Source organism: Lepisma saccharinum, chromosome 22, assembly GCF_977018435.1.
Source record: "Lepisma saccharinum chromosome 22, izLepSacc3.1, whole genome shotgun sequence".
NCBI lineage: Eukaryota > Metazoa > Arthropoda > Insecta > Zygentoma > Lepismatidae > Lepisma > Lepisma saccharinum.
In genome coordinates, this window is record NC_139250.1 from 1,828,391 (window position 1) to 1,972,569 (window position 144,179).

The 144,179-nt window shown below is 37.8% G+C and overlaps 4 protein-coding genes across 11 annotated transcripts in view; 3 read left to right on the plus strand and 1 right to left on the minus strand.

Moving 5' to 3' along the window:
- MYPT-75D (Myosin phosphatase targeting subunit 75D) overlaps positions 1–16,587 on the plus strand; it is a 58,356-nt gene extending 41,769 nt beyond the window's left edge. For 5 of the 6 annotated variants that reach the window (XM_083143566.1, XM_083143567.1, XM_083143568.1 and 2 more), the window contains exons 7-10: positions 3,312–3,387; positions 3,704–3,921; positions 4,566–4,827; positions 5,356–10,030. In XM_083143566.1, coding sequence (XP_082999692.1) covers positions 3,312–3,387; positions 3,704–3,921; positions 4,566–4,827; positions 5,356–5,633 — 834 coding nt within the window. In that variant the 3' untranslated portion in view covers positions 5,634–10,030. Of the gene's footprint in view, positions 1–3,311; positions 3,388–3,703; positions 3,922–4,565; positions 4,828–5,355; positions 10,031–16,503 lie in introns of those variants that run through there. The other variant, XR_014443955.1, reaches the window with a different exon arrangement.
- A 5,588-nt stretch (positions 16,588–22,175) lies between these two features.
- On the plus strand, positions 22,176–35,356 carry MsrA (methionine sulfoxide reductase A). Of its 3 annotated transcripts, none has more exons than XM_083144123.1 (5): positions 22,176–22,375; positions 25,956–26,119; positions 28,105–28,219; positions 31,915–32,051; positions 35,030–35,356. In XM_083144123.1, exons 1-5 carry the CDS (start codon positions 22,265–22,267, stop codon positions 35,265–35,267), a joined length of 765 nt encoding a protein of 254 aa, XP_083000249.1. In that variant the 5' UTR covers positions 22,176–22,264; the 3' UTR covers positions 35,268–35,356. The 3 variants fall into 3 exon arrangements, with proteins under 3 accessions (XP_083000249.1, XP_083000251.1, XP_083000252.1); XM_083144125.1 differs by having other exon boundaries at positions 22,274–22,380; XM_083144126.1 differs by having other exon boundaries at positions 22,306–22,392; positions 25,955–26,119.
- Positions 35,357–41,159: 5,803 nt separating this feature from the next.
- On the minus strand, positions 41,160–46,005 carry LOC146004983 (uncharacterized). The gene is made up of 2 exons (XM_083144074.1): positions 45,791–46,005; positions 41,160–42,159 (listed from the first exon to the last, which is right to left on the minus strand). Exons 1-2 carry the CDS (start codon positions 45,883–45,885, stop codon positions 41,424–41,426), a joined length of 831 nt encoding a protein of 276 aa, XP_083000200.1. The 5' UTR covers positions 45,886–46,005; the 3' UTR covers positions 41,160–41,423.
- Positions 46,006–58,788: 12,783 nt separating this feature from the next.
- Positions 58,789–87,858, plus strand: Ppt1 (Palmitoyl-protein thioesterase 1). Its single transcript, XM_083144073.1, has 7 exons — positions 58,789–59,225; positions 62,663–62,772; positions 64,915–65,042; positions 69,190–69,348; positions 72,942–73,047; positions 80,222–80,392; positions 86,230–87,858. Exons 1-7 carry the CDS (start codon positions 59,129–59,131, stop codon positions 86,353–86,355), a joined length of 897 nt encoding a protein of 298 aa, XP_083000199.1. The 5' UTR covers positions 58,789–59,128; the 3' UTR covers positions 86,356–87,858.
- Positions 87,859–144,179: the final 56,321 nt, after the last annotated feature.

Consider the following 144,179-nt stretch of genomic DNA (forward strand, 5'->3'; position numbering starts at 1 on the left):
GATATGCATCCATGTGTTCATTGATATGTGGTCTGATGTATCCATGGGTTCATTGATTTATGGTCAGATACATTTGTTTGTTAATTGTTTTGTATCAGATTCATGCATGGGTTCATTGCTTTGTGGTCTGATGCATCCATGGCTCCATTGATTTGTGGTCAGATGCATCCCTTTGTTAATGGGTTTGTGGTGATATGCATCCATGTGTTCATTGATATGTGGTCTGATGTATCCATGGGTTCATTGATTTATGGTCAGATACATTTGTTTGTTAATTGTTTTGTATCAGATTCATGCATGGGTTCATTGCTTTGTGGTCTGATGCATCCATGGCTTAATTAACTTGTGATCTGATGTATTCATGGGTTCATTGATATGTGATCTGATGCATCCATGGGTTCATTGATTTGTGGTGTGATGCATCCATGGGTTCATTGATTTGTGGTGTTATGCATCCATGGGTTCATTGATTTGTGGTGTGATGCATCCATGGGTTCATTGATATGTGGTCTGATGTATCTATGGGTTAATTGATTTGTGGTCTGATGCATCCATGGGTTCATTGATATGTGGTCTGATGTAGAGTACAACACACATAAATTTGCCGTTGCGTAGATACCAATTTTCGTTTCGTCTCCCTCTCTCTTAGTATCACGTGTTCTACCCTGCTCGAAAACCTTCGATATTGTTGCCATATTGTCATTCCATTCCTGGACACACTCGCGCAAACATCATTGAAAACAATTGAATAGCGCTCCAGCTCGCGGTTCACACCGTTCGGCAGGGACGGTAATGTGACAATATAGCCCGGTGTAGTGGTTGCTTCTTTTATGCAGTGCATGTTCATTGGCTAGCTAGTAACTAGTGTTGCCAACTGTATTAATGAAACACTATTTCTGTCACGGAAGGGGAAAGGCAGGTAAAATGACGGTGAGTTTTGTTGGATTGGAAGCACCATATTTTTATTTTATACTAAGTATTTTACCGGTTTGACGTTATGTGCGTGTATTGCGTGTGTGTATGTGAAAGTGTGTGTTTGTTAATGAACGTTAAATTCCATAATGCCTCCAGTTCTGTCAAAGTTGAAATCAAAAACCTTGCATAGCCAAGCTTGGGAAATTCTAAGCAACGTGCACGAGTTCATGAAGGAGGAAGCCAGTGAAGGTGTTAGCATCCCAATACAGCATTTTGGCAAGAGAGCAGCGGCTGCGACTGGAGTTCCTGAACGAACAATCAGGGCTATCATGAACGAAATACAATCTCTTGAGATGTCAGAAGGCCCCTCTACATCATTCCACACTCCCGGGAAAGAACAACAAGACCAGCGACCAAATCGTCAGTGGACGCTTTCGATGAAAACGTTATCCGTAGGCGCATATATGACTACGCTCTGCGTGAAAATGAAGTGCCGACATTGAAAAAATTGTATGTCAAATTACAGGCGGACATACATTTTGCGGGAAGTCAAGAGAGTTTGCAACGTTTGCTGCGAAAGATGGGATTTAGGTGGAGGAAGAGGAGGCTGTCATTTTTGCTGCTTAATGCGATGCATATTGTTTTCTGTGTTAAAATTGCCATGCTTTGATGGGTGACCAAGTTCATAGCAGGGCCGGCGGAAGGGGAGGGCGAACCGTGCCACCGGCCAGGGTGCAAAATTTGAAGAGAAGAAAAAAAATAAGCCTATTGAAAACTGTGGTCGAGCGAGATATTCTTTTGCGCTTAATAGTATTGAAATAGCATAAGAAGTCTCATTATTTATTTTATATTTTGATGTTTTACTTAGGAATATATTGATTTTCAATTTCCCGTTGCTGCGTAATGGCAGAGGGATGGGGGGGTCGAAATGGAGCGGCATCTTCCGCCCAGCGAGGCAAAATGACTAGCGCCAGCCCTGGTTCATAGCAAAAGAAAAAGCCACGCAGCTTATCGTCTAGTGGCAGTATATGTACTTGTTATTGTTGTGGAAGCCGGCATCTTTTGTAAATGTAGAACAAAGGCAACCGACTTTCGCCGATCACAGAGAGGAAATAATAATACTGCTTGAGGAGGAGTGTTATGGTCCAATTGTCACGGTGTAACACGTTGGCATGTTATTATCTGCCGTTGCAGTTCCGTACCAGTGTATACGGGTTTTGTGAGTAAACAGTTAGAACGCCACCAGTGCATTAATGCAATGAAAAATAATATTTTTTTATTTTGTTTGAAATCACTCAAATAAGGATTCGTATGAAGACTTCTTCTTTGCAGCATTTTTGGTAATTTTACGTATGTGTTAGTTCATATTTTGCGAATTTTTAGTCCATATATGTATGTAGCTACATACAAAGCCACTTGTTAGTACATATTAATCCTAGTCCTGGTATAATGCATGACGTTTAAAACTCAACGTTAGATAGACCTGAATTCTCTAATTTCCTTGTTGTACGTAACAGCTGTTCATCGGCCCACTGCAGCGATTTTTCTATCTGCTCCATTAGCAACACTGCTTCTTTAGTTCTGTCGCGCATCGCACAGCAGAAATATTTGTGCTGGACTCTATACATGGGTTCATTGATTTGCGGTCTGATGTATCCATGGGTTCATTGATATGTGGTCTGATGTATCCATGGGTTTATTGATTTGTGGTCTGATGCATCCATGGGTTCATTGATTTGTGGTCTGATGTATCCATGGGTTTATTGATTTGTGGTCTGATGCATCCATGGGTTCATTGGTTTGTGGTCTGATGTATCCATGGATTCATTGATTTGTGGTCTGATGTATCCATTGGTTTTTGGTTTGATGCATCCATGGGTTAATTGATTTGTGGTCTGATGTATCCATGGGTTCATTGATTTGTAGTCTGATGCATCCATGGGTTCATTGATTTGTGGTGTGATGTATCCATGGGTTTATTGATTTGTGGTCTGATGCATCCATGGGTTCATTGATTTGTGGTTAGATGCATCCATGAGTTCATTGATTTGTGGTTAGATGCATCCATGGGTTCATTGATATGTGATCTGATGTATCCATGGGTTCATTGATATGTGGTCTGATACGTCCATGGATTTGTGGTTGGATAGATTAGCGGTTGGCTGTGTGTACAGATATATGAATTCATGGTTGAGTTGTATTAACATTTATGCATAACATTAAAGGAACCATGTGTCTCTGCTGTGTAGAAATTGATATTGTTTTTAGTATATTCCATGTGTAAACTTTTATGTAACATGTAATTACAGCTTACTGGGTATGATATTAGAAACCTGCTGAAGATATTTATCACCACTTAAGCAGAAAATAAACAGTTTATATTGATTTTATTCCAGTTGGAAGTTCTGGAGTTGCTGGTACAGAATGGGGCAGATTTAAATGCAAGAACAAAACATGATGAAACACCCTCAGGTAAGTTAATTGGATATTTTACTTATAATTATATTAATTATTTACTTTATTTTATTATTATCTTTTTAATTGGAAGTTAAGTGTACTTTAAATATACTAAGTAATCTTGTCTTTGTTCACAAAAGCACCAAGAAATTACCCTTTGAGCATGGCGAGAGTTTATATAATCAAATGTAATAAGTGGGAAAGCTCACAAAGAACAGATTTTCCATGCTTAAAATATGGGAAGTATTTGGTAGCAGGATGATCGAGTTCGCAGGAAAGAAATAACTACAAGCAAGATTTGTTGCACATTACGGCATCTTCCCTCTTGCAGATATCTGTGAAGACCCTGAGCTAAGGGAACGCATCGTGCAGTTAAGAAGCGAGCAAGAGACGAAACGAATGCAGGAGGCACAACGGAGAAGGGTGAGGAGGTCGCAGTCAAACAATACCCGTACCCAGTCAGTTCGTCGCACGTCGATACGAGACAAAACGCTCACGTCCAAGAAAGAGGCGATGGAAGAAGCAAGGCTTAGGCTGAGGGCGCAGGAGGTTAGCTTCTTTTTCCCTGTTTCTTTTGGTGATTTAGGCTGTAAAGTAGAAGTAAAGTTTTTTTTCTTGTTATTTTATATTTCTATTTCCTGTTTGTACAGTCACGTGCAATTCTGGGTTGTAATCAATGCATTGACATTCAGTGGAATTGTTACAACCCAGCAGTGTCTGTAACTACAAGATGTTCAGGTACCAAGGAATGGATGTGATTTTCTGAAGGGAACGCTCCAGTTCTTAACGAAGCAAACAAAAGGTTTCTGAAACGTTCAAAAATTTTGCTTCAGTTTGTATGCTGGGTTTAATAACATTATGTATTAATATGAATAAATATGTGTATCTTACAAATAGAGTTCTGACAAATTTGCCATAACTGTAGCTCTATTGAAAAAATGTGACCATTGCAATTAATAACAACAATTCATAATAATAATAATAACACCTGTAATAAGTTAATTTCCGAAAATCATAAACCTGTTTTAATATGAAGAAGTTTTAGCTACTTTTTCCAGTTTGAGATAAAGGATAAATCTGAAATCTTGTACATCTGTATTAAGGCATGTATCTAGAATTTAGTCTAAGGTATGAAAATTATATTGATAATGTGAGGTTTGGATATGTACTATCACCGTCTACTCTCTTTGCAGGACTATGAGTCGACAGGAGAAGCTGAGCCGGAAAAAGTTCCGAAAGCATCCGAACCGGTCCCCGCAAGCACAGAGGTGGAGGTTTCCCATCCGACATATCCATATGCAAAGAAGGATGCCGTTGAGGAAATGTCTGTCCAGATGGAAGAAAACCAGCTTGTACCTTTCGAGAGAAAGGCGCCAGAGGGAACAGACAGCCTGGCCGACTCTGTTTCACTCGAGCATTCCAGTCCCAAGAGTGATGTAAGAAGTTTAGCAAATGGTGAGAACTTAATTTGAATTTGCGTCACTTTCTCTTACACTAACCCTTTACTTCTCTAAACATTTAACACTGAGTTACATCAAAAAACAACTTTTGGTAATTTTTATGATTTCCTACGGCAGCTAGCTGATGTGTATGACTTTATGCCCTATTCTGTGCATTTTTTTAGGAATGTAATTTGGATAGACTATTATGAAATTTTGCCAAATACCAGTTGCAGTACCTTTATCAGTTTCATCATATTATCCCTTATTTTCATCTTCGTAATTAGCCAAATGTGGCAGAAAAGTAAAGTAAAATAAACCAAACCAATCAATCAATCAAATAATGCAGTTTGACTGTTTATATCCACAAAAATAATAATAACAACAACAAAATGGCCTAATTTGCACTAAATTACAGGTTTTTGATAGATGTGTCACATTAGCACGTCTCCATATTAGGTGGTACAGTAACAGTTAATCCATCCTTTGTGTAATGTGGTATTGCCACCACCACATCGTTAACAATGCACATGCTTTTTTTCAGATCTGCCGACCGAAACAAGCTACTCTGAAGGCAACGGAAACATAAAAATCCATGTGTCGGTCACCATCAACGCCGGAACACTGGCCGACTTGAAGAAGCAGAGAGCGCAGTACCGGAACAGCCCGGAGACGGACTTGGTTCCACGGTCCCCGCGTGAGGTGATAACACCTGAACCGACGATCCTGCCACCACCCCAGAATCGGTTGCTCTTCAAGGGTGAGAACGTGAGCGACGTGGTCGGCGACGCCAAGAGTCAGAGCTGCTGTGCCATTTCGTAGACCACGTGGAGCTTAAAATGGATACGAAAAACTTCAGAGCAAAGTATGGAAAACTCTGCTACGTAGATCGACTTGCGTAAGGTAAGTTACCGGATTCTTAAGGTAATAAGCAGTCGGTGTGTAAATAATGTCTCCATACAAATGCATTGTGATGAAACAATTGTTTCTCCTGCAAAATAATTATCCTGAAAAAACTGTTAAATAACTTTTGTTATTACTGTACTTGAAACATTCCATTCATTGTTGTAAGATAACACTATTTTGTGAATTCTATATAAATATATATATATATAGTTCGCTGTTGTAGGAAGACTGTTCGTACTTATCTACAGTTTAGCTGTGAACTTTTATGCATGCTATTTTTTTAAATGTTATTTTTTTATTTTTGACTTGTCACCTTTTTAAAAGAAATGCTAGTTAGAAGGGAAAATAATAATATGTAGCAGCAAAATCTACTTACAAATTTCCTTCTAGTGCTGCAGAATGGTAATAGTGTGATTGCTAGAAGTAGATCTTCAGCAGTGTAATTGACAATAGAAGTGTTCAGAGTGCGAGTGCCCGAGGAACTGGCCTATTGTGCGGTCATCACATTTTGTTAACTTGTATATGTATATTATGTTGTGATGAATTGGAAGTGCATTGTGCAGGTTTTACTGCACATGTTTATTTAATAGATTTTTTGTTATTGTACAAAGTTCCAGACTGACAGGTTGTTATGTGGGGAAAAAGTGGTCGAGTGTTGGATATATGCAATAAGAATGTAATGGTTGGTAGTTTGACCTGTCACGTGTGGGTCGCTCTTGTGAATGCTCTGTCTTTTCGTGGAACTGTTAGCTTGATTATGGCACCCTGGCTCAGCTGTTGAAATGCAAGCGATATTAAGGTGTCACTCTTTGTAGTAATTGACCAGTATGAAATTCAGTGATTTATTTATCTGAAGGCACATCCTTTGATATTCCTTATTTTTTTGTGGCATCCCTAAAATTTGACGCTACAAGGAATAATCAAATGAAGACCTTCATTTGTTTTTGTTTCTTATCTAGTAGATTTCTGTATGTACGGTTGAACAAGTTTGCTGCATTTTAGCACAGACATATTGCCAATCTACATATATTTTCAACCTTGAGTTAGTGCCTCTATACCTTGAGAAGAATAAGTATTTGGGATCCACGTGCAGAGCCATTGCGAAGGCCTTTCCACCCATCTGCCTGCGAACTGAGGCCATTGTCGAACTTTCTCCTCTTCTCCCCAATTGGTAAACTTGCTGGTGTGGTAAGCATGCACAGAGATATTGAATCTTCATGTGCCGAGAAATTTCTGTAAGTTTTAGGCTGACGGAGGACAAGAAACCATTCCTCTTCACTGGTGAAAGTGTGTAGAGGAGGTGCCACTTTAAAATAACAAAAATGGCATTTTGAAGCTCACTTGATTAGTGTTGCAGCCTTGAGGTCGTTTTGTAAATAGCAGTTGATACCTCATGTGAATTTAAGCTGTATACAGTCTGTCCTACAATTTGTATTGGACTTTTAAGGTTTTGATTTGACTTGCGTTATAAATCCTAATTTATGATCATTTTGTTGCTAAATTTGCTTGTACACCCCTGCCCCCTTGACATATTTGACTGGAAAGCAAAGTGCAAATGCGTAAAGTCCAAAGGAAGATGAAATAGCCTCCCTCCTGTAGCAAGTTTTTTCAGCAATTTTGTCAAGTACTGCATGTTCACATTTTATTGGCTTCCTGGCTTGCAATTGGAACTATTAGTTTATATCCTGTGGTTGTAACCTTTTAGTTTCCACAGACCACCCTTTAAATATCATTTGTGAACTCCCAGAACGTAACTCCGTATTTAAGTTTTAAAATGCATTTAAATTTGCTCATCGAGGATCATTTATTACAATTAATTATGAAATATAATTTATTGTAACAATAAATTGGGATTGACTTTTTGATAATTCGGAAATATGCATTTTAAAAGACCCCCAGCAAGCTGTGAATTTTTTTCAATTTACTTTTTTATTAAATAATGGACTGCCTTGCTCCAACCTTTGCAACAAGTATGAGAGTTAATTATATTGTTAATCTCCTTATATCGTCACGCCCTTACTAAGGCCCTACTTGGACATTTTATCGATAACACAGTATGTAGGAAAATTGTAAAAGAAGAAATCGCATGCCACATTTTAATATGAGTAAATAGATTGAAATCATTGTAATGTTTTGTTGGCATCTGCCTTCTGCTTCCGTAGTGTGTGCCTGTGCCCCAGTGCACTGTTCGAGCTGACACCTGGCAGGCAAAGTGGCAACCGTTCTGCAAGGGAACATATAGATTCAGACGATTTCAACGGCACATGAAAGTAATGAGAGAGAACGGGACCGAGCACTTACCAATTCGAACACAGCCTAAGACCAATGGGTAGAGGAACAGAACTCGTTGCATACTAGGCAACATCGCAGATTATCAGGTCCATTCCACGGTGAGGGTTTTCTTGGTGTCGCGTTTCTCGGTTATGCTAAAAGAATACCAAATACATACGTGAAAATAGCTTTTACAATATTAATAAGACAATTTGTATTTCTCCACTTGATAGTTCCTGGTTACATCACTGCTAACTTATCCTAATACCTTTGAAAAGGACCCCAACAAGGTTAGCATCCTTCCAGCTTCAGAAATCCATCACCCTACATGCAGAATTGGTGGTTTTATACCTACTATCAGTTTTTTTTTAACTCTAGTCTTAAGTTATCACTCAAGAATGCTTTCTACTTTGTTAAAGTAGCATATAAAATGACTCTGATTTCAGTCATATTTTTTATTATTGTGCGTGCATATTTTCAGTTTTCTTCCTCTTGCATTTTCTACAAATTTTTATGGTTGTAGAAAAGTAATGTGCAGAAACGGATGCCCCAGTGTATAAGTATGTGTTGTGTTTCATTAGAAGCTGATGAAAATTGCAGTCTTTCAAGATGGCACGTAATAAGTACAAATGTCTAGTATTACATCATTGTTTTTCGTGTGTTCCAGACAGATTTTTTTTTGTACAGTGCTGTGTAAACTGTAACAATTACGTCTGTAAGTTTGTGTCTTCCGTGTTCTATTGCTGCCGTGCATTTCAAGACGATAGGGTAAGTGTACTTTAAGTTGTAAGTGTAAAATTACTGTTGCTTTCAGTCATCTGTTTGCATTCTATGAACATGTTTAGAAACTTTCATGTACTTCGTGTCCCTTATGGGTAAAATGACAGCTTCACACGGTGAAAGAGCACTGTGATGGGAAAAGACAAAATACACCAAGATTCATGAAATTGTCTGCACCTGTTTTTAAAATAAGAATGAGCAGTAATATCTGTACAGGGTATTTCACAAAAAACAGACTTTTTCTGAATGTCGCATGAACTGAATATTTTTACTGGGAGCAACCTTAAAATAAAGTAATTTGTTTCATGAGGTCCACAAGACCAGTTATTTTTGTGCAAATTATACATTTCGTGAAAGGTTTCAGAACACATTTTGTAGTATGTATTTTTCTTATTCGTTTGAGTTACAGGGTCTTTTCTTACATGGAAAAAATATAGTTGTAATTGCCATGATTGAATACTAACCAAGTATTTTTCAAGCTAAAATGCCTTGATACAGAGATTATAATTACTATTTCCAGTTATACCTGGAAAGCAAGTAAATAAGTCACAAAAATTATTATGAAAAAGTAAAGTAAAGTAAAGTAAAGTGTTCCCCTGTGCATAGCACCACGCCATGAAGGCATATAGGGGGTGTGGGGGTAACGCCCCACACTTTCTTGATCCGGTCGTGAGTGGGGGTGATGTGATCAGCATCACGCCCCTGACCGCCTTTACCCCCCAGGGTTTCCCCCAGGTACCCATGTTATTCGACGCTGGGTATTATTATGAAAAACTAACTTTAAAACCATTTATTATGACATATCCCATCACTTTTACCATGCTGAGAATTTTAATTATGAAGCACTTCACAGGACAAACTCTTCTTATCGTAAACAGGAATCAGTTCCTTTGTAGGAAACCCTGTCGCCCACAAAATATGCATGTTGCTCTTCAACTGGACACTCCTCTACCATAACCGCCATTTTGTTATACTGAGCATGTGCTGACATCTAGTGACACCTTTCAAAACTACGAAGTTCCATTTGTGTCATATTTACTAGCTTTCCCTCGTGTAATTTCATTTAGGTTGACCAAGTTTAAAACTGAAAAAAAACTGTGTTCAGAATACTAACCAAAATGCTTAATTCCTAACATTTTTGGATTGTGCATCTTAAGTTGTGTCAGGCAAATGCTGTAGGATATTACTTCCTGTCAGTTAATTTGATTATGAAAATATGTGAAAAATATTCTACTTTTTCACCATCTTGCCACCAAACAATATCATGTGTACATTGGAGTCAGAAAATTATGACTGACCATAATTTGAAAGAAAGAAGAAAAAAAAAAAAAAAAAGTTGAATGTTAATCGGAAAAAACTTTTATCTCAGGAAAGTAGATACTGGAGTATTTTATAGGTATTATTATTATTATTACAAATAAGAGGGAATGGGCGTTGGATGAAGATGTGTTGACTTTGTTGTCTGGCTAAAAAATTGTTGAGAAGTGATGTTTGAATGATTATGTGCCAAAATTAAAAAAAGAGATGGCAAAATTTTCATGCGGTGTTAGTAACTTTGACATAGTCTTGCCACTTAGTGTATCATATTAATTTATGATAAAAAAATCAATATGCACAATTTAGTTGTTTGTAAATTAATTTTATTATTTTTACACATGTAGTTCTTATTTTTAGCCAGTTCATAAGTACTCTGTTAACTATGGCAGTTTAAATTAATGCATATGTGATAATTGATATGCTAATATTAAAGGTAATGTAATGAAAGATGTATTCGTAAATATGGAGTCACATGTGATAGGAAACATATCTAGGAAGAAGTAAAATTCTTCTTTTTTGTTATTTAGTTGCTCTGTCTGAGAGCAGCTTCTTTGTCTATTGAAATTAACGAATTGTTATAATTGTTTAGTTCCTCATACTGTTAAAATTTGCATTGGATACATTACATGCAGTGTCTTGGTGCACAAAATTGTATAAACAATAGTAAAAGATCTAAGGTTCTAGCTTTACTCTTCAAAATGTTCTTCTTTTCCTGATTTCTGTATTTCATGTCGTAACAGCTATGTGTTTTCACAAGTTTCTAATGGGTCTTCTTCCATCAACAATGTTGTAGAAAATATCCCTTGTATCAAAAAACAACGATGTATCGAATCCATTGTTTTTCGGATATATGTAATGCAATGGAGATTTACAGCAATACTGAAAATATCTGTGAATGAAATCCACACATATTCGTGGATACTGTTGAATTGGATTTTTTTTTTCAGAACATTATTGTTGTTTTTTCATTCAAGTTATATTTTAATAGCAACAATGTTCAGTAAACATTAATAACAAAAAGTGCACCTAGAGATTGCATTGTACACGTTATGAAGTTATTCAATAGCATATTGTGTTAAGAACGATTTGCGATGTGGAGGAACAACACTGTTTGCCCTCAACTAGTGAATGGTGTGAGATGAATAGGTGACATTCTGATAACGTAGCTTGTGAAAATAAGTTTGCGGAGATATTGCTTTATTATATAGAAGCAGGAACATTTACTCTACCTCTGTACATATGTACTATACGCTATGAATTAATTCCACATTTGCACAGTATGTGAAGTAATGTTAATTTCTTGTTTTTATTATTCACTATTATCAGATTGAATATTTTCAGTCAGTAGTAACTAACATTATCCACACTAATGCGTAATATTTATCCCTAGCGAGTGCTACACCATTGTATTAAATAGGATACCTCAGTTTCATAAACAATATCATACTTTTATTATGATGTTTTGAGACTTTTCTTTCATTAATCGTATAGTTCCAATACAGGCTTCATTAGAAAAAGAGAAAAGTCAAGTTATTTGAAAATTTTAGACAATTTACTTCGCAGTAGTTTGGAATCTACTATCTTGGGTAACAAGTATTAGCTCTATGTAGTATTTGGAATATATATATTTTTAGACACTAGAATTGAGGTTCTAAATAGTGACGTATTTTGTATAATCATTCTTGTATTCTTCCCTTGCTTAATATTGAGTAATTGGCAATTTCTTGTATAATTAAAAGTGTAGTAGTGCATAAATTCATTCTTTGAACGTAACTTTTTTGAAGTATTGTATGTAGTAAATTTTTCAGTTTTCTCTTTTGGAATTATATGCAATATGTGTTCCAAGATTCTATATGAAACACACCAAGTGTCATTTGTGATTTTTTCACCACAGTACTGCGTGGGTAACTTGTTACAATTGTGTAGATACACCTTTGGGACCAATGAAGATAGTAATTGGTACTCCCCTTTTTTCATTAGTAATTTGTATTTGTCTTCCTGTAAATTTATGATAATATTAACTCTTGTTGAAGAATTTTTGTATAAACTGACACTTTCCAAGTTCCACAGTTAAAAGAAAGTTCGTATGCCAGTTACAAAAATTAGTCATTTTAATCCATAGGAGTTGGCAACATTGTCAAAATATAGCCATTTTAATTCATAGTAGTTGGCAACATTGTCAAAATATAGCCATTTTAATTCATAGGAGTTGGCAACATTGTCAAAATATAGCCATTTTAATCCATAGGAGTTGGCAAAATTGTAGTGTTCGAGGTTAACAGTTGATACCTACTGGAATAGATCAAAATGAAAAGGCCTGTGGATACATGTAGGTGAGTCAATCAGTGCTGGTGAACACACATTGGTTGAAGATGATTAGGGAAACACAATCACAATATATTTTGTGTGCGTGTGAAAGGAAGGTTATGTATTGATTTAGTAATGCAAAGATCACAGATAATAAAAATTCCAACTAGATTAGTTTAAGACAATGTGTTCTACTGAAAAAAAGGTAACAATAAGAGATTTAGGGACACTGATAAAGATTAGAAAGTTGAGCTATAATTATTCGCTTTTAGTATTTCTTTTCCCTGTATTTTAACACTTTTAAGACTGACCTAACAAAGTAAACTGTCCACTTCCAAGGTGTTGGGGAGCAAAATATCTCAACAGTATTTGAAAAAATGTTAACTTTTATACAAACCTGTTTCAAACTTCCAGTTTTTGTATATCATGTGGAAGAATGTGTATAACTTTTTCTCAAATTGTGAACGTAATTTATAATGCATATGCTGATTCCAAGCCTGTTCCTAACTTAAGACTGTGGAGACTTAGGTGTCCATTCCTCAACAGGTCTTAACCACCAGCGACATCTATGAACACTGAAAATTGTTAGGTGGTCCAAAATTATTTGTTCAACATGTGTCCGGAACACTTTTTGTCGAGAAATAGCATTGTATACCATAATGACAGTATTACCAGTGTAAAATTTATCGTGGCTAGACTTGACATCTCCTTTGACCAATAAAAAATTGTAACTGAATTGTTCTTCCATGTTCTAAGCCACAAAAACAATAAGTAACTTCAAGATGTCATTCTTTACCTGAAAGATTAGTGAAAAAAGTATAGGGACTTTGAACACAAGTGTTTAAAAAATAGATTGATCATACAGGGTACTTATGTGAAAGTAGCAACCCAGTATTGCCTGAAGCCAGAAAAAAATTAAATTGTTGTGTTAAATCGAAGGATGTATTAAAAATTTGTTATATACAACTGAATGAGTATCCATTATGGATTTTTTTTGGTAGGAATCATGAAAGAAAACCCAAGCAACCCTGTGACATACACATGTATTAATGTACAAGTTACAAAAACCTGTCTGACCCTGTGACACACATGTTACAAAAACTTATCTGATTATGACAAACCTTCGAAATAATCTCCCGCATTGTCCACATCGATGTGGAACACATCAAATACCACCGGCATCACCATCCTTGTACAGTCACGGACACTGCCGGCTTGTAATGAATACATTGACTTTCAATGGAATCGTTACAAGCCGGCAGTGTCTGTTACTGTACATTAATACATGTGTATGTCACAGGGTTGCTTGGGTTTTCTTTCATGATTCCTACCAACAAAATATCCATAATGGATACTCTTTCAGTTGTATATAACAAATTTATAATACATCCTTTGATTGTCGATATATTACTGGGTTGCCATGACTTATCCTCATATGTACAATAAGAATTGTTGCAATGAACCAGATCAAAATGTTCAGATTATGCCACTGATAAGCTTCAATTCCCACACAAAAATGTGTCAAATTTCTATAACATATTTCTAAGTGGTGGTATCACTTTTTCATACAGATAACTTTGTGTTGGTTCAGAATAAAAATTTGGAAAGTGTCAGTATTTACATTCGAGAGGCAGCTAATTTTTATATACTCGGCATGATGACCGAGATGAACATGTTGTGTGCAAATTTCTTGCCTGTGGTAGTTTCTACATTCAGTATGCAAACTCTTGATAGCTGAAACATGGTTGCTTGTTGCGAGTGTACTTAACCATGCCACTGTGTTCCAGTGGCATGCGAACATGTTGTTTTCTCTTTGTACTTATATTATTGTTAAGATGTATTTTTGTGCGTGTAATGAATTTGTACATATAAGCATCACTGAAGTCATTCCAGTTTTTTGTCATTATTAAATTATCAATAAAGAAAAGTCTGTTGTTTTATTTAAATCATCGTTTGTACTTTTGTGGTATACAAACGCTTCGCCACTGATGTTTTCTGAATTAAAACATTTAACTTTTTCCCATGACTGGCTTTTTGGTGGGGTAAGCTACTCATAAAGATGTTCTCTTGATTTTTACTTGTAGTGACTAAACCTTTTCAATGTTTCGTGTTTATAACTCACAAAGACACGTGACAAATGTGTCAAAATATTTTTTAAAAATATGTGAAAGTAGCAACCCAGTATTGCCTGAAGTTTAATCACTACAAGTGTTTTTTCCATGGTAAAATCCAACTTACTTTGTAGCCAGAAAACTGAAAAATGGCACAGGACAAAACAAAATAAAAAGTCTGCTACAGGCTTTCTGCTCATTAGCAGGGTCTTCTTCAGGGAAGAAAACATGCAGGACCCTTGCAGATGAAGATCCTGAGAAAGGGTTCGGGATTTTATCATTATTGTTCCAACTTTTTTCTTTATCGGTAATACCTGAAATAGGTATTAAATCAGGGTTGTTACAGGTTCAGGAGAGGAAACCAGTAATCGTAAGTGGGTTGTGGATGATAAACCACTTTTTATATTTAAAGTATTTAAATTCGGCACTGAAATGAAACAATACGTAACTTGGACCAAATTTAAATTGTGCGAGGAAAAAGGTTCCAGTCCTCTTACAGAACCCATTAGAATTTGTGGGTTCTTGAACCTTGAACAACCCAGCATTATATTACAACAACAACCTTAAGCTTCTTGTAAGAAAGCACCCTCATGAAGTGTTACATACATGTTTCTACACTCTAAAATTTTCAGAATATCAATTTTTTGAAAATTGAATGGGGTGGCTGTACAGTTGCATGGAATTTTTTTAATTCACCAGGTCACCTTACTTTTTCATCTATGTAAGTGTTTATTTCCAGTATCATGCAAAAAGTGGGGCACGAGTTTACAATACCGGACCACTCTCCAATTTCTATAAAATTTCGCCTACTTACTAATTTTGGTGTCCTGATGACGTATATGCAGTTCATATTTGGCGGTCATGTCTTAAAATTGTACATTTACGTATAGAACTCGTAAAATAACCTTGCGATTTACCACGGTGATTGTCCATACACAGCAATTCGGTACCATCTTAATGGTCTTCCTTTACGCACAACAATCTTGCAACCTTGAATATTGACGTCAGACGAGGAATGCCTACGAGGTTAGGTTTCATTAGCATAAATACAAAGAAAAATTAATAGTTTGGCTAAGAGAACTATACCTTGCCTTACCTAACTTGAAAAAGCTCTCTTCCGTGACGTCAGAACACAATGTTGCTAAAGTGTTGTGCGATAAGGGACACCCATTCGGGGGAAATGGCATGTTCCGTGGAGCTAGTGTTCTTATGGTAGGGTTACGTTACGTTACGTTAAGAAAACATAGTTTATTTTCTCGATTTCCATACTCGACCGCCAATTATTACGTGCAGATTCGTGATTAGGAGGTCTCAATTAGTGAGTAGACGAAATTTCATAGCAATTGGAGAGTGGTCCGGTATTGTAAACTCGTTCCAAAAGTGGTTATAGCCTAAAGTACTATAGCAACCACTAAAACAATCTTAATTTCTCTCTGTACTTTTGTTGTACTTTACAATCAGTTTGATACAGGTTCATATGAAATTGAAACATCCAGCATGGGCCGTGAAGTTTTGTTGCCCCATAATGCCATGGTCACATTTAAGGAGAGGGCTTAAGGGGTCCAAGTACTAGGAAATGCTTTCCCAAAATTTAGTATTTTTTTCCCTCCATAATGAACATGTTCAATTTCTTGCTACCGCCAATATTTGCCATTCTATAAGCATATAACATTTTAAATAAATTATAACAAACCTCAACAATCTAACTTTTTCTGAGTGTTCACATAAACATTTACATTAGGATAATCAATTTCGATGTAGAAAATAGTATTTAGCAGGCTATTTAACATAATTGAAACTAATATTTACATTCAAACATTTTTATTTTTACTGTAATCTGGTTACTAGTAAGATGATGATAATGAACTGTTACAATTTTTGTTCTTTAGCAAGTAAAAATTGAACACATCCCATTCATGAGCTGTATGTATAACCATGTAGACGCAACAGCAGAGGCAAAATGCCCACCAACATTTTCATTTAGTTTTTTTTTTTTCTAGAATGTGATGACCATAAACTGAAATAAAAACATCAAGATAATATCCGCTTCACATCAAAAGAATTCCACACCTACAAACTACACACTATGAAGAATACGAAAATGGCGATGGACAATTTGCCTACTATTATGTTTACTGTCAACTGTACATCTTAGTAATGCAGCTAATTAAAGAAACAAGAAAAGGGTAGTTTTAAGCAATAATAAAATAATTTTATGAGCTTTAGTTCACATTTATTATGCTACACTCACTGGCACACATCAATAGTATAAAAATCTCAAATAAATGTTCCAAGATAATTATTTACAACATATTTTTTGTAACATTTGTGGCACAGCATATGCTAATACTGTGCGAATTCACAACTAAATATAGTCTGTACATAAATATCCAACCTCACCAATACTGATTATGTAAGTCTTGTGTAAGTTTGCATAAAAATCTCACATTAACCCTAGAACACTACCGTGTTTCAATATTACGGTGTAACTACCACTACGTAAATTTTACGTACATGAAGGAATCTATTTTTAAAACAACTTCTACATCATGCAAACAAATTTCTATTCATTGTGAACATTATTTTGTTTATTTTTCCTTATATTGGAATTTTATTCTTCATTTTAAAATGTATAAACATGGTTTTATTAAACGTAGAATATTTCAAGAGATCTTGCTTGACAAGCCCATTCGTACATTAAGAATGAAAGCGAAAAGTTCGAACAATGAAAAGCAAACAATAATAATATTATTAACGCTGTAAATAAGGAACACATGTAATTTTAAAGTCTTGCAAGAAAATAGTGTATGCTTCTAAACTTTCATTTTCTAAATCTAAGTATCCAAATCGAATTTACAAATGTCAAGATTACGTGAAAGATATTTTTCGTTTTACACAGCTACGTAAAATTGACGTACAGTGCACAACATAACAAACCAAATCAAGACGATCCGCGCTTGCACCCTCCCTACCACAGTGCTGCCTTATGTCTGACAGACAACTTGAGGCACTGCTAGGCAGAGGGGTTGGGAGGTAGGGGAGGAATTTGAGCGCAAAGCATACATAAATTTTACGTACGGTAGTGTTCCACAAATTGGCTTCCCACAGGATCAGTACGTAATTGTCATCCTCCTTTTCTTGTAGTTGCAGAAACTGCAATACTTTCTGTTCCCTTGTGACGTGGCTGCTACTGTACTTGTTGTCTCTTCCTTCCCCAGTACCTTCAAAATTGACTTTCTTAACTCCTGTGACAGTCCCGGATTTATTAGCCTTTGCTCCTGCCAGATCTTGCTCAAGATCTCATGGAGGTGAAGCATGAACTGAAATCGTGAGAATGGTCTCTTTTGTGAGTTGCCCTGATTGTTGTAGAAGTTGTGAGTGTGAATAATGTATCCATTGATCGCTGCGATATTGATCATATTATAGAAAAATTCACGCAAATCTTTCATGAATACAAATGGCGTTATTACTACATGCATGTCAAAATGACGTGCCAGATTTTTCTTCTGTTACTATCGCTACGTATTATTGACTTACAGAGTCCCACATAACGCACAAACTAAAGACGTTCACTGCTTTCACCCTCCTTACCACAGTGCTGCCACGTGCCTGACAGAATGCCCGAGGAATACCATAGGTGGAGGGGTAGGTGGGTGCGACGAGGGAGGGAATTGAGCGTGAAGCATACATAAATTTTACGTACGGTAGTGTTCAAGGGTTAAAAGTCTTTCAAATTCTTGGATCAACTTTCCCTTTGGTGGCTGTATGTAGCAGAGAGGAATAATCATTGTGTGTTTGTTTTTATATATTTAATAAAAGTACATTTGTGAGAAAACTGGAATTGATGAGCCATCAACTTCCGGACCTACCGAAGCAACGTAAAATATCTATCCATCATCAGCCTTCCAAGGAATATCTTGACCTACTAAGCAATGATGATTTAGAATTCATTGATAATCTCTCCTTTCGAAGTTTGAAAATTGTGTTTATACTAGTAGTACAAACACTGGGTCAGATGAGGCTGATAATATTGCAGACTCAGCTTTTCAATATCCTCAGCTAGTCAAGTTTATAATTATTTATTTTAGTATTACAAACTACACAATTAATATACTGCAATAAAAAATATGCTAATAATAATTCTGAAATAAAATGGGTATACAGTGCAACATTATTGTAAAATGGACAAAAATAGTGTGTGATCACTTCATTAAATTAAATCAAAGTTTTTTATAAGGAAATAGTATACTCTCGCATCATTTTCACAATACACAATTCCATCTTGAGAGCCACTCAGTTTCAGCACTGGAATAATCTGAAATGAGAATATAGGAGGAATTAATTGTTCAGTCAAATACATATTTAATAATTTCAATTAAATGTAAACCAAATTGTTAGGCATTTTACATACATGAAGTGGTAAATGTCTGTTATATCGGAGACACATTTCTTCATTTTTACAGAAGAAGCTACTTACGGAAATGAGTTTCTGTAGCATTTTGAAAGTTCGTGGAAGTATTTTCTCACTGTAGAATCCTGCACAAAAAGAAATAAGCACTTTTGATAAAATAAACTTGCATATTGTGCAAAGTGACAACATTATGTCGTCGTTTCCATTATGTACCTGCAGATGGCGTGAGCATCGAAAGTAAAGCGGTCTCGTCAGTGTTTCCAAATGTGCCTTTTTTATGAGATTTTTTTTTAACTATGCTTACCTAACCTTACCTTGCCGGAAATGGTCCGTGGGGCTATTGTGAATGTTTTTTGGGGCTATCCGTCAATGGTTTGTGATGACATAATGAACACGAAAGTAGGGTTTTTTTTTGGTTAAGAAGGTTGAAACACTGCATACTCACTCCAAATCGACAAAACACAAGCACGACGCGCGATGATCCACAGCTGTGCGTGGTATATTGTATGTTCCGCAACAGAAGAAAGGAACAAAAAGAATTACTCGTAATGTGAAAAATCGATGTTATTTTCATGTAAAAAGCATAATGGCAACTTCAACTATGTTCCGCAATACATAATTGGTAAGTACGAACCATCTGAAACACAAAATATCCGATTTTAATGTGTCTCCGATATAACAGACATTTACCCATGAAGTATACACGGTGTCCCATAAGTTTGGAATTATAGGAAAAGAATAAAACAAGTTAATGTTAGGAACTTATTATTGTACAACACAGTTCAATGTGTCCACAGTCCCCACCAGCAAAATAACTTTGATTCGCTCCTCCTTAGTCAGTACCATGGTTTACTTATAACAGAAAAAAGGGTAATATGAAAAATACCTATGGTTCCAGAATTATGGGACACCCGGTATTCTTCTTAACATGAGAGTGCAGAAAAGGACATTTCAGCTACAATGAAAAACACAGCATGGTTATTACCAGTGCTGCTACAACGGGAAATATACACAATATTATGTTGTGAAGATCAAGACTTTGAAATGAGCCGTGGGATGAACGCCGTAGGTAGGAACACTGCATAAATTGAATTAACGATATAATATTTTGAGGTAAGTGCACAAGTTTTACCTTTTAGTAAGGTCTCATCATAGTCCATATTGGTTGTCCTTCACTTCCTTGACAGGCACAACTAATCACTTTATATCCGAAAAAATATTCCATTTGGTTCATAACATAAATAGCTGAATTATAATATGTTAATTCATCCTTATTAGGATTTGCCGGGCCAGGCCTTAAAGTTTTATTTAACTGTTCTGCTTCCATGACTGGAAGACCGTAAACTTTAGTGTTTGACATGCCAAGATTTCCACGTACAACTACGTATGGCATTTTTCGAACTACCAAAACATTTCGTTTTAATCACTGGCTGATATTTTAATAATACCTTGTGCGTGCACTTCCTATATATACACAGCGTATAGCACTGCCAAACCGGACTTGGACGCTAGACACATTTCAGAAAATGACATTAGATAAAAATGAAAGTAATCTGTGCTCGTTTTGGAAAGTTTTCTGTGCCCGAAATGTAAACATTCGACTCCGAGGTCTTACGACTCATCCATGTTCACGGTTCCGATATAATAAATATTTGCATTTCAGTGACACCTCTTCATCCTCTCTTTCTATCTCTGTCACTTGCACTGGGATTAGAGATAAAATTATGTGATAGTGCAAAATTGCTTGTTAATGCAAAACGGTAAACATGTCATTCGAGATTTGGTTGCAATCCACCCTTACCGATCGTTCAGCTTACGTACAGTGGGATCCATGAGTATTGCTGTGCAAATTGTCCATCAGTATGTTCGTGCACTTTATTTGACCCAATAAGAGCTTCAAGAATTAAAAGAAAACTCAAAACAAGCTGTTGACAACTTCTGTATCAGCATATATAAAAATCCATCGCTTAAAAACACATAGGATGTCAGAGAAAAATTAATGAAAATAGTCATGGACAATTTGCACGGAATCTAATGGATCCCACTGTACATTTTAAATTCTGAAAATATAATTAATGCCAATTACCAATGTGTGCCATTACTATCTTAATGGCGTTTGCACTGTTACAACTTCCTTTTCTAACGAGTATGTAGGTTGGCCATCATCAAATTACCCCTCCCCACTCTTCGCCCCTATATTTTCCGAGAATTCTCTTAGTAATTATTATATTTTTTTCTGTACAGACTAACCTATTTCTAATCAGTGCCTTAAGGTATGTGATCTGATCAGTGGCATGCCCAGGATTTTCGAAAGGAGGGGGTTATGTATACATTTTTTAGTAGTCAGCACTCATTTTGCCATCTTTACCTGCATTTGATGTTCTTTTTTTTAGGGAATATTGGGCCAAAGGAGGGGGGTTATAACCCCCACCAACCCCCCTTGGTCACGCCACTGGATCTGATCCCTGACAGTATTGAAATTTTTATTATCGAATGGAGCGTAGTTGCTGTACAGTCATTTTTTCCCGTTTTAATGTGTGGCAAAGAAAATATTTTTTATTGATCTGTGTAAAATCTTGCAATACAATCCTGTATAGCCGAAGGATCAATCAGGGAAAAAATATTTTTGCAAATATGGATTAGCATGATATAAATCATTCTGAATTCTTGTATACTTATTTCATTCCATTTCTCCACCCAAGAAAAAAAAAGTCACCTATTTTAAGACTGTTATTTTCGTATGATGAAGATTTTTTAAAAAAATGCTTTTAGAGGAAATTATATATTTTCGCTCAAAGTAATAATGCAATTTCAGGAAGTTTTGGTAATAGTACGTTTTCCGTATAATTTTCGTATAATTTTATTTTTTTTATATAAATCAATTTTAATGCGAAAAGTTTGTAATTAAACGAAATCATTGCATATAATTAATTTCCGCCACTTCTAACTACGTTTAGTCAATTTGCGCGTATAATTTACTATACGCGCAAATCGCCTGAACGTGGTTAGAAAGTATCGGAAAGCGAATGGTACGGCACACGATAGTGTTTTGTCGTTTCGAGCAATCTGCGAGTCCTTGCGCATGGCGTTCGTCTTCTGTTTTTTCCCCGACGGTGCTGCCGTCGGTGGTCGCGAGGAAACGACCTTCCAGTGCCGCCATACTGTCAACCATTTTTAACCCGCAGCTGTAACATCTTGTAGTAGTATGTCTATGATTTTCCCTATCCGTGACCCGCAGCTGATCGCAAGGAAAAACAAACGCCAGAAAGCGGATATCGCTTATCATTCCAGGAAAAAAAATAAAGAACTTCGGAAGTCTTGCAGAAGTAAAACAAGATAAGAAAAGACGAATGTTCAAACGCCTTGTCCTTGGCATTAACGCAAGCGTAGTGGATAATATAAAAGCTGTGATAAAAATACGATTGCAATACACGAGGAACGTGGTTTTCTTCTCAAACAACGTACGGTAACACAAATTCATTTTTTAATTGGAATTCATGTAGCTAAGATGTTTTCAAAATGTATTTTTTCTATTCGTTATCAGAGCCATAAAATTTGGCGCTGCCTCGTTCTGTTTGTGCTACAGTTAAATAAAATCGAAAGAGGAAAAATGAATACTTTTCTCCATAAACATCATATGTGTATTATAGTTGCTTTCTTACAGCTCTCGCTGTAATGTTTATGTGTAAAGCATGAGATATTAAACTAAATTAAAATAATTCTACAATTAAGAAATTGGTAAATTTAACTCGATTATTTCCGAATTATTTACATTTGTACTTACCTTATATGCATAGCGGAACATTTTTCGGTAATTGTCTGTTATATCGGAGACACTTTTCTTCAAATATACAGGAGAAACTACTTACGGAAATGAGTTTCTGTTGCATTTATCAAACTTCGTGGAGGTATTTTGTCACTATGGAATGCTGCACAACAGAAAATAAGCACTTTTGATGTAATAAAGTAGCCATTAACAGTTTCATACATCGGAGACACATTTAAATCGGATATTTTGTCTTTCTCGTGGTTAGTACTTACCAATTATGTATTGCGAACATAGTGGAAGGTGCCATTATGCTTTTTGCACGAAAACAAACACTTGTTCTGCTAAAATAAACCAGTTTTCTTAATGCTACGGAAAGCACGTCACGGTGCGATATCGCTTTCTTTGCGAATGGTAACGCTTCTTTTGTTTTCGAATATCAATGTTTCCAACTCTATTGTGCATGAAAGTTGTAAAAAACCGGGGATCACGTCTGGAAAATGTACATTTTGATGAAACATTGTTCATTAGCCCCAAAAACCATCCACGGGTAGCCCCACAAACCATTGACGTTAGCCCCAAAAACAATCCACGGGTAGCCCCACAAACCATTGACGTTAGCCCCAAAAACCATCCCCGGGTGGCCCCACGAACCATTCACACGAGGTTAGGTTCGGTTCCATTTCACCCCTAAATTCATCGAAAAACCATTTTCCTTTCTCGACAAAAAACCGCGTTTTTCTCGAAGAAAAAAAAACGTGTGTGTCTCGAAAAAATATCGCACGTTTGAAAACCCTTATTCCACTAGCGAGATCGCGTGACTTCCGACGCTAGAGCCATCTGCAGGTACATCTTGGAAACAATGGCATGATGTTGTCGATTTTCACAAAATGCGCAATATTATTACATGAAAAGTGATTATTTATTGTTCTGCTGCATTGTACGATGAAGTTTTAGGAAGAATATATCGACGAAGGTTGTAAACCTTGGAAAAACTCATTTCCGTAAGTAGTTTCTTGTGTAAAATTGAAGAAATGTGTCTCCGATGTATGAAACTGTTACCAAAGTAGCCTTTTGTGCGAAGCGACAACATTATGTCATTGTTTCCATTATGAACCTGCAGATGGCGCAAGTGTTGAAAGTCACGCGGTCTCGCGAGAGGAAGAAGTGTTTCCAAACGTGCCTTTTTTTTGCCAGAATTTTTTTATTTTATTTTTTTTAACTATGCTTACCTAACCTAACCTAACCTAACCTTGCCGGAAATGGTTCGTGGGGCTAACGTGAATGGTTTTTGGGGCTACCGTGAATGGTTTTTGAGGCTATCTGTCAATGGTTTTTGGGGCTATCGGGAATGGTTTTTGGAGCTATCCGTCAATGGTTTGTGATGACATAATGAACACGAAAGTAGGTATTTTTCGGTTAAGAAGGTTGCAACACTGCATGCCCACTCCAAATCGACAAAACACAAGCACGACGCGTGATGATCCACAGCTGTGCGCGAAATATTCTATGTTCCGCAACGGAAGAAAGGACCCAAAATAATTACTCGTAATGTGAAAAATCGAAGTTATTTTCATGTAAAAAGCATAATGGCACCTTGAAATAGGTTCCGCAATACACAGTTTGTAAGTACGAACCATTTGAAACTGAAAATATGCGTTAGAAAAGTGTCTCCTATATAACAGACATTTACCCATTTTTCAACTTGGGATTATGTTTTTTTCACTGAAAAACGTAATTTTTCACATTACAAGTATTTATTGGTCGTTGCTATATGGCGGGCAAATCTTGACTCACGTTGTCTATCGTCAGCTGATATGCAGTGTTTCCAAACGTATGAACCGAAAAATGCCGCACAAACTATTCACAAATGGTTTTTAAGCAAAAATTGATCCGCAGCCCATTCACGGAAGGTTAGGTTAGGAAAACATATAAAATTAAATTTAGGGGATAAACCATTCACGGAAAGTTAGGTTAGGAAAACAGAAAATTAAATTGAAAAAAAAACACTCACTCGTCATCTAGTAAAACTACCGTGTGGTTGCTACACTGACAGGGGGTTACATATTCGAACGCACAGAACATTTGATTCACGTAGTCGACGGTAATGGTGGCACGAGCTATCATGCAAGGGAGATACATTAATGTCGAAAATGACATTATTTACCGGCCGAATAAGTTGCACGAATGGAAAAACACTATTCCCAGTTTCCAAAAGTCCACAGGAACTCAATGCTGTAAGTATTTTTCCGTCACTTCTCCTGTAAATTTGAAGAAATGTGTTTTCACTATATCTAACTGTTACTGCAATTTTTACCAAGAGTATTTCAGAAATCTTATTTCAATTTTATTGTTTTTAGTTAGATGAAGCAGCTCACTAGCCTTACATGCTTCGCTGTTGATTAGATAAAGTAATATCAGGCCCGTAGCTAGAACTGATCTCCAGGGGGTGGGGGGGCTCACGGGTTATCAGGGGGGCTTTGTACATCAAGTCCATTTTTCAATAGTTTAACAGTATTAAATGAAGGTAAATTATGTGTGGGGGAAGAGGGGTCGTAAGTTACATAAAGTTTAGAAATATCACACAAGTACTACATTTTCTCTTTAACTTTTAAAATATTGCCTGAAGTGTTAATTGGCTAATACTGAAATCATCCTTTACTACACACTCCATGCTACATTTGATGATGTAGATATTTATATCACCCAAGAAAAGATTGACAATATTCAATCATAGTGCCTAGCCTAGCATACATTCCACTCCATGGCCGAGACAATAAAACTCCCCTTCGTTCCCAAAACTTGGGAGCTGTTAACCTTTGACGCAGATTCGGAGGGATTTTGCATAATGACATAAAAGTCACAGATTTCTGTATAAATGGGAGGTTGCAACTGGGGTAACGAAGGTACAGATAAAGAAGCCCCCTGTGAAGGGACTTTCTGAAGTCTAGAGAAGAGAATCTCCTAAACTTCTTATAAATAAGATGAACGAATGTAATAGCTGTTGTTCATGCTCCCTGAATTTATCCTTCATCAAAGTTGCGAGCAAAATAATATCTGCTGCAAACAAATTACACAAAATTGTTTTACCTAATGTCAAGGGAGCTGACATCAATGCCAAGGGGGGGGGGGTTGGCTCAGCCCCCCCTGGCCCCTGCCTGGCTACGGGCCTGAGTAATATAAAAATTCTGTGATTTTTTTCTAAATTTTTGATGCAGTTTTTTGTGCTAATGCAATGAAACACTGCTACATCAGTTATCTTTCTCTTATAATAGATAATGGCACCTCTACATGATGTTGATGTACCAACAAAGAAAGCAACATTTTCAATGGCATGCTTCTGGGAGCCAGATGCAATTTTTGGAGTTGTAAAAGGAGTCATTCGCACTAGAGTCGGATACGCAGGTGGCAAGCAAGAAAACCCAACATATAAGAGGATGTGAGTTCATAATACAAATTCTGTCTTGTATGTCACAAATAATTCTTTCTCTGAAAAGGTATTTAATTTTTTTTAAAGACAATATCAAAAGTTTCGAATGCAGAAACCTTTATTTCTGCATACACAGAACTGTTGTAGATACTTAGTTTGCATTTTTTGTAGCAATTGAAGGTGATGGGAGTGTTCTCAGATTTATTTACTAGAGAATGTACTAACCAAATAAGTTTTCCGGATGAAGTATCAGAGGTTCTGATGTCCCGCTCACTGTTTGAAATTTGGATATTATGTGCGTAAGGTGTAACCACCAGGAAGGAGAGGAACATGTTGAGTGTGGATTTTAAGTGTGGCAACACTGTATCCACCGTTGGATTGTAAACACTACAGACTTTGAAGGTAAGCTTAGTGTTATTTGAAGTATGTTTGCCAAACGTAACTTAACCTAACCTAACGTTACGTGAAATTTTCAAGTTACAGATGTGACCGGGAAATTCTAATGTCAGATTCGTGTTCAGGAGGCCTCATGTAGAAAGTATTCAAAATTTCAAACAAATCTGGGAACACTCCCGTCATCTTCAATTAAGCACATTTTTTAACTCCAAGCTTGGAGTCATAGGTTCCATTTCTAGTGGAGGACACATTCCACAGTGGTTAGGATCCCACTTTAAACTGTAGGCCCAGTCTTGATAAGCAGATCTGAACGTAACCTTAACTTAAAACAGACTTTTTCTTTTCTATTTCCTCCTAAAATGTCTAAATAAACACAAAAGTCTTGCAGTGTTCAAAATGCGTAGTGTTTTTGAACATTTCTTTGCGACATGTTTTTTGCAAAGTCATATCCGCAAGGGCAAAAACATGCCCACCCAATAAAGGTGATTGTTTTTCATCTCGCACAACTTCATGAATGGGGCATATCTGGATAGGAAATATATATAGGGCTGAGACGATAGAGATACTCTCACAGATTCCCACCAATACCATTACCGATCCTTGAAATTTGTAATAATTAAAAGTTGTTCAAAATATTGATTATTATTAGTGTATAAATATTCCACTCTAAGGAACGACTTAAGATGACCCTCTCCGATTTTCTTCATATTTGGCATACTCACTAATTGAGGCCTCCTAATCACAAATCTGAAGTTAAAAGTTGTTGGAAACTTCTAGAAATTGCAAAATATGCTAAAATAAGGCGTTAGTGTTCAGAATGGAAACCGTCGATTTTCGCAAAAAATTTTGTTTCACAAGCAAATATATATATTCCTGATACTACCACAACACCAAACGTCAATGGTTCGTGGGGCTAGCGTCAATAGTTCGCAATTATTTTGCAATTTCTAGATCATGATAATACCATGACACAAAATTTTAACTATGTTTGCCTAACCTAACCACACATCAATGGTCCGTGGGGCTAGCGCCAATGGTTCGCAATTATTTTGCAATTTCTAGAAGTTTCCAACAAATTTTAACTTCAGATTTGTCATTAGCAGGCCTCAATTAGTAAGTATGCCAAATATGAAGAAAATCGGAGAGGTGTCCGGTCATCTTAAGTCATACCCACTCTAATTATGTGCATCAATTTGCCAATTTTTTTTTTTTTTGCTTTTAAATATTCAATAATTACATCAGAATATTCAATTACATGTTATGTTTTCACAAAATTTAGTTTTCACACAAAACTGGTGCAAAATAGAAGGAAAGTTCGAATTTTGCTTAATCTCAGCGAAAGTGTCCCACGGCATTTTTGAGAAGCCTGTGAAAAACGAAAATGCCGGAAAAGTATTGGCCGATATCGGTATTTCTAACCAATACTGATGCAACTGGTATCAGCCAATACAGATACATCTGCATCAGTATCGGCTGAACCCTAGAAATATAGGTTGACTCATTTGTTATTCTGTATTTTAGAATTAGCTGTTTAAATGTATAATATTGCACTAGACGTGTGGTGAACTTGCATTTTGAAATATTCCTGTATGTTACAGAGGTGACCATACAGAGACCATTGATGTGGACTATGATCCAATAAATACAACATACAGCGATCTACTGGAATTGTTTTGGAAGCATCATGATCCCACAGCAAGAAATAGTAGGCAGGTGGGTAAAGTATAAATACATAAAATGTAGAGTAATAAATGGACTGTAGGCACACTGTGTATAAACACACACACGTGGGTATTGGGAGAGGGGGTTGAGCAGGTCCATTGACCACCCCTGGGAAGTTTCATCCTCCATTCAAGTTAAAAAAGCAGAATGCTTGTTATTTTAATTGTTAATAATAAAATAAAGTTCAGTTAGTTAGTATTCAAATAGAATACCGTATTTACGCATGTATAATGTGCACCCTGGTTTTGGATGGGGAAAAGTGACAAAAAAAATTATCTTTTATATAATGCACAGTATAATCCAGGTTCAAGAAATTGCTTTCTTAGTTGTAGGTCGTAAAACGTTGCTATGCAAATTAAGAGCTAGTGACATCATACCTATTCAATGAGTCACCTGTTGCTATGTGGTCCAAGAGGAGAATATCCTCTTGTGGAAACAGTAAGTCACCAACCCAAGCCACCTCCCCCTCTCCCTCCACTGTGTTTAACATCCCAAAGCTTTCACCCTTTAACCACCTTATTTATTCTGTAATAGTAGAAAGGGAGATCAAAATTACGTTATGGATTTGCAGTGCTCAGGAAGTTATTTTCTGTTATTTCTCACCCAACAAATACTGCTGATATGCATCCCATGTGGTGCATGCTCGAATTCTGCCAGAACAGCACTGCTTTTCTTGTGTTGCAGAACATTACATTACAAAGTGAAAAATTGTGGAAAATGGCCTTTAAACTTTTATGCATGGTTTTGCTCATTTTCTCTTTATTTTTTCTAAAAAAAACTTCAAAATATATACTTTTTCCATGACTGACAAAACATTTAAGAGACCCATTCAGGACCCTCAAACTAGCAGTTAGCAGAACAATATTTCTGTCATTAAGGCATTTACACGCTCCATATATGTCATATAATTTGGCCAGTAATACATTTTAATTATTATTTTCTTTCTCCTTATATTTTCTTTCATCCAAAGTATCACAAAAATTAGAACGTTCCTTCATTTTGTGATGAGCTTATTTCAACTGCATTGCACATTATTGTCACCATCTGGACAATTCAAGCTTTACAACGATATACAACATGATAGGGTTCCGGAAACATGAAAAAATTATTCCGTGCATAATACGCACCACAGTTTTTGGGTACAAAAATTTTGGAAAAAAGTGTGCATTATACATGAGTAAATACGGTAACCACATTAGATCAGAAACAATTTAGTGTAAAAGTGTTCTCATATTCTATCATTTAATTCAAGGAATATGTGGTTCCAGTATTTTCAAAATTCCAAAAAAAGTAAAGTAAAGTAAAGTGCTCCCCTGTGCTTAGCACCACGCCATGAAGGCGTATAGGGGGTGTAGGGGTAACACCCCACACTTTCTTGATCCGGTCATGAGTGGGGGTGATGTGATCAGCATCATGCCCCTGACTGCCTTTACCCCCCAGGGTTTCCCCCAGGTACCCATGTCATTCGACGCTGTGTGGGCACCGGGGCCGCTTCCAACGTTAGAAAAGTTCCCGGATTTGAACCAGCCGAGGATCGAACCCGGAACCTTGAGCATGGTAGTCAGGCGCGTTACCGTGGCCACGTCTCAGAATTCCAAATATTTGAGTTTTATGTTTTGCAATCAGCAAAGTGATTTAGCCACAAACACTTCTAGAAAGAACTACCACTCATGAGACAGTTACCACGAAAATCCGGTGAATAGTGGTAGTCCCTTGTCAATTCTTCATCTGTCTCTGTTTCTTTGCAATGAGGTGCGAAGGGGAAGAAGACGTAAATTGGACGTTCGTGTGGTGAGCACTGAGCAGACAACAGAACTCCGCTCCTTTGTAGAAGGGAAGCCCAGCTGTATGTACTACTGTTGCCAACTTTGTATTTTGGAGCAAGGTTTTGTCTAAATCACGAATCACACCAAAGAACTATATTTTCGTCTATTACCTAACTGGTCTCAGTTGTAGTTCAATCCAGCCTTGGCTCTGAGTCTACCTCCAGTTGCTTCACAGAAATGGTATTCCTATTTTAGGCAGGATTTAGCTCTTTTCTGCCAATCCGATGTGACAACACTGGCTGCTCCAGTGAATCTGAATGGCAACAGGGCCCCTTAACAGGTATATGAATAACCCCATAAAGTCCTTCCCCGCTCTTTCCTTGCATTGGCGTCCTCTTCTCCCTTGTTGCCTCTTCAGGGTAGGGGAATGGCCTCCCTCTTCGCTTCTGTCGGCTGCAGAAAAAATGTCTAAAGCAATATCTACTCGACGGCAACGGTGTTCATTAACGTATTTAACAATGTTGTCATTTTATTGAAACAACTTTTTAACTCTTTACATTTTGCTGTTACCTGTGGTAAACTGGCTACATACCTTTGCACACAACATAAACTTTTGAGTAGCCCCCAAATATTTAAGCATGATTTAAACCTTAGAATTTCAAGATAGAATTGCATACTCTCTTTCATGTTCCCACTACCTATTCAGATATAGCCTTTGACTTAACCCCTTAAGTGTGGATGGCGTATATATATGCCTTCCGCAGTACAGCAGCACAATGCAGAGGGCGTATACTGAATTTGACGAAAAACCTACATTTTCCAGCAAAAAAAACTTCATTTTCCATTAGCGACTTGTTCAACAAATTTCGCATTTAAGGGGTTAACAAACATTCATTGTTATACTTAATTGGAAAATGATGGAAGGGGGGTCCAAGTTAATTGATTACAAATTGCGTTGAGGGCAGCTTGCAGGATGGGAAATTTTATAAATATAAACATTTCTAATTTTGCACATAATTTCTTCCTGAAATGATTGTTTTCATGTTTATGGAATGAAAACAGCCATTTCCAATAAATTTGCGGCAAACATTTGTAGTGCAGAAAACTTGAATTAAATACTCTTCATGCACAACCATTTGAAATTTCCTGATTGCTCAGGACCTCAAAAATCGGGAAAAATTTTCTCAGAGCTGGGATCGGCAAGGGAATTTTTCCTGATTCCAGTAGCAACATATTTCCCAGGGGTAGCAAATTGAATCCTGCCTGGCCATGGGAGTTCCTTCATCATATCATGACCCATTTTCATCTTAGCGATTAGCCAAAAGGGTCAGAAAACTGAATTAAAATAAATTAAATAAATAAAACAAAAAGTACCAACATATCAGGATCCCACATATTTGCTGAAAGTGAAACATATGTAAGGATTGATTCATTGAATTATAATTTTGGGCACGTCAGCACTTAGGCCACTTAAGCTATTTTGCACCCATCACATTATATGTGGTGCAGCTCCTTACCACAACTAATAAATAACTGTAAAGTTGGAGTAAAGTATTCTTACTTGGGTTAATAGCTGAGACTGTAAAAGGGCTCTCGGCACACACAAAGACAAAATACAGGACAACACACACACATAGCCCTACAGAGGATAATACTGGCCGTAGGTCCAGATGCCAGAGCATCGTTAGTCTGCAAAATGCAGTCCAGGGTGTACTACGTGGAAGTGAGGTTGACAATTGGGTGTACTACTTGTAAGGGTCACCCCTTACACCCTGAAATGTATGTAAGGAAATAGGACACTGTATTCATATAATTCGATGTTGCATTTGCCTGACCATTACACAAAAAAAGAAAACCAGTTAAATTTAATTTCTAAAGTGATGTTGAGCAGAAAATATTTAAGGTATTGTTCTCTTCCAGTACACATCCTTTATCTTCTACCATGACGATGAGCAGAAAGCATTGGCCGAGGCTTCCCTCAAGGAAAGGCAGAGTCAAACAAAAAGTGTCATAGTGACCCAGGTGTTACCCGCTGGGAGATTTTATGATGCCGAATTGTAAGTATTTGTGAAATAATTCCTTTTACCTTCATTTTCTGAAGTAGCAATCCACCTTTTTTTTAAAAAAAAAATATAAGAGAGAAAAGTTGCTAGAATTGTGTCTTCCCTCGCAGTACATTATTATTAAAGTAATAAATAGCCTACCTACCCACTGCCGAGATGGGAAATGATCTAATCGTCAGCATGACTGACCCCCATTCGTTGTTGTAGGTTTTCTATGAATGGGTTACGCTACTCGTTGATAGTTCCCCAATCTCCTCACAACAGTGGGTGGTCACTGGTCCCATACACAGGCCAAAATAATAGAAGAGAAAAGTTGTTATTCTTCCCCCGGGAAGCATGCGTCCCATATAGAGTACTGCATTGGACCACTTTCGCTCGAAAATACTCGAACATATCTTTTTAATGTGACAATAATCGTACAAATATATGCATAAAAATCCATCGTGGTAGTTTCAGCCCATAATCTCTATTCATTTTCATACATTGTTATGTGTTGTAAAGACGGACTAAATTACATTTTAACATGAAAATGATGACTATGTTCACTTCAGTTTCAATTTCACTGCGTCTTACACTTAATGATCCATGTTTGAAGGGCCGGTACTACAGAAAAATTACGGTTACACGTGAACTACTGGCTTTCGGGCGTATAGTGATCGTTTTGCCTGTTCGAGCAAAATTCACTCGTGACGTCATGGTGATCGAAAACCTGTCAGTTCCTAACGCTATCTAGCGTCATTCGTGCGAACTATTTGCCGGTCGAGCAAAGAACGCTCATTGTAGCACACTAGTCTTATAGCCGAAGCCTAAAGCATGACACTTTACAATGCACGGCCGCAGTGCAGTAGGGTAACAGTTTTCTTAGTACTGATTCTATTAACTATGAAAACAGCTTTTACCCTACATACAGTAATGTGTTAAGCTATATAGTTATGATAATTGCTTATGAAAGTACAGAACCTGGAAAATTATGATGTATATAGTTGAACATGTGAAAGAAAAGTATATAGCTTATGGAAAGCAGGCAATGATTTTCTTCTTGCAATTTTTCATTTATTGATGAGAATAATAAGCATTTAATTTATTTTCCTGCCACAGAGCATAAGTTACAGATTATTACAATGTAATTTAACTTAGATACATTATTGCACTGTTATATATTTTGGTTATTTCTGTAATTTATGCTAGATTAAAAGCATCGATGTGGTTGAATGATGACAAGATGAAATAAATGAAGAAATACAAACACCAAAACAATGGCAATGCCTTAGCCAGGAATTGATCCCAGAATCTTCTACTGGGTTGCCACTGGTCTGGAAATATTGGAAAAGTCACAAAAAATATTTTAAAATCATGGAATGGTCATAATTTTTGCAAATGAAATATTGATTTCTCGGATATTGGTAAAAATTGTTTTGCACATGTTTCATATTAAAATGCACTACTTTTGTATGTTTTAGTATGTAAAATGTTCACTTACATTAATATTTCAAATCTGTTTAATCATTGCTTTGAGCCCAAGTTTACATTGGGTCCATTTAAGGTGAAGTTCTACATATCCATCCTCAAAATTTCAGGTTTTTACTTTTATAAGAATTAAAAATAATTTTTTCAAGTATTATAAAAATGCATAGTTAATACTTTTACATATATTTGATCATCTTGTTCTGCACAGAAAATGGCAGATTGACTTTAGTAAGTAACCCAACTTACATTCATCTGTTTTAAACTGACTTTTCTTGTTCAAATTCCTGAAGAAGCCAAGTGATGGCGAAAACTTGAGTGACTAAAAAAATTAAGTATGTGTCTAAACTGGATTTCAGCTACTTAGTGAAATGATGGCATGTGGTGTAAGTCATACCTTATCTACATTAATTTACTTTGAGATTTTGTTTGCATTGTGTTTATTATTCATTTCTTAAGTTTTGCATTGCATTAAACCTAGAAAGTTAACGTGTATGAAAAGTTTCGTTAAAGCTAACGTATCATAAAATTTATGAGGCTGTTAAAAACTATGAGCAAACTATGGTTTTTTTAAAAAATTGAATTTTAATGAACATGACTTGATAGAATATACCTTGACAAACATTTTGGTTACAAGAAAACTGTTTTAAAGTTCATCAGTGCAGTGCACACAGCATTTTCCCCGATGCTCCCCACAGATCGGCTTGTTGCAGCTCCAGCAGTACAATGTTGTCATCCTCCTCTTTGCCGATGGACAAATTCCGCAGATTGTGCGTGGCTGGTTTTGTGGATTCATTTTTGGTGCTTATAAATAATTTGAACTTTAATTCAATCAAAACATAACCCTCACTAAAAACTTCAGAAACTATGCACAAAAAAACATAAAAGTTCGCAAGAAAGGTTTCCAGCAAAAATCCAGGTGGAGAAACTAACGTGTCGTAAAATGTGCGAGCGCGTTCTGAAAACAACTATACCGGCGGCCGATTGACAACTAAGTCTGCCATAAATTGACACAAAAGGCAACGTGGTGAGCGGAACTGAGCCGACGAGTCCATTGCCCACCGGCTAAGTGGTGTACAGTGAAATATGGTCATCTTATATCGTAGATTTTATGATAACGTTAGCTTGCTAGGTTTAAGGACATATAATTTTACAATCTGATAACTTCAGTTAGCATACAATTTTGCTGCACGTACAATGATCTCATTCATTTAGTGAATATTCAAGTACCATGAGTCTGCGTTCACAAATTTCAGTGACCTTATTGCAATAACTTTTTCTTATTAGAACAAGGAAGATTATCCATCTGCCAAAATCACAAATCTCCCAATAGCAGTAAAAAAATGTTTCAATAGGTGGTTATTGACTAGAGTTGTTTCAAGGTATTTACAAACCTGGATACTGGTGCACAGATTAAAGATTTCTGAAACATATTTGGAGTTGCTATTGTAGCGCAAACGTGAAGTGTAAGAAGTCAACACAAACAAATAAATATCATTCTTTCGTAGCTACCACCAGAAATACCGACTTCAGCAGCATCCAAAAATCGTGGACGCGATCGGTCTGAAGCAGGGACCAATGCTCCTGACATCCCACGTTGCTGCACGACTCAACGGGTACGTGGTTGGTTTCGGGGGCGTCAAGAATTTCGAAGAGGAACAAAGCCGCCTTGGCATAAGTGACGACATAGCAGAGTACGTGAAGAAGTTGATCGTCAGATACCAAGGAAGAGGACCCACGTGTTAGACACACTTATATTTTGCAATAACATAAAAAGTGCACTTAGAAAGTAAAGTACCTGAGAGCCCAAGTATGGTACTCGCCATTTTATAGAACAAATGTACTTGCATGTTACTACACTAGTGTACTTGCTCATGGAGCATGATAGTGTGAGCAGAAGAGTTCATCTGAAAGTGTACTTTACGCACAAGGGTTGATACATGACCTAACCCAGGGTGCAAAATCGTTCAAGACTGTTGGGGGACAATATGATACAGTGGCGCAACCACAGGGGGGGGGGGGCAACCTTGGATGGAAATGAGTTCTAGGGGGGCAAACATTGACAGCCAAGTGTGCCTGCAGGGGTCAATTACTACCCACAACTTCAAATTTTATGCAAATAAAAATACTTTTTGTAAACTTTTCTTGCTCGCTTCGCTTGCAATGCCTCTTTTTCTTAGTCTTATCAAGTTTAGGACTGTAGTTAGGGGACGGCGGGAGTCGGCTCTGGGTGCCGAACAATCTAAATGAAAATAAGTTGTAAAATTGATTGATTGATTTGTGGTTTTAAGTCCACTTACACACAGAAAGGCTAATCGGAACTGGACCTACAGTTTAAAGTGGGATCCGAACCACTGTGCCTCCACCAGGTATCGAACTTGGGACACCTTGATCACAAGGCTACGATGTTACCACTACACCATCAAGGAGGCACAAAAGTTGTAAAAGAAAGAATGCATTGGTGTCCCATGAAATTATTTGCACCATATTAAATCAATATTTATTTCTGCCTGCAAAAAAATTGGATCCAAAAATTTTCTTGCTCGCTTTGCTTGCATTGTCTCAATTGATTTTGTTTTAAATGCATGAACAATTGTTTTGAGGAAACGGAGCATGCACATTTGAGAGACAATTTTTGTAATTTTTGCTGCTGGTTTATTGTGAGATGGATGAATTGGTTCTGTAATGTATTTAAATAATATATGTTGTATATAATATGTATAGTACACAATTTAGTGTTCATGTCGCTCCATGTTGCATAATGTGAGACATATATCGTGCATGAAAGTTAAACATGTTAATGTAAAAAAGAATTATATTTGGAATTCATTTATCAAGCAATTTCTGTCTTTCAAAATTAGTTTGTGTGCTTGCTTTCCATTATCAATGTGAAATTGAACGTGTTGAAAAAATAATTCAAATGCGAACACAAATGCTTTAGCACTAACTTCTACGCCCTTTTGCATAATTTATAAGGGTAATAACGTCTTTGATACTAGTACTACTACTAATAATAATAATGAAGTTGGTCCCAGGTTTGAATTCTTGCTTGGGCATGTATGATTGTGAGTGTCCATTCATCAATTTCATCATATCATCACTCATCCCCATCTTTGCAAACTAGCCAAAAGTGGCACAATAAGTGAAGTAAAATAAAGCAAATCAATAATAAGAACAATAGTAATGTTATTAACATTATTATTATAAAAATATTATTAATTATTTTTATTATTGGTACGTTTATCCTGGTATTTGCCCCCCCCCAGACAAAAATTCGTGGTTGCGCCTCTGATATGATATACATAATTATTACATAAACTTAAATTACTAAATAAGGCATAATATATATAAATGAATGTATTTGTTAATTTGCAACTTTTATGAATATCAGATATTTATCAAGTAGTCAACTTGTTCAAAATGTCAATAAGTTGCAAAATGGTTTTGAATTATTTTATTATGTTTAAGTTTTTGTTTAATTTTGACTTTTTATAAAAGCAAGGCAGCTGCACACTGGATCTGACACAACACGACAAGACGAGTCACTTTGTTATCTAATATCTGATTGCAGATTTTGTCCATGTATGCAGTAGGTCTAGATATGTCTTTTATAATTTGGGAAGCGGGAAACAATGCGTCAATTTACATGTTGTGAATTGAATATATTTGTAGCAAATAATTGATTAGAAAATATGATATTAACCATTTAATGTAAGATTCAATTAATACATTTAATTGCTGGCTTCAAGTTGCCCCCATCTCTGGTCCATATTTAGATGCTTGTAGTTAATGAATTCGCGCATGCACAGATTGTTCATCTTGAAATAGATTAAAATACATATAACTTCACCCTGACGTACCTCTGCACTTCAATCCCTGAAGATGAGAGTGACGTTAGTTCTTGAAAGCCTATCCGCAAATCACCTGGCTGATTGCCCAAGAAAGCCTCTTCAGTATTCGCCACCAGGAAAGCTTCAAATATTATTACAGATTGTTTGTTGCAAGCTCCTCCATGCAAGACCAAATTCCGTGAACCTTCATTGTTTGACTCGAGTCAAATGTTTTGTCTGATGTGGAACCTCCCATAAGAGACTATGGTAAAACCTCCCCTGAGATGGTGCAACAAGAATGGCTTGTCGTGAGGTGTCAGATCTGGTGTGCGGCTGGCCTTAGATTAGGTGGTCGCCCACCCCCCGCTATGCCACTGTCAAGGAATACTTACTTTTGTTTATGATATTTGGTGCCTTCATCCACACTACAACACAAACAACCACATTCATTTAATACTAAAAGAAATATTAGTTTTTAATGTGATAGTGAATGCTCATCTTCCTAGAACATGAAATCAGTTTCAATAGCATTTAGATTGTGAAAAAAAAGTACCGCATGGAGAGAGAAACTTATTGTACACCCTGCTCTCTTTTAATGAATATACACATTCCTTGATTGTTGCTTTGTTATGAAGCATGTAAGTGATTTGTGATTGAATGCAGATAATCAAATACTGAAGAATTATTTCATAGTATATTGCAATATCTTACCAATCTAGTAGAATCTCAGATATGTAGTCATACATTTCTTTTGTCACGAACGTGGGCGTAACTTGGGCCCTAATTACGAGGGTGCAGAATCACACTTGGGGCCTAATTTTGAGAGGACAAAATCAAGCCTGGTACTTAACTCTGAGAGAATAAATTTGAAAAGTTATCCATCCCATAAGAAAAAGAGTCCAGGATGATTATCTAAATAACTGTGACATTTGTGAAATCACAAATATTACTCTTTATTACTTTGCTCCTCAGGCTCCCTAACTTGTAAATTTTAATAACCTGAAAATTTAGGGGGGCAAGGGTCCCCCTTGCTCCTGCTAAGTTACGCCTATGGTCACAATTAAGTTAAAGATGTACGAGGGGAGAGTTAAATGAAAATCTCAGAAGTCCAACAACACTTATAGGACAGACTGTATATAGCGCAAATTTACAGGAGGTACCAACTGTTAACAAAACTACCTGATGACTGCAACACTGAACATTTTTTTCTCATTTTAAAAATGTCGCATTGGCACACTTTCACCAGTGAAGAAGTTTTAGGCTTTCAGTTCCCTTTGGAAGCCCAATACTTATAGAAATTCTTTGGAAAATGAAAAATGCAAGGTATGCATGCATGTTTACCACATCAGGAAGTGTATCAATGGAGGAAAAAGCTGGACAATGGCCTCGGCTTGTAGCCAGATTAGTGGAAAGATCTTCACAGTGACTCTGAAGTAACCACACGTGCATCCCAAAGATCATTCTCCTTAAGGTATACAGGCACTGTCTCAGATTTGAAAATATATGTAGATCAGCAATGGGTTTAGTTATGCTGTAACCCTACATGCATAAATTCACTAAATAAGAAACAAAAACAAATTAATGTTTTCATATGACTCTCCCTCATAGAAATGCAATGAACAATTTGTACAAAAAGACTGTTTTTCTTCAGATAGAGTATACTATGTCAGTTACATATGTATAGGAATACTGTAGTGTGATTACTGCTAATACTCATACCATGCCAAAATATTCTAATATATTAATTATACTAATATACGAGGTGCATCCAGAAAGTAAGTTCCAAAAGTGTCCCAAGATGCCACAAGTGGTCAGAGTGGGATGCGCTTGCGCAGGAGTGGAGGAGGAACACGTAGCCATAACCTGGCGCAAGCGCAGTTGTGTGAAGTCAGTGGTGAGAGAACTGTATAGATCGACCACAAGGAAAAAAACCTTGGGATGAAAAGTCCCCATGCAGCCTTCTTCCCTCCACCTCAGGCCATAAGGAAGCATGGTCCACTCTCCCCTACTCGCGGGGGTACGGTGCACAGGAGTCACGGGTCTGCGCAGGTTGTTTTGCTCGTGGTTGCACTATAGTATGGGAAACATTGCTACGTGCACGCAGTCTCCCCCCGAGTGCGAAGTACGTGCGGTAATCACGTTTCTCCACACTAAGAAGCTGTCGGCGTCAGAGACATGGTGATGCCTGAATTGGTAGAAAGTGTGCGGGAAGCCATGCTGCAGAATCGACAGTTTGCAATGTCCGAACTCGCATGTCAGTTTCTGCAGGTCTCCAGTTCCCTGCTGCATGAGATCGACACCCAGCGACTGCAGTTTCTCACGTTGTGTGCAGGATGGGTTCTTCGTGGACATTGGTGTGGCCTGCTGTGCATTCTCTACACCATCTTCGGACAATTCCTTCACTAATGTCATTCTGTCCATACACTCCACACAACTGCCGGTGGATCTCTGCCGCTGACTGTGGAGAAACCTGATTACCGCACATACCTCGCACTCGGCAGGAGACTGTATGCATGCTGCCATGTTTCCCATACTACAGTTTTCCCACCATTGACTCCACACAACTGTGCTTGCACCAGGTTTTGGCTACATGTTTCTTTTCCACTCCTGCGCAAGCACATCCACTCTGACCACTCGTGCCATCTTGGGGCACTTTCGGAACTTACTTTCCGGATGCGCATTGTACAATGTTGTTTTCGTTAAATAAACATAACCTACATATGTATGTCTTGTATTCTTCATAACTTGAAAAACTTATATTAGAATAATTGAGGTGGCCGCGGTGGCTCAGTCGGTAACGCGTCGGACTACCATGCTAAAGGTCCCGGGTTCGATCCCTGGCCGGTTCAAATCCGGGAACTTTTCTAACGATGGAAGCGGCCCCGGCACCCACCCAGCGTCGAATAACATGGGTACCTGGGGGAAACCCTGGGGGGTAAAGGCGGTCAGGGGCGTGATGCTGATCACATCACCCCCACTCACGACCGGATCAAGAAAGTGTGGGGCGTTACCCCCACACCCCCTATACGCCTTCATGGCGTGGTGCTATGTACAGGGGAGCACTTTACCTTCTTTTAGAATAATTTTGCAATATTTTACTCAATTATACACATGTTTTCTTGATGTTATGACTCGACTAACCAAAACTAACATGCAACAAAGCACTACTTGCACCACATGCCAACATTTTCACACAGGTAATGTTCATTTTAATTTACATGTACTTCTTCAAGCTTTTAACTACATCACATGGCTTTCAGGAAGCTAAAAAAAATGTTGGTAAAAAGATGATAAAAATTTATTCAGAAGTTAAAATCAAGGTACATTGTGACAGGGCAACTGCTACCTTGATTTTAATTCCTCACAGCTTTTTTAAACCTTTTAACCCATATCTCAAAGATATGTGCCCAAAAATGTTAACAAATAAAGTTTAAAATATATTCTTGTTGAAAAGAAGTCATTCAATGTAGAATCTCTCAATAATTTGCATGTTGAAATATAAATGGAAATAGTTACTGTATGCTTAACTGTGCCTTCGGAATGCTCTAGCAAAATTCAAACTTCTTGAAGAGTTCACAGCATTCGTTACCTGATTTATCTTATGCCATTAAAAACAAGTAACTCACTATTGTAAAGTTCAGTACAAAAATTGAAGAAGGAACTTAAAAGAACTTCTCTCCTAATTCAGTCAACAGCCTATGAATGGTGGCAGGGAGTTTCCAAAAATTGGCAAATAAAGTTAGGTTTTTCCCTCCAAAAAATTACATGAAAAATACTCAGCTGTAGCATTGGAAAAATAACAGTGATATGTATATAAAATGCCGTAATTTATTTACAATTTCAAGGATAGTGCAAGAATACACAAAATTCAGAATACAGTGCATTGAGTATGTTGTACATACCATGTCAGTTTTTGTATAACTGTCGATTTGTGAAAAAGATCTGGTTTTAGAAATTGATACACTGTTTATACATATAAAGATACCCATTTGAAATGACAGCATTCCTGTGTAACTCCAATCCATATCTGAGGTAGCAAGGCTTGGTTAAATATCAGATTGAAAGTTCATGCTCACAGCCTAAGGCCTCTTTTGGAGATGTAGTTGTTGTAGAAGCATGCTTCTGTTGAGGGAACACAATCGTGGAAAGGTAGTTCATGCGCAAGAGCCTTTGACCGACACACACTCGTCACAACGTGCTTCCTCGCAAGATGAGACGGAGCATCCCGTGGATCGAAACAGCACGACTGAGGCAACGCGGAATGTACCTGCGAAACATTGCAAGCAGGCATTGCTCGTTCACAGCCACCTGTGGCTCTCTGTCGAAACTGCGGTCTTCCATATTCCAGATGGACACTTGATTTCCAGGGTGACGGTTCAACATATCTCGTGCACGAATCAGTTACTCGGACACTGATACACTGTGATGTTACCGCAGCATCTTCGCTCCCGTATCCAGGCGATGGACAAACACGCGTGATCAGTCTCGTTTGACTGGTTCGATACTCGTTCGATCTCCTAATGTAAACGTCCAGAGGCCTCTGCTGTCCCATGTTTCTGTGGCGGAAGGTGTTGCTTCTGTAGTAATTTCTTTGTCTTTGGATGGTGTCTAGTGGTGTTGAAGTTGCCGGAAAATCTCTGAAGCTTAATTCATCATTGTCGGTGTCTGTGGGAAATAGCTCTGGACAATGCGTCTGATGCTTGTTTTGATAAATGTTGCATCCATTATTGGTTACTAACGCATTGTTATATCCTGAACTGCTGTAACGTGGCCTCCTTCCAACAACTTCTGGTAGTTCGTACACATCCCTGAAAGGTAAAAGTACAACAATTAGCATTCCTATTAATTTTTATATTTCTACATAATTTTGTCTTCAGCCTGCTTAGTATGAAGAGATAGTACCTCATATGTGGTAAGACTATATTTATATATTGGTGAGGGCAAAGGGGAGTCACATCAATGTAATTTTTACAGGAACGAAAGTAATAACTAGCCATTTTTTAATAAATTTTGATGTTCTGAATTTCGAAAGGACATTAACTGTGGTCTATTTCCTCTTCCTTACCTTTCATGTTACGCAAGTGAATATAACTGACAAGGCATATGGGAATGTTTTATCATATACTCTGTATGCACAATTTATTTTTACAACAAGAGTAATATTAATTATTATTGACCAAAATTGCTTATAAATGGATAAAATTACATAAACACAATCTTCATTCATAAAATAACCCAAAATTGTGCAAAACTCTGAATAGAATGTCACAAATTTCCGGCTGTGCGAGTTTAATGTAAAAGTAGTATTGTACAAATTCAATGGTTATGGCCACTATTGATGTACGTAGTTACATTGCAAATATTTACTCACAATTTTCAACACACTTCATCAAATGTTGGGTGCACCAGGAAGAAGCCCTAACTATGCCTGTGGGTTCTGATCCCACTTTAAAACTGTAGGTCCAGTTTGGATTAACCTATCTGAGCATAAAGCATTCTTAAAACAAACTGACTTTGTTCTCAAACTTAACTTAAAATGTAAAGAAACTCAAATATTCACAGTAGCAAAGATACTAACGACTTGAGTCCCTTCACAGTAGTATTTTATCCAAAAACTAAAATATTAGACAACTGCAAATTTATTACTCTCATCACTACTTTGTGATATATTGGTAATATAACTTGATCTCATAAAACCATAAATATCTATAACTTAGTTGAAAATTATCATGGTGGTAATTTCTTCTATGTATTTAGTGAGGAATGACGTCGGGCAAGGCAATTCTTTCATCATAAGATATAATTCATAATCCTTAGTTTTTTTAATGTGAATATCTAAAAATGAAGTATCTTTTCCAAAGAAACCCATTGCAGTCACTTGGTTACTTATATTAATTAAAGAATTAAATATCTAATTTCTTAAAGACAACTTTAATAATGAGAATAATAAACGTGTGGGGGCACCAGCCCCCCCCCCCCAAAAAAAACATTCAGTTAACCACCTGCGATATGAGGAGCAAAGTGTTGAGTAATTTTATGTAACAATCTTTTTAATTCCACATACCGAAATTTCGGCCGAATAAAGGTAGAGTCTGTCCCATCCACAAAGTTAGAGCCCAAATTATTATACTTATATTACTAGTTATCTAAATAGGCCCGTAGCTAGAACTGATCTCCAGGGGGGACTCACGAGTTATCAGGAGGGGGCTTTGTAAACCAAGTGAATTTTTCAAAAGTTTGACAGTATTAAATGAAGGTAAATTATGTGTGTCGGGGGTCATTAAGATAATTTAAATTTGGAAATATACAAATACTAGTTTTTTCTATATCTTCTAAAACATCTCTTGAAGTGCATAAACAAGATGAACGAACAAAGTTGGGAACAAAATAATATATTCTGTCTACATTTGCACTCTTCACCTCAAATAAATTAGAATAAAAAATAGTTTTACCTAATGTCAAGGGGGGGCACAGCCCCCTGACCACGAGCCTGTATCTAAATGGATGATAATATAAATTCTATCATCATTTTTACTTTTATTGAAATTTCCAGGTAGAGGGCGCCCTCCTACCCTGAAATCCATCACTGGTCAAAGATGTACTTAGAAATTGTGGCACTGTCTTTTTTATTTTTTGTAAAGGGACTAATATTTTACTATTAAATGTGAAAAGCAAGATGAACCAAATCATCACTCGACTTCCAGGGAGAGAGATTGCCCCGCCTCCCCCAAGCTGCAAGCTGCAAGCCTCACGACCATATATGGGCATATCACCCCATGGACGTCACTGCACTCCTGATCAGAAAGAAAAGCAACGTCTTGACCTACGTTCCTCTAAAATACCAGAACTTCCAAGTGAAGTACATATTGTTTCATAACACTCGATTGTTTTTAGAAAGTCTAGATAAACAGACAATAGATGGGGTCGCAAAAAAATTAAGAGTCGATTTGTATTATGACAAGATGACAATGCAAGAAAATATCCCAATCAGCATTAACCTGCTTACATATTTATTTTACATCGTCTTCTACCTCTAGATTAATCACGTGAATATTAATCGTCCTTCATCCTCATATCCGCGATTGGCAAAAAAGCTGCAGGAAAAGCTATGCAAAAAAATGTAGTTTCCGTGACGTTTCGAGATGTAAGTACAGCCAACGGCAAAGATAATAGTACATCGCTATCATCTTGCGTTTTGCGGAATGAAATCATGTTGATATGAAACAAAATGTCCTCCGCTTATTGACTTTTTATTTCAATTCATGATCACATTCTGGAAAACATACTGATAGACAATCCACGTACTATTACTTTTGCCGTCAGGTGTACGTACATATTAGGTTTCAGCATTTTAATAACATATTCCTTTTTTAACGCGAGTCTTCAACCGTTTAATATTATTATGAAGGTTAGGTGTTTTAGATCTAGTAATCAGTCCCGTTCAACACAGTGGCGGATCCAGAGTTACAGTATGGAGACGGAGGGGCGAATCTCAGTCGGGTAACCTCACCTCATCGAGAATCAATTCTAACATTCACTCTTTTAAACATGGAGGTAATAAACAATATATGGTTCTGTTAGCAGGAACCAACTATGTTCGATGGATTAGCAAAAAAGGGGACTAGGGCTGAAAATAAGTGGCTGTTATTGCATGTCGTTATTATCATTGTCCCTGTACAGTGAACGATCAGATTTGAGAAATAAAATAGATAACAAAACCCCATTATCTGCAAGGGTCTTTGGTTCGATCCCCTTTTGAGGCAGAGTAGTTCAATCCAAATTTAAACTGTAGGTCCAGCTCAGAGTAGCCTATCATGAGCTAAAGTGGGCTTAAATCAAACTTTTAAAAAAATCTTGAGCCTGTTAAACTTGGTTGTAAAAGACAGAACATTTGAGTCTTGAAAAAAATTTGGCAGGTAGCTATCGCCCTCCCCGTGGATACGCGCCTTAGTTCAACCTAGGCAAAAACAAGCTAATTTTATCCTACTTTTACTGGATAAGAAAACGTTCAAATATCTATCCAAATCTAAAAAAAAAAGATAAAAGAAATTTTGATTTATCGCAGTAAAATATAGTTATTCGCAAACAAACGAAGCACCCCTAAAATTACTCACATAGGTCCAATGTATGGTCACTTTGTATCTAAATTTACCCTTACACTTCATTACCCCCCCCCCTCATTATTGAAAAGGGACAGAGATCTGTCTTTTCATACAATCACTATTTTAATTTTTATCGTCAGGTTTAGACAAATACGTGTAGACGAGAAGTACGACGTAAAACACAGAGCCTGGGGAAAAAAATCACTTTTAACACTCACAATCCATACGCTCACTATCTCGACTTTCCTACTACTACCGCATACAAGGTGGCCTAACCTATCGATATTAAAATGTAAAAGTTTACCGGGAATTTGCGTTACACCACATAAACACGTACCTGTTGTCTTGTCCTTGGCTTTTCTCCCTCCCAATGCAGAAATACTCGGCTCCCTTGAGGAGAAAATCCACCGTGGTTGAATTCGCGTTTCCCATGACCTTGGACGACTGTGCACTGTGACCTGACCCCGGACAGAACGATGGCGATTGTGATAAGATTGAAGTCAGTTGCAGGTTTACCCCGCTGTGTACGGGAATGACTCACTTCTGATGACCCTTGGAAAAGCGAACATGCATGGTTGACCAATCACGGGCTTAAGTGAGAGTTGTTTGTCTCGGAAAGGGGGTAAGAACAAGTTTTTGGAAAAAGGGGGGAGGCTATTGCGAGGATCTAGTTCAGTGAATACTGACACGAGTTGCTTGTAATGTACACAAACCAACATGTAATTTAATCATTGCCGTAGCAAATATAATGTTTATAAGATTAATTTCTTCTTTAAAAAATATTCTTTGCAGTACTTCGGTTGTTATTTTCTTTACTTTAGGTCACTTTTCTACAACATTGAATTATTTAGTGATTTATTTATTTTCTTTTCTTCCGTACGTACACCCTTTATTAAAAGGGCACGGAAAACGTTGAGATACAGAATAGTATAGTTATTGCAACATTATTAACGAAATATACAAAAAAGAACAATTTTTAGAACATTGGCTACATCATTAGAACAAGATTTAAAATAAATATACAATTTGGGTAACCGAAATTGTATGCGTCGCTAACTTTAAAATAATGTAAGGGAGAGACAACCACAGGAACAGACTTCTATGGATTTCTTCGTTTGCTTTGGAAATCACATTATGCACAGATGGGCTAATCGGGACTGGGCCCGCAGTTTAAATAGGGATGTGAACCACTCTGTACCTCCACTGCATATTGAACCCAGGAGTCCTTGATTACAGGTCCAGGAATTTTAAATAAATTCAATTCCGGGTGCGAAATCATTGAAAACTGGTGGGAGAAAGTTCTTCATCTTCAAACCCCCTCCCCCACAAACATATGTGTATATTACGATATACATATTTGTAATGTTATTAAAAGTAAAAATAATTTACTCAATTAACATATATTATTATTAATTATATTATTATTATTAATTGCATAAAGTAAATTAATTTGTTACTTTTATACATATCAGATATTGCAAAGAAGCTAATATCTTTACTAACTGGTTAAAGATATTAATTAAATTATGAAATAGTTCAAGTGGTTTTATTATGTATAAGTTTTTGTTTAGTTTGTGCTTTATGTTAATATAAATCAATTACATTTGATACTTTGATAGTTATTATTGTTTTGCATTTCTTTCCCCCCGTCCCCCCAGGATTTCGCACCCTGCCGTAAATAACCTTTTTATCTGTAAAGTATTTCAATTCGGTCCAGGAAGCTTTTTTCCGACTGAATTTTAATACGGTCCAGGAACCTTTTTTCTTCAATGAAACAATATGCAACTTGTGCCGAATTTAAATTCTGGTCCTGCAGCGAAACCGTTAGAATTTATGACCTTCAACAACGCTGATTACAAAGTGACGCGTAGCCAATATGCAGTGCCCGGATCTACAAGCCGCAAAACCCCGCAGTGCGTTGGAGTCCGGAGACAAGGAAGCCTCTAGGGGCTCTCGGCCATTGACATAGTCGAGTGTTCGCGTGTGTAAAAACAAACACAGTTACTCAGGGGTATAAAAACGATTACAATATATTATACAGGTAAAGTTAAAGTCCCCTGTGCATATTGCACCGTATCATGAAGGAACATTTAGGGTATGGGGGGGGTAGGGCCCCCCATATTTTCGATGTCTGACATCTTGGAGGTGATGTGACCAGCACCACGCTCCGGCCGCCTTTACCCTCCACCTGGTCCAATTTGATTTGAGGCTAGGTGGGCCCTGGAGACACTTTATGTGGGGGCAAGCCAGAAAAATTTCGACCTCAGATCACCTACTCCGGGTCTCCCGTGTGGCAATCAGACTAGAATCAAATGAGTCTAGAATTTCGCGGAAAATGCAATGGTGAAGGTTTCTTCAACTTATCTTTAATAATCAGGAAAATGCTATGACTGCATGATTTTAAGAAATGTATCATTTTCCAGGTGTGAGAAACAGTATCATATAATAATATTACACCAATACGGGCGCCGAAACCGAGGGGGTCAAGGGTGCCTGGGCCCCTCCAGTTCACCTTTGCTCCCCCTTAGGGAGCCCAATCTGTAACTTTCAACATATTACGTAACTTGTTGACACAGAAACGTCGCACACAACAGGTGGGAAATTACGAAGGAATCTGCTCTGAAATGGTCAGAATCAATAATCAATATCACCCAGTGTGAGTGTCTTTCTTGTGCGTTTACTAATTGAACACTAAAATAGGTAAACGCTGTAAGTGCCACAAGAATTCATAACACCGTTTTCCTCGTTAAACTGTGAAATGTGCCATGCTTTATAATGTGGTAAACGTGAAATGTGGCTGGTAGTTCAAAGGGCGTGTAAAGAGGTCACTGGTGTGCACGTTCTTACGGGCTGACTTTTTAGATAATTGTGAGAAGTGTACAGAAGTAATACATTGAAACACAATGGAGAATTCAAAGTGAACGATGCGATTTCCCAACACTTTCGCTTTTGGCACTTACAACGTTTACCACTTTTAGTCCTCAATTCAGTATTTCCTTTTTCAAACCGACAATGAAGTAAGGAAAACTCATGGTATATTGTGAATGAATATGTGCGAGAATAGAGGAAGAAGCATGGGAATGCTGTAGTCTTCATGCTCTTGAATGAGCTAGTCCATTGCAAAATATACACTTTTGTTTGCCTGCGGAAAAGTCAAGCAGAAGTTGAAAATATTCTGTTCTCAATATGCCACTGTTTTATATAATCAGGATTACTATTTTTTCACATGTGCCTGTAAACATGTGTGTGCTACTTCATACTGCATTGATGTGGCTGAAAGTTGCAGTATTACATATTTATACCAGTGCTTAACAAACGTTTAAAACAATATGTGTATGTGTGTGTATGGAGGAGCGGATTAAGGGCCGGGCGACCCAAGCGAATAGAATGCCATGTGCGCCGCCCTCGACGGTACCAGACCGGGGCGTCCCGATTTATTAGAGCCAAATCCTTATTTCTGATTACATAAATGAGGATTAAAAGTGGTAAACGCTGTAAGTGCCAAAAGCGAAACTGCTGGAAAATCTCATCGTTCCGCACATCAGCCCGTAAGAACGTTCACACGAGTGACCTCTTTACACGCCCTTTGAACTACTTATAGGGCTACCAGCCCCATTTCACGTTTACCACATTATAAAGGATGGCACATGGCCTTCCTCTTTTTATGTAAATATGTGTGAAGATATTAAACTCCTATAAAGGATGGTAGGAATAAGTATTATAAATGGAATATGATAATCAAATTCTGAGACAAAAGTTGCATGTAAAGAATTATGTTGTATAATTACATATTACAATTTTTCAAACTTGAACTCAACCCAACTTCAAAAAAATAAACTTTGCCCCTCCCCAGCCCGAAAACAGAAAGAAATCAGTATGTATGCTTTACTTAGCTTTGTCCCCCCCCTATGCACATGACCCCCTTCCCATTTAGAAGTTTTGAGTTGAATTTAATATGGCGGCCAACAATATGACGGACGTCCGCTTGGAACATACCAATGTGGCTCCCCCTAAGCCTAACCTATTTCTAGCATGTACCAAGCCTAATTCCTTTACTGTTTATAGGGAGCGTTAAGGGACTTTTGAATAACCCTGTAGGCCCTTGTATGTGACTTTGTCAACATGAGCTCAAGAGTTACACACACACATAATATATCCGGCACTGCCAATATGACATCGTGAGACCTCAATACTCGTAAAAGCAACACGAAAAACAAAGCATCCTTTACTTAACCGAAAATGTTATTATTTTATCGATGTATACTTATATTATTATTATTGAAATTTTATTTTTAATTTAACGTCACTCTTTTAACATTTTAGATAATTGTGAGAAGTTTACAGAAGTAATACATTGAAACACAATGGAGAATTCAAAGTGAAATATGATTTTTGTAAAGCAATAGAATTGAGTTTCATATTCATGGAGAGGGCTCTAGTTCGTTTCTAAATTTCTCCTGTCCAAGAAGACAAAAGTGATTCACTAGGCAGTTAACCCATTACTTTGACTATGATTTCTTCATATTTCCATTTCGGTAAGACTCAGTTAAAGAATCCTTGGACCTAATTTCGCTAGGATAGGAAAGACTTCTTTTCAGCACGAAAATACGGTCGCTGAAATATCGATATCCTAAAGCTCGATATTGCCCTCCCCCTCCTCTAATTCTCATGAGCAGTGAGTGGCCTTCGAACCTGTCCGTCGACATTCGACTCACCTTGGGAATTGACATCCTTCATTTCAAATTAGAAAATTCTTTTTCTTTTCTTCTTTTTTTTTCAAGAAAAGTCATTATTACAGTCGATAACCGAAATAAAGTTTGTGTTCCATAAACGTAAAAAAATGATTGCAAAATACATGAACCAGATCAGAATTTCAAACTTTTATATACTGTCACTACCACAATATTTTACATTCTAAAAAATCGGGACAAAGACTCAAAAAGGGGAACTGTACCGGTTCCATTTCATCTTGTCATCATTCATCTTCCCCATCGCTGCGATTATCCAAAGGTGGCAGAAATACGACGTTAAAATAAACTAAATCAATCGTACGTCATAACAGTTAAGTTTAAATCGTATTGAATCAGAAGCTATGAAGATTGTAAGCATCCAATCAAACAGCACAATCTCGAAGGTATCAATGCTATCAGATTGGTATTCAATAACAACTACAATAGGATTAACTTCTAGTGAAAACTAATATTTAAAGTTTAAACTAGGGATGTGCCGAAGCCGATTACAGATGTATGAAAATCGGCCGAAATTGACACATCGGCATTGGTATCGGAATCGGCAAAAATCCGATATTTAAACCGGTACAGATTATACTAGAGTTTTTACCTTCTAATAAGTTTTATATTCTAGTTTTGTAAGATTTATTGAAAATTTGGTTATGATTCGACATTATTGTAGAGTTTTTGTAATAAAATTATTGCAAACTCATTCAGAGGATCAACCTAACTATAAATCGGAAATAAAACAGTACATTGCTGAACCAGAATCTGCTGTTGTATTGGAAATTCAAAAATGAATATTCAAACCTGAAGCAAGTCCTGAGAAAATACTTGGGAATACCTGCTGCATCAGTATTCAGTGATTGAGTGTTCAGTGTTGCTGAACATATTTGCGATAAGAGAAGAAGTAGGTTACTTCCTGAAGTGCTTCCAAATCTCGTGTTTCTGAAGTTGAATCTGGCAGAACAGGAATTCATTTTGCATTTCAAAGAACTGCTTGTGTACTAATGTTTAATCTCTTGAGAATCCATGTTCTTTTTAAAGGTTCACATAACATTTTGTAGATGCAAATGTACATTCGCATCTCTTGAGAATATATATGTATACTATACGTACATATGATATACAATAGAAATGTACACTTCGCAACATCTTATTTGACCGCCCTGAAAAATTTCAAAGTCCGTAAATCGTAAATTTGGCAGCATAGCCCTTCAGAGCCAACTAAGAGTAGCCAACTTTGCAACATTTCTTCTTCCTGAATGAAAACGCTCGTGATTTTTTTTTTCATTCTTTCACATTCCATAAAGTAAAGATACCCTAAAGCAGTAATAAAATATACGAGCAGACAAAAAAATGTTAAGTAGAAATACGAATGTTGAAAATATTTCAAGATTCTTCGTTCTGAATTTGAAAATAGGAAAATGTATGTGCATTGTGAAACACTGAACAGGTTCTCATCCACCTGGAAAGAATTGCGGTCACATTTGAATGCAAGAAGGCAAATTCATGATGATTTTATGCGAAATGTTAAGTAAAGATACCTTGCACAACACAAAACGATTCTGCAAAGTGTGTCTTTTCCTTGGTTCTTGGCGAAAAATGGTTCGAAACTCCGGCACAATGTTGCTTCAACAGAGATTAACGTGTTTTACTAAGCTTTCTGTTAGCAATCTCCTGGATTAGTTGGTTAGATGACAGCACTTTCGTTTTTTTACTGTTTTCGTCAAGATCGAAACATCGTAGGTTCAAATCCCACCCTTTCCTGATTATTTTTTCCTTTTTATTTACCGAGTACGAAGTGTTCTAATAACGTAATATAATATTATATGATATTACTGTAAATATTTATGCGATGCATGCTCAGTGGCGGCGATTGGGTTTCAAGGTGGGGGGAGGGGAGGGGGAGGGCAAGGACAGTTTCTTTCCCTTGGTAGATAATGTTTAGCATAGTGCTGGGTCATCTGCCCCTCCACACTCGATAATCGTCGCCACTGTGCATGCCTCAAGTAATGCTTCTACTAATGTTTTTAATCTTTCAGTGATTGGCAGGATTTTAGGAAATACTTTTCCTTTCATTCAGCTGTTATAAGTTAACACATATTAAGAACTTACTTGTCAACTTTCTGCATCCGGAAATGCTGGACATAAATCGCATAAATATCAACGGAAATATCCAAGAAACTTAGATAAGCATTCTCGTCCAAAGCCGTCTACTACCCGAAAAAGATTTTGCAAAGAAGTAGGTTTGAACCCATGACCTTCCATTCCATAAGCAAATGATCTCCCTACACCACACGGTTCACGTTATTTTATGAACTCGGTTCGGATCCCACTTTAAACTGTAGGTCCAGTACCGATTAGCCTTACTATGCATAAAGTTGACTTAAAAACACCAAATCAATCAATTCATCTCCTTTCAGAGTGGGCCTTCTATGATACTGTAGTCGGCCAGCATCCGACCGTACACCAGAGTGTAATTGCATTTAATATTGTGAATAATTTTACTTTAAAACTACAGATTAAAGCGATAATAGTGTCCAGAAAAAGAACCTCAAAGTAGATCTTCACACAAAGTATTTTAATCCATTGCCAAACATTTCAGTTAAGAATAATATTATGCTTTTCCATTGACCGTATTTTCGATTCATGGTGAATTTGCTAAAAGGACCATGTCAAGAAATCTAAATATGTAAGTTTTACTAGTAAATGCATTTAAAATGCACGTATCAACAGGGGAAGAGAAAAAGAAACCTCAAAATTAAGTAAAAATGCAACAAAAAATGTTAAAAATACTGACAAATAAACTAAAAGCCAAAAAAGGCCGAAAAATGCAAAAAAAAAAAAATATGTAAAATACAAAGTGTTTTCCGGCTCTAACTGAAGGGAAACGGACCTGATATCAGGTTTAGCATTGTTTTTAAGGGTCAGTTAATTTTTCATCAACTTCCGGACCCTAATTAGTAATTATGACCATTGAAAAAGTTGGAGGTAGCTTACTTAAAATTTTCTTGCTGAGGGATCGTATCGTCCCATATCTCCACTTCATAATAAAGAAAAACATCAAGTTCATATTTCGAAAATGACTTGTAGTTTTCCGCCACGAAAATATATTTTTCATAGTTTGAAGTTCGTTAGTATTATATTTCAAGGTTTCCATTGTTTTAATTTCACACATATTTTATATTTCATACGTTCCTTTCTCTTTTCATACAGTCTTCGGAAAAAAGCTGAAGTTTCTTGTCATACGGGGTCTGGTTCAAATGACTCCTTTTCGCTCTCCTGTTCCTACATTAAACAAACAACAAAATACTTTGTAACTAAACGATTGCTTGTTCAAAACACGGATTTTTTACACAATTTACAAAATATGACAAAACGCCAATAGACATGTTCATCATTTTTCCCTTTCAGCGTTTCTCGATTTTATCTGAATTCATGAGGAAATTATAGATATGACATTATGTGTAAATTGGTTTATTCAAACTGGTAGCAAATTTTAACATGAGCTACCTGGAGAAGAGATAGCGTGCTTGATTCTTGCAAGGGAGGTCGTAGATTCGATTCTCCACCTAGGCAGGATTTTTTCAGGAGTAAATCGTTGGGTGTAAAGTTTATCCACCGTGCTAAGAAGTTAACATTGGTCTCTGTATTTCACGAGAGGAAAGGAAATAGTAATAGAAAGTTATTTCGATGATAGGAGGAAGTCACATGCCACGTGGAATGCGCAGAATCAAGTTACATATAGCTAAGTCTGTGATGGTGGTTTCGAATATTGCAAAGTTAGTGCGGAAATTTTGTTATATCTGATACTCGTACTTTCTGTTCAAACAAGACAAACATTTAAGATATACAAAGCAGTGACTAATTAACGATCATTATGAGGTTTTGAATTTTTTGTTTGTCACTCACTATATAAATACTTATTAGTAGTTTCTTATCGAATCGGCCTTCGTCGCAATAACAATTTATTTATGTTAATTAGCGATTTACTATTAGTTTTAGACGCATGGTAAGATGGTGGTGAGGGGATTGACAACAATCATTACGAAGGAACGGACATAAAATTACCAATCTTAGCAATTTGAACTCATTAAACGTTCTCCTTCGTTACAGTACTGCACTACATCACTACTTAACATAACTGTATATCGAAATCAAATAATCAATATTTTAGGTGTCAGTGAAGAACAAACAATACATAACTTAAATAACATTACATTTTGCATCCTGAATACATATATGTGATTTGTGAATTAATCATGATGTGTGTGTTAACACAACATATGAACAATAAATAAAAAGAAAAGTTTTAACTTTAAATCGTGGAAATCGCCAACTTCTAAGGGGAAATATGCGCAGAAGGGCGCACCCTCAAGTGTGCATGGGATTCATTTTTCAAATATTCTAATATCAACGGTATCTGTTCAGCAAACAAAAAAAAAGAAAGAGGAGAGGGTGGGATTTGAAACCGCGACCTTTCACGCTTGATGAAAAATAAGGATAACAGCGCCTAACCAACTGCTCTACGTTAACTTAATGACGTTATACCCTTAAAAACATGTTGACGTTTATGAAGACTCCCACCTTCCTGTGTTTCAAGCACATTTTCTCGACAAGTCGTGTAAAATATATGTTTTTGAGAACTGTTCGATATTATGCAAGGTATTGTAAATAAAATGTCGCATAAACTCCTTACAAATTTGCTTCTTTCTGCACAAACTTGATGGCAATTTCCTCCAGGTGGAGAAAAACTCTATTCAGTGTTTCAAACCCACCAAATTTCAAGTCGAGCAAGCAGAATCGTAAATATCCCTCAAGGTTCTTTTTCCAATTTATTATTTCTGTTTGATTGTGTATTATAATAGCGGTTTATAGTTTCTAAGTTCATGGAAAGTGTTACATTGAAAACCTATCACCGCAGCGTTTTTCGTCTAGTGGAAGGACCTACTCAAAGTTGGCTACTCTTACCTGGAGTTGAAGTGCAATGTTGCTAAGTTTACGATTTCGGAACTTAGAATTCTTTCGAGACGGTCAAATAAGATGTTGCGAAGTGTACATACATAGCAAATTTATTTTTGTCATGCTGAAAATAACATCCCATTTCTGTTTAATAATCTTATGTATCGGAATCGGTTAAATATCGGCATCGGTATCGGTTACAAAAATTATCGGTGAGTACATCGGCATCGGTAAATTTTCAGCTTCGTCACATCCCTAGTTTAAACTAAGCAGAATATAAGGTCGAATGTTTTGGGTTCGAATTCAGACCTAGGCGTGAGTATGATTTTATGAGTGTCCTCTAATTTCATCACTCATCCCATCGTCGCGATTAACCAAAATCGGTAGAAAAGCCACGCTAAATATATAAATCATAAATTTCAATTCATTAATCTTCATTCGCACAAAAGCGACACAAGGTAATCAAAATACGAATTCAAGAAAAATAAAAGAGGATATTTTGCTTTCTTCAATTAATCAAACTCTTTTTATCTAATATTTGATTTTTGAACGATTTGAATACATAATCATTTTTTACCGAGCATGTTAACACCAGATAACTTCTTGAGAAAGAGTTCTGTAACAAAGGGGAATTTGTTTATTTCCAGGCCATCCAATAGAAAAATAAAATCGAGAGCGAGGGAAGAATGACCTTGAAAGAACCAATCGACGCAGATTTCGCGGTGCATGTTACTATTTATATACTTGGATCGTAAAGACAAACCACTTTGTTATCTTGACATCGCTAGCTGGAGGCTATAGTTTATTTTTCATCGCCTGACTGATTGATTGATTGATTGATTTGGTGTTTTAAGTCCACTTTATGCACAGTAAGGCTAATCGGGACTGGACCTACAGTTTAAAGTGGGATCCGAACCACTATGTGCCTCCACCGGGTATCGAACCCGGGACCCCTTGATTACAAGGCGATGACGCTACCACTGCGCCATCGGGGAGGCCCTTTTTCATCGCCTGACATAACAATAACGATGTTACCCACGGACGTCGGAACCGGGGGGCGATTTACCCCCCCCCCATTCATCATCGAGGAGGGGGAGGGGCAAAATAGTATTTTTGCCTTCCCGGTCGCGAGCTAAAAATGAGACTATATTTTTTCCAACTTGTTTCGTTTTTAAAAAAATTGGAAAAATATTTGTGCACTAGTTAAATGAACGTGGACTCATGTTTCATACCAGCAAGAAGTACGTGACAGAAAGATCCATGTGCAGATAAGAATCGCAGCCATGTCTCCGCAAATCAAGTGTAAGAAGGTGGAATTATCCCCTTAGAAATTCGACGTTTCGATTTTACGGACAGATGCGGTCGGTGTGAATGAATAAACCGTGCGTACCCCGATGGGAAGGGGGCAGAGAGCAGCTTTTCTATCTGCAACTACATTCCATGGATGCAACGGCTCCGAACCAGAGGGGCGTGTGGAGCTTGAGCCTTCTAGGTAAAAAGGTGAAGGTGGGGGGAAAATCGAGACGAATGCGAGACGACGCGGTGGTCTAGTGGGTAGGGCGTCTGACTGCCACCCGGAGACTCGGGTTCGATTTCCGTGCTGGGTGATCTAAGTTCGGAATTTTTCCGGCCTTATCCCCGCAAAAAGCGGCTCCCGGGCTTAGGTCTTAGGTTCTTCCCTCAAATCTGAAACATCTAAGAGGGGCAATTGTTCTGAAAAAACATGTAAATCTGAGACTGATTTCATTCAAACGCAATACCAAGTACCTAGCTGCTACGATAATTACAGATCAAAATAACTTAATTTTAAAGCTGTTGGCATACCGAGGCGACTTGCCCCATATTTGACACCTCGGCCCTCTCCAACCATGCACTATATTTGAAAGACTTCGTTAGGAAACTTAGCCTAGAAATACTCTAAAATTACTGATAGTTTAATTTCTTAATCTTATTCTCTGCATAGCAGACTGGGATTTGAAAACATTAGTAAAGGGTGAAAGAATCGTCTTGTTACGCCATTTTAGAATCAAAAATGTTTTATGTGTTGAAATATGAAAAATATAGAGCTTACCAAATAAAATAGCTCAGTCATAGTCAGATAGGTTACACGTTACGTTCTTGAAGTACATACGAACTGTATTAAGTTTTTATGTAACCAGATTTTTCTTTGTGTGTGTAACCAGATAAAATAATTTTTTTTGCAACCAGAGGAAATAATTTTTTTTTGCAACCAGAGGAAATAATTTTTTTTGCAACCAGAGGAAATATTTTTTTTGCAGAGGAAATATTTTTTTTTCAACCAGAGGAAATATTTTTTTTGCAACCAGAGGAAATAAATTTTCTTGCGACCAGAGGGAATACATTTTTGTGCAAACAGGAAATACATTTTTGTGCAACCAAAGGTAATAAATTTTTGTTCAACCAGAGGAAATATTTTTTTGTGTAACCAGAAAATTAAGTGCCGGTACTATTATTAATTTTCGTCTTTTGCAATGGAAATATTTTCAACATTGATAGAGAAGAGGTCCTAGGTTTGAACACCATGGTCAGGCAATGGTGTGTCATTGTGTTTGTCCCATCAGTAATTTTTCCAGTTTATTATTCACCTTCATCGTCATGTTTAACACAAGTAGCAGAAAATTGACTTAAAATAACAATGAGCGTTTTGTATTTCTGCGTTCAAACGGGAACGAAACCGCATCCCTCTGACTCGCCCCTGACTGAAGAAAGAAGAAAAAAAGCTCCTATTCCCGTTTTTTATATGTCCGTATATCTCGCACGTTTTCACTTAAAACATAAATGTATTCATCCAAAGATTTACATGATTTAAGCGCTCTCGCTGTGTAGGAAAAATTACTTTCTATTAAATATATAGGCTACAAATATCGCCAATGTAACGACGGTCAGCAAATGGATCTCATCCTGGAATAATGCCGCATTACTTCCTAGTTGCTCATCCAATTGATATGCAAAGGCCTCTACTTTGCCCTGATATCTCTTATTCTCCTCGCCGTCAAATGCTTTTATATGATCCATTTTATCCGATATACAAAAGGAGAAGAAAGGCCACAAGTACGTGCTTGGACGTGAAAGCATGGGCTTTCAACCAGTGCAGCGGGGGGCGAGGGTGCAAGGGAGGTAGAGGCAGAAATCTTCCCTTTCCCTTCGAAAACCCGTTTCCACCTGGAACTGTGAGGCGGAGAAAAAGCGAGCTAGGCCGCTGAATGCACAGAGGGACGAGAAGCGCGTGAAAAAAAGTGTTGCATATGAACTTTGGCTTCAACAAAACAATAAATATTGTGATTTAAAATAATAAATAAGAGATTTGAGATTGATTGATCTATCTCTGCTAGACTAGCTACTCCTCAGTGCACGTCACTGATAAAAATGAAAGAAAATCATTCGTTACTTGTTTGTAGCCCATTTTCACGCACTTCTTGACGGGGGTATTTTTTGTTGTTGTTTGTATTTCCTCCAATAGTGAACAAACGCTTTTGACCAGTAGATTCAATTAGTAATGTATGATCCGCACAGTCTGCGAAAAAAGCGAAGCAAACTTGTGCTGGACGTTGATCTTGTTTTTGCGTTGGAAACTTGTTTAAAATGGTTTTAATCTAATCTACAATTCAAGACAGTCAAAAGTTCAGTTTCTGTAATTGTCATTGTATAATTTCCTTACTTGTAGGCATATACTTTCTGACCAGTTAAGCACACAGTGATTTGTAGTTAAATTTGGAAGAATTCAGCACGTCTTCAGTTGATATCCGTTAAGTCCTAGATCTTTATCTGCGGGTCACATTTTTCCTTTAGTGATCTACCAAACTCACCAGCAGATATTTTGTTTGCGCGCATTTACGTAACACTGCAAGTCAACTGGACAAAACACGAATGAAATGACATTGGCGTGTTTCGAATCGTAAAACGGGAAAAACAAAACTGGAATTCAACAAAGTGGAATAGACAGGAGTAATAACAACATTATGTATTGGATTTTCCTAACGGCATTTATCCTGCAGGCGCATTTATTAGAATGTTCCACAGATACACCAACACCTGTAGTTATGTGGCATGGAATGGGTGAGTAGTATATTTATCGATAACGGTTTAGTATGTGAGAAACACATTTCTTCAATTTTGCAGAAGAAACTTCGGTAACGGTTCCGATTGTTTTATGATTTCTCCTAGCACAAAAACTAATTATCGTAGAATTTTGGAAATCATTGTCACACGAAATTTGAACCTTCCTTAAGGTTATGAGCACTGTTTGGATTCGAAAAAAATTATTTATAGTTGAAAAAAAACAACTTGAAAATTACCTTATGCACTTCTCATGGACAAGATATTCTCCGTCGACAAGCGACAGTAAATATCGTAGAAGCGTGGGAATGAATGTAGAAGTGAATCGGGTATATTTTAACAATGCAGGGAATTTCTCCAATTTGTTTGAAATTTCGGATACTTACTAATTTGGGTCTCCTAATCACGAATCTGCACTTTTAAAATTTGGCTCTCACGTATAGAAATTCCTGAATTATGGCTAGCCCCACAAACCATTAACGCATGGTTAGGTTAGGTTAGGAAACATAATTAAATTTTAGGGTCGTAGTAATATCAGGAATATATATATTTCGTTCTTTAAGTATTCGAAACGGAAAATCTTGCCATAAATAATGAGCATTGTCGGTTGCGATGACTGACCCTCGTATTTTGCAAGTTTGACACGTGAGCGCCAAATTTTAACTTCAGATTCGTGATTAGGAGCCCTAATTTAGTGAATATGCCGAATTTCAAACAAAATGGAGAAATTCCCGGTATTGTAAAATCGCTCTGAACCATGTAAAAATTGCATTCGTAGCATGATGAAATTGCAATAAAACAAAAGAAACTTGGGCCCTCATGACTTTAAATAAGGTTCAAATTTCGTGTGACAATGATACCCAAAATTCTACAATAATTAGTCTTTGTGCTATGAGGAATCATAAAACAATCTGAACCGTTACCACCTAACCTAACCTTCTCGGAAATGGTTCGTGGGGCTATCCGTCAGCTACCCATGCACAATGTTTGCACACGTGATGAACACGATAGTAGGTATTTGGCATGAAAAATGAATTTGGCGGAAATAAGAAGAATAAAACCACTGTACGCTGTTCGGAATGCAAATTATTTGTATGCAGAAACCGTTGGAGTTATCAAAATAATGATATTGAAAAGTGACAACATTCGGATCCTTATATTTGAGTCAGTATGTCTTTTCTTACGTATACCTCGTAAGAGTACAAGATACAAATTGAGATTTTAAAGATATTTTGTAAGTTTCTTCGAGGTGTGTTTTCTACATTCGATTGTTTTTTCTGGAGTCGGAGAGAGATTTTGAGAGAGAATTTTGGAACAAATAGTTCCTTTCTAATCCCATATAAGTTTTATGATTTCAATTTGTTTTGAAAAATACGTTGAAAATTTTTGGAAAATGCTTTGATATTTTTGTGAATGGTGAGTTCAATTTTTAGTGCCTTCATTATATGGAAAAGTTTTAATTACTTTTAGAATAATATTTTGATGCATTTGCTTCAAGAGTCTAAGCTTGTAATTGTACGAGAGACTGTCTTTTTTGTTTACTTGTCTTCTAATAGCTAATAGAAATGTCCGAAATGGACATGTTTGCGTTCATGTATATTTCCCCTGATTTCCAGTAAGTGCTAATGTAATTCAACCTCTATTTGCATCAATAATTCACGTAAATAACGTTGGTTTTTATGAGGCGGCACCGAGTGCCGCAAGCGGGATATTTGTGTTGCTATGAGGATGCGGATGACGGAGGGTTAATGAATATATGCAACCTCGTAGTTTCACCTAAAAATGTGGCTTCTCCAATAGCATAGTGGCTATGCTGTGATCTTGTGATCAAGAGGTCCAGCTTTCCATTCTCGGTGGAGGCACAATTTTTACAACAGGCCTAGTTCCTATTTGTCCATCTGAGAATAAAGTGAATTTTAAACAAACTTTGCCACATGAAAATGATCAGAGGTACAAGATGTCCGCATCCGTGAAATAATGGGTCAACGGATCAATAGAGATTTTGATTATGATACGTTTGTGAAGTGCAAAATTATGTACTTGTCGAGAAATGAAATCATTCCACTTTTTTCTAATGGAATGAGAGAGGTATGGGAAATACATGAAAACTGTATGTGAATATATGCATAGCGTGAATGTATGCACCGATTGATAAAGATTAACATGAATATTATTTGAGGCTATACTTTCAGGATAACTTGTTCTAAACTAGTCATGTGATTGTATAGCAACCACATGCGTTACAAATTATAAGGATGGAAAGAGTAGCATCAAATTCTTATAAAACTAGTCATAAAAATAAAAACAGTACTTCCCTTTGAAATACAATACAATAATATTTCATCTTGGAATGAGAGAATCATGCCATCCTAACCAACAACAAACCTGCTTGATGGCATGATCTTCAAATATTATATAAACAGCATCACACACACAAAGAGATTGAACAAAAGAAAACTTCATTTGAAGTCCCCACTTCAACCAAAAATGTTCAATGCTGCTTGTTTTCATGCATGCAGCATTTGTTTTTGCGGTTGCTTGCTGGACTTTGTGTTTCTTTGGCCAGATTTCCCATTATGCTCTGCACCGCTGATGTCAAATTGAATATCATCCATTGACAGGATATCTTTCCATTTTAATGGGAAATGGAGATGTGACTACTTATATGAAGCATATATTGTGACCTTATATGAATAAAGAAAAAAAGGTCTCAGTCATCATTCGCCATGTAATCAACTAGTTGCATTAGTGTTTATACACTTTTTTTTCCTTCTCTCTATATGTAAACAGTATTATTTAACGCTAAAAAATACTCTTACCAACCTAGATTTGTGCTCTGGGAAAAAATATCTTCTGTGCTTAAATCACCCATACATTACTGAGAATCAGAATTGATTTCATACTCTTCTTGTTCTGCCAAATGTGTAACATTCATATATTGTAGACAGACACCCTTTGCAAACACTATTCCGTAATACATTTTAAAGAACTAATTTACATATTTGGAAGTGACAGAGTTTTTAATAATTTTTGAGAAATTTAAGTTTGAAAATATATTTAAAAAGTCACCACAAATTTAGTTGATCTATGTGGAAGATTTTCTTATGTGAGGAATGCTAAAGCAAGCAAGATGACAATTCTAACCCACCCAAAGTGTATAAGTAGTAGCACCGTGAACAAGCACAAAGCTTAAACATATTAAGATATGAACCTGACCTGCCTAACCTATGCAGGTTTTGGGAATGAAGTAATCATGATTTAGAATTTGATTTATGTAAAAAACTTTGCCCTGTATAATGTTAATATTAGATTAAATTAATTGGAACAGGAACGAATAAATCCTTTGAAGGGTTCAAATTATTTCACTGACTGTACACACGCACATTAAACACTTCTTATGGAACTTGATATTTGTAATCTTATATTTGTAATCTTAGGGGACAGCTGCTGCAACCCATTCAGCATGGGAAGAATCAAGTCAATGATAGAGGAGCAGGTTCCGGGAATTTATGTGAATTCCCTCAGGATAGGCAGTGGAATTGTCGAGGTAAGTAGCAGTACGCGTCTGTTTTTATTGCATGGGTGCTGATAATGTTTGCAGGGTGTCTACGAGTCTGGAAATCTTGGAACAGTCAGGGAATTTACTTTTTCTGGAAAAAGTCAACTTTCTACTTGTAGTGCATTAAACGTAGGTTCTTGAGAGAGAAAAAAAATGGGACAAGGAAGAAATTTTAAATGAAATTTATTAAGTAATATCCGTAGTTACAGTAAAAAATTTATGTTAAATATTCTAGGATAAGGTGCCATATTTTGTACTGTTTTCATGTAGAAATCTCCTTCAGTAATTGGCTGTTGAAATTTACTACCGTGTTGCTGCCATATTGGGTTTTGTTTGGTAGATATTAGGATTAATACAGATATTACTAAATTTTACTATAATAAAGTATTAATTATCCTATAATTGTTATTAGTTTTCTTTTAAAAAGAATTCTCTGTTGCCCATTAGTAACAAGTGGCAAGTATTACATAAAAGCTCTCCCTTGATACCCCACAATTTAACAGTCAGTTTTTATTCAGTTTCCCTTCCCATTATTACTGTTCATGTGTGAAGTTAATATTGTAATAACTTGGTTAAGTAGAATTTTAAGTGTGGTGTTTAGCTGAAATAAACCTTCTCACTAGAGTACTGCATTGGACCACTTTCGTTCAAAAATACTGGATCGAATCTCCCACGCTTGATCGTACAGCAATTGTAGTTGAATAATTGACAACGTCCCGCGTTTCAGATCCTAACAAGCAGCACTGTCAACATAAAACACCAACATGGAAGGAAACCACTCTATGCAATTACAATTGTAAATAATAATTCCGTATATTATTGGGCCTCCCCTATGGTGCAGTGGTAGCGTCATTACCTTGTAATCGAGGGGTCCCGGGTTCGATACCCGGTGGAGGCACAAGTGGTTCGGATCCCACTTTAAACTGTAGGTCCAGTCCCGATTAGCCTTACTGTGCATAAAGTGGACTTAAAACACCAACTCAAACCAAACTGTATATTATTATGTAAGGCTCAAGTACAATATATGTACGAAAGTATGCAATATCTACAGCTCGAAATGGAAAATGGATACACATGCTGAAAACGCTGCCTAAGCAATTACAAATATCGTATCACATTGCAACAATTGTTCACTTACCGAAAAGGATAATCATATTCTGCGAAATAATAAAATCCAGTTACAACATCATTGTCCACTTAGCGAAAAGGATAATCATATTCTGCAAAATAATAAAATCCAGTTGCAACATCATTGTTCACTTACCAAAAAGGATAATCATATTCTGCGAAATAATAAAATCCAGTTATAACATTCAGTCGAACATCATTTTAATGTGACAATAATCGTAGAAACATAAAATGTCAGCCTTGGTAGTTTCAGCCCATAATCATCTATTTCATTTTCGCATACTTGGTGAGATATACAAAACTGTATTTTAACATGGAGATGACTTATTTTTCAATTTCACTTCATCTTTTACTTCATGATCCATAGTTTTATCCATTTACCATAGACAAATGATGGAAATAAGTGTACTAACAGGGTTCGAGAGTTTGAATTTATTCCACCCGTTCGAGCATTTTTCGCTCAAGCGTAAAACCTAACAATTCTGCTTGCCATCTAGTGTTGCCCATGCAAACTACTTGCTGCTTGAGCAAAAAAGCTCATTACAGCACTCTACTTGTCACACATGTTTAAATACATTAATTGTCCAAATTACTTTGTTGGGAAAATATTGGTTCATGGTCTGGAAAGATCAGGGAATTTTGTTTTTTATAAAATTGTAGGTACCTTGTGGTTACCTTTTTCTTCTTCATGGTGACAAAAAATGAAATGTACAAATTTGATGGAGTTTTGTTTTCACCACTCACTGTGAATACTGAGGATAGGTTGTACAGTATGAATTTCTAGCACCGTTACATAAGCTATTTTGTACCCAAAAATACAAAGGAATTAAATGTAGAATAGCAACATGTTGCGGAGTTCACACTATCTGGTGAGGATGTACAGGTGATGAAAGGTTAATGTGGTGTGCATGAGACACCGGACAAAAAAGGAAAAGACTTGACAATTGAATGCTTGCATGTGAACCCTCAGCTCTTACAAGTGCCTCACTTCCATCCTTGCAGGACATGGAGAATAGCTTTTTCCTGAACGTCAACACTCAGATTGAGGAGGTTTGTCAGCAGCTGGCGAACGATGGAAACTTGACGAATGGGTACAACGCCATTGGATTCTCGCAAGGAGGACAGTTTCTGTAAGTTGCAAAACAGTTTTCATGAGTTTTATGTGCAACCTGAATTACGAGGGTAAGTAAATATATAAGTCGCAAAATGGAATAGAAAGAAAAGTTGAAATAGTTACCTGATGAAATGTGGTTTATTTTTCAATGAAATCTCCATGAACATTTAGGCACTTGTCCCAGCGTTTCACGATTCCCTCAAAGCCAGCAGCGACAAAGGTTTGTGGTTGGTGTCGTAGCTCCATATCCTGGAACCGGTGACCACCCAGGTGATTCTTCAGTGGGCCAAAGAGATGAAAGTCGGATGGTGCCAAATCTGGACTGTAGGCTGGATGTTCCAGTCGTTCCCAATCTAGGGACCATATGGGAGCCACTGTGCTATTGGCACTGTGTGGACGAGCGTTGTCATTCAACAGAAGAACGCCCATCTCTCAAAGCACCTGGACATTTCCTGCGAATGGCTGACTGTAACTTTGTCAGTGTTCTGCAATACGTGGCTGCAGTGACAGTGTGACCCTGGGGCAGAAATTCCACGAGTAGGATGCCTTTACTGTCCCAAAACACTGTGACCATCACCTTCCGTGCTGACCTTACCATCATTCGAGTGCCATCTTGCCCACTTGGCACTCAAATGATTCACCGCCACACGAGAATGTGACTACTAGTGCCGTATACGATACATGGTGGTGCTGCCACCTACACAGACACTTGTGGAAAGGAACAGTGCAAAGACTGATATTCATAAAACAATTTCATATTGCAGCAATTCGAAGATATTTCATTTTGCGACATATATTGACTTCCCCTCATAATAATGACAGCTTTAGTTAAGTACAATAACACACATTAAAATATTAACATTGCGCAAAATTCTTGTGATCGTGAAGGTGCATGTAATAAAGGTAGATGGAATACTCACATGTCTGTCAGCCATTGGATAACTGGATGAACGCAATGATGGTGGGAACATCATGTCCATGTGGCTGTACCTTAGCTGACTAACGTGAGGATATTCCTCCTCCTACTTGAGGTGAATAAAACATTGAACAATGTTCATAACCTGTTAATCTTCATGATGATGGTAGTTTATTAGTAAAATTATGATTATATTTATAAAAGGAGACAGAGAAACAATTCTGGTTCTGAAATTACCTGCCTCTGTGGCTGAGTGTATGTAATGATTGACCCACAATCTTGCCTCCGAAGTGTTCAGTTCTGAGTCCTGGTTTGCACATGTGTGTTTCTTTGTGTGTGTGCGTTTTCAAATTTTCTTTATTAAAGGGCGAGGTTCAGCCTGTGGCTGAAATTTATTCAAATTCATTGCAGTTAGCAAAGAGGCAAAGGGTGACATAAAATAAGAATAGGAATACATCACAGCCATATAATATTTAAAATATCATTGGAGTTTTATTTATAGCTGTACAAATGAGTTAATTTGCCTGTATTTACTGTACTGTAAAATTCACATCACTATACAAATACAATGGAGCTGGATTTCTGTCATGTAATTGTGATGTACATAGACATTTCATTATTACTGTGCTTTTTTTTTCTGTGAAGAAAGGTTCCTGTTCTCTTTCATTGTTATTGTTACTCGGTTCATTTGTGAAAAACCCAAAATAATATGATTATATGTTCATTAATGATCATGCATCTATGTAGTTACACACGTGTTTGTTTTGTTACTTTCATAGTTTAGCTTAAGCCTGCATCACACGGAACAGGATTTCCCATACATATGCCCTAGTTAGTGCTGGACTGGCTACCAATTTGCTAGTTTTCGCCTCGCACGATACTTATCAGCGTACTTGTCGATAGACTTTTGTTCCCGTACGAGGGAAGTTGTAATGGCGGCCACGTGAGATGTAAACAATGTATCACTTCACATTTATAAAAGCCGATAACTATTCAACCGAGAGGAATAACGTTTCGTATAAAACGTTATTAGGTACAAAACAATGGCGCTGTTTAAATACATACTTTACAATGTTTACTGTACATTAGGGTGTATCGTTTGTAATATTATTGGCCAACGTAGGCTCGTGGAGGGAGCATGGGCCAAGAATGCTTTTTGTTGAATGATCCTATTAATCAGATCTCTCAAGTGGTGTGGGAGAAATCGGGACAAGTAGATCAAATTCCACATACTACATAATGAAGGTGTATGCACCGGTGTGCTTTGGGATCAATAAGGAACCATCGATAACTGACGGAGCCCGACACCTCTGGAATTTGATCCACTTGTCCCGATTTCTCCCACACCACTTGAGAGATCTGATTAATAGGATCATTCAACAAAAAGCATTCTTGGCCCATCCTGAAAATCTCCTGCTCGCTTTAATAACCGACCAAAATCCCAGAAATAAGAAGTTTTGGTTGGCAAAGAATTAAGAAAGCAAGAGGATTGAAAAAAAGGCAAAAGAATTCGTACTTTTGTTTTACCAACCATCAATTTTAATGCAGACCGATACTATGACATGGTTGATTGGGCTTCATGCTCCCTCCACGAGCCTACGTTGGCCAATAATATTACAAATGAAGAAGTAGGTGACTACAATAAAAACAAAAATATAGCAGAAATTCAAGACATCCCCCGCCACACATAAGGAGTGGAGCGACTTGTGAAAATTATCACAGAGGCTGCTTCTTCCGTTGTCGGTGCCAGCGCACGTGATGGCTACATCAAAGCGAAATTGGAATCTAGAGAACATATGCCGACATTTCGAACAAAAAGTGACTATAAAGTTCAAGGAGAAAACTAGAAGAAAATCTTGGCCTGCCCCTTAGTAAAATTATGTTTGCCAACATCATTTGGGTGGGTGGAGCTCGCAGTCCAGCCACCTCCTCGTGGTGAGCTCTGGGTTATTTTCAAAGCATAATAAGCTATGAAAATAAGCGAAGCGCTGGACAGTAATTGAGGAACTGTTAGCAATTAGAAAGCCAAAATATTTTATTTAGTCTTTTATATCGGAAAACCTTCGAATAAAACACAGTCGAAACCAATTGGAAACAATCAATAGAAAAATATGGAGTTTTTAGCCTCAAATTGACAATTTTTGACCAAAAGCATACGTAAACAGCATAGGAAACCACCCCTAAGGCACGAATGTAACATATTTGCCATAAACAAAACAATAAACGACCATAATGCAGAAAAAAAACAGATGAAATAGCCAAATAGTGACATTTTTGTGAAATTGTTGTGCGTGTTGCATAACCAAATCACTATCAAAACTTCAAGGTCGATGCGCGCCACCTAAACGACCTCCAAAAAATCTGAAAAAAATCAGACGTGTTTTTGGTCACAAATGGCCACTTTTCCGCACTAGCCACCTTAACATTTCGAAAAAAAGTTTTTTTCAATACACCCTACTGTACATGTATAGAAGATTATTTTAGTTGTTTCAAATGTAAACACCGTGCACTCAGCATAGATAGTGTAACTCAATGTGCCTTTCATGCTGTATACGTTATACATTACTGGAGTAACACTCAGAAACCACAGACAAAAACACTCCTTTGCACACTCACAGATTATCTTCACATGGCAAAACTTTGCTCTGATTGGCTGTTCCCACAGAATCCAGTCAAGGAAATCAAGTAGCAATTAGAACATGTCCTATTCCTCCAAACCAGTCAAGCAGTCAGCCAGGCGGCCATTATTGCTACCTAGCAAGTTAGTTTAGCGCCAACTAGGGCATTCCTACTAGATATCCAGTTCCGTGTGTTAGGGGCTTTAGTTTACTTAGTGTCATTAGCTTTATTCCTCGGCAGAGCACAACATGCTACAACAACAGAAGACCCAGATTTGAATCCCAGCCTGGGTATTCTTTGCGAGTGTCCCTTCATCAATTTCATCATATCTTCAACCCTCCTTATCTTCGTGAATAGCCAAAAGTGGCAGAAAAAGCGAAATAAAATAAAGTAAATCAATCGAATGAATCACAAAAAGTGCAAGTATGGCATATTGTTGCGTACCGCCAAAAAAGCACTGCCAATTTATATCGTACTATATTTGTTTGTTTGTTTGTTTGTTTGTTTGTTTGTGTGTGTGTGTGTGTGTGTGAGTGAGAGAGAGAGAGAGAGAGAGAGAGTAAGTAAGTATCAGGCTGATATTCCCGCATGTGTATTAAACTGATGGAATGCATTACTTTGCCTGTAGGAGAGCTATAGCACAGAGATGTCCGTCCCCACCAATGCTCAACCTGGTATCTATTGGAGGACAGCACCAAGGTGTTTACGGCTTCCCCAACTGCTACTCTGCAGAACACAAGTGGTGCGATGTCGTGCGTGAGCTTCTGAATATTGGAGCTTACGTCAGGTAAGATGGGATTGTTATTTCTCTCTAGTTATGTTGGTGAAATTGGCTTTATTATATTGTGGAGGAAATGAAATATTAAGGTATCATTGATTAAAAAAAAATAGGCACTTCTTTTTTGTTCTCTCATCTGATTCATTGAGGGCCTCCCCAGTGCCTTAGTGACAACATTGTCGCCTTGTAATCGAGGGGTCTTGGGTTCGATACCCAGTGGAGGCACAGTTGTTTGGATTCAACTTTAAACTGCACATCCAGTCCTGATTAGCCTTTCACAGAAAGAAGCTCCCAACTCATCTCTCTCATTGGATCATAACCAGTTAAATTTTAAAATTTAAACTACAAATAGAAATTGCTGAACACAGAGAATGTTACTAATCAGAATATGCATTGCATCCCTGATTTTTTTTATTCTTGGATTTCATATTTTCCTACATCATACATTTTAATTTTATGCCTGGTTAAAGCTGCTATTTAGCCACCTTGTAGTTATATTTGTACAGGGAGGTTATTTCAGTCGTTCACCGCCAGCGTGACGGCCGTTCCGCGGACTCTTCATGCAACAGGTCCCGGCAAATTGCGTTCAGGAAGTCCGTAACAGAAACCGCTTGTTTTGTAATGTTTCCACTTTTCACAATTACAGTTACAATTACAATTGAAATAAGCACGTACCTTGTCGCACGGATGCAGGAAAAGGTGTCCTCCCAAATACAAATATTTCCGGCACCTTATTTCTGACATCTAATCTTAGATTAGACATCGCTACTTTATCCTCAGTTGACAGAAAGGGAAGACAGCATCCCGGCGCATAAAGCAAACCGAGAGCGTAAAATGATATTTAAAAGTAATAATAATGATGATCACTAACCTCCTGTGTTATAAGAGATGTTGAAAATGACTTCCTTCAACAGCAATACAACACGTTTCTTAGGTTCAAGAGATCCTGTCTATCGTAATCCCTGACCACTTTTCTGCAAGAATTCGTTTTCACGTAATTATCGTACATATAAACTCTATGTTCAAGACTATATTTGTTTAACGACATAAGTAATGAATGAATAACAATTAACACACAATAAAGCACTGGCCACGAGTAAGCACATTACAATAACACAGTATAAGCATCACGCGTACTGATAAATGAACAGAAGTGAACATGAACGTACACTGACGTCTGGTAGCCGACAGTGTTGCTAACCATTTTTCGGCAATGTCCCTACAGACGTAGTCAAAATGTCCCTACAACTGACCAAATGTCCCTACGCCAAGTAAAGTGACTAAAAAAAAAACACCTCATGAGCATGCAAACAGAAGATAAAATATACACATTTACTTACCAAATCTTTCTGCTCGGTGCTTCCACAATTAATGAAGGAGCGAATTTACAATACAGGACCTCTCCCCGATTTTTTGTAATATTTCGCATACTCACTAATTGAGGCCTCCTAATCACGAATTTGAAGTTAAAATTTGGGGGGTCACGTGTAGAAATTGCAAAATAAGTGACATTGAGTGGTCCTCGATCGGCACGATTGCTTATTATTTACCGGAAGATTTTGTGTTTCCAATACTTAAAAAACGAAATATACTTTCCTGATATTACTACGACCCCAAATTTTAACTATGTTTGCCTATCCTAACCTAACCTAACCGTACCTGAATGGTTCGTGGGGCTATCCGTCAATGGTTTGTTGGGCTACCCGTGCATGTTTTTTTCGAGCCCAAATTTTAACTATGTTTGCCTAACCTAACTTAACCTAAACTTACCGAGAATGGTCAGTGGGGCTATTCCTGAATGGTTTTGCGGTAATTGTGATTACGAACCGATAAAAAATATTATTTTCGTAGCACGTTCATCATCGAAGACGCCATTTTCGTATCCTGCAATTTTATGATTGATGTACTGTTGCCAAATTTACCTGTAATCAAATCAGTTCTTCTACATCGTGATTGTCGCTGTCACATGTAAGCACGTTCTTTGGGCAATATACTGAAATCCATAAGTTTATTAATTAGCCCACAGCCATCCTCCTGCACACTCCACCTAACAATCTGTACAACATTAACAACTTTTTTACTGTTCTCTTCCGCCATTCTTACACGATCCATGCTCTCCAAGTATGAAATCAACAGTGTGGCAACGCTGTAGACAGCGTAACTAATTTTAATTTGTTCATATCAACAAATATGGCTACCATACTTGTATACGGAGAATCATTGCGAGAATTGAAAAGCTTATTTTACAACTTCTACACGTTAATGAACATTTTTTCCCCCTCACCCCAACATGTTAACTTGAGATAAATAATCACGAATAATTATTTCGTGAGTATAAGACGTAGCATAGAAATTACAGAAGGGTCCGGTATTGTAAATTCTTGCCTTAATGAATAATAGGGGTGTGCGGGACAGAATTTTTTGGGTCGGGACGGGATCGGGACGGTAATTTTTTTAAATCCCGACATTCGGGACTGAAAAATTTGCAATTTCCCGACCAAGTCGGAAAATTTTCTGGACGGGAAATGTTCGAAATTTCCCGAAGCACTGGAAATCTCGAATTTTACAAGTCATTTTCACTTTAAGTGATTGTTTTTGCATTTCTAGAATAAAAACTTACAACTTTCGATAAGTTCCAGAAACTTACAAGGCAGAAAACGTCGAGAATTAACGACTTTTTAAAGTAAAGGATCCCGCACAACCCTAATGAATAACGTTGAGTCGTTTACTGTTGATTATGTTATTTGAAGTCATACATGCTGCTGCTGTGAAGAGATAGATGTTGGTTGGTGATGCTGTATTTCCTGCATTCTTTAACAATTTTGGTCCCATTTTATTTCCCTTTTTTGTTTTTGTATCACTTAACATTGAAAATATTCTTTCCGTTTCCGCTTTAGAATGTGGCAATGTTAGCACTATTTTCGCGAGAGTGGAAATGTTTTCAAAAAGGAACTTGCCTTGAACGTTTTTGGTAACCGATAACATGTTCCAAAATTCTGATGGAGATCTGTTAGTTAGTTCTTTTTTCTCCTCCTCGCTAAAGTATCCAGATAAACTAATTCATAAAATGTAATTTACCAAGATTGAAAAAAGTACCTACGTTTTCCCTCATTTGGCAAAATCTGTCCCTACGTTCCTACGCGGGCGAAATTTAGTGAAAAGTCCCTATGCGTAGGGACATGTCCCTACGGTTGGCATCACTGCCGACACGTGCAGTATGAAGCACCCTCTCGCGGCTGACAACTCACCCAACCCCCGATAAGCTGCAGGCGCTGTCGCGACAACTGAGAATAAAGTAGCGATGACTAATCTAAGATTTTCTGTCAGAAATAAGGTGCCAGAAATATTTGTATTTGGGAGGGCACCTTTTCGAGCATCCTTGCGACAAGGTACGTGCTTATTTCAATTGTAATTGTAACTGTAATTGTGAAAAGTGGAAACATTACAAAACAAGCGGTTTCTGTTACGGACTTCCTGAACGCAATTTGCCGGGACCTGTTGCATGAAGAGTCCGCGGAACGGCCGTCGCTCTGGCGGTGAACGACTGAAATAACCTCCCTGTATATGGTACTGGCCTTTCCAACGAAGTATTTCCTTTTCAGCTGGATTCAGAATACGCTGGTGCAAGCGGAATTTTGGCACGATCCCTTGGCTGAAGAAAAGTACAAAGAGAAGAGCATTTTCTTAGCAGATATCAACAACGAAAGGGTAGGTTGTGGGTCGGATACCCTATTCTACACCCTCGAATTTTGAAAAAAAAAAAAAAAAATTCATTATGAAGATTATGTGATCCTATTTGTGAATTAAAAAAAAAATGGAGCGCGGAAAGAAGTATTTACGACTGTACAGCCGTTTAAAGTTGCGATTTTGTCGTTTGAAATTGTTGAGTCCAAATTTCCCACCGGTTCTGGGCTCCGCCCCTGGGGTAATTGACTTACCACCCCCTACTGCTACCGTGGCCCCGCCTTTATCTATAGAGTCGCTTTTAAAGGCATGTTAGAAATTGGCTGAAGTCACCTGCCCAAAACACTATTTCTCACTGTTTTCCGCATTGACACATGCAGATACAAAAAATGAAGGCTAAAATTAAACCAAAGAAGGTAACTTACCTCTTTTTACCAAGGCCAGGTTTTGAATTGTGGGTCGAAGTTCAATTTGTAATTCCAAAAATGAAGTAACTCCTACGTTGAAAGTCCTTGTTGTCCTTTTCCACAGAATACCAACCTCCACTCCCTTCCCATCATAAAAATTAGAAGTCGCAAATTATCCCATCCCACAAGTCATTTAGAAAAAAACAACCCTCCCCTTTACGGCATGCAGTTGCCAAAAAGAAAATATTATTTCCAATTTCTGAAGTCGCATAAATGAAATCCAATGTCTGAAATGTCCAATCTGCCAATATATCACACAAATATCATATCGCAATCGCAAATGTTCCTATTGCACAAGTCAATCATAAGAAGAAAAAGAAGAAAATCAGATGTGCGCCTGTGACATCAATCGATCATCCGAAATCTTCAGACTTGCGCCTGTGACATGAATGCATCATTCACCATCAGAAAGTTCTGAAAAACCTTTTTGACGTTACGCAAGGAATTTTAATTTCATAAAAAACGTAAATTTCGTATCACGTAGATCTAAAAAATTACTTTCCGCTCTATTTAGAAACATTGTTTATTATGAAGAACTAATTTTTGTAACGAGAATATTTGAAATGTGCGAAAAATCGAGGGTGTAGAAAAGGGTACCGGAGCCAAGATAAGAAATATAAATGTCCTCAACTGTCAGCAGCAGGTCGATAATGTTGTCAACAGTGTCATATTCTGAAAATTTGACCTGGTTTACTAAAGAAGTTCTTATTTTTTGTATATATTCATTTGATGCCCCATTTAGATTAATTATGTGTAATAAAAATAAAACGCCAATGCATGCATGCAAGTAAATACAAGAATCCAACAACTTCAAAATTTCTGTCAATTTCAGTATTTTTCATTTTTACCCAAAATTGGACCTAGATTTCCCTGCACTAAGGGAGAGTTCTCTTCATGTTGCAACACTGCCTCTGCAAAGCTTGGAACAGAAAGCAGGAAGGAACCATCAGTTTTCTCCTGCCAATGCTGTTGGAATGTCCTCCTCCGTAGCCGAGCGGGTTAAGGCGTTCACTCGTCTTGAGATCGTTCGCTGCGGGACGGCGTAGGTTCGAATCCGGCTGTGGTCGGAATTTATTCGGCCTACGTATAGGGCCGGTGGCAACCCACCATCGTGAGGAAATTGTGGAGCTCCGAATGAGTGAGCGTAACCTGGTCAAGAAGACCTACAACAACGGCTGGGGGTTCGTCGGGCTGATCACCCGTCGCCCCAATACTGGTCTGAGACCTCCACGCTATAACAGGTGACGGATGAACAGTGTGGGAGGGAGACCAGCAGTCAGTAGGTAAGCCAAGGCCCTTCAAGGGCTGTAGCGCTGTGGGTTATTATTAATGCTGTTGGAATATTTTCAAGCATTGAAATATGTAGATTTCTCAGAAAATTTTCTAATTTTATTTTGGGCCAAAAGTTAACAAATTACAATCTTTTAATGTTACAATACATGAATGATCCTATTAAGATCTAATTTGCATAATTATGATACACCATGGCAAGTTTGGTGTATAGTATATATGTTGAAATTTTAAATAACATATCTTTTTTTCCACTGAGATATCAAATTTCTATGTTTTTAAGTTCATTTTTATTGTTTTAGGGAGAAAATATTTTATTGAAATTGTATATTTCAACTAAAAGAATTAAGATACATATATTCAGGTCCTCATTTCACAGTATGTAAATAGGCAGCTGTTACTGGGATTTATATCATGATACATGAAATTCTCATATTCTTTTATCGGTTCAAATATTCATTGACAGTGTTAATAATTACATGTTTTGACTTCAATACTTATATTTAAACCACTTTCAATAGTATTGCTTTTCACCAAATGTCTAAATTTTCATGCTTAAATTTAAAAACAATTGAACGTCAGTGTTTTTATGATATGCTTGTTAGTGATAATCTGTGAGGAGCTGGTAACATTGAATTGGTTAGTGATGAATGGTGGCAAAGAATAGAACCTTGATATTTTGTAGGCCCCTTATTTAGCTGAAACTACAGAATTATAGTAGAAAGGTTTGATCTACAATATTAAAATACATTTTTACATCAAGAACAACAACTTGTGACAACAGATAAAGCATGATGAGCTGCTATAGTTGTCAATTCCTTCATTTGTACTGCGTTAGTAGTGATGCAAAGGAAGCCTGACATCGCCATCTTTGAAGACAAACATCTAAGTATTATCCATAAGCATCCGGGTGCACAGTTCATGTTCAATGTTTATACTTGCAAAATTGGTGTTCTTTAGTAAAACTTCTGTAGAGTTATTAATATATTTATCATGATTAATGTTATTACAAGTGTCTTCTCCCTAAGCTCTTGTACTGCTTACAGGCTAGGACACTCTTTGAGCTTTTGATTGGTCACATATATTTTAAAATGTGTGCATTGACAAACTGGTCCAATCACATGTCTTCTTTCCATTGAGTGTTATATGCAGAGTGAAAAGTAATTCACAGCATTGCAGTGTTGTTGTAAGGCTGGGTGAAATTAATTTAAGATTTCCCTATTATTTTAGCATCAGGTTTCACTGGATTGAGGAAATTCAGAGTCTTGGGTTTATTTTGATGTTATACACTTTGATCCTTCAACAAAGTAACACTTGTATGTCTCAGCATTACGATACAGGTTAAACTAACACTTTAACGTGACACCATGTTTGGTGCCTAAGAAATATGCATTAACCTGAAGAAGGAGGCAGTTTAGACCTCTGAAATGTTGTTTTGACCGACCAATCGTACTCACATATCTAAGTAATTGATCTTAGATCTTTTTTAAAGTTCTTCATTTTTTAGCTGTGAGTAATATGCACATCACAATATGTTTATAAGATAATACATACAAATGACAGAAATATGTCAAATTGTTAAATTTGTAAGAAATTTGAAACTTACATGTTCTTAAAATTAAAATGCTTTGCCATTTCATGCAGTGGCGCCATCTTATGTGAGCCCATGGGACCCGAACCCACCAAATCATTTGTAATGTTGTTGCTGTTATTATCGTAGCGTACCTCGAAATCTTACGAACTCTTCAAAGGAACTTTTTGCGTCGCATGGAAAGGACTGTGTGATTTTTATTGTTTTATTTTATTGCCCAAGATATATGTACACATATAATGGACATTCAATTTTAATATTCCACCACTTATGTATTTATAGTGGACTAAGTTGTTTTTTTCCACATATTACGAGTGTACTCAATATCTATTCATATTAATTGACGGTGTTGGAAAACATTTTTGTGGGTATTTTTTTAGTACATAATGCATTTTAGCATTATTCAATATTCTATAATATATATTTTTAATATTTATTCATATTAATGGATGGTGTTACTTTCATATATACATACAGTAAAACCTGTCTATCCCGGAACATGATAGTTCCGAGCAAAATTTTCCGTCTTAACAGTTTTCCTTCTTATACAGGGTTGACTTTAAATACAGTATAGAGCGCTGCAGGAAATAATGGAAAGACAGTTCTACATTTCGCATTACTTATAATGTAGAGTACTAATGCATGTACGTACATGAATAAAAATGCGATAAAGTCGCAATAAGCATAGCAGAGATTACAATTATGTAACTACACAACATGTTGGTACACTTTTTACAGTATTGTAAGAACATACAGTACATACTTATGTATCCAGGATCGCTGGCGTCATAGTGCGATGTGCGTAGAGGGAAAGTGAAAGATTGAAAGATGGAATAAGAGAGGTGAAGAAAGATTGAGATAAGTAAAGAAAAAGAAAGAAACAAAGAGAGATAACAAGAAAAGTAGAAAGATGACGAAAGAACAGAGGAGAAATAGACAAAGAAAGGTGGAGAATGAGGTTAAGAGATGAAAGAAAGAAACTGAATCGTAACAGCTATGAGTACTGTAGTGCATTCTTTCATATCGACAATGTTACCGATAAGCGAGTGGCAACAATATTGCATTGTTTTCTTGCGAGCAAAAAACTTCTTATAGAGGTTCCGGGATATGCAGTTTTTACTGTATGTTATTCTCTGAGTAAGATTAAAAGACGAAGATATGTGTGTGCTTTGGTATCTATATTTTCATATGAATTTTATGGTGTAAGCTCACCGTTGACGTGCTTAGTGTTCAGTCCTTTGTCTTTCATTATAATGCCAGGTTAGGCTTTCAGTGCTACGACAAAGGTTCAGTGGTCTGTAGCGCCTCCAAACAAGCGCCAGTTCATTGTTCTCTGTTGTCATGGCATACCTTCCAAGATTCTTTTACATGAGCTGATGTCACAGCTGGTAGCCAGTGTTGATCAACATTTCTAGGAAGGCCTTGCTTTTGTGTTTTGCTTCACTCAGCAAAAGCAATTATAGTAAGCATGCTTTCGTTTCATTCATACCTTACCCACCAAGCTTTGGCATTGGACTTCTGTTTTGATTGCAATTTATGATTTTTCAATTTTTAGTTTTAATTTTATTTTATACGGTGTTGGTAATTTTGTTTTATTGGAGTGTTTTATTTCTTTGCTAATAAATCGACCTTCCGAGGGACTGGATCGGCAAAACTGCACTTTATCTTAATTTTCAAAATTCAAAGGATTTTTTTTTGACCAGTAGGGCACCGTAGCGTACCTCTTATTTCTGAGTTACGCTTTGCCTTGTAGAAGGCAGCTACAGCAGAGGTAAAGTGCAGTGAGAAGGGGAAAAGGAGGAGGAGTCTGGGTTGAGAGCATGCTTGAACAGGACGGTCGGTGGGAGTTGGAAAAGTGAACAGAGGTCTGAAAGTTGTCTGGGGGAGAAGTACAGAGGTTAGGACAGTTGAGTTGAAGTTTGGGAGACAGTTTTAAGAGAAATATGAATGTGTGAATGAAAGTCAACTTTTGAATTATCGATCATCTCTTCGAGAACGAGACAGGTAATATCCTTTTCTATCAAACCTAACCTAGCCGATGCAGTCTTAAGTTCATTTTAACCTGAAAATGTGAGAGATGCCATTCATTTAAAAGGCTGTGTAAGTTAAGTTTTATCTCGGTACCACCTCAGATGAAGAATGCAGCATAAGCGAGTGCTTGTGAGCTAACATAACCCCTATGAACCTGTAAGGTTCTATACGTTGTTATTATATTTGTTAACGTGATTTGTGGTGGAGTGCTTGTTGAAATCAGTAAATACTGTAACAGTTTTTTTAAAAAAATATGTTAGTGTGCATTTTTGTTGGGCATTAATAGTATTATACATGGAAGGGGAATTCATGATATTTTTTGTGAACTTATAATTGAAGTGTTTGAGCCCACCCAATGTTTTTAAAAAATTTAGCACCCCAGATTTCATGTGCTATGTATACATATTTAATTTATGAACATTTAAATAAATAACATTTGCTTGCACAAATCACGTTTTTATAGCATCATATTTTTCCCCCCATATTACACAATTACCTGACCATCATTTTGACACGTACCTGTGTATTACTAACCTCTAGCCTTTCACTACATCATATCACTTCTTCAGGAGGGCTGAACAAGATTAAAACTTACGAGATCATTTTATGGTTAAAAGTTGCAAAATTGGTGAAACTTGATAAAAAGATATGTTACAACAAGAAGTTGCCCTGTCAAAATTTTTCCCTCTTCCTGTTTGGCTGGCAACTCCATATGTCAAAGTGAATGGCATTTATCAGTGGCGTATCCTGTATTTTCTTAGAGCATGCTGTACACAATTTTTTTAAAACACATATATTATGGAATGGGGGATAGCATTATAAGTTATCAATAGTTGACGATTTGCACATTAACATTACTAAATATTGCATAACGTATAAAGTAATGAAATATGGATAATAAAAGTTAAAAACTCACCAGGTTTGAAGTCTGATGTGGAAGTCTTCATAAAATCACTTGATATTTATAAACAGTTTATATTTACATTGGAGATTGACAGTATGACCAGAGAGATTTTTCATGTCTTGAAATAGAAACCAATATTACGTTTAAATTGCTAAATCAATCCTTAGTCCACACACACTTGTTCTATCAACACCAAACAATAGACAAGGCCGACAGAACAACCTCTGCAACATCACAACCTGCTAACCAGCTAGTTTTCTTGTATTGCGCAGTTTGAAAATGTCTTACATACTCCTGTTTCTTATCCTTATGATTACTACACAGGCCAGTTAAAGAAGGGCAAGGTCTTATCATTTTTAACTATTTCTTGTTTTTCCTAGAAAGAGCGAAAGTTGAATGGTTTTTTAATTAGGTCCTGTATCATACAGTTTGTTTAATTTTCTGTCATTTTTTTAAATATTTCGGGAAAATACTGTACTAAGTCATGTGGAACTTTGAAAGAGGCCGAGAAATAAAAATAAACCAAACTTTAAACTAAATGTGCATTGCACTGTACCTCCAAGGAGAAAAATCAATTGCTACCACTTCTCTGTAGCTGTCACCTTACCGCATGCAGCCAATGCGATATTCACGCATTGTGAGGGGGGAAGAAGCATGCAAGCAGTGCTCGCCCACGTTAAAATCTCCCTTCACTGATGCAGTCCATCCGACAGCATGCTCTGCGACGACGTTAATGAGCATTTCTACATTCTAATTTCTTTATACAGGAGAAGTATTTATTTTACACGAGAGTGCTCAACTAAGCTTATATTACATTTCTTGGGTCTGAAGTGAAAGTAATAATTCTTTTCGCACAATTGACGCATGCACCCAGAAGCTCATCATGTAACAAATAATAATCTCTCTTCCATACAGGAAATCAATGAGACGTACATTACAAATCTATTGAAGTTGAAGAACTTTGTGCTTGTGATGTTCAACAATGACACCATGGTTCAGCCGAGGGAGTCCGAGTGGTTTGGGTTCTACGCTCCTGGGCAGTCGGTGGAAATCGTCCCTCTGCAGGAGTCCAAGATCTACACAGAGGTAAGCAATGGTTGGCCCAGCCTTATGATGAAGATTTCATACTGGAAACATTTCCAAACTTTAAAGTTGCTGAGAATCCCCCTTAAGTTGTAGCATCATGCAGTTTCAAGTGGTTTAGAGAGTCGTTGGCACGGAGTCAGTCATATTTGCTGGTATCGCCACTGATTTATTCTTGAAAGCCTTGAAGTGTTGGGAATCAAAACTGAGTTTGCCTCTTTGGTTGAACACCACATTGGAGGGGCTTGACATACAGTACAGTGCCGCCACTGCACGTTCCTGCAAGCCCCAGCCTGGGCATGCATATGTGTATGTGTTCTTTCATCAGTTATATGTTATCATCATATGTTATCATATGTTATCACCTAAAGAGCAGAAAGGCAATAGAAAATAAACTTCAAATTCACGTTTATTCAAAGTTTAATGTCAGTTTTATCATTGGTGAGAACTACCTCTGAAGTGGAGGCATTCATTGTAATGTTTGACTTGTAAAAACAACTTGCAAGTAGCTTCCTTACTTTCCTGTAGATGGCAGTAAAGACTAACATACTTCTGGTGAACTGGTTAAAACAGTTTATTCTATCACCAATAGATGGCATTTATCAGCAGCTTAAAGTCATCCAAGCCAGGCTTCCATGACGGAGTGGTTATCACAGTGGGCGGCTATAATACCAGAGGTCCCAGGTTTGAATCCCGTCCTGGGTATGGGTGTTCTTTGTAAGTCTTCCTTCATCAGTTTCGTCACCCCTCATCCTCATCTTTGCGACTAACCAAAAGTGGCAGAAAAGAGTTAAATAAACCAAATCAATCAAAGTCATCCATGCATCGAATGTATATGTGTACATCAAACCACTATTAGCACAGAAACTTGAAATATTAACAAAAAAAATTTACAACTGAATTTGAAAATTCAGGTGCCAGGTGGAAATGTTCAGGTGCCATGGCGACCAGGTGTTCTGTATTTATCTACGCCTGCTTGTTTGACAGTCAACACAGCTTGCTGTCACATTTGAGACTTTTGCAGATATTAAAACATGAATATTTCACAAGGAACTTATAATTCGGAGGTTTTCTATTGATTTTATTTTAGGCCAAAAATTCCCAAATTACAGTCTTTTAATTTCACAGTACATGACTATCTTATTTATGAGCTAATATGCATAATTATATTACACTGACTAATATGGCTGCCATTACATTTGTGTAGGGTTACCAGATCACTGTAAGGGAAATGTAGGACATGCTGTCCCAAAATGTAGGACACAAAACATTCTCAATAAATAATACATAGAACACGTTAGAAAGTAGTTTAATAATGACACTTTTCAGTTTCAAAAAAATGAATTGTTAATGAATTTTTAAATGCAAAATTTCAAAACTTGCAATCAAACTAATCAGTGCACCTCTTACTACATGATGTAAGTGGTACTTCTCAGAGAAGACAGTTTTTATCAAAATTTCAGGTTTAGCCAAACTATATTTATGTTAGAGTGGACAGTCATCAAACTCTCTGAAATTATAGGGATCAGTATACCAAACATTTTACAGACTTTATGAAAAAATAATTTCTCTCGTGAGTCTGTTGTGCTGATGGTAATGAAAGTACTCTCTCAACATTTGAATTATGACCTGCAATGGCAAACAAATATTCAGCAATTACCATAATTTAAAATGGTTCCAGAAGTTCCATCTTGTGTAGTTTTAGTTCAATAACAGGGTGTCTACCAAAAGAACACATCCAGAATTCTTGACTTTTTCTGGACTTTTGTAGACCTTTTTTTCAGTTTTTCTTAACGTTTATTTATTCGACCCCTACTTAGGTAAAATTGGAAGTTAGTAGATACGCTTTCTCGTATTTATGCATCCTGAATTGTGTTTGACAGACAAGCGAGGCTTTGGCGTCTGGACTCACAGCCAGTATAATCTTATGTGGGGCTTGTGTCGGTTGTCCCTATATGTTTGTGATTGTCCCTTCATCCATCTTATCCCACCATCATTCATCCTCATCTTCGCGATTAGCCAAAGGGACAGAAAAAAGTGAAGTAAAATAAACTAAATCACCCAATCAGTCATGATAACAAAAATTCTTGACCATAAGAATAATTTATTGTCTTTTAATTGACTTCATGTTGATTTCTTTACTTTTCTTGACTTCCATGACTGGCAGACACCCTGAATAACTTCACTCTATATACCCCTGCTTTACAATCAAATTATATTGAATATTGAATAAGAATGGGCAACACCTTGTTCCATCAGTATAAACCCTAAGGCAAGAAATTCTGCTCAGGCATTGAACAGGGATGTTATCAGACAGTGGTCCCAAAACTTTGTTCATTAATTGCTTCCGTTTTCCCGTTTGTTTAATAGCAGGACAAACTTTTTTTCTTTTTGGGCAATGACTGAATCAAAATAAATTTTACTATTGAGTTTGGAAGCACAGTCTTGTAACTTGCATGATTTTTTTCTGTTACGTATTTTCCTAATTAATATTATGTGATTGATGCTCAAAATGTAGGACATTTATAATATTTTTCAAATTCCTCCCGGATGCCGGACATAAGGCTAAAATGTAGGACATGTCTGGGAAAATCCAGACGTCTGGTAACCCTACATTTGTGTCTATATTGCAAAATGTTGAAATATTGCATACCATTCTTTTTTACCTAAAATATCAAATTTCAGTCTGTTTAAAGCAATTTATATTGTTTTGGTAAAAAAATATATGGGTATTGAAAATGTACAAAGTATTTTATTGGAAAATGTATGTAAATGGAGAAAGATACAAATATTCAGGTTGTGCTCATAACAATTCCCCAGAATGTAAAAAGTCAACTGTTCTTGGAATTTATAGCATGATACATGAAATTGTAATGTTCTTGTATCTAGTGATATATTTGTTGATTTTGTTGCAAATTATGAGGTAACTTCAATACTCATATTTAAATCAGTTTCAGTGTTGCTGCTTTCCACAAAATGTTTAAATCTTTAGCACTGAAAAACATTTGAACATCAATATTTTTATTATGTGCTTATTAGTAAAGTTCTGTGAGGAGCTGGTAACATTGGGGACTGGCTTCTTGATGGAAAGATTGAACAGGACATAGACATTTTATAAGCTTCTTATTTGGCTTCAAACGGAAGAAATATTGTAGAAAAGTTTCAGCTACTGTACTAAAATACATTTTTATGTCAAGAAGAAGTATTTATGACATCTGAGAAAACATAATGATCTGCTATAGTTGTCAATTTCTTCATTTTTATGAACTGTATTAGTGGTGTTGCAAATGAAGCCAGAAATCGCCATTTTGGATTTCATGCAGCTAAGTATTATCCATAAGCATACATGAGCACAGATGGTGTTCAATGTTGAAATGTTATCTTAGTGTAATGAACATATTTATCCAAATTAAACTTGTTTGAAGTTGATCAACAACTTCGAACATTTGAAGGTCAACCACATCTTAATACAAAAAATGTCTTTTATATAAAGAATATTCAAGTTATTCAAGATTTGGAACTGGATTCTTGGATAAATAGAACCAGTTGTTCTTAGTAAAGAGGTTTAAATTGAGAATAACTTGATTACTTAAGATTTGTTAAACAACGAATGTAAATAACATTTTCTTCATAATTTGTCTGTCTACTTGCAAGATGGTTGAGTATACAAATGCAATCTTTGTACTAAATTGTTACAAAACTGAATATTCATAGATATAAATTTGAGTTGGTATTTTAAGTCCACTTTATGCACAGTAAGGCTAATCGGGACTGGATCTACAGTTTAAAGTGGGATCTGAATCACTATGTGCATCCACCAGGTATCGAACCCTTGACCCTTCATAGACATTAATCACAGTAGACTTAGCAATCGGCATTCTTTTGTTAAAGCTGTATTGCTGTGTATTGTAGTAAGACACCCATTGAGCTTTTTGGTTGATTACACATATTTTACGTACTCAACCAATCAGGGATATCTTCTCAATGGAGTGTCATACTGACGAGGCAAGCAGGTTATAAAGCAATTACCGAAGTTTCCTCCACATTATTACATATCGGAATTAATTTTGAAGTAGGTCAAATTTTAAGAATTCCTTGCCATAATAGCAACACATTATAGGATTGTAGAAATGTCTTGAGCTTTTTTTTTTTAGTTGAATTCACTTGGTGCACCAATTCAATGACTCAGTGTGGCATTTCACTTACTACTCAGTGACAGATTAATCGTTATCAACTGATATAAGCACCATCAATGTACTGGCTTATCTGTAAGAGCACGGTGTCTATCAGCCTGGAAATTCTGGAAAAGTCAAGGAATTTAATTTTTTTGAAAAAGTCATTGTTTTTGTTGGAGCACAGCAAAAGTATTTTTTTTTTAACAAACATGTAAAACAAGGACAAGAAATAACATTTAAATTCATTGGGGACAAACTAGCTCCCATTTGCTGTACTGAGTATTAGCAGTTGTTAAATATATTAATAACTACAGCCCGGGACTTTATATTTTAACATGTTTTATTTGGCATCGGATTGAACACTGGGGTGAGATTTTTACATATCTGATGAAAATCAGCCGAAATAGATGAACTTGATAGGGAATATTTTGACATATTTTACCAATTTCGAGTTTCCACAACATATTTCTTCCAATTTTCTCATAATAAGACATATTTCTGTATAATTTTGTAATTGTCTTGCATATAATCGTGTAATGACCTGGACATTACATTGTAATTCTTTCGTATTTAGTTAAAATGTTGTGTTTGTTCATTTTTTAATTTGGCAAATATTTATGATGTCATAGACAACTAGTGCCAGATGGACAGATAAACTACTCTTGATGTACCAGGACCTGGCAACATTTAACAAACTGAGAGATTTATCAACAAGCTCAAATCACGATAGCAACTATATTCTTCGGTTAAAGTTTGAGTTCTGACTTCATTTAATACCCCACCCCACCCCACCCTAGTCAATCTTCCCTGGAAGATACTGGCTTCCTGTACAATGAAAAATTAGAAAGTACTGTTATGCATATTTTTTGCTTTACTTGGAATAATTTTGTATGTTTCTGATATTTTAAAATTTTTATGACATAATTACATACATTTTTTACAGTTTTATAGGACATAAAGTCCCGGGCCCTATTAATAACTATGTGAAAAGGACTCATGTTTTGAACTGTTTATCATGTAGAAATCTACTACAGTAAGTTATTGATATTTACTGCACGTGTTAGCAATTTTTTGGGTGTAGTTGCACGATATTTGTTATGAAATTTTAGAAAACTTAATTCTTTTGTTAGATGTTAGTGAATATGTGGGAAGTTTCACGTCACATTGAAGTTCATCTCTGACACATACTTGATTCCCTCCCCATACCCAACAGACAATTAGTGTTGAGTTTCCCTTCTTGTCATTACTTTTTTATGTGAAGTTAATATTCTAAAATTTAGTTGAGCTGAATTCTAAGTGTGTGTGTGTGAAATAATTACCCGAATGACTTTGTCTGGAAAATTTTGATTCTTGGTTGGAAAAACCTGGAAAAGTTAGGGTATAAATTGCAGAAACCCGGAAAAACAGCCAATAATTTTATCATATTAAGGTAAAATTCATATGCCTTTATTCTGTGAAGTAAATGTCTAAATATGCAGTTTTCTTTTTTTTTTTTAAAGCATAACCCATTGCAGTCACCTACTTACATACATTAATTGAACCATTCAGGTTCTATGTGGAATATTTGCAACTCTTTTTTTATTTTATCAGATCTGTAGGTATCGATTATTGTTGTATGTATGTGAACCTTGCTTGCTGAAAATCTTACAAAATATTCTATTGTAGGACCGTCTTGGTTTGCGGCAGCTGGACTCTGACGGACGATTGAAGTTCCTCTCTGTGAATGGAGAACATCTGCAGTTTGAGGAGCAGTGGTTCATCGACAACATCGTAACACCTTACCTCAAGTGACATCCAGTGTCATAAGCCTTAGAATTGTAAGGTGGAAGTAATTTTAAAATGGTGGGACCATAATACATTATTTCCTTTACTACACTAACCATGCGTATGTCAGAGGAGTGTGGTGCATCTTTTTTTATTGTTTCTGTGATTGTTGCATCGATTGAAGGCTTATTACTGGCTGACCCTTCGTTGTTTGTTTACTTTTTCATGTATAAAATATGACTTAATTGTGTTAATGTTACAATGAAACTTGTTCTGTAATATAAATTCAAATCATCGCATTGTTTGTGTTGCAAACAATTCAAGGATTAACAAATGTATTATCAGTATTAATATATATTTGTGGGGACATTGCAGATTCCATGACATTCTTTAAAAATTGTAGGTTACTATGAGAGTTTTCAGTGAAATCTGTAACATGGGAACAGTTAATTTTAAAAATAAATACATTACTTTGTGCAGTCGGTCTTACATTGTGCAGTCGGTCTTACAGAAATTGCACAATGACTATGTACAAGGAAAACAATCACCCAGAGATGTTGAAGTGTAGAATGCATTTTTAAAGCCATTTGTTATAGTATGTTCTTGGACATAGTTTCATATTAATTATTGCAAATAATCTTAAGAAACTTTAGAGTGCTAAAATGACCATTGAGTAGATTTAATTTTATAGCCTGACTTTTAGCCATTAAAATAAAGCCATGGGAGTGGATTTCTCAAGTGGCCAATATCTTTGCAACTACGTTTCTATGCATGACTGGATGTAAAAGAAGGGAAATATAACAAAGTCATTCAATGTAAGGCTGTGGGTAATGTTGAATAATATTTACATTCTGTTGGTTACTGTTTGGATAATTTTTATTAAATGTGTGTATTTAAGATAAAGAATTATGTATTGATGTATGTCAATTTACTGTTGGGAAGGAAAAAAGCAAAAGTATGCATTTATTTTTCCCAGGCTGTCCTACAACTGTTCTTGACTTCTTAATGTGAGCTGTAACATAAATAGTATTATCAATTGCATTATTATTATTGCAATAACTTGTAAAAGTGGAGCATCACATGTAAAAACAATGATAGTTTGTGATGCATGACATAAAAAAATATATAATGATAGTTTGTAAACATGCTTCTGTAAATTTGTTAGTTCTGATCAGTGTTTACAACTTAAAAACTTAAGGGGAGAGATGTAAAAAAAAAATATGAAGTGGATTTCATTATGCTTAAATTTGGCTATTCTCAGCAATACTTCCTTGTGAATATAAATAACTTTTGTGCTTCATAAAGTTCACACTTCAAAAGCAACCATGTGTAAATTTGCTGTTTGTTACACTGAAATGTAAAAAAATATTTTTCTTACTCTCTACATAATATGTAGAGAATAAGAAAAATATTTGCGTGTTGCAGCCCAAAAAATTGTTGCTTTATAAGAACAAAGATGGTTTGATTCTCGGATGTTTTTGTTGTTTTGTATTGTTCCCGGAGATTTTGAAAATAAATGTATACATCTTACATTGCATTTACACTTATTTTTAAACTTGAATCTGAATAGATGAATTTATAGACAAAAAGATGTAGTTCTGGAATCTACCACCAGTTGGCATTGCTGTACAACCTAGTCCTTCAATCTATTGTCTATGAAGCTTGTAATTCAGCCTACTGCCAACAGATGGGACTGCATTTTTTTTTTAATAATGTGGTTCAGAAGACTGCCACCAGATGGCAGAACTGGACAGAGGTGCTGTCTTGTTACCTATAGAAAGCACTCTGTTATACATAGTATCAAGATAAACAACACTAAGTAGTAGTTCAGTATTTCATCACTAGATGGCCTGACATCTATTGGTGGGACTAAACTATCCCTAAATGCACCGACAGGTGCTGCCATCTATGGACAAGTGTGAATCTTGTAATTGAGAACCTCACCACTAGATGGCCTGACATCTATTGGTGGGGGACTGAAGTAACTCAAGTGTACATGCAAATGTGTGCTGCCATCTATGGACAGAGCTTTGAAGCTTGTAATTCAGAGCCTCAACCTGACATTTATTGGTGGGACTCCGAACTAACTCTAGGGTAAAGATATGTGCTGCCATCTATTGACAAAAACTTTGAAGCTTGTTATTCAGAGCCTCAACCTGACATCTATTGGTGGGACTCTGAACTAACTCAAGTGTACAGGCAGGTGCTGCCATCTATGGACAGAATTTTGAAGCTTGTAGTTCAGAGTCCAACCACTAGATGGCACTGCTGTACAGATGGGTGCTGCCATCTATGGACAGAACTTTGAAGCACGTAGTTTAGAGCCTCACCACTAGATGGCCTGACATCTATTGGTGAGGCTCTGAACTAGCTCAAGTGTACAGGCAGGTGCTGCCATCTATGGACAGAATTTTGAAGCTTGTAGTTCAGAGTCCAACCACTAGATGGCACTGCTGTACAGATGGGTGCTGCCATCTATGGACAGAACTTTGAAGCACGTAGTTTAGAGCCTCACCACTAGATGGCCTGACATCTATTGGCGAGGCTCTGAACTAACTCCAGGAGAAAAAAAATAAATCAAAATGGCTCTCTCGTAGCTCAGTCAGTGAAGGGGGATCATCCTGCCTTTTGAGGCCTGGGCGCAAGCCCTTTGCTTGGTGCAGGTATATAGGTCTTTGGACTTGGTGATCTTGCTTTCACCTCCCGCCGGCCCCCTAGGACAGGCAATGGTGGTTGGCTTCCGCACTGATCAGAGAACCTGAAAGGGACTTAGAAGGAATGGGTATAGGATTGGCTTGAAGAGGTGAGGTATTGGAAGCAACCAAAAACTCCAACCGCTCCGGGAGTTGAACCTGGAACCTCTGGCATTCTGGGACAACACCTTTACTGACTGAGCTACATGAGAGCACAGAGAAAAGAATTTCGGAACTTCTATTTACCTTACCAGGAACTGCAAGATAAAAAAAAATATATAATGTGTCACTATCTGGAAATGTTATTATCCATTATAATAGGTTTATACATAAACTGCCATACTAATATATATTAAATATTTCTCGTGTAAGACATGCATAGCATTATTTGTGCTGCTTCAACCAGTAAATTCCTTGGAGGTTTTACATTTGAAATGTTAATAGAATTGTTAATAGACAGACTAGATTCAGAGTAATCCAGTTTATGCATAAACCTATTTGTGCTGATAAGAACATTTCTACATAGTGAGACACTATATTATATATTCTTATGAGAAACGTGTAGTTTAAAAAGAAGTGAAAGAAGGAGAACTTGCATTTCTGATGAACATGTACTTCTCCATTTAAAAAGTCAATATTATTATTATTATTATTATTACTACATGATATTTTTTTAAAAAAATCCTCTCAGAAATAAGATCAAAATGCCACTAGACTATTTATGGTGTGGGCTAAAAGAGAAAGGATGGGAGAGACAGAAATAGGTATGTGGATATGAAAAGAATGAGGAGGAGATAAACAGAATGAGTTGAGTGGAGAAATAAAAAAAAAAGAGGATAAGAATTAAATATAAGACCTTGCACATGCAAATCAATATTAGCAAGCAAAAATTACACTATGTAACAACTGTATATGCATAGTTGTAAAACATGTGCAATAAGCAAAATTGATAAGTCAAGGTTGGTGGTGTTTGAGGGGAAAATATAGCCAAAGGAAACACCAGAATGAGTGTGGAGAGTAAATGAACAAATCAAAGAATTAGATGCGTAGGATACATTGAAGGTGTGGAAGGAAGTTGCACATTTGAAAGAATTTGAACCCAGCAACAGGAGGACTACGTTAAGTTGACAAGATTAAATGGAATCTGATCTCCACAAAATATGAGTAGGGAATTAAAGTGAAGGAAGAATTTGTGTTGCTACCATCTTATAATTTTTACAATAAGATACATGTGTAGTGATCACAAAGATGCATGTAAGCACAGGAAATACGTAGCTCAGAATCACTTTTACAGTCTCATTAGTCTTCAGCATTGCCCATGACCCTCTGCCATTGGTGTGGTCATGTCATAGTGCTCTCAGCATGTGATGACCACCTCCTTACTGCACTGTATTGCAACGCACCAGCTCCACGGGCCTCTTCATACTAGTCCCTGGTAGCAGTGGCGTACGCAAGGGGGGGGGGGTTACGGGGTTTAAACCCCCCCTTGAGCTTGTGAAATATTATGAAAAATGATGTGGAAAAAATTTTAAATGGCCAATTTACCACAGTCAAAGATCTGGGACAATACTATTACTACATCTACTACTACTACTACTACTACCACTAATAATAATAATAATTTGAATTATTATTTCCATGTAGCATGGAGAAAAGCACAGCATTCCGAGCACACGCGTCTTTCAGAGTGATGCCTTGAAAATAAGCACAAGTTCTTGAAAGTGAAATATGAGGGTAACTATGATTTAAAAGAGAAATAAGATGTTTTGTATTTCAGTTGCAACAATATTCAATACTCTGGCGTACGCAGTTTTTTTTGGGGGGGAGGGGCCGGAATAGTAAATGTGGATAATACATGGCTTCGTTTTTGAGGGCAGGATGCATAATAAAATATTTCGTATTTTTGGAGCTTTTCAGTCTATTAACATTGTATTCAAAGACAAAAATGGTAATCGGGACTCACTTTAAAAGAGGTTTCGCATTTACACATTTTGATTTTTTAAAGTTCTTAACGGATTTTTATTTGAAAATTCTGATTTTCTCAAAATTTTGGTAGGGGCTGTAGCATCATCGGTAGAGGCATGCATATTTCGTTTTTGACAAAAAGAAAACGAAATTTGAAATAACACATTGCAATGTTAAATTTTAAGGTTTCTGAAAGGTGCGAGGTGCATTTTTCTACCCTGTCTTGTCACGAAATGATGCGAAATGAACTGCAAAATGCGAAATAGACTCTTAAACACGAAATTTACCATTTATATACCGACGCGACACTTTCTGAAGTCTGAAGTATCCTGTGTGTTATGCAATTCACGGAAAATTGATTAATTTTGCTGTAAATATTTGAAAAGCAAAAATGGACTCCTCTATACAGGAATAAACTTAATATTCTGGTAATGATTTAATGTGCTATTAGAAGGGATATGTTTATTTTGTGTCATAGTGCAGTTTTTAAATCATTCACATTTTTAAAAACAAAATGTAATTTTATATACCGCTTTTTCACCGCTATAACAGCGAAATTTCATTTTATTTACAGCTTTTGAACCCGAAATTGACTCTGTTTTTATACTGAAATTTTGCTTTTTTATTTACCAAAAGTATGTGCCTCTAACCATCGGCCATGCCTCTACGTACGCCAGTGTTCAACGAACATGCATTTTTTTTGTGTCAACAATGAGAATTAACTAAAGAAAGTTCTTGGTTCGTTGTTAGAGGCTAATGTATAGACAAAGACTAGGCAGACAATAATACAGTCACCAGTCTGCCTTCCCATTGTATTATTTACCGCAGCACGTTTGAATGTCTCTCTTTAAAATGTCTCACCTTGTTGACTAGACAATTATTCAAACGAAAATAAGCTTATTGGAAAATGTTTTGTTGGTAAGAACAGTGAGACAATCCAGATGTGAATTATCGGGGACATTTATGCGGGGAAGAAGCCGGAAAAATTCCAACCAATTTCGGGAATCGAATCCGGATCTCCCGCGTGATTGCCAGATGCTCTACCGACCAGACCACCGCAGCTTCTTGGATGAGTTCCATACTTTAATTATTTCAATTTATTTTAATATATTTTCTTGTTTTATGGATTTTCTTCACCCTTAAAATGTCTCACCTCGTTGACCAGACAAAAAACAAAAACAAAAACAAAAAAATGCCCCCAGGATTTGATAAAAATTGAATGATTAGAAAGTAATTTCTTTCTATTGTTTTCATAAATGGTATATTTATGTAGATCTCTACTACATAATAGTAGTAGTGGTATTAGTAGTATTATTAGTAGTAATTCAGCTAATTAATTAATTATAAGTATTATTAATTAATTGTGATTATTATTTAATTAAAGTATAATAAATCAAAGGTAATGTGAATTTGGAGAAAGTTTTAGAAATAACCCCCCCCCCCTTGACGAAATCCTGCGTACGCTACTGCCTGGTAGTACATCCTTGTGATACATACCCTCACAGTTTCAGCCAGGAACGCAGCTCCAACTTGGAAACATGTTGCGCCACCAGCTATCTGCTCTACACTGACTGCATAACGTTACTGTGGCAGGGGCACATCCGTGGAATAACTTACATTAAAACTTCTTCAAACATGAAAACGTCTTCATCTCTTACCACAGCCACTGTATAGTGTATAAAACTACCTGTTTTTTTTTTTTTGTTTTTTTAAATCTTAGCTTCCATTGCAAATACCCAATAATGAAATCTTGTAAGCAACCAGTGGCGTAGCATGAGCATTTCGGATGGGAACGCCAAATTAGAAGGAAGGGTATGCCTTTTTTTTGCTTAACAGTTTACTTATGGAATTAGCCGACATATTTATTGTCTATTTAAAATCACAATCTCATTGTGTTTATTACATTAAGTCAGCCGGGTTCCGATAAAACATGATCCATGCTTGTTTTATCTAGAAAATAAGATGCCTCAGTGTGCAATAAATGCTTGGAGCACTGGTGTTTTATACCATTTTATAAACATTTCCACTGGCACAATATTAGGCAGTTAGATACTAACGAAAAAATATTTTTTTAAATAAATAGTTTTGTGGGTTAGGTGGTAGAGCAGCTACAGGCTGAACTTCTTCCACGAGGACTTTATCAACTTGTTTGTAGTGTTGCCCACGAGACGAGACTTTGGCCTGTCTCGTCTCGTGGAAATGCTGTGAAATGCTGTCTCGTCTCGAAAATATTCGTTTGTCTCGGGACACATGATCAATCTCGTCTCGTCTCGAATTTTTAAAAGCCTGTCCCGTCTCGTCTCATGGGCAACACTACTTGTTTGACAAAAACTTTCTTGTTCTTTTAGTTTTTAATACACTTCATTGTTCTTGCGATAAATTACACGATGCAGTGGTCATTAAAGATACGTCAGTCAATATTGCGTATTGTAGCATCACACAGCACGAGCAGAGGCACCAGCGCGAAAAACCGGGCATCGGAAGTACAGCCAGTGTTGCCACAATCTGTAAGCACAATTTCCCTTTGCAAGGGGTAAAATTTCCCTTTTTCACCCATTTTTTCCCTTCATCTAAATTATTATTATTATCATAAATAATAATAACTACTAAACTACTAAAAACTACTAACTAATTATTATTATTAGTAATAATAATAATAATAAATATTATCGTTGACCCATGTTCGTATGTATGTATGAAATGTTACACAATTTAACTTTTAAATGCTACGATGCCAGTGATCCCGGTTCGAATCCCGGCCTGGGCATGGCTGTTTGTGAGTGTCCATTCATAAATTTCATCATATCATCACTCATACCCATCTTTGCAATTGCCAAAAGTGGCAGAAAAGTGTAGTAAAATAAACCAAATTAATAAACAATAAAATCAATAAATCAATACTTTAAATGTCTTTTTTTGGAAGATTTAGATTTTATTGCTAAACCAAGTCATTTTTTCGTTTTGAGATGAAAGCTAAAACTACGTTAAAGTTGGCAACTTTAAGTAAGATTTTCTCTAGTAAAAAGCCAAACACACAAACAGAGATTGGATATAGGGAGGCCAATGCCCCTTGTCTTCATCACACCATCAGAAGAAAATTAACAATATTCTACACAAAATGCTAGTCTAGTAAGGCGTAGATGAAATGTCACTTCCTTTAAGTATGAAGAGTTTGTGTGGAAAATCACATTTTAGCCTCCCCATCAAAATTTTTAAATTCGACGCATGTGTATGGGGGTTATTTCTGAATAAACAAAAAAAATATTGTACATACCTGAGTAAATGTTCCATTCTGGTAAATTTCACATATTAGGTGGAACTTCTAAAACACAGCAAGTGTTTTATTAAAATTTAATCCATTGAGTCTGAGAGGTATTATTAGTCACTTCTTGCCACTCCGCACGGAAATTTTTAACTTGTTTCCGTGGTGTTTTCTCATCTTCCGATAATTCTCCACGACGTTTTCTAATATATTCTGGAGCTGCAGATCGTTTCCTTTGCTCCCCTTGTTCTTCCATCGTCCAAGACAGACACAACCTTCCCTTCCACCAAACACTCGCACACGAATAACCCAGTGGACCTCCCCGATGGCGCAGTGGTAATCAAGGGGTCCCCGATTCGCTACCCGGTGGAGGCAAAAGTGGTTTGGATCCCACTTTAAACTGTACGTCCAGTGTCCAAAGAAGACTGAAGTAAATATAGTTTGCGACAAAGAGAACTTTATGGTTTGCACGTGCAGCGTTGAGGCAAAATTCAGTGAACCGCGGAAAGCCTTACATAATCAATACCCTCAGACTCCCATTCCCAAAGCCGGGATATAAGGGTGAATGGTCAATGACCTTCGGCAACCAAACGGTAGCCAGATGTGGACCAACCCAAATTCCACCCTTCCTCTCAGAACAAAGTATACGACAAAATAAAAGAAAAAAGTTCTCATTTTCAAAACTGGAATCACTTATAATCTTTAATATAATTAATGTTGAATCTGTCTTAAAATTTCCCTGAAAATTCGCTATTTTTCATCAAATTTCCCTTTTCCCTTATAATTAGCTACAAATTTCCCTTCATGTGGCAACACTGAGTACAGCGCCTTGAATCGGAAGGCAGGAAAGGTCACATGGCCCCTAGAACCAATCAGGTGCTCCGTACACCCGCGTATGGCGAGAGCATTTCGCCCGTGCTGTAGCGATCCAAGCCACCACCCTCCTTCTCTCTGCCTACAGGCAGGCATGGTCCTGTACGCCAAATTTAGCCGGCGTCCGGCAAGCAGACATTAGAGAAATGCTACAACGAGAGCTGTTAGTGGAGCGTTGTAGACGGATCGCGAAAAATAGCATTTATACAGGCGCGTCGCGTGATAATGTTCGCATGAGCACGTGAACACTCATGTATATGTTTTAAATTACGTACATATTAAATGCACACACACACATATATTTAATTGAAAAAAATACTTTTTTGATGTTCGAATATACACACACAATTTACTCGGAGTTGACGTCTTTCACGTCTGATAACTTTTTTAGATAGTTGGTAACACTGACTCCTGTGTTGCACGGTTGCGATGAACACAATTGCTGTGTTGTGTGTTGTGAACTGGCAGCTAACGGGCTGTTGGCCACTATACCGCTGAAGTGTTCACTGGTCTGTGCGAACATATGGTGCTGGGAGCCCTGATTCAAGCGGCAATACTTCTTGCATTCGGCACCAGAGTGCAGCATATACAAGGCATGCCTAGGGGGACTCGAGACGGGCTGCACTACATAGTTGCAAACTTTAGTGTGAAGTCGCTAAACCTGGCGGATTTTAAATTCCAGTGGGCGCTAAAGTTCACGGAATAGTGACGAGCGACTTTTCTTTAGAAACTAGTCTGCAGGAGTTACATATCTTTCAAGGTTTATATGATTTGCGCATGTGCGGCTAAGGGCCATTCAGACTGTGCAACTTTTTTTTAGTAATCGACGTTTTTAATGCAAAAAAAAAAAGAAGAACTCTCACCGAATTAAATTGCAAAGGAAAGTGCCGACTACATTTACATCAATTGAACGCGCATTTTTATGGTAACTATACTCAGAATAGTATGGAGTCCTAGGCCTAAATAGCTGTTACCGTAAAAAAATTTAATTGATGTTAGTAAATTATTTTTACTATTCTCTACGTTATTGGAATATGCTTATTGTGAAGAACAAAATATAACTTTCAGAATACTAGAGATGCATTTTTGCTACACATAATATTTTCTTCCTTGAAGTTAGAAAGTTAAAATGAAATATGCATAAATTCTCATTTGAAATTAAGTATTTTTTTTAATGTACATATAAACGCACAAACATTGAAATTTAATTTATTGGTTGGAATAAACCTGATGTAAGTTGTTCTTTACAGCACTTTTTAAAAATATATTTTGCATTTTTCACCAGTAAATTTGATTCAGCAACTTTTAGCGCATGTTGAAGATTTAGCAACTTCTGCGTTTCAGTTGTTGGCAACACTGTTGCTGTGGGAGACCTGCAAGGGACACGTTAATTTTGGAAAGGTCAAGTTCCCTTCCTTTTGCGGGGCAATAAAAAAGCCTATGCTCTTTGGCGGCAACCGGCAAAACGCGGTTAGAGTGGTGTCGACTGTTGGAGAGCTCGATATCTATTGGCAAGCGGTTGGGTGACCTTATGTGCATTGGCTTTCAGACGTGCGTGCGTGTGTGTGTGTGTGTAGTGAAGTGTTGTGTTTTGTACACTATGAATACTGTTAGGAGTTTGAAAGAAACTCCATTTTCGCGAATGAGCGAAGCAGAACGAACTGAAGTAAAAAGGATGGGCCCTCACCAGCCGGACCTCTACATTGTACAAGAGGTAGAATACAAGTAAAATTCACCACAGTGGTTGCAACAGAAATTACTAAAGGAACTGTATCCTCTATAAAGGTAAGTGCCAGCATAATGTAGAATTTAGTTTCTCTTGATATCATTATTAAGTGCATTGTGCGTCGGTGTGTGGCGTTCAATTACTCGACCCACAGTGAGAATTTTATTTTTTTCTGTGTAATATCTAGAGCTCAATTATAGGCTTCGGCCGGTTATCCTTCAGGAGGGAGTTCAAGTGCAAATGTATAATTGAAAGTGCATATTTAGAGTGTGTTCTTTGGCCACTTATTCGGACAAGTCAGTAAGTTTGTAATAGATACATTTAAAAAATATTTTAATATATCTAAAAGAGAATTGTTATTCTTTTTTCATCGGACAGTTCTTGTAATTGAACAATTCACTCGAAGCATGGATGGGCAAAGGACACATTCTGGGCGTTTGTTACCATTTGCACATAGCAATGCATAAGATCAAGGATGGTAAATATGTTTGATTGATTTTTTTGGTGTTTTAAGTGGGATTCGAATAACTAAGTTCCTCCACGGGTATCGAACCGAGAACCCCTCGATTAGAAGGCAACGACGGGTAAATATGTTAATAGTAAGAGTGTGCCGCGGCATCCTGAGGGGCGCAGGGGCGCTGCGAAATGTTCCAATATTTTCACTGAATTGTTAGTCAGTGCTATGGATGTTTCAAATATGTGCTTATTTAGTACATTTTTACATATGAAATGTTTCTGAATTTGAAATACGTGTTTAATTTTTAACTTAAGGCATGCAATCTTACAAGTAACTGACTGATGCAAGTGTTAGAGAGGGCTACATTCTGGGCGCCGCGGAAAAATCTTGAAACGCTAAGGGCCCCGTGAAGCAAAGAAATTTGAGAACCCTTGCATTAAATGGTCAAAAATCAATCTCTCTGAACCATGGCAAAATGATGCTAGGCGGGAAAATACGAAACACGAGCATGGGCGTCCGCAGGATTTTTTCCAGGGAGGGGCAAGGAAGGTATTTTTTTTCAGGGGGGCCAACATGGCACATTTTCCCCAATAATAGTGTTCATCCTTCAAAAAAACATTGCTTAAATTTGAATTTATCATGTTCGTGCAATAAGTAACACACATTATTGTGGCTGAAATTAAATTATATGTGTGAAATATGTAATTTTTGGTTGACTTTCGTTTTCCAGGGGGAGGCCACGGCCCCCCCTTGCCCCCCCCCTTCCGGACGAACATGAACACGAGGGAAGAAGGAACATATGGAATGTCACATTGATCATAAGCATCCCAACCGAGTTATTGTGGGCGGGGCGAGGTCATTCTGTATAATTCCCAAATATCTTACATACAAAATATTTTTTTCTGGACTGGACGCGTCCTCCCCTCTGTCCCGCTAACGATGCACGTACTTGCAATGCTGAATGAATGTGGTTGGTTAACATATGGTCGGTGTAATAGAAAGTAGATTGCGAAGTATGGTAGTCTTGCATTGTACATACCTGAGATTGCATGTTATACTAATTAGTTTGCACTAACCATTACTAATTGTAAATTGCGTAATTAAAAGGGTGTTAATTGAATAAAAAAATGTATTACTTCAAATATAGCGTGATTTTTGTGGGAAATAGTTGAAAATAAGTTGAACTGTTATTCCTACTTTTTCAATTGAAGATGAAGTTACAAGGGAGAGGAGTAAATCTCCATTCAGTATAAAAAAAATATTGTGAACACCCGTATGTGAACAGCACGCGACGCCACTGCATTTATAATGCCATTATGCTCAAACATGTATATAATTAGTCACGTTTTACTTTATATTTACAGCATTTACGCATTTTTAAAATTTTAAATCAGGGAACGCCGGGCGTATGGGCGTATTAGGACGCTACGCCACTGGTAAATACAATGAAAAGCTTTGTTGCTTAGATATTCCTGCAAAACGAAACAGTGACACATTGTATTCAAATGGTAGGAAGTGATTTTTGTTTGACCCACAATCATGAACAAATAATATAAGCTACAAATATATATGTTACCCTAACATAAAAATACTTACATTCCTATGTGAATTTACATGGAAACAGTCCTCTTCAATTGATTTTTGCTTTATTTTATTTCGCTTCTTGTTCCACTTTTGGCTAATTTGCAAAGATGGGGATGAATGATGATGTGAAGAAATTAATGAATGGACACTCACAAACATCCTTGCTCAGGCCAGAATTCGAACCCAGGACCGCTGGCATCGCAGCACGATGTGCTAACCACTTCGTCACTGGGGTAGGCACAGTCATCTTCAAGTCGTGAAAGAAAAGGCACATGGGAATTACTGATCAGAAGATAAACTGGCAATTATCTGAATTCGAAAGTTTCTCAAAGGCTACCAAAGTGTTCCTGGCTATGGCCTGCCCAGTGCAAAAGCTGTAAAGGGACCAGCAAAAACCTTCAATAATATTTTCTTCATCTTGAAAGCAGGGACTGTCTGTATTGTCAGGAATGACCCTATGACATAATCTCGTTAATCCTACCAACAAGGACAGACGAAATGCAGAAAGAAATGTTCAACATGATTATAAATAGCAGAGTACTGGCTCATAGGGCAGTTGCTCCTTGCGCCCCCTTGGACTTAATATCAGTTAAAAGAAGAGCCACCAGCTTTATTGCAATCTAGTACAATGTGCACTACATTTGAGGTATGAAATTGACCAGCAATTCAAGTTTTATTTTTCTTATATTTAGCGTCGCTTTTATGCCACTTTGGGCTAATCGCAACGATGAGGATGAGAGATGATATGATGAAATTGTTGATGGCAGGGATTTGAACCCAGAACCCATGGCATCATAACGTGCCATACTAAGCACTCTTCCATGGAGGGCGGCTAAAGCTGTTAATGAACAGGAAAAGTTTTCTCCACACATGAAGAAAATGTTCCAAGGGAAAAATCTGGAAATTAGAAAAAAAAAGTTTTTGTAAAAATGTATAAAAATACACGTGAGAAACATTTAAAAAACAATATCCTACATTCTTAAAGCTATGTGGATTAATAATAATGAAACTCATTGGTCCTAAATACTCTGTGGGAGTTAACTAAACCTCAGATCGAATTGAAACAGACTCAAGAACATTATTCGTATCACATTCTTTTAAAGCCATTTTTCTCACGAATAAGATTTTAAGGACCCCTGGTAAAATATAAACTCAGTGATGTCTCTACATTGTATAACTGCACATTTTCTGAGCTTTCTTTAAAATGTGTTTTAATAGGTTCGAGCAAATAGTGAAATCTCCTTTATTTCAATCTATCTTGATATTCTATGTTCATAAAAATCAGGTACAGAGTATTTCCAATATTTATATTATTCTTAACAAAACAAACTCAAGGTCTTCACACTATCGGATTGAGAGGAGTGGGATTGGAAAAGCTATGAAAAATGTTTTTTCTATGCCGCAAACATATAAGTTCGTCTAGAGTTATATGTTTTTGTTTTAAGTCCATGCACAGATAGGCTAATCGGGACTGGATCTACAGATTAAAGTGGGTATCGAACCCAGGACACCTTGATTCCAAGGCGGCGATGTTATCGTGGAGGTTACCGCGATCCTGTAGACGCGATTCAATCGCGCGCAATCACTTTATTAAATTATCATTACAGTAGTTATGCACCCGCGTAGAGTCCGATAAATCAATTGATTGGAAAAGATCGATCAAAGATCAATTGATGACCAAGCAGTGTGGGCAAGCAAGGGTGGGGTTTTTGAGCGTTTTGATTGGTTGTTGGGAAAAAGTGGGCGGGGCTTAATGATATGGACTTCCTGTTGTTAATGAGGAGATTGATAAGTGGGGGGCGTTTTCGGTGGGTTTGATAAGTTTGGCGGGAAGTGTTTTTTGTTGTTAATGAGGACTTGATAAGGGTTTCCGGTGTTGATGAGATTAGGTGGCTATTTTTGGGTGGCGTTTCCCGTTTGAGACCGTTGATAAGTCTGAGATTCCTGGAAATGGGTGTAACGGTTTTTCTGTCTGAATAGAACATGTCCGAACATGTTTTGGGCGTAGGTTTGGATGAATTTGCAATTTCTGGGAGTCACGTGACTGTGACGTCACAAAATGGAAGTCACGTGACCAGATTATATTATTAAATTATTATTAATTTAAATATAATTATTAGGAATTGTTTTAATTTCTGTGACGCCATTTTGTTTTTGTTACGCTATTTTGGCGTGTGACGTCATATATAAATTGGAGTACGTGTTTCCGGTGTTTGAAAACAGATGGCGTTGATGTGTTGTTAATGAGTGATTGATATGGGTTTCCGGTTGTTGATGAGATGGGTGGCTATTTTGGGGGGGGGCGTTTCCCGTTTGAGACCGTTGATGAGTCTGAGATTCCTGGAAATGGGTGTAACGGTTTTCTGTCTGAATAGAACATGCCCGAACATGTTTTGGGCGTAGGTTTGGATGAATTTGCAATTTCTGGGTGGTGTAACGGTTTTCTGTGTGAACATGCCCGAACATGTTTTGGGCGTAGCCTTGTAGTTTGAAGTTTGTTTAACGGAAATGGTGACGTAGGAGGGAAAAGGGTATAAATAGAAAGGAAAGAGGATCTTAGTGTCATGTGAGGATGGATGTAAGCAGTACACGTTTGTCTGATAATGGTGTGAATTTCTACGAGATCAGCTACGAAGAGTTCTGGGAACTTGTTCGGTCTTGCGGCGATCTGGACAGCGATCGAACGGCCCTGGATCGGTTGCTGAGTTATTTCCCGTTTATGTATGTAGCGATACCTGAATCTCCCTGGTGTGGATGTCACGTGGTCAACGGATCAGGAAAAAGAATTCACCGTCGCTGCGAGACTTTGAAGGAGATAGAAGAGAGGAAAAGAAGAGGTGACGAGAGAACAGGATTTCCGAGTCACGGGTGTATCTGCGAACTACGTCGCAGGAAGGAAGAGTTGGGCGAAGCTTTGAAGAAGAGAGTGAAAGAGTGGCTTTCTTTGTTGGCAGACAGAAATTCCGTGTGGTGTTCTGGCTGTGATCGTCCATTGTTACTTAACTTAGAAGGTCATCCTTGTTTCCCTGTGGTTCCTCCCGAAGGTTTCGATTTTCGCAGACGGCTGTTCCCCGACGATCCTGAGGATATTCTGGCTGAACCTTTATCGCCGATACCAAGGACCCCGTCACCTACAGTGCCAGACGAGTTTTCTTTGTTCGACATATGAGAGTGTATACTTACCATACTCGTCTGATAGCAGGCGGTCCTTTTACCACCGATTATATGTCGGTGAATGCGAGATACAAGACTTACAGAAAGTGGCCAATAGGATTACGTCAGACTGCTGAAGAATTAGTCACTGCAGGTTTTTATTATTCAGGATTCAGTGATAGGGTAATATGTTTCCATTGTGGGTACGGAGCGTGTGATTGGACATCCGAAGATTGCCCGATTCTAGAACATTACCAGGCAATACCAGCCTGTAGTTACATACAGAGTGTTGCAGCGTTACACAGTGATTCGGAAAGTTGCAAATATTGCGACAGTGTGGAAACTACTGAAAAAACATCCGATAATCAGAGTGTGGATTCTGTGCTACTCTGTAAAATATGTTTTGAAAACTCTTGCAGTGTGGTAATTCTTCCGTGTCGACATTTTGTAGCCTGTGGTCTCTGTGCCTCTCAATTGGACAAGTGTGCGGTATGTCGGGGCAGTATTGATGATACATTGACAGTGTTCACCTGTTGAACAAAATGGATGCCTGTTTTTTGGACATTCAAGGTTTTCGAGGAGTCGAAGGAGAATTTGTGTGTAAAGAAGTAGGAATTTTAAAATTTCCTTTCGACAGTGCATTTGACTGTTTAGTGAAACCTCCATATGGTTTACACTTGTTGAGTGAAAAGTATCGCCGAGTGAATTACTGGCTCCGTACCAACAAACATGGTCTCGATTGGAATGATGGATGGCTACCGTACGAGAAATTAGAAGATCTTCTGTATTTAGTGCTTATGAATCAGCAAGTTTATGTTAAAGGTACGGAGAAAATGGAATGGGTGAAAACATTAGTGGGGAAAAAAGGTGAGGGTAAGATGACTGTATGCAATATCGAAGAACTTGAATGTCCAAAGTTAAGCAGTGTCAAAAACAGTTCAGAAAGTTTAAAATGTAAAGAACATGGTAAAGGTGAAAAAACCTGTGCAGTTGAAAATGTCTGGAAAATGTACACTTTTTATTGTAATAAATAAAAGAAATGTTCAAAATATACAAATGTTTTATTTATAATTGATAGTATGGATATAGAATAACACAAATGTTTTATTTACAATTGATGATATAGAAGGTTTACAATACCTGAAGGGTTATATTACAATACATAAAATAACAAAGACTGAATTACAATACATAAAAATAACAATGGTTCATTTACAATATGGAATAGATTTACAATGGATACTTTACAGCATCAGATACATAACATAAGTTATTTACAATATCAATGTGTGTCCACCATATTCTGAAACCATATTCTTTTTTATACAATATACAAAAGCCTCCATTTCGGGTTGTAATTTATGATAACGTTCGTTCATTAATTTTTGCAGAGGTCTGAAAAGATTACACATAAATAAATGTAGTTTAGAGGCTGTGAAAATGAAAGCATCCGGTGAATGATGTTGATACATCGAGATGCAACGTTTCCCGAAAAAATTTACACCACTAACGGTGATATTTCCAGTAACCAAATAATTGAATCGTCGACCAGTGTCGACGTAATTCAGTAAGTCAGATTTTAAAGCACACAGTTCTCTAATCTGTTTAGAATCGATGCGTACGGGTGAACTCCCCTGTTGCGAAAACTCCCACACCAAATTGAAAGGGGATTCCTTTTCGAATCCTATGGCTACGTACTTGTTTTTTTCCTTGTTCAGAAAATATGTGTTTGCAAGATAGAGATCTAAACATGCATCTACGTCATGTAGTTTAGGACACTCGATTTTGTCTGTGGAAAAACCAATTTCCCTACGTCTCTTTATGAAATCACAGTCCGTAGTCACATCCATTCCCTCGTCAGCCGCCTCGTTCTTGATAGTAACGGTTTCTAATTTAATAGGTTGCACACGTTTGCGAGGTTTACGTTTGGAAACATCATCCTTATGGGTCATCCGTGTCACAAGTTTGTCGTGTTTCTCCATTATAGAAGCCGCAGTAGGTTCCATGGTGTGTTCACTAGAACTGTCTCGATGGCACTGAGAGAAAGATACGGCAGCACACATTTTAAATAGATTTCTTCATGACGCGAGCCTGGATCGTGTGGATAGAACAACACGTTTGTTCCCCTCTGGAACACTTGGAATGTGGTAAACATTTGAAGATCTGACGAAAACGGTGTAGGATATATCCATCTTTACTGATACCTGGTGGAAATGTGTGGATGAAATCCTTGGTTGTAACGTGACGTGCTTTGTAATAAGCATACACGCAACAGTAATGACCGCATGTTGTGGCCAATACCCCCTGTAAAGGAATGTTGTTGTAAGTCCAGACCGAGGAATGGCTATTCAGGAAAGTTACGAATTCTTGATAGAAAGGATGAAATCCGTATGAATCGAAATACTCGGCCACATTGTTTTTGTCGAAATAGAAGGCTACCCAGTGTGTACCCCGGGAGTTGGACTTGTCAGTGTTTGCGATGATCAAGGCTGGGGTAGGAAACGTCCGAGGTAAAAGATCTCTCGGGTAAACACCGTAGAAAATGTTTCTGGTGGAACAGTTACGAGATAGAATCTGTCTGATCTGCGACGTGTTCATGCTGCTTATGTTTTCAATAATGTATAATAATGTGTCTGTCTTTGGTCATTTCTATGCTTCCAGGGCTGTTGTCAAGTAGTTCGGGAAACAATTGTATGTTCACAGGTTTTGAAGTTGTCACTTTCGAAGAAACACTACTATGCTTAATAGTACGTGTTATCACTTTGGTAGGTTTTTCCATCACAAGCAGTATAATGTTTACATCGGAGCTGTTTCGATAACACTGTGAGTCAGAAACACAGGCAGACATATTTATGGAAAATTCGGTCTCACTGATGGAGGATGACACTTCTATCTTTAGGTATATCTACTGCAGATTCAAATTCAGCATACAAAAGGCATGTTATATTTTCTGACAGCTGAGGAGAAAACTGCATCTCGGCTCCGATGATGCCTTGTTCCTGGAGACTGGTGTGCGTGTAGTTTCCTGAAGAGTCTGGCGTTATGTCGTAAATCAGAAAAAAGAATCCGTTCTCGAACATTTTCCGTGTGATCTGGTGTCCGTAATTTGAGTGGTGAATGCCTGTACCGGAAAATAGAGTTTGATAGGCACGTGTTATCAATCCGCCGTTTCCTCCTGTGGTGATTCGTAAAGGTTCGGAAGGTACGAGTTCTCCATTTTTCACAAGATGGAAAGAAGATAGGTTAAAACTTCTAAAGTCGAACGGATTTTTCTTACTGTCTCCGAGAAAGCTGGCGGTGGATACCATAGCAAAAAGAACAACATTCGGAAAAGGACCTTGAAAAGCATTATCGATCGAAATCTGCTGCGTTCCGGCGACGTAAGAATAAGCTTTGATGACGCTTCTGGTGAACGGATAATGAGCAGGAGCGTAAGTGAGTGCTCTGTCTATGGCCAAACTGGTGGTAGGAGTAGGAATGATGTGATTTATTTCGAGAACAGCCTTTAAAATTTTTATTCTGACTGTAGGTGATGTCTGGTCTCCCCAGATGTAAAAAGCGTCACGTGATCTAGCTAGATCGATGCGTACTTCAACACCGTTGAGCAGGTATTTAGATTGGTGGAAGAAATCTATGTGAAGTTTTCCCATAAGGTCGACCACGGCTGTCACTTCCGTAGGATTTCCAGTCGTCGGAACATACTGGAAAAAATTTTTTCTGGTGGTGAAACCTGTGTTGTCGGCAGTGATTTTATCTTGATGTTCAGGTGTGTCCAAATACCATAGGGCATTCGTGAGATGCGTGTTTGCGGCATCGCTTCCGTAATTGATAGCTGCTTCGAAGATTGCTTTATATGCGTAATTGTTATCGGCGGTTGTTACAGCAATGCCGTTGAGAGTCACTGTACATTGGGAAAAGAGTGAATGGAGAAGATAATTCACGACCCCGCAGTTTTTTGTGAGGGCATTTTCGGTTTCGGAAGCACTCATGGGACTTCCATCCTGTTTAACCATTTGCGTTTGCAGACGGAGATAGGCAGATGAAAGATCGAGAAAATCAGTTCCTGCCCCCGGTATGACAAACTGAATTATATTCTGATTGTCGATGGAAGCGATAGGTTTGTAGGTGGCTGTGTACGTTTTTTCCACATTTTGCTGAATAGGTTTTTTCCGGAAGAGGTCGAACTGCGAGATCATGCACATGTTATCCTCCATCATTATCCAAAAATATCTGTCCCTGAGACCTTGTGTTTGATTTTTCTTTTACGTGTTCTCCTAGATTTTGCGGATGTTTTCCTTCGTTTTTTGGATGCTCGTTTTTTACGGATCGTAGATGTTCTAATACGGGTGGCTGAACGTTTTAACATCAACTGAGCAATTCTTGTTGCAGGTTTTCTTCTTATACCGGAACCTACCAGAGAGTCGATTTTCCGTTGTGCTTTACTTTGAAGATTTTGACCTGCTTCACGTACCCGTTGACGAACAATAGTTTTCGGAGTTTGTTGGGTTGTTGCAATGTCGGTGATAATGTTAGCTCCTGTTTTTAAAGCTTCTCTTCCGATCGTCTTTGCACCGCTCCAGAGTAGAGGTTTCACCATTCTAAACAGTCCTGCGAAAAGTGACCCCAATCCTCTCCCTTTTTGATTTCTAGTTGAACGGTAGATAGGACCAATTCCTCCACGGATTTGGTTACTATAATATTCGGTCTGCGAATTCATGGTGATTCATTCGCTTTTCGACAAAGACTGAGAGAAATAGCTGTCTACTGTTTTTTAAAAGGACTTTGCTTTTTTCTACGAAAATGTAAAACAGCGATTGTGGGTACGGACCCAGTTCTCAAAGGTAAGAAATCTCCTTTTCTATCGTACAACGCAATTTCTATTGTTTCGAAAGAGGCTTTATCCAGAGGAACGTAATGAATCGGGTCGAATGTTTGATGCGCTACGGGTACTGTGCAAGACGTATTTGTGTCCGAACACTGTTTTCGTGTAAGACGCAAGAGACGTACCATTTCTCCCCCGACCAATTGTTGTTTCACCAGATCGGAGTAAATGAATATATATGGGTTTTTATCCACAACGCTATTGGACATTGCGTGCGTAGAATAAATAGATTTCAATATGTCATATCGAAATTTAGCATAGTCATCAGTTTCGTCTATGGGTGTAACGGTATTTGTTGGAGCATCGTCAGGTTCAGGCTTCGGAACCCCTATCACGGATAGATGTTTGTACACGGCCTGTTTGAAGAAAAACCTGAGATGAGTAGGAACAGCTACATTAGCAGGGTCTGTTTTCAGGAAATAAACCAGATCCTCTATCGTATATGTTGCTGCAGGAAAATAAAATGGTTGTTCGCTAATATAGAGTGTGTTATCCGCACAGACAGTAGATCCAAATGTTCCCCATTGCGGTTCCGTCAAAAAATGCCAGAATTTCTCGAGAACGGATCTCCTTATTTCCAGGTCGTCGGGGAGAGATTCGATGATGGTAGAGATCAGGTCCTCAGCACTTGCATATGTCCGAACAGGAAGAGTTAACATTCCAGAATCAGTTTCCAAAACATTGTCGTATAGAGTTGAATAATGTAGTTCTGCCAATCCGACTTCCCACAATTCTGGAGACAGATCGATCCGTTTAGCAAGTTTTACGGTGAAATGGGTGAGTGTGTTGTCTGGAAAATATTCCTCTGATGCAGATGAATGGAGGTAAACGTAGAAATTATCGTCCATTCTCGCCGAACACAGAGGACTCACTGGATCGCAGTACCGTTATATTTTGATATAAATATGTTTTGGAAATTATTTTCCCGATAACTGTTTTACGGAAGATGCCTTGATCCATGAATCGAAACTAGGCGGATATCCGAGCCAACGAACCAGGTATTCCAAATTTTTTCCTTTTCCCCGGGTGTTCAAAATTTTATCAATTTTATACTCTTCGTCAGGATCCGAATAAACTTTCTGCAGTTCATGTTTGTAAAATGTACCTTTTACTGGTTCTTCACTTAAGTCGTCTAATATGTATACAGGTACGGGTGTTCGCTGAACAAGGGAATGGATTTTGAAAAGTTCTCGTGACCACGTTTGTTCGTATCCTTTCTCAAAATGTCCTTTGACGACAGAAATTCGTACAATATCACCTACATTAAGATCTGAAGACGGTTGTGAAACATGTTTGTCAGGTTTGTTGAGACGTTTCCACACAATGTAAACGTTTGTTTCGTTGACATCTCGAGGGGCCATTCCTATGGAACTGTGGATTGCTGTATTGTAACCTTCGAGAAGTTGCGGTAAAATATCTACATAACGTCTTGTCTGTTTTGAGGTGAAATATTTCCACATCCGTTCTTTTAATGTTCTGTTGAAACGTTCCACTACACTCGCTTTCACAGGATAATTTGTTGCTGTCGAGAACTGTACATGTTCATTTTTTAAAAATTTCTGGAATGTAGAATTTGTAAATTCCGTTCCTTGGTCGGTCTGTAGTGTAACAGGTTTCCGTGTTTTCTTCGAAAATAGTTTTGAAAGCTTCGGTTACCGAATTGCTTGTTTTATTTTTTAGCGGTAATGCAAAGGCATATTTTGAAAATACGTCGATCACTGTCAGAAGATATTTGTATCCGTCGTTATGTTTTTGTATCGATGTCATGTCGTTGAGATCGGCTTCCCAAAGCATGTCTATGTTCCATACATTGTAATGATTTCGAGGAAACCTTTTTCTCGCAGGTTTGTGGAGAGTGTAGGTTTCCTGATGCATCAACCATTTTTTCACCGTATCGCGGGATATATTTTTATCCCGTACCGCTTTCCACAGACGATCTACAGATGAGAATGAAGCATGGTGTCGGGGATCGTAATATATTTTGGTGAGAATTTTATTGTGTTTCAACTTAGAGACTCCCATGACCGATCTCTCTGTCTACGGCTTTTTCTCAGAGGAACCAGTTTGTAAGCGTCAGGTGTTCTCAGAAAAGGTGTAGTTTTCCTGGAAACACGGACGGTCACTTTCTTCTTCTTCTTCTTCTGTCGATGAGACGGTCCAGGGCTTTCCGTTGGCGACGATGAGAAGTTCAATGTTTTCGGATCCGGAAGTGTTTTTTCCTGACGTTCGTCTATCAAATGTTGTGCCGTGGATTGGTACTCATTGATGATATTCTGTAACTGATGACGTGTATTACGGGGTAATGTCTCTGCCAGATTCTGAGGAAAATACGTCGATTCTGGTGAAATAGTAGAAGAACCGTCGTTATCTTGAACAATAGGAATCTGTAATGGTTCTTTGGATTTTCGACTCAACCATAAATACTCGTCCAGTTCCTTTCTGTAAAGACGCCATTTTTGATCGTCTGATATATTTTTCATTTTTAGAATATCATTCATCTTCTTATCTAGAACGGATACTTTTTGAGTCACAGACAATTCGGAACCACGAATACGTGCTAACTGTTCCGGTGAAAGGACGATCATTTTTTTGTAAGAAGATGTCATTTCTCAATGAGGAATGAGAGTACCGAGAAGACCCGATAACAAGGAGCCTAGAAGTAAAGGTAGAAATCCTCCTTTCTGAACAAGAAGCTTTCTGCGTTTCTCGATGTTCACTTTCGGTTTCACTAGATTGCGTATGACCGACTTGTAAGGTGTCAGACGACGTTTTGCGGACGGTTTAATTTTCACGTTTCCTTTTAAAACGTTCAGGCAGCATTCGCTGATGAAACGTATCGTTTTTTTCGGAGCACTTTTCAATAATGATTTACGGATTTTGGGCGGCGAATTTTTCAACACGTGCAAGAAAGGTGAATGTTTCTTGAAAGAAGTGGAATGTCTATTCCTGTTAGAACGTGAGTTGGTACGTGTCTTCCTCGTTTTCCTCATCTCGATGTTTTAAACATTCCTGAGGAAGATATACAGTTGAGTAATTCTGGTTGAAAACGTCTGTCTGATAACGTAAAGGATCCGGTGTTGACTGTGAGAGATCAATATACAAATAACTGTAAGGTTGCGTGGTAGCATCTATATATACTTTTTCGAGTTCCTTCATGCGGTGAGGATGAAGTTGTCTTGCAAAAACAGTGAATTGGTTCATATCTCGAGGATTTTTAAAAATAACAAAGTGCTTCACGTTCAACGAAATGCCCCTGCAATTTTTTCCTTGGTGGAAAAGATTCTGTGTTATGAACACCACCGAAATGTTTTTGTGATGGCTGCCTTTTGTGAAAAGGTCGGCGACATTTTCCCCTTGTGCAACCATCATAAGATCATCCAGGATTATGAGTGTAGGAGTTTTTCCGTTCCACGACTGCCAATCGACGATACCTTTATGATATTGCACATCTCGAAGACTTTGTGGAATACTGTTCTCCTGATCGTAACACCATATGATTTTCTTGACGGATCCTTCTACAAGATGAACGATGGAATCGACCATGTTTGTCACAAAAGTAGCTTTTCCGCTTCCTGATGCTCCGCAAACCATCATGGTGAAAGGATGAGAAAGTTTAGGAATCATGCTGAAGAAACGTCTTACATATTCTGAAGAAAAATGAAGGTCTGTCAGTCTGCGAACACGTTTTATATCAGCCCCGAAGGGTTCGAACTCTGGACCGTTACAGACATATTTTAGTCTGCACAGTATCCGAAAGGAAACGATAAATGTTCATGGTCGAATTGTCGTTTCAACAATACTGGCTGAAACAGCTTTTTTCATTTGTACTGATGACTTGGAACTGTTTTGTTCTTCTGATTCTGAAAATATTTTCGACCATAACTTCAGGTTTCTCATTGTTTATCATGTCGCACATGGTATCGAAATTAATCAATTCTGATGTGGAGGTATTCAATGTAATCCCTTTCACTTTACAGATATACTGTGCTTCGGAGAACGGTTTTGTTATTTTCATGCTGTAACTTTTCGGTCCCGTTGAAACAAACTGTTCACAAACCGCATCGGTGCCGAAATCTGCCAATTCATCGGTGAGTTCTCCTAGTGCGTCACCTGTCTGGGGATGGTATTCCATTTCAGGACTATCTATGTAAATTACTGAATCTGTATCACAATAACATACCCTGTCACCCAATTTTTCTAGAAGTTCATAAAGTTTCAGACGAGCATGACATGTTGTGAAGGCAGCGATAGGAACGTTTACTTTCCTGTTCTGACTGACTGCCTCTTCAACATATTTCCAGTTCACTAAAACGGTGTCCTGATTGATGAATACGACTCCTCCGATTACGATATTTGGGTCAGTCATTTTATCGAGGAAATCCTTCGATTCCTTAATGATGGTTGTCTGGGAGAGATTGTCCCGTTAGCAGAACTTGCCCCATAAAGAATTAAGGCAGAGTTTAGCCAGAGTACGTTTCCCGGGATTGACTTCGATACTGTTTTCTTCCAACAGAATACCCTCCTTATCGAAATATTCCTGTAGGTATTTCTGCTTATCCTCGTCGTTCTGACACCATGAAGGCCACCCGCTCGCTTCCTGTTTTATTTTCAAGAAGGTGTTGACATAACCAGAAAAAAGTCCTCCAGTCTTTGTGACAGGGTCGTACATCGATGTTTCATACTTCCACACTTCCGACACTGACAGTACTTTGTAGCCTAAACTGCAAGCTTTACGCACCTCGGCTATGACCCAAGTTCCTGAAAGTATACGCTGATCATCGGAATGGCTGCATGTACCTTCACATTTTAATCTAAAAGCACATTCCTTGCACAATACAAACATCAGTTTTCCGTGCATTTTTGTAGGTAAAACAGGATGTAAAAGGGTTTTCGGTGGCAGAATAGTACATTTTATGAGTCCCTCCATGTTCAAAACCTCATTTACCGGAGGAATAGAATTTCCTAGAAATATTGTAGGATGTCCGACAGGATAGGCACAGTATTTGTTCCCATAAGGGTACAAACTTGTAAAATCGTTGTACTGCAATTTCTCGTTTTCTTTGATCTTGTAATAAGTCCTGACTGTTTCAACTCTTCCTCCATATAAGGCGTCTCGTGGATTCAAAGGAATGCAGCAAACAATAGGATGTGTCGATAAATATCTATTCAGTTCAGGATCTGCTTTCAATATTTTGTTGAAATCGCATTCCCACATAGTGACGACATGGTATCCTTCAGAACGTAAAGCCGCAAGTTTACGACATGTTGTCTCGTATCTGAAGGCTGCAGTGTTCAACATGTCACTGTGTTTCTGACTGTTACTATCCTGATCGGTTTCATCGTCATCTTTCGGATACATATCCCTGTTAACGGAAATGCAACGTTGACAACCATGCCAGTAACAGCCCAGGGCCTCATACACTGTTTTCGTCTCCTCGTGATAACCGTCCACTCTGTAACGTCCTCCTATGACATATTTTTCACGAGTACGTCCGCCGTGAAGAAGTATTACATCATTCTGTTCTTCAACGTAGGTCAGCCATTTCAATGCAAACTTCGACATCTGATCTGCATGATGGTAACCTCCTTTAGGAATTATTCCTATAGTGTTAGCAGGCATAAATTTTTGTCTGTAAATTAGTGAACAGGCAGATGCTATTGTGAGGCAATCCTTGAAAATGTCTATTTTGCATATGTCTAGGAAATTCTGTCTCAGCTTCAGACATCCTTGTCTCAACAGGGTAACATCCTTGATGCAGTATTGGAGAAGTTGGTTTCTGTTGTTGAAAGGTATGTTTCGCATGCATTCGACGTCATACCAAGACATGAAACGGTGTTGATCTTCAACTGTTTTCATGTATTCATAACCGTATGCAGAAGGAGGAGGCATCGGTCCAATGTAATTTCTGTTCTTGTAGGTGTTCCACAAATGCGGATAATATCCTTTCTGAACAGGCAAACCGAAAAGTTTCGAAAAGCCTGCAAGATTTGTCTGAACGTAGTTGAGACTGTCCACAAAATGAAGATTTTGGTATGTCATGCTGATGATTTTGGTACCATCTAAGATGACACGAGGTTTCATTTCTCTCTCCAACATTCTCCGTAATAAAAATGTACAATCGTAACCTCGTGCATTATGTGCACAGATGGTTATGTCGGAAAACTTATGCTGCAATTCCAAATAGGACAGAAATGTGTCTACAGGGTCATCCCAGAATATAAACTCTCTTGTTCCACAAACAGAACACGGAACTGTTAAATCCTCTTTTTTGTAACATGCGTGACAGGCCGTCTGCACCACAATAAGATTCGGAACGTGAAGAAAAGTTTTTTCTTTCTCAAAATAAGGAATGTCAGTGTAGCATTCAAAGTCGTAAAACACAAATAGAAATTTTGAGTTCTGTTTAGGTTTCGGTATAGACATGTAACAGAAATGATTTACAGGTTTCACACAATTACATACCGTACAATATTTCATGTTGCATCTATGTACTTTCTCATATCTATTGTTCGTGAGAATAATTCTGAAACATCGGGGACACTGTTGGATTTCGCTGCAGACAGTACCGTTTCGGAACGGTGTAGAAACATGATTTGTGAAGCAGTTCTCATTTTTGAAAATTCTGTTACATGTTTGACATATTCTACGAACACCCTGTTCAGGCACACACGGTGGAGTTGAACGGCACATAGAACATAACTGTTTACACAGATGGTTATGAGCTTTCTGAAATATGAGTTCGTTACACCCGCGACATTCTTGTTTTGCCGCAAATGCTCCAACACGGTTCACTATCACATCATAATGCTGTCTCAGGTTATCGTAGAGAAGATATATAAATTTGGAAGCGTTTTCAACCTGTCCTTCAAACAAAACATCTTTAACGTCACGAAGATTGTTGTATACAATAATTTTATATTCTGGGAGAACTTGCTGAAATTTTCTCAGTTCGGGAATTCCACTTCCGACACACGTATTGTCTGTCAGATCTACATCTGCTTTTCGCATAATTTCGAAAACAGGTTTGAGCAGATTTCTGTTTTTTCTGTATTGAGTATAGGAAGGATCGTTATCAGCATAGGCTTTCCCTATGACCAGCGCTTCAGCTAAACAGAGTGGTTTTTTTCTATTTGGCACACCGACGATACTTATTTTTCGAGTGCTTAACATATAATTAGGTAAACAATATGTTCGATTACCCCCACCACCTCCAACAGGTATATTGACATGGTCTGCTCGTAAAATTAAACGATCTGTAGCAGTGAAGGTTTTCGCACTTTGTAGTATTTTGTACATAATGTTCCACACCATATCACTATGAAACTGATCACATCTATGCCACCCGATGTAAATATCTTTCACAGTTGGGTCAGATATGTTAGACAAAGTTAAACCTATTTTGTCTTCATCCTTGGTGTCTTTTTTAACGTAGATGAGAAGATTTTCAACACCTTCGCGAATCCAAGTGTGAGGATCGACATTTTCTGGTGGGTGTGAGAAACTGAATTCAACACGTCGTCCCTTGGAACGGAATTTAGGATATTCACGTTCTTGAATGTTATGTAATGTTATATTCCCTATCTGTTCACGAGACACTGAAGCACGTTTCCTTTTCTTACCTTTCCCATTTGATGGCTGTTCTGCTGGGGGGTCCGGTCTCCATGACGGTCCTGGCAAAGGCTCCGGGTGTGATCTGGATGCAGCGTTAGTTCCTGTGTCGGATGCCTGCGTCTCATTGGTGACTCGGGATACAGGATCAGGTGTCGACGGGGGGCCTGGGGACTCTTCGGGAATACCTGTCCATCCTCCTTCTGCTGGTGGGTCCGGTCTCCATGACGGTCCTGGCAAAGGCTCCGGGTGTGATCTGGATGCAGCGTTAGTTCCTGTGTCCGATGCCTGCGTCTCCTTGGTGACTCGGGATACAGGATCAGGTGTCGATGGGGGGCCTGGGGACTCTTCGGGAATATCTGTCCATCCTCCTCCTGAAAGATCGGGTGCGGATGTTGTCACTGTCCGTAGTAAGTGGTCATACTCCTCGACCAATGAGATATTTTCTCCCGCGATGATTTTCTGCGCAATGTTCGCCAACACTTCCCGTAATTGTGCAGATGTTGTGTAATATCCGTCACGATATAGCACTAACAGATCGTCAGCGGATAACTGTACGTCCATGATCGTACAATGATTATTTCACGAAGACTGTCTTGTGGAGAGAACGCCGTTCTTTATATACGCAAGCATGACGCAACAGTTATCTCCGATCCTAACGGTTCTACTGACCCTATGTAATTATCCTGGAAATGGTTAACCGTCTTCACCACATGTTTTCCTCGTAGATATCGCTATGTAACGGTTTTCATGTTTATCTGTAAACACAGGATGTAGATAAATTCTTAACGAAGGAACGTCTGAAATGTTTATCTATCGACAAAAGAAGAAGGACGTAGATAAGAAAATAGCTCGGCTCCTAATTGAGCTAGACCGGAAGTGATGACATATTCTCTTCACCACATGTTTTCCTCGTAGATATCGCTATGTAAAGGTTTTCATGTTTATCTGTAAACACAGGACACAGGATGTAGATAAATTCTTAACGAAGGAACGTCTGAAATGTTTATCTATCGGCAAAGGAAGAAGGACGTAGATAAGAAAATAGCTCGGCTCCTAATTGAGTTAGACCGGAAGTGATGACAAATTCGTAATCTGCACGTCGAGACCTTTCAGTAGAGTGGTCGGAAGGGGGTCTACGATTGAAAATAAAGAAAGTAGGAAACGGCCGGTCCTAGAACAATGAAACCTGGTTCACCGGAAAGAGGCCTTCACTCCGAGTCCAACAAGCTATCAATCATCCTCCTAGGTCAATTAGGAGTCGAGATATAGCGATTTTAAGTTTGAAGGTCATTTCAAGGTCAAGTTGTCCAATCGATAGATCTCGAGGCGTAGAATCCGAATATGGTGTCATTTCCGGTCTAGCACTTCCGGTTACCGAGATATCCGGGTTTGAAGTTTCAAGGTCAACGTCAAGGTCAAGGTCGTCAAGGTCAAGGTCACGGTCAAGGTCAAGGTCGTCAAGGTCAAGGTCAAGATGTATATGTAAAATATATATATACTCTGACATATGGGTGTGTTATTAGCGGTCATTAACTTACGGTTACAAAGGTATACGGTTGTAAAACTTTAACCATGAGTTGTGTGTGTTAGCAGGTTCTGTGACATACTGCGAATGGTTTGTCATTCTTGTTAGCAGAATATGATACCGGTATCCACCCACTTCCGTACAGAGATATCAACATCCACCCATTTCCTTACAGAGATATCAACTTCCACCCATTTCCTTTTGATATTGCGAATGGAAAATGAAACTTGTCGAATACACTGACAGTGTTTGTTCTGACATCTTATAGAAGCCATCAAGAATATGGAGAGAGAGAACTTTGTAAGTATTCCAAGTAAATAATTAACATAATCATTTTTTATATATATTCAATATATGTTTATTATTTCCATTTATTCAAAATACATATAAAAAAGGTAAAGTGCTCCCCTGTGCTTAGCACCACGCCATGAAGGCGTATAGGGGGTGTGGGGGTAACGCCCCACACTTTCTTGATCCGGTCGTGAGTGGGGGTGATGTGATCAGCATCACGCCCCTGACCGCCTTTACCCCCCAGGGTTTCCCCCAGGTACCCATGTTATTCGACGCTGGGTGGGCGCCGAGGCCGCTTCCATCGTTAGAAAAGTTCCCGGATTTGAACCGGCCGGGGATCGAACCCGGGACCTTGAGCATGGTAGTCAGACGCGTTACCGACTGAGCCACCGCGGCCAACCTATATGGATCAGAAAAAAACAGTGTTACTCTGCACACATGTCAACTTATATACATTACATATATAGAAATAACGAAAATTGAATAAGATGATTAGTGTGTTAGCATTGTTAGTTTTTAGTTATCCAATTTTCGTTTTTTCAAAATCTCTAGCATTCTCTTCTCCATTTCACCTTCTGTACCCCCCATTTTATCTATACCTCTCTGCTTCCGCACACCTTTGAAAACTTCCATCAGTTCAAAACACACTTTCATGCTGAAGTGGGATGGTACATAGGTAGCTTTTCTTATATTTTCAATAAATCCCTCGAACACCGGACTTGTTTGTTTTTTGTCGAATATGTACGTGAACAGCTTGACGAGGTTGTCGAGCCTAACCTCCATATCCTTGCACACCTCTTCCAGATTTTCCAACAACTCTCCAGTTAAACCATTCTCCTCGCAAAAATCTACAAAGCACGCAATCTGCTTCTCAGCCTGCTTCGCATGGGTCTTGCTCCATAGATTCCTTCTCTCACCTCCACGTTCAGCTTCATTTTTCACATTCGCGTGTAGGAGGTCAAATTCGAACGGTAGGGATGCCATCTGGAAATAAGAAACAAAAAGTAAAACATGTTTGTTTTTTTTGTTTTTTTTTTCAGGAAAAGTTTTTCACCATAGGCAACATGATGCAAACACAGTTCATATTAAGGCAGATATTTGGTGTGATGACGGGTACGGAAGAGACGTTTCTCAGAAAGATAACAAATATATCGGCGAAATATGACAGGATGAATCAGCAAAACATAAATTTCTTCAAGCAAAAAATTGACGCCATGAGGGGACAGTTGGACCAGATGGAAGAAGAGCTGGACCGGAGATTCGGTACTCATGATATGCAGAACGAGATTCTGGACGAGTGCCGTACCCACCAAACAGGGTAAATACCATATTTTATAATACAATATTTTGACACGTCTATTGGAATACATTTTTTCTGGAATTCTCAAATTATAATTTCTTATACACGCATATTTACAATTTTTCGATTAAAGTATCTGATAATTCCCGATTCACACATAGAAACATACTTTCCTATACTTACAAACGTTCTTCTAAATTTAAACATTTTAATCATTACTAATTCGTTCTATATATTTATATGCATTTTCTCACAAAATATTTCTATCTATTTACAGGTTCCATACTCTCCGAAAAAGACATGTAAGACGTTACCAGCATCTAGTATCAGGGAAGAGTTTAAGACGAAAACAAACTTCTTCATCTTCCACAACAGTAAACCCCCCACCCCCTCTGATACCTACGTCTCCGTCAACTTTCGACCGTTCCAAACCTTCTACCTCTACTACTCACACTCTTGCTACAGAACCCGTGCCTTTCGAACCTGCAGCTCTTCCACAAATTCCCCCTCCGAGTTCTGCTCTACTGTTTGCACGCCTGTCCTCCCCTCTGATACCGAATGCTGGTAAGTCTACTACTTCACTATCTTCGAGTGGAAATAACCCCCAACCGGAGATAGTGGAGATACTTTCCGGAGAAGAAGAAGAAGCTCAACAGGTATAAGTACCGAATCTCCGGTGAGTTTTCTGTTTTTATATTCTATCGCTTCTAACTTTGTATTCATAGCTCATTTTAAATATATATGTACACGTTTATTACTATTTTAAAATATCGATCTTTTCATTTCACCCTCAGTTTCGGAAATTATACCTACCCTCATACCATTTCTCTTCCGTACTCCCACCTGGACGTATCGATGATTCCGGTAAACTTTCAGGAGCAGGTACGTCACTACTACAATCCGAAACTGGTTCAGCTGGGGATAATTTTCCAATCACCCCACCGAAAAACGTCAACACCCAGGACACCAAACCCATCATACTTACCTTCCTTCGAATAGCTGTTCTATCGCTTCCTCCGGTAACAACTATCTCCAATGATGTACACAGCTGAAGATGTCTGGTGAATAGTGAAATTCAAACACAACGGAACTTTTTATATACCTACCTACCCCTCCTCTTCCTCGCTGATAACTTCTCCCTGAAGTTCCTTGCGCATCCTCTCGCGCAGAGCGTCGAGTGCCCACATACCTCGTCGATCCTCCTCCCCCGGTATCGCATACACATCCACCTCTTCGGAGAAACGTACTTTTTTCTTTTCTTTCCTTCCGTTCTCCATCCAGCAGTATCACATTTTCTCTATCTTTGCATTTACAGTCCCAACCAGCACATGTTCCTACACAAATAGCATTTATCTCCACTAAACTCATAACCAACGCCCCTAAAAACCAATTAGACACATCCGCTCTTTTCCTTTTTGCCCGCTCTCCATTCCGCCGCCTACTAACGTATCCTGCACACAGTCATACCTTATCAACGTTCCCACAAACTTCTACACGCCCAAGAAACATCCGACATGTCCCAACACGTGTTCCACAATCTCTCCATATCACTTCAACATCCCAACACATTTCCTTTCCAACTCCTTTATCTTCTCAACAGTCCACTCTTATCAACTTCAACAGTCATTTACGCCCCCAACCGAAACGGAAACCCATATCATGGTTCACTTCCTCATTAACAACAGGAAACCCCAACCCATATCAACATTCCCAGAAAACCGTCACCTCATCATTAACAACAGGAAACCATCTTATCAATTCCCCAACCGACTTTTCCTCCTCCCCCCAATCAAAACACTCCTCACAAATTAATCACAACCCATTCAATGACGTCACACCAATCAAATCCCTCCTAACAAAATAAACCCCACCCATTTATGACGTCATCACCCAAAACACCCACCCTTGCTTGCCCACACTGCTTGGTCATCAATTGATCTTTGATCGATCTTTTCCAATCAATTGATTTATCGGACTCTACGCGGGTGCATAACTACTATTACAGTTCATTAGTGGCTTCTTTCCAGTCTTTTGTGTGCGTTGCGCCAAGTCTTGAATAGGCTATGTATACAGATGCGCGGGACTTTTTTGAATTTTTCATTGTGCGAGGGCGGTGCAGTTGAAAAATGCGTTCAACTCTCCTAGTGACGGGTGAATCTATTGGAGTCTCATGATGTATTCATTCTTCTGGATGTAAGAAAAGGCGTATTTGTTGTTAAAGTATCCAACAGGAATATACGTGCTTATGCAGGTTAGATAACAACAATAAATCTTATTCGTCATTTGGAGATTGGAAATTATTAAAAGATCATTCTTTGATGTTTTGCTCATACTCAGTGGCAGCAATTAAGTGGGGGGACGAGGGGGGCAGTTGCCTCACCCACTTTTTGCTACTTTTACCCTCGCACTATGCTAAACCTTTTCTACCAACGGAAAGTAAACTGTCCTTGCCCCCCCTTCGTTTTGGCACCTTGTTTTGGAACCCAATCGCCGCCACGGCTCATACTGTTTGTGAAGTTAAGTCGCAGATCACAAAAAATGATCATTCCTTTTGATTAAAGGGTTTGTTAATATAAAAAATCAGTCGTTGACAGACTTAGACTATTGAATTTGAGAATGAAAATTAAAGGATGCATATTCAAAATGATATTATAAAACCTGCTTTGAATGTCACCTGGGCAGGGCTCGTATAGAAGTTGTTTGGTTGAGAATCCTCATTTAAAAGTATAGTGTTGGAGGATAATTGAATAATATATCACCTAAATTGCAACTTTCTATATCCTTCATGCCATTGCGTTTAGTATGTATAAGTGTGTTCTTTTTTCATATTTTGTTCAAGTCTGACGTTCTCTTCAGACGCGTACGATAACTCTTTCAATATAGAATTTATCCTTAAGCCTACATAGAGACCAAGAATAGTGCACCTATCGCGAATATTTCAATACGAGGTTCTCAATTTTGTAATTGTCCGGAATTCTTCGTTTCTCTAATTCATTTCTTCAGTAGACTATACATTTTCTTAAGATCCGAAAGCATGGGCGTAACTTTGCAGGGGCAAGGGTTTGGGGCCACAAATCGAACTCTGGGTAGATGCTCATTTTCAGTTGCACAAAATGTTCAGTTGAACATTGCACAATGTATGCCATTGTATTCGGCTACAGCTATACGGGCTTTTATCTGGAAATATGGGTAAGATCAACCATTAGGCAAGACACTATTGAACATAGAAAGGGACATTGTGGTGGACTGCAAAGAATTCTTCACGAATTTATACAGCAGAGCAAAAAGAAGAGGACTTACTGTCGAATAAAAAATTATGGATACTCGAGTTTGGACTACAACTAGAAATTAACCAGTTACGTAAAAACGAGTTGCATCAAAATTTGGCTAATTCAATTCTGCATTAATCTATGCTGATCAATTTTTTTCGAGTATGCCTTCTATTTTCAATCGTCGTGAGGAAAAAAGTGCCTGTTTTGAGTTTTTCAAACAATCGCTCTCTTTGAAATTCTATAAATAAGAAAAACAGGATGGTCGGATCATTATGGAATTTTAATGCGGTGCAGGCAGAAAGGTTTTAATCACAATTCCTAACTTTCAGATTTTATGAAATTGCAATAGAAAAAAAAGTTATCAGTTTTGCGAAACAACTTTTCTAAGTGTTGAATATTGGTCTTGGTCTCAAGCTCTTTGCATCTGTTTTTAAAATCCATTATCATTGTTAATTCACGTTGCGAAACCGATTTTAATCATTTTCGAAAGCTATTAAATCATGAATAATGTTAGCCCCTCAAGTGGACGGACGAAACTACGCCTATGGTAGACAAGGCTTAGCATTAAGAGGCCGTAGTATGGAGCAGTGGCATGGCGTGACTTTTTCAAAAGTGTCTAAGAACTCCACGCTCTAACAGGTGACGGCGGAACAGTGTGGGAGGGAGACCAGCAGTCGGTAGGTAAGCCAAGGCCCTCCAAGGGCTGTAGCGCTGTGGGTTATTATTATTACCGGCCATCAGTACGAAAATCATACCTGCTAGACGTTATCATCTCCCCCCCCCCCAAAAAAAAAACATGCCCTCGATCTAGATTTTTGTTCATTTCGTTCTTTCCCTCTCTCTCTCTCTCTCTCTTTTCCGCTCAGTGATTTAGCTACAAACACTCCTAGAAAGAACTTCCACTCTTGAGACAGTTACCGCTAAAATCCAATGAATAGTTGTCGAGCCTTGTCAATTTTTCATCTCTGTTTCTTTTCAATGTGGTGGGAAGAACCACACATTTCTCGGGTCAGTTTGACGTTTCTGAGGTGTCTGTGAGCAGACGACAGAATTCCGCTTCTCCAGCACAAGGAAGGAAGTCCAGCCGTACGTACTACTGTTGCCAACTTAATTTTTTGGAGCAAGGTTTCTTCCAAATCACGAATCGCTCCAGGGAACTATCTTTTCTTCTATTACCTAACCGGTCTTACTCGTAGTTAAATCCAGCTGGGGCTTTGCAGTCTTAGCTTCAGTTGATTCAGAGAGACAGTATCCCCATTTTAGGCGGAATTTAGTTATTTTCTGCCAATCCAATGTGACAGCACTTGCCTGTGCCGGCAGGCTTGCTTGACCGACAACTGGCCCCCTAAACAGGCATATATCTAATAAAGGTTCGTGAACTTAGCCCGCCACTTATCTAGAAAAATAACCAAATTTTGTCCATCGTTAGTGCTGGTTTGTGCCGTAAACAGTTTCGTTAGTGCTGCTACATTTTTGGAACAAGGGCCGTTCCAAAAATATAGCAGCACTAACGAAACTCTTTACTGCAGAAAACAGCCGTAGCACTAAGGGTGGACAAAATTTGGTTATTCTTCTAGACAAGTGGCGGGCTAAGTTCACGGACCACATGAATAACCCTGTAGCACACTTTGCCTCAAAGTCTTCTCCCGCTCTTCTCTAGCATTGGCGTCCACTCCCCTTGTTACCTCTTTTTTCTGTCGGCTACAGTAAAAATGTCCTCTGCAATTTCTACCCGACGGCAACGCTTCTGGTTAACGTATTTAACGATGTTGTTATTTTATTGAAACAACTTTTTAATTCTTTACATTTTGCTGTTACCTGCACGCCACGCATCTGGTATGGAGGGGAAAAAATGGGGTGCAACTGTCTCCTAAATCGTCGCCACTGTTTAAGGCTGCCATTTTAATCAGAACGTGAAATCGGAACATTTTTTACCACTTGAGTCCTCTGTTTCCATGCACTAACATTGTGTGCCGGAACCATCTCAGTATATGTGCTTGTCCATTTCTTCTCATCAGGCATCAAAACATCTATGGTGTCTTTGAGTGTTTTTATGAAGCTGTTACACATGCACGGAATTGACAATCCACTCGACAACACGAGATTCAAACTGTGGGCTGCGAACTGGACGCAGACAGTTCTCTGAATCGAGCCTGAACACCAATGATGTGTCCTCCCACGTTTGGCAGCTCTTATCAAAGCCGAAACCCACCAAATTGTTCATATTCAGGCCTAAGCAATCGCAAGTGTTCAAAATTGTCTGTCACAGCTTTCGCAGTCTTGTCATATATCGGCACGAAACAAAGAAAGTCTTCTCGAATACAGCTGGATCGCGAAATAATTAATGCACAGTGAAAACCCTTCCTTTCTCAATACATGTAATGTTTCGTCTCCCAATATGATCAAATGCTTACTCACTTATCTCCAGTGGCTTGCCCATGAAGGGGGGTTGGTGGGGTCATAACCCTATTTGACCCAGTATTCCTTAAAAAAAGAACGTCAAAGACAGGAAAAGATGGCAAAATGAGCACTGACCACCAAAAATTGTATGCGTAACCCCTCTCCCTTTCGAAAATCCTGGGCACGCCATTCTTTATCTCGGACACATTTTTTTAAAAATCAACTCACCAGAAGTTTTTATCATTTCGTATTGGAGACTGATCCCCACCTTGGATACATGCTATAAACAATAATAAGGTTATAGAACATTCTCCGTCTTGCTCGACAATTACTTCCCTCCTTAATTATCGTCATATTCAAGAAGACAAAAATCTAATTTAGTGTAATCTAGTGTAAGCTGAAATATTTCCTTGGGGGTGGGGCTCGAGCCTCCGTACCCCACCTTGGATACGTGCCATCATCAATAACAGGGTTACAGAAAATTCTCCGCCTTGCCTCGATAATTATTTCTCGCCTTAAATTATCGTCACATTATTTTATTTCACACCACAAGAAACAAAGAAACCTCATTTTATCTAGCGTAAACCGAAAACTTTCGAGGGGTGGCTCGAGCCCCTTAAGGTCCCCTTGGATACGTGCCTGGTGGTTGTAATACTTTTTGATCTCGAGTACATTGCCGACTATACATAACAGTACATAAACGAAATTCTGCAGACAAGAAAGTATATATTCTATTGCAAACAAAGCAGGAGCCGTATGTGAGAATTTAAAGAACAAAGTAACCTTGCAATTGTTACAACCTGCTCCACCATGGGGATTGGTTGTAACACTGAGCGGGATAGGTTGTGACATTTTCCTTCAGAGATGAACACCCAGGAATATATGAATGTAGATGACAAAACATAAAATATGTAAGCTTTTAGTTATGTCTATAATGGCTCATCAACGTACATTGGGATCCATAAGTATTACCAAATTGTCCTTCACCACGCTTACTCACTTTGTTTTATGCAAGGAGAGCTTCAAGAACTGACACAAAACACCAAAGAATCTCTTTACATCCTCTGAACCAGTATACGTGAAATTACAGTCCTTCAAAATACGTTGGATGAAATAAAAATCAACGAAAATAGTCATGGGCAATTTGCCGAGCAATACTTATTGATCCCACTGTATAGTAGGATCCATGAGTCTTACCGTGCAAATTGTCCATGACTATTTTCATTAATTTTTCTCTCACATCCTGTGTGTTTTAAGCGATGATTTTTTTTATGTATGCTGGTGCAGAAGTTGTAAACAGCTTGTTTTGAGTTTTCTTTTAATTCTTGAAGCTATTATTGGGTCAAATAAAGTGTACGAACGTAGTGATGGACAATTTGCACGGTAATACTCATGGATCCCACTGTACAAGAAACAACAGAAAAGTGACATAGAGAACATGTTCTAATACAATACCTAACATAAAAGTTGGCTAAATGATTCACAATAACTTTAAAAATAGAACACGGGTCCATCACATCTCAAAATAATTAAGTTCAGAATAGAAATTAAGATATTGGCAAGTTGCTTGTCTCAAAGTAAACTAAATCGAGTCGTCCGAATAACAGTATGACCCAGGGGCGGCCGGTCATAAGGACGATACGGACGCCGCACTGCCGTGTGCAACCGCAAGTGAACAAACATTACATTAACATTTATATGTTAGCTTTTACATTGTCTGAATTGCAAATATTCCATTGCTTATAGATCGTTGGTTAGTCGGTTCTGTATTCATTTTTCCTCGACAATTGCAAAGTTTGCACGCCACCGTGCGGGAGAATACGGAACTTGGAGAGAAATGTGGCGGGGCGCCGTCCTCCCACTTTACGAGACGTAGAGCATTCTCAGGCGTGTTCGCGAGGGGTAAAAGGCGAGGGAACTGAAGGAATAACACGCGCGGGATCTCTGGCTGGGAGGACGGAGGGTTTGTCGTCCGAAACCCACCCCCTAATCAAAACTGGACCTCTCTCCGGAGAACGGTAAACAATGAAGAGTTGCCAGAAGCAATGAAGTTAACGTAAGAAAGAAAATTACTAACCGTTGAAAAAAAAATTCTGTATTCCATAATCTTATTCATTTATGACAAGAGTAGAGCAATAAATAACGCAATTTCCAACGAGGAAAGAAAATGTTGCTAACTGAAAAAGTACAGACTCTTGCATGATTTTTGTTATTTATCGTCGCTTTTTGCTACTTTTCGGTAATCACGACGATGAGGATGAGTGATGATGGTATAATGAAATTGATGAGGGGCACTCACAAAGAATACACATACCCATGTCGGGATTCGAACCCAGGAGCCCTGGCTTTGTAATCCGGTATGCTAGCCATGGAAGTCGGCTATAGATTCTTGTTACACGCAAAATTATCGTGTAGCTATATGCGTTGTATTTTTTCTGAATTTAGTGAAAAGTACATTTGGATTACAATGATGTGGAGTACATCATGTAGATTTAAATGCATGTTTTGATTAGCACGTTTGAAAAAAATCCTCATAATGTGACAAAGTTCTCCAATTTATTTTCAAGGCGGATGTTAAATAAATTAATAACTCGTCATCTACACTCACCAAGAGTCGCTACAGGAACCTGTAAACTACAAATTTCTTAAAATTTGGCAAAATTGTCTGGCAACCCCGAAGCACTAAAACGCCTCTTCGTTTTCCATGGAAAAGTGAAGTGAAGCTCTTTCGGTAGTTGTGCATTTGTCGCGATGAACAGTAAGGAGAAATTGTTGGTGCGAAGTTTTTCTACCAGAAGTCAGAAGTCTGGATGAAAAAATAAACAAAAAATCTAGTCCGAATTTGAATCTAGAACAAGTGTCAAAGAAGGGAGGTCATGAGTTCACTCGCAAATTTCGCGTTGAAGGACAGAAGGATAAATTTCAGTTACAAGCATGTCTGAAGATTTGTGGTAAGTTTGAAGTTTTTACTTTAGAGCTTCTGGTAAAGCAGATATAACCTTTCCAGTGACATATTTATTTTGGTGCCGTATTTCACATATCAATTAGTCATGTTGGACAGGAGACATTTTCTGTGTAACATTTTACTAGAAATTTTCACGATCAATTCACGTAAATATTCGTCATTGTGCTTATCAAGTTGTGTAAAAATTAATATCCCTTCTTCTGTTAAACGACTAAATCTCTTAGAATTATCTTTCTTCTTCCATCTTCTTCGCATTACTGTTAAATAATTATTAATTTAAAACGTGTAAAACATGATATTCGGTAAACACGAACGTATAAATTTCTTATCACGTTGGCTGTTATACGAAATTCATCATTTATACTCGCATTACTAGTAGAGCAAATTTGTGCAGGCCCCCGTGGCGGAGTGGTTAGCACATCGCGCTACGACGCCAGGGATCCCGTGTTCGAATCCCGGCCTGAGCATGGATTTTGTGAGTGTCCATTCATCAATTTCATCATATCACTCATCCGTCATCCCCATCTTCGCAAATTAGCCAAATGTGGCACAAAAGGCGAAGTAAAATAAAGCAAATCAATAGAGCAAATTTGTGAGCTATCGCCCCTCCACTTTGGATCACCACGAGCCGCCACTGGATGACCTCAAGGAATATAGAGATTAGGTAAAGCCATCCGAAGATTGCCGATCTTGCACGAACGCGTGACGTCACCGGAGAAGCAGTAAGCTCGGCTGAAGCAGACGGCCCCTAGCATTTATATGGGAGATTCAGAGAGCGAAAGTATATTATTACTTTTAGGAGGGGGAAAATAATAATTGTCATCCTCCAAGATGGTATTGAGGCATCCTTTTAATGATTAGTAACATAATTGAAAACGCGCTACTTTTAAAAGAGGGCAAAGTACATGTGAAAAAATGTATTTTGAAAATCCATATTCCTGAAACTTTCTGACCGATGCGCTACAAAGAAAGTTGCGTGTTCTCCTTTAGAATTTCGTCATTTTACAAATCGTAATATAATTTTAACAAAAACGTGGCATGCTAAAGAAGAATTAAAGAGTTTAAAAAATAATTGATTAATAGACTTAGTTTATTTTACTTCGCTTATCTGTCACATATGGCTAATCGTAAAGATGAGGATGCGTGATGATATGATGAAATTGAAGAAAGGAAAGTAGACCCATGCCCTGGCGGGGATTCGAACCTGGGGGCCCTTGGCATCGTAAAGCGTTGTGCTAACCACTTCGCCACGGAGGTCAGCATTACAAGGAAATAAACAGAAATTGGCATCTATGTTTTAATATGCGAGAAACATTTGCGAGGAGGTTATTGAAGTAACAAATAATTATTACAAGACGTTGTGATGAAAATTATTAATATATCTGAAATATCGAGAGTTGACCTTGCAGTCTCTAAATGTACTTTTAGGGTTACGCAAAACCTTTACTCAAAATTGCTAGTGTAAATTTATAAGCTATTAAAATTTAAAACTTATTCCTGTTCGAAAAGAGAAACTGCCAAGTAAATTAATATTTCGTAGAAATACATATATTTGTCTTTCATGAGGCCAAGAGAGTATTTGGAGGGGACGCTGGCTTGGGAAGGCTATAGCCCCGGATCTCGATCTGCAAAGGGGTTTCCAGTGGGAAAACATTCCTATGAAATAGTCCAGAAGAAGGGGCGAAATGATTTTTTTTAAAATGGCTCAAGAATACAAAGATATAAGTGGATATTTGACAAGCTTAGTCTAAAACTTACAACTGAAGTCGTACGTGTGTGGGGGGGGAGGTGGCTACGTGAGGTAACACAGTGGAATATGATTCACAATACTAAAATTAAAATAAATATGTGGGAACAATAGAAATCAAAATATCTTGTAGCTAGTAACAGCGCAATAGTAAAGATGGAGGGGTAAATCATATTTTCCCGGGGCAATCATTTTTATTATTCCGTTACATACGACACAAAAATGCATATTTTGGCTAAAAGAGCATTCATTCATTTATTTATTTTGTCGTTTTACTGGGGGCATATAAGAGAGAGAGAGAAACTGTCGTAGTGTGGTCACTGCCTATGGCTATGCTGGAGAAGAATGCACCAATTAATACGCTATTAAATAAAACAGATACTTTTAAAACTTATAATCAAATTATTTGTGAACTATGATATAAATTTAGAGAGAGCACATACCTGTTTAATTTAATTTGGATGAGTTAACTTCTGAAGCCTGCCATTTCCGAGCCTTCTTCCGATGTAACTACACTGCCCTTTGGGCCGTAGCTGCTGCGTTCAGGTGGCGGAACGAGCAGAATACTAATTAAAACAAATATGTGACAAATATATATAAAAAAAACACTGTGTTGAAGCTATTGACGGCGCCAAAGAAAAGACAGAAGAAGAAGAACGTGGAGAATGCAGTGATATTTTACGGGAAGCAACAGGCACGTATCCAGGAATTCCTTTCGGGCCGGCGGCTGAACACCATTTTTTAAAGGGGTATCACAATTGTATGTTTAAGGCCAGTGGTGGCAATTGGGTTCCAAAATGTGGGGGGGGGGGGACAAGGAGACAAGCATTAAGAGGCCATAGTGTGATAGTGTGGAGACAAACGAATGGGGAGCAACTATTATCTCCTAAATCGTCGCCACTATTTAAGGCTGTCATTTTAATCAGAACGTGAAATCGGGGCATTTTCTACCACTCAACTCCTCTGTTAAAAAAAAGAGGTAAAGTGTTTCCCTGTGCATAGCACCACGCCATGAAGGAGTATAGGGGGTGTGGGGGTAACGCTCCTCTGTTTCCATGCATTAATATTGTGTGCCGGAACCATCTCAGTATGTATGTTTGTCCATTTCTTCTCATCAGGCATCAAAACATCTATGTACCAGAAGTGTTTTTACGAAGGTGTTACACATGCACGGAATGCACAATCTACTCGACAACGCAAGATTCAAACTGTGTGCTGGGAACTGGAATCAGACAGTTCACGAATATTTCTCTCTCATTCGAGCCTGAGCACGACTAATGTGTCTTGTCCTCCCATGTTTGCAGCTCTTATAAAAGCCGAAACCCACCAAATTGTTCATATTCATGCCTAAGCACTCGTAAGTGTCCAAAATTGTCTGTTGAGTGTGTGTCGAACCCAGTAGCCTTAAACAAAAGTATTTTTTTATGCCATGAAATTCTCGGACTGCATACACAAAATTTGGTCCTGGCACAACCAAATCATCACTCAAAACTTTGATTTTCAGTTGATCTGTGCAGCTTATTTCTTTTTTAATAAATCGCTCCAATGCCCAGCCCGATACTGCCGAAATATTCACTTTAGAGAGAGAGAGACCTTCGATCTCTTCGTCTTTCGACCCGAACTACTCGTAGCACTACTCGAAATTCCGTTGTCGTCAATGTCTTTAGCTTTGGGACCGAACTGGAACTAGTGGTAGACTTCGTTACTTTACGGTATTTAGTCCATTTCATTTTCGAATCACTAGATCTTATAAAGCAACCAATGGACACTGACTGATCACTAATCGACTGTATGAATTGTCATACTTACCTCAGAAGTCTCCACCTATTCTGTTGTACAGATCAACCGGGAAATTGAAGCCGCGTATTAATATCCTCATTATATTTTAGAACGTTTCGCAGATATCACGATTCGTAAATATTGCCAGTAGTTCGACTCCTTCTCTTTTTCAAGAACGTTCCCTCTCGCGCTTTCCAGAGATTAAAAAATTACAATGAATCCGAAACGCCCTACCTGCGGCGCTACCTTTGTTGTGCAGCTTCCAAATGCTGACAAGTCTCTTCTGCATAGTGTTCAAGTTCGCTACGACAACACCGAAAGCGTAAGAAAAGTTTACGTGCAATATTATCAACAACAGGGTTATAGAACATTCTCCGTCTTGCCTTGATAAGTATTTCTCTCCTAAAATTATCGTCACATAATTCAAGAAGACAAAAACCTAATTTTATCTAGTGTAAAATGAAAACTTTCCTGGTGGGGAGAGTCCACGAGTTACGATCCCCACCTTGAATACGCGCTATAAACAATAACAGGTCCGTAGAACATTCTCCGTCTTGCCTCGATAATTAATTATCTCCTTAAATTATCGTAACATTATTGAAGAAGACAAAAACCTAATTTTATCTCGTGTAAACTGAAAAATTTCCTGGGGGAGGGGGCTCGAGACACCTGATGCCCACCTTGGATACGCACTATTAACAATAACAGGGTTATAGAACATTCTCCGTCTTGTCTCGATAATTATTCCTCTCCTTAAATTATCGTAACATTATTCAAGAAGTCAAAAACCTAATTTTATCAGTGTAAACTGAAAAATTTCCTTGGGGACCGGGGGGGGGGGGGTCCTCGAACCACATGATCCCTACCTTGGATACGCGCTATTAACAATAACAGGCTTATAGAACATTCTCCGTCTTGCCTAGATAATTATCTCTCTCAAATTATCACCATATTTTTCAAGAAGCCAAAAACCTAATTTTATCTAGCGTAAACTGAAAAATTTCTGAAGGGGGGCTTGAGCCCCCTGATTCCCACCTTGGATACGAGCTGTTACCAATAACAAGGTTATAGAATATTCTCCGTCTTGCCTCGATAATTATTTCTCTTCTTAAATTAACGTCACATTATTTTATTTGACACCACAAGAAACAAAAAATCTCATTTTATCTAGTGTAAACCGAAAACTTTCGGGGGGGGCTTGAGCCCCCTAAGCCCCCCACTTGGATACGTGCCTGGGAAGCAGTCACGTTTATTACACCCTTACATTTACATACAATATTATAAAGTTCTGCTTTTAGATCTCGCACAATGCCTTTTTCACAAAAATGGGCAATCTCGCGTTTTTTTATATCAATCAAGCTGTGATATTTTAGATTTCTTCCATTAGTTTTCTGATAATAGTTTTCACAGCTTGCCATAGCATTTAGGCATGATTTCAGTTGACAAGAACAAAATAATCTTATTTCAAAACATAGAGCGAAAAGAAATCCAACGCGCTTAAGTTAAAACTCCCTTACATTGGAAGCCTGGAGAGAACAAAACAGGGGTTCCTTCGTAACACGATTTCTTGAAAACCATTTTACACATTTGAATCAACTTTGTGATAAATTGATTAGAAAGGATGAATCTTAAGAGTAAAAGTTGTAACTTTTCCCTTGCTACTATATTTTAGAAGATATTCGTTGTCAAATTTCTCAATATTTTCATAAGGAACCAGCCTTTTCCGTGCCGAGTGTTTCGATGGTGACGTCATGCATCCACGGACAACTGCGCATACGATCTGCGCCGCCGAACGAGCACCCCCTGGGATGACCTGTTGTTATTTGTCCCATAGGCAGTGGCGGATTAAGCTTCCTCGCCGTCCCTAGGCACAAACGTAATGTGCGCCCTTCTCAAAAGAAAAGTAGTAACTTATTTGCACTGACCCAGTACGTAAGTTCCGTCTGAATATGTGATTGAAAATGGTTCCCCAAGGTCCCAACAGATTTCTGTCTTGGTTAGAGTGCCAACTCGCAGTTTTTGTGTTCTTCAGAATTTTCGAGTGATGCTATAAAAAATAGAATATTTGAAATGTTTTTCCAGTCTGAAATGCCGTGAGTTGCGATGTTTGTCTTGCCCTTGAACAACCTGCACGATGAACAATAAACGGCACCAGTTTCTGCACAAATATACAAATAATTCCGCAAAATTGATTCTCCATTTACAAGTTTACGAAAGAAACTTTATTATTTAAAAATCTTGTCTTACCTGCTATGAGTCTTTGCGATTTAGAAAAATCGTTTTCAGCATTCTGATTAATTCCACGTCTTAGAAGAATGTCAATTGTAGACTCATTCAGACACCACTCGGCAGGATCGTCACTAACGAAATTTGCACTCTCACCGTCACAATCAGGAACTCCTACGAACTGAGGGTGAACTTTCTTCCTCCACTAAACCCACAATATTTTCGACATTTTGCGTTTCACAGAGTTCACTCGATGTAGCCGCTTCCACTTCAATTTTTGGACTGCTTTCGGAAATCACTTGTTCCTTTCGCCTAAAAAACGTGTCCACTATACCAAGCTTTTTCTGTAAGGTTGCTTCTTTTTCACGCTTTTCGTTTGCAAGTTTACGATAAGCCGCCCCACTTTGTTCGCTTCATGCTGCCTGCTGCATAAAAAAAAACCCACCAAATCGCAAACGCACTAGCAACAAACTGAATGCACCAGCCAGAGAATCCAGTAAGACAAAAACTAGTTGCGGTCCACGCGAAAGCTGCACTCACTCACTCACTTATCAGCAGTGTTTATGTGTTTATTTTTTTTAAGACTCGCATTGTTACAGATGCGAGTTTCAAACAATCAGTCTTCTTTCCTGCCTGGCCATTAACAAACGCTTAGTGGAAGATCGAGTGCTATGTATTCACAAAAACAAATCAACAAAGGCTGGGCGGCTTGCATTGTCATTGTAAGCGATAAAAGCCACAGCACGGGTTAAATAAAAACAAATTGTTTGGCGCCTGAAGGAGGTAGAGCAACGAAACATTTCTTGATAACACATAAATCCGATACATCAATGTTTCTTTCGTATGAAGCGAAAGTGTTGCAAACCGTTGATTTGAAACATTGGTTTCATAGGTCTATATTGTCACTGTGTACGTAAGACACTTTTTATTATTCTTGATATTCTGGAACAAAGATTTGCCGCCCCCAAGAGTTGCCGCCCCTAGGCACGTGCCTAGTAGGCCTAGTTGGTAATCCGCCACTGCCCATAGGGTAATCGTCATTTTTATCCTTATAATTGCTGACATCGTCCTTCAAAATGAGTATCAATTCTTCCCTCAATACTAGAAATTGCATTCAGTCATGCTATGATCACATATCCAACCTATCTGCTACGTATTTACAAACAACACTATATAACTGATAAAACAAATTTTTACTTGCCTCCTCAAAACAACAGAAAAAGCTCTCTGTCACCTCCAAGCAACAACGACATCTCTCGCCGAATAGGCAACTGAGGCACTAACGAGTGCTGACATCACCAGTGAAACTGCAACGCCATCTACCAAATAGTAGGGAAGTTATGATTCTGTTCAACCTCCCCTACAACAACTTGCACATCGTGTCGCGACACATACTTTCGCACCGTAGAGAGATCAAGGCAAACATTTTTTCAGAAGTTTTTTCTGTTTGACACCTTGTTTCGACACCACGATCGAATGAAAAAAACGGCATTTTATGCCGAACATACATGTAAATAAGCAGCACAGGTTGGTTTGGTTTATTTTACTTCGCTTTTCTGCCACTTTTCGCTTATCGCAAAGAAATGTGAAATAAAGAAATCATGTAACATAAATTCATAAGCCCGACCCTGTGGCCGAGTGGTTAGCACATCGCGCTGCGAAGCCAAGGGTCCCGGGTTCGAATCCCGGTCGGGCTTGGTTGTTTGTGAATGTCCTTTCATCAATTTCATCATTTCATCACTCATTCCCATCTTCGCAAATTAGCCAAGAGGCACAAAACGCGAAGTAAAATAAACTATATCAAATCAAATCAAATAAATTCATAACGGTTGACTTCTTTGGGTAATATTTCATGTCACTTTTCTCGTACTTACCCCTCAGAAAATTTTGTCTGGTGCTTTCAGTAGATCAATAGGTGATCATTTTCATTGGTCAAATAAAGTGCACGAACATGGTGATGGACAATTTGCACGGTAATACTCATGGATCCCACTGTTCGTTGAACGATGGTAATTTATAGATTTTTTTCAATTTTTGTTAATTAAAAATCAGTCTATTTCGAATTACGAGTAATATCCCGACAACACCTAAAGTTCACACATACTTGAAGAAAAGGCAATAAAATGAATGAAACAGTAAACTCAAGCAATTAAATAACAAACTCATTGTGCATAGAAATTCATATTATCTTCTTTATCGTAAATCTTAATGGACAAATACACGAAAACTATTTTCTTTAACTGGAATGAAAATTGAACGGATTTAAACAATTTCTACGATTCCCAATTTGCCTAATGGTTCAAGTCCATTCTATTTATTGTGTTTTCTTTATTTTCTGCAACAGACGTAACGCACTCAAAAAGTTTTAGGGTTATTATCCTTGCTTATCTATTTATTCGTAAAAGAAGAAAATTTGCCGAATTTCTTTGCTGGGCTTGATTTTGTGATGAAGCGATTTGGTAATTCGTGAAAACGCATCCAGAATTTCACCGAAGGAAACTAGGACCCATCAAAGTCCCTTGTAAAGTGGTGGCGGAGTTGGGGAATGGGAGACATTGATGTTTCGTCATGGAAAAAGGAATTAATGGCAATCACTTTCTGATAAAGGAAATGAATTTTCCTTTGCAAGGAACGAGCTTCGAGTTAAAGATGAATTTTCGCAAAAAGCAACCCCGGGAGATACTCCAATGATTGAATTTTTTACTTCCGAAAATCCTCTGATTGAAAGAATAGTACGAGCAGGATGAGAAAGTGGTAGCCATTGTGGAGGAGGGGGAAGGGGGGACGTCGAAAACGACGGAAAATTACTCGGCAGAAGTGATGGCATAATCGATTAAATTGATTCGATGTCGTCAAAAAGCCATGAAGGCTATTAAAAGGGCTCGGTGGGAAAGAAAAGACTTTTCGCAAACTGAGAGAAACGTTCTTTCTTAGTCAATGGTGTACAAGGGCAAAGAATGAAAGAAAAGAAAACTTTGTTTCAGGTGACGAAAGGGACCAGTTAGAATTTCACATGAAATCGTTTAGCAGCCCCGTCCTGTCTAAGTTGATTGTGCACAATGACGTGGCAAGGTTAATGTATCACTAGAATGTGAAGAAATGAAACGACAGTGTCTCAATATGTAGATTTTAAACACCTGAACAAGAACAATATCTGAATAAGGATGTTTATCATACCTTTTGGGAAAAGCGAATGTGTAAGTAAGTCACTATCGCCATGAAGTGGTTGGACGGCAACTTGAAGTTGCAACACCATGGACAAGTAACAGGTTTTTGCAATTAGTTCGTGTCCGCGGCCGACTGTAGGGTGTATTATTGTGTTACATTTTGTGTTTATATTATTGTAAAATATTGAAGCAAGAAAAATATATTTTGCTCACTTTAAACATCGGGCAATATGTGGAATAAGTATCTGTCAGTACATTCAGTTTATCTGAAATCGGGTTTACTGCTTACAAAAAAGCATCTTTCTTCAGCAAATGCGCATTTGTGTACTCGATTTCGTGTGTCCAGTTTCAGACATATTTTCCTGTCTGCATAGTGCGGCACTAGCGCATGATTTCGAATACGTTTCATGGATATATTCACCTATATCAATCGTTACGTCAATCTCTATGCTTCCAATAATCTTGCATTCAAGAGCTCATGGAGAATACATATAGGTCTACTTAGATTGATATCACTCAAGAACCGGATGTTTAAGCGCGCACGTAGTTCAAATAATAATAATTACACGTGAGAACAATATAAGACCTTAAGGAACCACGTAACAAAAACAGTAAAAGATGGGAAAAGAAATTATCTCCTTCAACAGATCTATTCTGGTAAATATGCAGGCAACAATAAATTCAAGATTTTTAGTTTTTTAACGGGAAATGACAATAAAAACCAATCCATCACATCTATTGAACACAATAATGAAATAATTACCGAAGCTGCGATGGTGTCGAATGTCCTGGATTACCACTTTGCTAATGTCGGAAAGTCAATATCGAATATATTCACAAACGATTTAACGCTCACGAAAAATGAAACTAGCAAGCAAATTGAAAACTCAAGTCAATCTAGAGAAGCCAGATTCAATTTTACACCCGTCTCACATGAGGACGTACTGAAAATCCTTCAAAAACTTAATGCCAGAAAGTGTCCAGATTTCGATGGAATAAGTAATCGCATATTATATCTGCTCGCCCCATGGATTACAGAACCTCTCACCGATATAATTAATTCATCCATAAAAAGCGAAATCTTTCCCAACAGCTGGAAACACGCAAGGGTCACAGTAGAATGACAGCATTTTGTTCCTACGCGTCAGCAAAAATTTGATGCGCCTGGTGTTACGTTACATCCGGTTGTAGCGGGCCACGAGTGATTTTATTGTTGAGTCAGCAGAACGTGTCTGATCACCTTGAAGACATCGGAAGCGGTGGGGGGAGGGGGGTCAATGGGTTTGTCACGTTGTTTCTTGATGTATGCTAAACTAACACGTGCGTATGTTTGTGTGTGTGTGGAGGAAATGCGCGCGCAACCATTGCGTATGATTCAAAGACATGAAGAAATGATTTAAAGATGGCGCCGAAGGTGCTTTACCCCCGAAAGTTTAGCGGCTAAGGTTATTGCTCTGTAAAACAAGAGGCGTCGAGGGTTCGATTCCTGGTAGAGTCAATATTGATTGGTTGATAGATTGAGTTAGTTTTTTTAAGTCTGTTTTATGCACGGCAAAACTAATCAGGATTGGAGCTACAGTTGAAAAGTGGTGATTCGGACCACTATGTGCCTCCACCGAGTATCGAACCTGGGACCCGTTGATTACAAGGCGACGATGTCAATATTGAATGGTCTCGATTAGCCTGTGTGTAAATAAAGGCAACAAAATGGTTGAGTTCGAAAATCGAGTTGGGTTAGTGGTTAATGTTGTCACCTGGCAATGAAGAGGTCGCGGGTTCGATTCTCTAGGTAGTTAAATTAGGCCAATTGTTTTGCCCCGCCATTATAGGTCCCGATTAGTCCATCTGTGCATAAATAGTATTTGAATAAAATCAAAATGGCGGCCGCGTTTTGTGTTTAGCGGCGGCGGCGACCGGGGCGCGGCGCGGGGGGTGTTTTTTATTCCGCGAGATGTTTTAACCAAGTGGTTGAGGGTTCGATTCCCAATGTTGGTGAAAATTGGATATTCAATTGTATTTGTTTAAAAGTTCCGATTAGCTTTTTGTGCACAAAGAGAAAATGAACTAATTGGAAATAGGATGTTTATGCTGTAATGAAAAGGTCCCCGGGTTCGATTCACAATGTCAAATTGGCAGATAATGATGTTGTTTAAAAAAAAAAAAAAGAAGTGTGTTGAGTCCCCATTAGTATTTAGGCAGGAACAGATATTAAAAATCAAAACAAAATGCCTTTTGATTACAACGCAAAGACTTTACCGCTAATGTATAAAGATAAATTAGAATCTGTTGTTTTGCCGTGTGGGGCCCCAGTACCGATTAGCTTAAATGCATAAAGAGTAGGTAAAATAACCAAGATGGCCGTCACTATTGTTTTGTGATCAAAGAGGAGTCACAGGTTCGATTCAATCAAAGGAGGCAAGATTCTATGTTTCAATTCCATGTAAAAGTCTAAAGTTATGTTTCGATTAACCTCAATGCATAAAGAGGAATTAAACAAAAACAAGCAAAATGGCGACAGATGTGATAAAAGAAAAATTGAATTAGTTTTTTATAGTGACAAGAAAAAATAGCGAATCATTGTTAGAAATAGAATGAAAATAAAGATACTTGCCTTTGCGTGTCCAGCGCTGTGCAGAAAAGCTCTCATGCTTTATCTCCGACAAGTCCACAATACACATTTTTTTTATTGTATAGTTAATTATTAATGTTGTTATTAACACAGATTCTTACCAGTGTGAAGAAAAGCTCTCATGCTTTATCTCCGACAAATCCACAATACACACTTTTTCATTATATAGTTAATTATTAATGTTGTTATTAACACCGAGTTTTACCAGTGTGAAGAAAAGCTCTCATGCTTTATCTTCGACAAGTCCACAATACACACTTTTTCATTATATAGTTAATTATTAATGTTGTTATTAACGATTGTTACCAGTAAAAATATAAACCATGAGGATTTTTAAAGGGGGTGCTAAGTGAAAAAAAAGCCAAGACATATATTTTATCCCTGTTTATTACCAATATTTACAAAATTCAAAAGAGCCGCACACACACACACACACACATACATATGTAAAAATTTTTATATTGTGTCACCAGTTTATCAGCATGTTATTTAACAAGTTTTTATTCTTCAAGTTTGTTCACTCACCCACATAAGGAATTGTGTCACTATCATATCCATTTTCTGCTGCAACCACTGAATTAAAATGTTTCACTATTTTTTCCACAAGCATGTTCTCGCAAAAAACAAACACTTCTTTGGAAAGTCTTTTTCCGTCGATGTTTTGTATAGACAAAGGCTCAGGTTTTGTACATCCATGTAGATGGGAAAGCACAAACTTCTCCTTATGACATGCATGGACAGGGGAAATATCTGTGCAACCGAAACATTGTTCGCGAAGGTCGAGAATGCAAGATTCCACACAGTTTCCAAAATATGATTTCAGATACGGCGACACTGTTTCACACATAACTTTCGCATGCTCGATGCACACAAATATCTTCATAAAGTTCCGCCACGAACTTTCTGCGATGAACACTATCTCCAGGGAACCGTAAGCTGGTTTCTTCCTTATAATGATCTGACGTCGATTGTACAGTGTGGTTATCAGCAATTCATGTTGCTCACTTAGTGGGTAGGAAACACGAGGCTGCTCACCTGGAATAGCGATGTAATTGTCGATTACTGGAAACAATTCCTGAAGAGCGTGCCACTCCTGCAACTGTAGTTCAACACCGGCCGCCCCGCTTCTGTGTAGCCTGACCACAGGTTGGAAATCCAGATGAGAGGAAAGTCCGATTGAGATAACTTTTGTTTTCGAAGCATTCAAATAGTAGACGTGATCAAATAATAGCGACTGGCGTATAAGACTAGTTACTTGTTTTTGTTCTTCAGGTAAATGCTGATCGCTCTCTTTCTGAAGAACCCCCTTGAAATTAGTGTACGGTTGAAATCTTTTTTTCAGCGGCATCGAAATAGAGGATTCCATGACTAAGAACTGCGAGATACTGCATGTCGCAGCGTGCAGGTATACATTTGAAGAAATGCGTGGGTGTGTTTTTGAGACGCATGCGCGCGTAGCAAACCAAGCATGTGCTGGACAAAAAAGGTGGAGGGGGCGGGGCATTACAAAGATCAATGGTGAGAAAAAAATCAGCAGAATATCATAAACGTCATATTGAGAAAATATTGGATAACAAATATTAATTAATTTAATTAAAGCATCAACCGCATTGTCGATCTGAAATTAGGTTTATAGACAGGGGGCAAAATGGAAAATATCGACGATGTTCTAGTATTGGATTGTTTCTGTATTTCCATCGGTATAATCCTCCACCACATTTGAAGCATACTGTTTTATCCTCTTTTTGAATGTAAAATAATCCTGCTTCGGACAGAGCTTCTACAAACGGGAATTCTTTTGATTGCCAGTTTCTGAAAGAGGACAATCTAGCATTGAAAGATCCCATCTCTGGATATTGCGTCATTGTTATGTAAAGACACAAAACAAGATAAATATTATAAGTAAGCTGTTGTAAACTGTAACGCTACAAAATTATTAATATACTATTAGGACTATATGTAACTTGTATAAAATTTCAAACAGTATTTACTGTCAATATTTTCTAGTATACTTACCGAGTATTATAAATTTAATTTACGAGTCAGCAAATAAGTTGATATAATATTGTCGTTTTTTATCGGTACTGGGAATAAAATTTGAAATTTATGCATGGGTTTACCAGAGGCTCTATGGAATAAATACAGAAAACAGTAATGCCCACAGTACACAGACCCGTAACTTTGTATCTGATGAGTGTTGTACGTATAGAATTTAGAGTTATTTTCCAAAAATCGCAAATGGTTATGCACATGTGGAGGTTTTCCGTAACTATCAAAAAATTCCCCCCGGGAGTTACTGTCTATGTAAATTGCTACCCAGTGCTTCCCGGGGCTATCTTTGGGGTCTGTATTTACAATCAACGCTGCTGGTAGTTCCACATGTACAGGTAATTCATTAGCTGCGAAAACACCAACATGATGATTGTCAAAGGCTCTATTTGATATTAACCCGTGAAGCAAATTTAAAGTCGACAGCATTGCTGGACACTAAATAGTAATATTGTGCAACTCACCTTGTTATACAATTAATCCAGATGAATATCTCTTTGATTATTAATTTCCATGAGAGCGTCAAATTCAGAGTAGAGATTCCAAAGCCGATTTGAAGTGGACTTCCAAGCTAACAGCCCCTTGCCGTTGAAGACTGCAGTGGGATATGGCACTTGCAGCTGCGTCTGGTGTTATATCGAAAACAAGTAATGCGTATCCCTGGGGGTATTCCTCACGCGATATATTGTTTCCTTCATCCATATAGTGTATCCCTGTTCCAGAGAATAATGTGTGATATGCTGTTATGTACTTGTTGTTTTCAAAGTCTGGTTGAAGTGGTTTGCCGGGAATTTGGACTCCATCAACATATAAAGTAAAGAAGTTGTAATTGAAATGTTGAAAATTGAATGGGTTTGTAGACAGAGTGCCGTTGAATGCATCGTTGGTAACAAACCCCACAACTAATCGTTTCGGAAGACGTCCAAGTATCACATTGTCAATTGTTTTTGAAACAATATCTTTTGGAATAGTTACAGCTTTAAGTTGTACTCTTGTTAGGGGGTATTTTGCTGTATGTTTTTGCAATATGCGAGTGTGACTAAGTTTGATGGATGAACTGACCGATACTTTTCTCACATATAGTGTAGCATCCAGAATTTCCACTTTGCCTTCACTGTCATCTAATCCCATCAAGCAGAAAGTGTTTTTCGAAGGAATCAGTTTTATTCGCATTTCCACTCCATTGATCAAAAATTTCTCTTGATTGAAAATATCAGAATGCAAGTAACCAAACATATCAAATGTTTTACTCTGTTTTGTTAGTTGGTTACGTTTTGTAAAGCCTTTGTTGTCTTCCGAAACGTTATCAAAAGCGCCTGCTGTATCTTTGTACCACAATGCACTTTGGAGATGAGATGATTTTGCAGATATGTCATAGTTCAGTGCTTTTTCAAAATAAGACCTGTATGGGTGCATGTGAGATGGAAACGAGATGAGTTTGTTATTTAAGTAGATTTGTACTTCGCTGAACATTGCATTGAGAAAATCATTGACAGGTCCAATTGTTTTATCTGTGGGTAGCAATAACTGACCATTCGCTTTTACAATTCTGGCATCTATATTCAACATTGTGTGTGCTAAATCCATATAATCATCACCATGTCCAGGTATTACAAACTCGGTGGGGGCATTATCTGCCAGAGAACTAACAGGTTTGTATCCGATGGTGTGGTGTTCTAAGATGCTTGTCTGAGTAGGTTTTACCGAGAAAATATCCAATTCACTTTTAAAACACTCACATGATTTCTCCCTAATTAGCGCCATATCTAATCAAAAATATCTGATGTTATTTGAATTTTTTTACGGTTGCGCTTGGTTGTTTTCTTGGTGTTTGTATTGGCACTGGATCTCTTCTTTCTCTGAGCGATCCTTCCAGTTCGCTGTCCCGAAGCAGAGTGATTCCTTTTGAAATGTTTATGCCCCTGATAACCTGAACCAATCATTTCCTTTAGCTTTGTTTCAGCTTTTCTTTTAAGATTTGATCTGGCATCCGAAATTCTGGATTGTAGTGACTGTTTTAGGGGTGTTTTGTCTACAACATCACCTAACACATTTACCCCTGTTTTTAACATTTCTTTCCCTACAGCTTTCGCTCCTTTTTTGATAAGAGGCAAAGCTGACCGAAAAAGTCCTCCAAGAAAACTTCCAATGCCATGTCCTTTTTGATAGGCAGCACCGTAATATATGTTACCCACACCAGATCCAGCTTGTTGATGGTAGTATTGAAAATATGGGTCATTCATAATCAGAGCTTTTCACCACAACGTCTAAAATGAAGTTTCAAACACACTAGTCCGAAGGAGAATGGGATGTGTGCACCAGTGCTATCCCTTAAGTCAATTTCTATTTGTTCGAAATTATGTTTCTGCACTGGGATGTAATGTGGTGAATCGAAAATTTGCACACCATCACTTCCAAAAGTATGTTCCATAGGATTAATGTTTATAATACGTAATAGAGGGGCGACAGCATCTCCCACCATATGTGATTCCGCAATATCTGTGTAAATATACATCTGGGAAGGAATTTCTCTCACAACATTTGGAGGCGAGCGTCCAATTTTTACTTCTGATATGTCATCGGTCGGTTTAAAACCTAATATCCGAGCCAGTTGAGGTGACAATCGTACATTTATGTTTCTCTGCTTGGTAGATATATCAACAGTCACATGTTTGTACGCAGGATGATTTCGGAGACTAAAATTTAATGTTTCAGAATATTTATTGATTTCTGCAACAATGCTGTTTATAGATGCGTAATAGCCTTCGGATATTCGAAGTTCGTTCCATTTGACATCATCCATAGATTTATATTGAATATAGTTGTTAAATCTTGTAATGTTTAGTATTGAATAAGGATAATGCACTTCTACCAATGCCATCTCCCATTTGTTGGTGTCCAACTCCACACGGTTCTGAAGCTTTGTGGTGTAATTAGTTAGAGTATTACTTGGGAAATATTTCATGGAACTGTTACTAGGCAAAGTAAGGTAGAAAGCGTTTGCTTTTCTCATGATGTGTTATGAAGGTTATTTGTACCACTGATGAGAATACCTACAAAAAATTATGCCTCTCTCTCTCTTTTTTTGACTCCAAAAACGATGCGCTAATCCAACTGTCAAATAATCTGGAGTAACCTTTCCAATGAACTAACAACTTTTTACTGGCTCCTTTACCTTTGGTCGCAAGGATTTTATGAATTTCATGCATATCCGGTAAGCGGACCAATTGCAACTCTTCCGTATAAAATGTTCCATCGATTTTATGTCCTTGTAGATCTTTTAATTCATACACTTGAGGATTTCTTTTCAAAATACGTTCCACCACAAATATTTCTCTTGTCCAATTTTCCATGTAACCTTTGTCAAAGCGTTTTTTGGTTTTTGTTATTCTCACTGTATCTCCTATTTTGAATGGCATCTTCAATGACAATAGTGGAGATGAATCAGATTTGAGTTTTTTGTCATACATATTGTGCCATACTTTCAAAACCTTCTCAGGAGTAACATCTGCTGGTGCCATTTTAATACTCGAGTGAATTTTATGATTATAAGCTTTCAAAAGCTTTGGGAGTACATTAACATAACAGCTGGTTCTTTGCTTAGTAAAATACTTCCACATGCGTTCCTTTAAAGTTCTGTTGAATCTTTCAACAATACTAGCTTTAATATCAGGATTCTTTGTTGTAAAATAAATTACATTTTGTTTTTTGAGATATTCCTGCACAATACTGTTGGTAAACTCACGGCCTTTGTCAGTTTGTAATTGCAAAGGTTTTATTTTGCTTTGTTTGAAAATTTGCTGGAAAGCCTTTTTTATACATACACCAGTTTTATTTTTTACAGGGACAGCCCAAGCATGCCTGCTAAAAATATCGATAACTGTGAGTATATATCTGTACCCTTTGTTGTGATTCCGCAAACTCTGCATGTCATTCAAGTCAGCCTGCCATTGGTCATCGATATTATGCACAAAATAAAAGTTTCTCGGAAATCGACGCTTTACAGGTCTATGCAAAGTGTATGCAGTTTGCTTTGTCAGCCAATGTTTGATTGTTGACAATGGTATGGATTTTTTTACAGCTTTCCATAGTGTTGAAGCTGTAGAATAGGATGCTGGATGAGATGGATTGTACCAGATATTCTCTAATATTTTTTCGCTCATGGTTTGTATCTTGACCAAACTGGAACAGTACGTTTACGTTTGTGCCCTGGAAATGATGATACAAAAGAAATTGGTTCCTTTTCTTCTTCTTCTTCTTCTGCTTCTGTTAATTCTTGTGCCTCTTCTTGGTT

Excerpts from the sequence above, each read along its gene's own strand:
- LOC146004983 (XM_083144074.1), bottom strand. The coding sequence starts at position 45,885 with ATGGGAAACGCGAATTCAACCACGGTGGATTTTCTCCTCAAGGGAGCC. Across the intron at positions 42,160-45,790 it reads AGCCAAGGACAAGACAACAG|GGATGTGTACGAACTACCAG; the intron begins GTACGTGTTTAT and ends TTTACCTTTCAG.
- Ppt1 (XM_083144073.1), top strand. The coding sequence starts at position 59,129 with ATGTATTGGATTTTCCTAACGGCATTTATCCTGCAGGCGCATTTATTA. Across the intron at positions 59,226-62,662 it reads AGTTATGTGGCATGGAATGG|GGGACAGCTGCTGCAACCCA; the intron begins GTGAGTAGTATA and ends TTGTAATCTTAG. Across the intron at positions 80,393-86,229 it reads AGTCCAAGATCTACACAGAG|GACCGTCTTGGTTTGCGGCA; the intron begins GTAAGCAATGGT and ends ATTCTATTGTAG.
- MsrA (XM_083144123.1), top strand. The coding sequence starts at position 22,265 with ATGTTCAAACGCCTTGTCCTTGGCATTAACGCAAGCGTAGTGGATAAT. Across the intron at positions 26,120-28,104 it reads AACCCAACATATAAGAGGAT|AGGTGACCATACAGAGACCA; the intron begins GTGAGTTCATAA and ends TGTATGTTACAG. Across the intron at positions 32,052-35,029 it reads AGATTTTATGATGCCGAATT|CTACCACCAGAAATACCGAC; the intron begins GTAAGTATTTGT and ends ATTCTTTCGTAG.